At 42.7% G+C, this 144,179-nt stretch overlaps 1 protein-coding gene across 1 annotated transcript; it reads right to left on the bottom strand.

The window, feature by feature from the left end:
* Window positions 1-27,376: 27,376 nt before the first annotated feature.
* LOC129323449 (uncharacterized) lies at window positions 27,377-127,393 on the bottom strand. Its single transcript, XM_054969984.1, is given in 5 exon segments — window positions 27,377-28,489; window positions 102,588-102,873; window positions 103,063-103,275; window positions 125,422-126,034; window positions 126,037-127,393. Coding segments are annotated over 5 exon segments (3,582 nt in total).
* Between the last annotated feature and the right edge of the window lie 16,786 nt (window positions 127,394-144,179).

The following is a 144,179-nucleotide window of genomic DNA, read 5'->3' as shown; positions in this document are numbered from 1 at the left end:
GGAATGCAACTGCCCAACCTAAGACTCTATTATGATGCAATCTGCTTGGTGTGGCTGAAAGACTGGATGACGTTGAAAAACCGTAAATTACTGGCCTTGGAGGGATACAAAAAAATATTTGGATGGCATGCATACCTGTGGTATGATAAAGTAAAAGCAGATTCTTACATCATTATATTAGGAGAAGCCTCTTCACAATTTGGAAGAAGTACAGAGATTACCTACAAGAAGGAATTCCCTCCTGGGTGGTTCCTTACGAAGTAATAGATCCGAGAACTGTCAATAGTGAACAACAGTGTTTAACGTACAAGGAGATAACACGAATAGAATCTTCTAAACTAAGAATAAAGACGCAAGACGAGCTGTCTCCAAGTTACGACTGGTTTCAATATAGACAGATTAGAGATCTTTATAACTCGGACTGTGTGAAGGGAGGGATAAGAACGGAGAATTCGGAATTAGAGGAGGTAATTCTACAAGAGGACAAAAAGGAAATCTCTAAGGTTTATAAAGTGTTGTTAAAGTGGTATACTGAAGATGAGACAGTTAAAGTGCAAATGGTGAAGTGGGCTATAAACTTTAATAAGGAAATAACAATGGAGGCGTGGGAATACTTGTGGAAAAATATGTTGAAGATCACGACATGCACCAATATCAAAGAGAATGTCTACAAAATGATTTATCGTTGGTATATGACACCAAAGAAAATTGCACTAGGGAATTTGAACACGTCTAATAAATGCTGGAAATGTAAAAAGCATGAGGGATCTTTGTATCATATGTGGTGGACTTGTGAGGTAGCTAGGCAGTACTGGGGGGAAATAACAAGAGTAATAAGTGAGATTTTACAATTTCAAATTAATAAGAACCCAGAACTCCTGCTACTGAACTTGGGAATGGAGGACATCCCAGCACAATACAGGACATTGCTATTTTACATGACAGCAGCGGCTAGACTTTTGTACGCGCAAAAGTGGAAAGTGCAAGAAGTGCCAACTATCGAGGACTGGATTTATAAATTGCTGTACATGGCGGAAATGGACAAAATGACAAGGAAACTGAGAGACCTTGATCCAGGACAGTTTAACACGGATTGGGAGAAGCTGAAACAATATTTAGTGAAAAAATGGGAGGTGGGAGAAGAACTGTGGCAGTTTGAAAATTACTGAAACACAATAAAAGTAGAGGGAGGTGACTTTACCGGGGGGCGGAGAATTAAATGAGAATTTCTAAGCAACTATTTTATTTGACTATTATATATAGTATTAAGTATTATAGGTGTTATTATAAGAATTATAATGATAGAAATTAACTAATTATAAGGATAGAAACTAATTAATTTCATTTCTGGCAATAATTGTATAATGGAGATATTTTATAATTGCAATGAAGAAGCTTAAGCAAGGTGGGGAAAATACATAGTAATGTACAGATTATATGTTAAATTGATTGACTTAGGTTGGAGGTATATATAGGTCAAATTGGTTGACTATTTTTGGTGGATAGCTGCATAATGGAGGAATCATATAATCAAAACAGTATGAAGATAAGATACCCAGAAAAAGTAATATATAGAGTATAAGTTAAATTGGTTGACTTATATTGAATGTATTGTTTATAGAAGTATCTAAAATTATGCTAAATGAGGGATAAATTGTTTGTCCCATATTGAAGATGAGATTATAAAATAGAGTATAGAGTACCAAAATTAGTTAAATGACTATTATTAAAAGAATATATGCCAAGAATATATTATTTAGTTATGCATTATTTAGTTGATAAAGTAAGTAGGAAGACAGAGGAAGCACTGTGTTATATAGATAAGCTTAGAAGAAAGTGAAAGTTAATGTTTGATAGATAGAATAAATTTGAAATGAGTAAGGGAAAAGGGACAAGGGGTTGGAAAACTGTTGGAAGTCAACAAAAGGGGGGGAAAGGGAGGGGGTTAGAACTGGGAAAATTAAAGGAAATTGACTGTAATGTATAATTTAATGATTTCTAATCCAATAATTTTTTTAAAAAAATAAATAAATCCAGCATTCCCAAATCAAATCAGAGAATCCTGAATCTGACCCAAGAACTCGGATCCAACCCCCTGGATAAATCCAGGTAAATCTGGGTAAATCTGAGAAACGTGGCTTCAGCCTCTGGCTGGCTCCTTCTTGGATTTCTCCTGCTTTTTTCAAGAGGGGAGGGGGAGTGACATGGGAGGAGTAAGTAGCCAAACCATGCACAAGCTCTCCTTTTCTGTCTAGCTTCTGTAAGTACAGCAAGCAAGAATCACGATGTCAAAGTACCAAAGAGGAAAATATCGTGTAAGCTAACTAAGCATAACAATCAAGGAACTAGATATGAGTACAAATAATTTAATTTGGCTATCACAAAACAATCCTGTTAAAATCATACATTATATATCACATATAGGTTGCATACTCTTAACAATGATAGCAGAATAGGTTTTTTTAATCACTCTATCTACCTCCTGAGAAATATTTCTTAAAGTGGTTGTGCCAACAGTATAACCAACAGGTAAACAAGTATTGCACTAAGATGTCAGCTCTGATAGTAATAAATTAAATTACAATAAAGTGCATGTGTTGAGTAATACATTTGCCCCCCTATTCGGAATGAAGACACGGAAACAAGGCTTGGGTGAAAACAAGGCCATTTATTGACTGACAACAACTCAGAACTTAAATAAGAACTAAATCATGGCAAGGGTATAACTTGTGGTACAGGCGAGCGAGGGGTCAACTGGACCTGCTCCTCACCTGCTTGGGCGAGCACCCCCTGCCCCAGGTGCCAGCCATCCAGTGCATGGCTGTAACCCGGCCGGCCAGGCGAATGGTTCCCCCCTTAAAGCGCCATACACCCCAGCCGTAAAGCTCGAGCAAAGGCCTTTTCTAGGGGGTCCCAAGAGCAGTCTGCCCTCTCAGCTGTCAGCCGTAAAGCCTGCCAGCTGATCCGAGACAGATGCCCGTTCCCCACCAATGGGGAGGTGCCACTGGGTGCTCACCAGCCCGCTCTGCCTACCCAAAACTGCCAAAACTTGAAAAACAGAACGGACAATAACCTACTAACATGCAGTACAAGGTAGGCGAAAAACACCCCTCGCCAACAGCCAATCAGGCAAGGGGCAAAAAAATTCCTACCTGGCCCTGTAAACCAGTGACTGGCTATCCTGTACTGCAATAACTAGGGAGAGGAGGGTGGGTCGAGCTTGCTATGGCGACTGCATGGAGGACGGAGGAGGGGCCTGCCTATATAGGCCTGGCCACTCCCCCTTGAGATGCCTGAATGCCCAGGAAAGCACCCATCTCTTCCTCTGTGCAGGAGGGCAAATGGCGGCACCCGGGTGAGTGCACTGCGTGCGCACTGGGAGTGCCGTTTTACCCCCCTTTTCGGACTGAAGACATGGAAACAAGGCTTGGATGAAAACAGAGCCATTTATTGACTGACAATAACTCAGAACTTAAATAAGAACTAAATCGCGACAAGGGTATAACTAGCAGTACAGGCGAGCGAGGGGTCAACTGGACCTGCTCCTCACCTGCCTGGGTGAGCACCCCCTGCCCCAGGCGCCAGCCATCCAGTGCATGGTTGTAACCCGACCGGCCAGACAAATGCTTCCCCCCTTAAAACGCCATACACCACAGCTGTAAAACCCGAGGGAAGACCTTTTCTAGGGGGTCCCAAGGGCAGTCTGCCCTCTCAGCTGGCAGCTGTAAAGCCCGCCAGCTGATCCGAGACAGACTCCCCCCCATTCCCCACCAATGGGGAGGTGCCACTGGGTGCTCACCGGACCACTCTGCCTACCCAAACTAACCTGCCAATGCCAGGGCCAAGCCTCTGCTTAGGCCCTGGCACCCCACAACTCCTGTAGGGCTAACCATAACCCTTGCCACAAGTCGGTCAAAAAGATCCCCTTACCCTTTATGGAAAAGTGAACTCCATCGCCTCTGTAGAGGTCTGCATATGTGTCCCTTATCTGAGGATGGGGCAAGTAAATCCCCAGTCCGGCATCCAAATCCTTGAACATGGCCTTATTGGCCTTACGTCTAGCATGCTCCACCCCATCATGGTCCAAAGCCTCCCTCCACACCCTGCACAGGAGGATAGAGGACCACATTATGAGGACCCTGGGCCGCTGTTTAGCAATGAACTTCAAATCGGTCTCCGCCTGTAGCGTAAGGGCCTTGCCCTTGATCCAACCCAAATCATTCCCACCTAGGTGGATAACTAAAAAATGAGGAGGAGGGGCACTCCTCCCCTTGAACAGGAGTGTCAGCAGGCCCGGCCACCATAGGCCCCGACAGCCCTGCCACTCAACCTGGGCCAAGCTGAGGCCATGCTGGGACCCAAAAGGCGTCCTCTTGGCCTGATGGGCTGCCCAAAAGACCATGCTGTGCCCGCATATGAGGATCTGACACTTCCCACGGCAAACCACAGCACCTGGAGAAGAAAAGGACAATTAGCACACACGTATAAAGGGGCCGGCAGAGGATGGACATACCCCCAGTAAGCCGCCGACTGCCACCGTCCAACTCTCTGAATGGTCAACACTGGGTAGCCCATCGCAGCAGCAGTGGAGGCTGCCCCAATCCTGAATGAGTGGGTACAAAATATGAACCCCACCAAACCCAACTTAGCCAAGGCTCTCTCTGTTACTGACCAGAACTGGTACCGAGTAAGTGGGGTTTCATCCAAATGCCGGAACAAAATCCAAGCACTGCTGCCCCTCTTCTCTAAATACTCGTGCAAGGCCCACATGGGGCATAGGTCAGGCACATCACACGGGCCCAGCCTCACTACTACAACCCTCTGACGCTGGTCCATCTCTGACGCTGGACCTTCTGATATGGAGTGAAACACCATCCCCAGAAAACTGCACATCCTGCAACATAAGCGCACGATCGGACGTATCCGAACGTGACTGTGCCACCAACTCCCCAATTCTAAGGGCCCCAAAGAAGGCAGTGAGTGATGCTGCGTAGAACAGCGCAGCCTCATACCTAGATGAACACACCAACCCCCAAACCCCACCTAAACCCTGAAGGATAGATGGAGAAATGGGTTGCCGGGCGTCTGGTCTGGTGCCACTTTCCCTGGACCACCCCTCCAACATCTTACAAACTCTGAAGTCTCCAGTGACCTCTGAAAGGCCCCTGGCTTTACTAGCAAAGGCTAAGGCAGCCAAAAGCCCTCTAATCAACTTAACAGACAGGCCTTTGACCTTCCTATCAACGCAGAATTGCATAAGATGTTCCATGGGGATAGGCCAGGTTTGCTCCAGGCTGGCATCCATCCAGAAACTGGCGAACTGGTGTACAGCACGATCATATGACCTTCTAGTGCTAGGGGCGATGGCTAGGCAGATAGCTCTTTGTGCTTCAGCCATCCAAGCTTCCACAACTCCAGGGGCATCAGAACAGGCTAGGGATGTGCATTTCGGCTTTCTGAAAGCCGAAAGAAAGCCGAAACAAAAGTGTTTCGGCTTCTTTCAGGTTAGCCGAAACGTTTTGGGCTAAGCCGAAACGTTTCGGCTAGCCGAAAGAAAAAAAGCCGAAACGTTTCGCCTTTAGGCTTTTTCAATGGGAAAATGCCTCTGGCGTCTTCCCGGACGTCTGGGGGAGGCATTTTCCCACTGAATCAGCCCAAAATTGGTGGAGACCTTCCTCTAACCCCTCTCTACAAACCCCCCAAGTTTCAGACTGATTGGACTTTGGGGGGCCATGTTATGGCCCCCCAAAGCAGGTCCCCCTATCCTCCCATAAGAAAGCGAAGGAGCAGCATATTGTTAGCATGCTGCTGCTCATCTTCTTCATTATTTCCTATGGGGAAAAAGAAGCAGGCTTCCTTTGCCAGGGGTGGCATTTTGCATGCACCCTCAGGGGCCCTTCTCCCACCCTTCCTCCCACCCCCCACCAAGGCTCAGCCTGCTCCCACTTGGGGGGGCCATTTCATGGCCTCCCCAAGTAGGTGCTCTAATCTCATTCTCTACCACTGACAGCTGGGGGAGGCTTGTCTTGCCAGGGGTGGCATTTTGCATGCAAAATGCCCCCCAACCCTCTGGGGCCCTTCTCCCACCCCCCACCAAGGCTCAGACTGCTCCCACTTGGGGGGCCATTTCATGGCCTCCCCAAGTAGGTGCTCTCAGCCCCCAAAGTCCACCCCCTACAGCCCCACACAAACCCAATTCCCCCCCAGCTGCCACACACAGACCCAAATCCCCACATTAGCCCCTCACAGACCCAAATCCATTTTTTAAAAAACTTTATTTTGTGTTGTTCTTGTTTTATTCTTTGTTGTGCAGTTGGTTCCCATCATAGGGAACAATGGGGCTGGCTGGCCAGCCATCTCTGTAGGTGGTGGGGGAATTTGAGGGAGGGTGTCTGTGGTTCAGGTGCTCTTTCACAGGGACCAGCTGGCACTCAGAAGTGTGCCCACCATTGTGGCACCCCTGGGCTGTGCAGAATTGCCCAGGGAAAGAGAGTTTAGAAGTTCCCAGCATAGGGAACAAAGGGAGAGGGCTGGCCTTTGCCAGCCTGTTCCTGGGGTTATGGGTGTGGGGCAGGTGGGGGTGGATTTGGGAGAGGACCTACTTGGGGAGGCCATGAAATGGCCCCCCCAAGTGGGAGCAGTCTGAGCCTTGGTGGGGGGTGGGAGGAAGGGTGGGAGAAGGGCCCCAGAGGGCTGGGGGGCATTTTGCATGCAAAATGCCACCCCTGGCAAAGGAAGCCTGCTTCTTCATTTTTCCCCATAGGAAATAATGAAGAAGATGAGCAGCAGCATGCTAACAATATGCTGCTCCTTCGCTTTCTTATGGGAGGATAGGGGGACCTGCTTTGGGGGGCCATAACATGGCCCCCAAAGTCCAATCGGTCTGAAACTTGGGGGGTTTGTAGAGAGGGGTTAGAGGAAGGTCCCCACCAATTTTGGGCTGATTCGGTGGGAAAATGCCTCCCCCAGACGTCCGGGAAGACGCCGGAGGCATTTTCCCATTGAAAAAGCCTAAAGCCTAAAGCCGAAAGTAAGCCGAAAGCCGAAAGCCGAAACGGCTGGCCGTTTCGGCTTTCGGCTTATATGAAAGAGAATCCTCTTTCGGCTTTCTGCTTTCGGCTTTAGCCGAAAATTTTTGGCTTGCACACCCCTAGAACAGGCATCAGATGTGCTTCTGGGGCAAGCTGACGAAAACACTCCATCTGCCGACGAGACAGAGAGTCTGCCATGCCATTGTCGATACCAGGGACATGTTTAGCTCTGAACAAAATGTTCAGCCTGAGGCACCACAGTGTGAATGCCCTGACAAGCCTCATAACCCTAGTAGACCTGGATGTAAGGGAGCTGATCACCTGCACTACTGCCATATTGTCGCACCAAAAATGGACCATATGGTTGGCAAGCTCATCACCCCAAAGCCAGACTGCCACCAGGATTGGAAAAAATTCCAAGAAGGTAAGGTCCCTGGTAATGTCCCCATCGTGCCAATCTGCCGGCCAGTGTTCAGCGCACCAGTGTCCCCGAAAGTAGACCCCAAAACCTGTGGACCCGGAGGCATCCAAAGCAACATACAATTCAGCCTCAAGGAGTAGTTCCTCCCTCCAAAAAGTGACTCCATTAAATGAGGAGAGGAAATCCTCCCACACCTTTAAGTCATCTCTAATCCCCTGTGATAACCTGACCCTGTGGTGGGACAAATGCAGGCCCGCCATAGCGTCACATAGCTGATGCAAGAAAGCCCGCCCAGGAGCCATAGCCTTGCAGGCAAAGTTATGATGGCCGACCAACCGCTGCAACTTGAGTAGAGAAGCCTTCCTCTTCTTCCCGAGTGCAGCCAAGTGCTCCTGCAGGTTGGCCAATTTGGCCTGTGGCAAATGAAAAGTCTGGTGAACAGTATCAATCTTGATACCCAAAAATGTTAAGACCTGGGTCGGGCCCTCCGTTTTCTCATGTGCAAGAGGAACACCAAGCTCCTCAGCCAAGGAAATGAACCTGGCCAATAGCCGAGCACATTGGCCTGAGCCCCTGGGCCCAGAAAAAATAAAGTCATCCAGGTAATGGGCGGAGTTATGGCTAGAAAGCCGTTGATGCAAAGCCCACTCCAGGAATGAGCTAAACTTCTCAAAAGCTGCACAAGAAACAGAACAGCCCATAGGAAGAGCTCTTTCCATGTAAAACTGGCCGGCAAATGAGAAGCCCAGCAACTCAAAATCATCAGGGTGGACTGGTAAAAGACGAAACACAGACTTGATGTCAAGTTTCGCCATTTCCACCCCCACCCCACAGCGCCTCACCATATCCATAGCCTTGTCAAAGGATGTGTATCACACCTTACATAAGTGCTCCAGGATGGCATCATTAACAGACCTACCCTTCGGAAAGGACAGGTGGTGAATAAGGCGGTACTCGCCTGCCGCCTTCTTTGGCATGACTCCCAATGGGGAGACCCGTAGATTGGGAACTGGAAGGGCAGGGAAAGGCCCCAACACTCTGCCCTCAGCACACTCCTTGGCAATCTTAAGCCGTACGACTTCCTACATGCCCACCACTTAATGCAGGTTGGTGGACATGAAGGGGGCCCAGGGGCCCTGAAAGGGGATACAAAAGCCTAACGTGAAACCATCCAACAAAAACTGGGCTAAAGCACAGTCCGGGTAGCTGTGCAATACGTTAACCAGAGCCTTCTGTTTTATGGGTGTTGGGCCCCTTGTCAAATGCAAACTGGCCCGGCCCCCCTCCAGGACGCTTTCCCATGCCACGTGGCCATGGCCTAGGGCATGCAGAGAATGAATGGGGGCCTCTACACCGCAGGCATTTGTGCTTAAACTCGCACCCCCTCTTGGCACACACACCCTGATAGGCAAACTCCCAACAAAGCAGCCTGGGCTGAACCAACTGCCCCGCGGGGGTGCGGGTACCAGAAGGGGTGGACTATGCCATTGCATTGCAGTAAATGCCCGCTGTCAGACCTATTGCCAAGGTTCGGCTTAGCCAGGGCCATCAGCTGCAGCCATAGCTGCTGGTGAATTTGGTCCAATGGCAGGGTTGGGTTAACTGCTGCACACATACAGAACCCCTTGTCGTACTGCAGCCAAGCTGCACCGACAAATTCCGTATAACCCCCACAGATGATGTCAATGTACTGGAATAAAGGGGGCAGCCCTCTGTGGCTGGGCATGTCCAATGACCCCAGCATAAATTAACATGCCAGGTAACCAATTGTGCCAAGTACAGTCAACCTTACGCCGCTTAAGCCTTTCCTTGTCCCGGTCATCTAACTCCTCTTTATCCTTCTTCTCAAGATCTCTGAAAAGAAGGGTAAAGATGTCCACAAACTTGCCATGAAGGATTTTATCCCTCTTGGCTTGCGTCAGGTGATCCCCCAATGGCAATGCCATGTCACCAAATGGCATAGCCCAATAAGGCATAACACCCAAGGCAGGAGCCTGGTAATAAGGCCCCATGGAAAACGAAGGCCACATCCGTTGAGGGTGAGAAAAGGAATGACTACTGGCAGCCTGGCCAGATACACCCCCAACCTGAGCAGGTGCCGCAGGGGCAGTGCCCCCAGCTGGTTGAAAGGGCAATGCTTGGGGGCTGCAGGGCCAAAGACCCACATCAGCCTGAATTGGGTAAAAAGGCTGGCCAGCACAAGCCGAGCTGCATGGCTGAGTGGGCACCATCAGCCCGCCATGTAACGGCTGGGGCACTAAACAACCCTGATTGCCACCAGAGCCAAGCGAACCCCAAGGCCAGGTGTGGGTGCCGTGTAATGCAGGTGACTTACCCTCAGGCTCAGTCTGGCCAACAGCCACAGCAATAGGCGGCGTCTCCACTGCCTCGTTCTCTTCCTGTTCTGCACGGCTGACCGCTGCCACCAGCTCCAGGTCCTCAGAACGATCACTGGCTACTTCCACCTCTGGACCTGTTGAACCTTCAAGGGCAGACAAACGTGCTAAGACATCCCTTTGAAAAATTGCATCAGAAACTTTCTTAGCATACCTACTGCCCCTAATACTAGCCGGCTGCCCACGCATGGCACCCCTGGCCCTTCCCAGAGCAGCCAATTTGGCCAAAATCTCTTGCCTTCCAGACTAATCATCTTCCTCATCCGAGGAAGCATCACGTGCCACCCGTTTAGCTGGGGGGGGGCGTTTTGCAGGCTGCTTGCCCTTACTCACCCCCCACCACCACCTTTTTTGGGAGGCGTAGCTAAGTAAAGAGGCACAAACAAGGCCGGAGTCAATCCCACCACTAGGCTCACTGGCCACTCAGACAGATAACCTTGATCTCCACCCCCCAAAGACTGGCCTGTAAAAGAGATCCTCGCAGGACGCCCATGAGAAAACCCACAGGAAATTAAGGGGGGGGGCTCTCCCTTGAATGGGATAAAAGCCAGGGAAAGGTTGATGCACCCGAGCCACAGGCAAATGAACCCCCTGTTAAGGGCACCAATCGACCACCGGGGGAGGGGCAAGAAAACCACCCTCCTTCGTTAGGGCCCGACTTATCAGGCTGCGGAGGCAAAGGAGGTGGGCACCTCACCACCAAGCACCTGCTCCCGCTGCCGCTGCTTCAGATCCCTGCCGCCATGCCGGGCACGCAGGAAACACCGCTGCCACTGCATTGTAAGCACCACGATTGCAGCGGTGCGTAGACCTGCAAGGAAGGAGGTGATGGGAAGGCGCTGCCTCCGACGCCTCCAAGCCCGCCTGTGACTGCTCGCTGCCAACGCCACCACAGCTGGCAAGGTAAGGCCCCACAGCCCCGCAGACCCAACAGTCGCCTCCTCTGCCTTGCAAGCCAAGGCCGGAGAGAAACGGCTCCACAGCACTTGAGCTTGCTATGGCGACTGCACCGAGGATGGAAGAGGGGCCTGCCTATATAGGCCAGGCCACTCCCCCTTGAGATGCCTGGATGCCCAGGAAAGCACCCATCTCTTCCTCTGTGCAGGAGGGCAAATGGCGGCACCCGGGTGAGCGCGCTGTGCGAGCACCGGGAGTACCGTTATCTTGTAAATATTTTGTTGCAAAATTACACAGTTACGGCACAAGTCCATATACAGCCAAAATTTCCAACAGGGATGACTAAGGTGCTATGCCATCAATAATTCATTCAAAATGAGTGCATTCATAAATATTCCATATATAAGTCAACCTACTGGGGTGGAAAATCCAGAAGTTGGTCCATGGTGTTTTGTAAGGAGAACCAAAGGTGAAGCAGTGATTTATTCTTTCTGATGGGTCATCTAGATCATTGGTCCTCTTTCAAGTTTTTCTTTCTCAAAAAATCAGAGACAAGCCAAGAAATATGTCCTGGAAAAATAGTAATTGCATCATTCATTCAAGTTTGAGGCTGGTTTGATGTTGTATCCTTGATTCACTTTGGTTCTGGGGGGAATCCTCTTGCATTTGGAAGTGTGCCTTTGGTCACTGGGAGTCTTGCTCCTGTGTGTTTCTGTCTGAGAGCCAGCTTGGAAATGTTTCCCATACAGGAAACAATGGAGAATGGCTGAGGGCACCTTCTTCATAGAACTGAACCCCAGGGACCAATCTTCCTGAAACTTAGGTTGTCTTTAGAGGACAGTCAGAAGTAGGTTCCCTGAAAATTTTGTGGAGTTTTCTTTAAAAATGTCACCCTTCTCCGGGGCCCCAGATGGCCCCTAGGTAGCTTTCCCTACAGGTAATAATGGCAGAATAAATCTGGGATTCTCTGATCTGTCTTAACTGGATCAAAAAATCTTTCCTGGATGTGAGTAATCCTGGATTTTGGCCGGGGGGGGGGGGATACCAGAAACTCACATTTAGATTTCCCAGGATTTTTTTGGTTCACACAGAACTTTATTTGCTTTGATCCACACTAGTAATTGCCTGAGTGAAAGCTCTTGCAATCGTGGAACAAGATTCCCCACCCCTCCCCCCTCCCCCAAAAGCCCTCTGAAATCCTGTTCCTGGGAGTCCATTGTTTGATGGGACCATTATATAGTGAGTACAGCTGAGAAATAATTTAGCATGTTTGCTTGTTCATTTCAAACTTTAATGAAACATTTTTGAAAGGGCAATGTAGGCCAATGACTTACAGGGGGCTTGATTTAAGCTTGATGTGGAGAATTTGTTTTTAAATATTTTGGCAGATGCTGGATGGGAGTGGAAGCAACCCCTAACAGGTCTACTCAGATGCAAATCCCATATTATTCAACAGTGCTTACTCCCAGGTAAGTGTCTTTAGAATGGTAACATCTGATTGAAATCTTCCAGGGTTTTATCAAGTTTGTTTGATTGAACAGGCCAATTGCATCCCCCTCCAGGCACTTTTTCTTACACCGAGCAACCATTCAAGTGCCCCGATGTGGGTGGGGGAGACAGACCTGTGCCCTCGTAGCACCACAAAAGAAACCAAGATGCACCCTCTAAACAGGTCTACTCAGATGTAAGTCCCGTGTTTTTCAATAGTGCTTACTACCAGGGAAGTGTCATTAGAATTGCAGCTTATGATTGAAGTCTGCTTATTCCCCCTTCCAAATGTTTCCAAAGCTGATAAGCCAGGAGGGGTCTTCCCTTGCAAGGGCCTAATTGTCAGAGAGACAATGCCATTGCCTGGGTACTGACAGAAAAAAAAGGTGCACTCATGCTCACTGAGCATATTCCTCTTTCCTGCCAACAGAGTTAATTAATAACGTAAGGGTTCCCTCACCTTGGGACTCAACTGCTGACTGCCGTTAAGGAAAACAAGATGCTGACAGGCAGCTCAGTGCATGCATGTCTGCTGCTGCTGCCACTAAAAGATAAGAACTTTTTGGTGGGAAAGTATCATTATGATTTGGTTTCCTGGATTTGGTTCACTTTTCTGGAAGCTGCTTTAACTAAATGAAACAGTGGATTCCCGGTGTATTTCTGGCTTGTTGGTTTCATTTCTCACGAAACCCACTAACGTTCACACAGGCATTTTCCATTGTAAACAGTCAGTGTCTAATTTTTTCAACAAGACAGCTCCTCCTGTCTGGGCACACAGTCTCTGCTGGCAGGTTCTTTAATATAGAAATACTCAAGGATCCCCAAGAGAAGCTGTCCTTAATTAACCTTTGCCTTGGATTGCCTCATCTGGGACAATACCATTGATAGGAGCCATGCATCAAAATATAACACTAGACAAACCATAGGCTCAAATTCCTGGGAGTGCATCTTTCCATTTCTTTTGTCGTCCCCCCCCCAATATTTTTTCCTTTTTTCATTATAAATAATGTAATTCATGCATCTTGCAGTCTTTTCCCTCCATTTTTTTCTTCACAGACCCTGTCATAACCACTCCTTCACCTCATTAGAAGTCAAAAACGCCACTGTTCTCTGCTGCAGCATGGCTCCCTGACTTTGGTCTATGTTCATATATGAGGAGCCTATTCTCCTCTTGACCAGCTTACCCTAACAAAGGCACTCTGCTAGCCCCTTTCCACATCCTTGCAACCAAGCCCACTGTTGTATATGTCTGAGGGTCATGTACCTTTGAGTTGGGTTTGTTGGACCTTTTCAGCCCCTGTAATTTTGAGCTAGTAACTGATGTGGACAGAATTTTAGAATTAGTGTTGGTTGTGTTCTGAGTTAATAAAGCAGTTGTGCTTAAGGTCTGTATAACTTCATTTCTTTTGCTAGTAGACAGTGCACCTGCATCAATAATTTCCCTTTGCATCCACACTGTTGTAATTACTGCTGCACACAACCTTATGGAGCAGGCCAAAAAATGCTTGAAATGAATTATTATTGGGGGTACAAGTAAAATGTATATAATTATCTATAATAATGATAAAGATTCTCTAAATGCTAAAATGCTTATGATCATTTTTCCTTAACTAATTTATTTGAGAGTATAAGTAATAATTTCATGAATGTTCCCTACTGATTCCTACTATACTAAAGTTAAAAACTCATATTAACACACCTCCAGAGTAAAGTCTCTTATGCAGAAGGATTATCCATATTTAAATGCTTGTGTAATTAATCCCCCGGGACACTCTATTCAGAGATTAATAAAAAGATAATTTTTCTCAGTCCTTTTTAAGCCTGAAACATGGAGGAAGCTGAAATAGAGTCCATGTGAGCCTTCCCCAATGTCTTACACACATTTGCTAGTATGTAGCAAACCTATCAATGCAATAAATGTCCCTGTGTTTAGGGCTGTTTCTGAAAAAGCCATGCATAAATCAGCAAACTAAACAATCAGCAATTGCATTTTCTTTCTTAATTAAAACGCATTCAAAGCACCTGGAAAAAATAGGAAGAAGAAGCTTGGAATTCATATTAAAAGGGAGGGTTGGTGCTTCATCAGAAAATACAGAAGCTAATTACATAAGCTGAATAAAATGAAGTTCACCGCAGAAGACTGACCTGCTGTAGTGAAGCTACTGGAGGATGTGGAGCCAGCCTGGCCCACAGGCTGTGGCCTTCCCCTGAAGGAGCAGGTGTGCAGCATGGCGATGCAGCTAGGTCCTGGCCTACAGTTGAAGGCTCCTGTTTCTCTGTGGCACATGCTGTCTTTGATCAGTTTGAGCTGATCAAAGCCACGGCTGTTCCTCAGTGAGCACTAGCTGGCCACAGTGATCTATGTTCTGCTCACATCCCACTGACTCTTGTCAGGGTCAGTTGCAAGGATCGTATCTCCCCTTCTGCTGAGAGATCTGCTCTGGCTACCCATCTGCTTTTGAGCAAAATGCCCAGAGCTGGTTCTTAACTTTAAGGCCTGAGAGTATGAAATCCCATCTCTTCCTACACTATCCAGCCAGACAATTAAGATCTGCCTCTCCAGCTCGGCTCTATGTGGCCCTGCCTTCAGAGGTAAGGCAGGCAGCACCTAGAGACAGGACATTGTCTGTCATGGCTCCTCACATTTGGATTGCTGTTCCCCTTAGGGCTTGCCTGGAGCTTAATTTTCTGCCTTTTATTTGCCAAGCCAAGCCAAAGAAAGAAAGATGGATTCTTCTAAATTATCAGAGATAAATTTCTTCAAGAGAAAATATACCTATCTTCCAGATGGACTACTGCAGGTTGGGTGCCTATTTTAACCAAATTATTTCAGAGTTTTCTCAGGGCTTTGTTTTATATCTCTTGCTGTCCTTGGTTTTCCCTGCCATTACCCTGATATTTCTCAGACCTCCTTAGTGCTGATGTTTCCCTCTGATACACATCTGAAGCATGTTTTTTCCCCATTCTGTATGGTTTGGTCTACTTCAAGGGTGCCAGCCACCTTGGCACCATTTAGCACTGACACCAAGGCAAGATGACTTTATATATCACTATAACAGTATAGCAGCCATGGTCATTTAAATGTATTCCTTTGGGTGTCTGACATTTTTCTTTGGGCGGAGTTGATTGGCACATGGCTCTGATAGAACAGAAATCTGAAGGCTCACAAATAAACAGCAGTTCATCAAAAGAAGTTGGCTGTTTGCTAGAGCAATAAGGGCAGAGCTAGGGAAAGCTCTGTTTCCCCTTGAGAAAGGGAATGTGAGCAACCAGGAGAACAAGCAGGGCTGTGTCTCTACCCAGAGGACTCCCATCAAAGTTTTTCCCAGCAGAGAGGAAGTGGCTTTTCCAGTGACAGAAGGGGCTATTTGATGCCCCTTCCCAGTGTGTGGATGAGCGCTCCATCATCTCATTTCTCTTCCTTGAGTGGGACTCCATGTGAGGAATGTAATAGCTCCCCCCACCACCCATGCACAGAATGTCTCAGAGCAAGCTAACCACTAAGGGAAAAGTTTCCCAGAAGCAAAAGCCTTTGTTTTTCTCTCCCATGCCTGCTTCTTTTTGCTGAAAGTTCTGCACAGCACAGTAGGTACTCCAAATGTTTCTAAAGTAAGGATTGAGGGAAGAGACAGCAAAAGATCTGAGATTTTTGTCCAATTACAGTGGGTGGAAGAGGAGTGTGTGTGCTGGCAGTCACCCAAAAGGACATTTCTTTTGTGAATGTATTCAAGATTACTGCAGAGTAAACCCACTACACTCAGTGGGATTTACTTCTGAGTGATCATATATATGGTCAAGTTCATAGAGGGCAAAATTCCACAGACAGTAAGCCATGCAGTGGCCACCTTCATCAGGTCAAGCATGGGCTAAGTAAGTCATGCATTGGCCACTGCTAGGCATGTTGCACCATGGCACAACCCTCTGTGTGGATCCCCTGCTGCCACAGTGCTTTGTCAGGATTCATGTCAGCAACAAGGAAACAACACATGAGCACTGTTATGGGGAAACCAATAAGCATCATAGTCTTGGGTTTGATGACTCAGAAATACATATAAAAGCCACAATCCAAGGAAACTATAGCATAGTGACAGATTGCACACATGCAACCGTCTCCCAACCAAATCCTTGATTAGGCCTGTCATCTATTAAGAGAAAAAAGGATTTATAGGAATCAGTCCCCTGTGCTGGTAAACATTTCATCAGTGATATCAGAACAGACAATGCTAAGCCCATGCATATAAACATCCATGTAACCTTTGCACAGTAGTCTTCGAGGTACAAATAGCCTGATCAAAAAGTAGATCCAAACACAAGAGCCTCTGCCTTTGCATAAAATTGCTGGACTGAAGCAAACCTGATTATATATTCTTTTTAATAATTTAACATCAGAAAAAGTTCTATTAAAGAAAGCTTTGCAGATTGTCACATTACAATGAACATATATTTGATACACAGTTATTAGAAGGACATCAAGCAGTTGATACAGTAACACAGACAGGCTTAAGAGATGTCTTTAACTGCTGTTATTTCAAAATTGGTATTGCAAAAGCAAATGCACATTAAGATAAAAAGTATATCCAAAGGCATGATAAAAGCATTCAAAAACTATGTTGAGTTTGGAAAACTGATGCAGACATTTAGGCAGGCAGAGCTATTCCTTTCTACTCTATGGTAAATTACAATCAAAAACATTAGTACCCTCAAGATATGAATCTATTAGGATCAACTGTAAAACAGAGCATTCCAGTATGGACCCTAACTAACCAATGTAATTAACAACTGGCCACAGTTGATGAAGCTAAATGAACTAAAACAAAGCCTTTCTAGACCCACTCCCTTGCAGAGGTGAGGGATGAAGGGGCAGGGTTTGTTGCAACCTGTGGAAAGGAAGAGCCAGCTAACCTGACAGGGCACACAACATCAGGGTGGGGCAAAGAAATCACATTTAAGGGTCTGATATCCACTTCCACCACCACCCCTCTTTGTTCAGTGGATGGAGGCAGTATGTATGGGGAGCAGCCCACAGGCCTCTTGAGTCCACCTGGCTTCCCAGGAAGGATAAGTACTGGGGGGGGGGGAGTTTTGCAAAGGATCCCTGGCCTTTCTTCAAAGCATATGGGCCAAGTGATCCCAAATAACCTTGCCTTCCATTAACACCTTCAGCAAGCACTCCCTTTTAGAGTCTACACATTCCTAGTGGGACTTCTGAGAGGTGCCTCACCTGCTGGCCCCCTGGCAACCCTCTGATGCCTCTGTGCTCTCCCTTTTGGAGCATGTGCAGGAAGGACAAGGCTTCTAGGCTTCTAGGAGATGCCTCACTCACTGACCTCCTATCCCTACTGCAGCAGCCTTATTCTGTCTCTGTCACATGCTCTCCTCTGGAACCCACACAGGGCAAGTGTGGTGAGTGATACTTCTAAACTGTGCCTTGCCACCTCTGCCCTTTATTCTGTCAACTCCATGGGCTTCCCTTCCCTGCACAGCTACTGGACTCATTTCAGTTAGGGTTGATGGTCTGGTTGGCTTTAATGGGTTCAAGAAGCCACCTAGTAAATATACTTGTGCTAAATTTATTTGTGCTAGAAGCACAAGTAAATATCTATTTACTTATTTATGTATTTATGTTGTTGTAGTATGCCTTTCTCACCGAGGATGAAGGTGGATTACACAGAATAAGTCAGTATAGTCAATAGGATGAGAACAAGCAATGTAATAGGCCTAGGATTACACAAATCTGTATCAGAATTGTACCATAGATCCAGAGGAGTTAGCTGTGTTAGTCTGTAGTAGCAAAATTCAGTGAGCAAATCCAATAGGATATGGATTGCAGAAATCTGAAACAGGCATAAATCAGAAACACAGAGATGAAACATAGCTGAAACAAAGCACAAGTAATTAAATATGACATTTTTAACGACAAGGAAACTATACAACAGGAACATATCAACATCAACAGGCAGTACTCAGAGTCTACAGACTCTGACCCTATCCAAGACATCTCTCTGAGCCACGTCTTAGAGTAAAGCCCTGTTACCTGAGTAAAAAAATCCCTCTTGAACAATTCAGTTTTGCATAGTTGGCGGAAAACAAGGTGAGTGGGAATTTTCCTGACCTACTCTGGCAGGCCACACCATAAGGTGCAGGCCACTACAGAGAATGGGGGGGGGCAGCTGTTGATTTTGCCCACCTGCAGGGTGATATCTGCAGAAGACTCTGATCAGATGAGCAAAGATGCCATAGCAAAACATTGAGCGAGAAGTTGTCTTGCAGATAGGAAGAGCCAAGGCCATGAAGGGCTTTGTATGTGATAGCCAAAACCTTGAATTGAGCCTGGTAACAGATTGGGAGTAATATGCATGGTCTGCCTATCGCCTGAAGTGATTCTAGTTATCTTTCTTAAAACATTCTTATTTCAGAAGGAATGAGAATACAAACCATTATGCAACATGATTTAAATGTAAGCAGATGATAGTGGTCAGTGGCTTTGGAAACAGCATATATATTTTTCTAAAGCATCAAACAGAGGGATTGCACTTATATGACCAGCAATAGCTTTAAATTGCCAGCATCAAACATTCTGTTACAATGAGGTTGTTCCCAGTAAAATACATCCTGCACAAGGGGGTGATTCAAGCCATTCCTTTGCTATCCTTCCACCTATTAATGTTTTGAGGATAGGGTGATGTTTTGAGTGAATAGGGTAAGCCAATGAGAATTAAAGTCAAATATAGTACTAGATAGTGTTCCTTTCAGGTATGTTAGTCACTAAGGAAATAATAGAAGGATCTTTCCTGTGGGGACACATGTTGCTCGATTGTATTGGAAATGTAGAGCTAGGTCATGTGCTTTATGGAGTTCTCTTTTCAATGCCACTAAACTTTTATGGAGAAGAAAGGTAGAAGTATCATACTATGGAAGTTGCCTGCACCGACAAAGTTCAGTCATTATTATTAACTTTATGAACTTTTTTTTCCCATTAGTGTTTAGGTTTCCTCAATTAAAGAAGAACCAAAAAACTAGATATATAAACTGTGCATAACTGCTGTCTGTGCATTATAAAATAAAAGAAGCTCGGAGACTCACCGTGGGCTGGGTTGCAACCAAGGGCTGGGCTGAGGAAGAGGAGGCAAAGACCAGCCGGAAGAGGAGGAGTGTACAGGAGATCCTCTTCTAGGCTGCAATGTGGTTGGCACCATTCCAGTGGAGACTTGGCAAGAGCAGAAGGCTTTTGGCTTTGTCTGTGGGTCGCGAGATAAATCAGCCCAGCTCCAGCATGGGGGGAGGGTACTGGCCCCAGCCCCTGCTCCTGAGGGAGGGTGCTGGGCTCCATCTGCTGCTCCTGCATTGGGAGGGGGGTTGATGGTCTCAATCCACTGCTCCTGAGGGGGGGGCGTGCTGGGCCCATCCCCAGCTCCTGCCGGGGGCGGGGTGCTGAGGCCACATCCCCTGCCTGGGGGGGAATCTGGTGCCTGGGCCCTCTGTACGCTGTCCTCTCTTGTCTTTCATGTGGGCACTGGGGTGGCCCTCTCTTTAGTTGTCACAGTGCATAAGAATGGCATGCACATGGGGCCACGCCGCTCACCCTGCTTGGCCTATTGGTTCCTGCCTTACAGTAGGGCCCAGGCCACAGCAGCCTTGCAGCTTGGCCACCATGGCTCCGGCTTGGCAATGGGACCCTTTGTCCAGCCCAGGCAGCCTTCTCCTTTGGCTCACCCAGCTTGGCTTCCTGGCCCCTGCCTTCATGGCGGGGGTCCAGGCCATGGTGGTACAGGCCTTGCAGCTTGGCCACCATGGCTCCGGCTTGGCAATGGGGCCCTTTGTCCAGTCCAGGCAGCCTTCTCCTCTGGCTCACTCAGCTTGGTCTCCTGGCCCCTACCTTCATAGTGGGGCTCCAGGCCATGGTGGTACAGGCCTTGTGGCTCAGCCACCGCGGCTCCAGCTTGGCAGCAAGGCCCTTCGTTTAGCCTGGGCAGCCTTCTCCTCAGCGGGCTGCAGGGGCACACTCCTTGGTGGCCAGGCCACCACAGCTGCAGCTCGGTGGCAGGCCCATGGTGGTGTACCTGGGCCAGATGGCTGTGCTCCGGCCGGGTGGCAGTGGCACAGCTCTTTCTCATTGGCAGATGCTTTTAAATAAATAAATAATAATAAATAAAATTACCTTTTAAGACAGGCATACAAAGAAGAAATTTTGCCTTCACTTTATCAGGATGGTACTTCTGTAGATTTATTCTTGAGTGTTTTGTATATGTGAATGTAAATGCATAATTGTATTCAAATCATTATCTAGATAGCTCTCAACAACAGATGGTAGGTTGCCATTGGTTAGCATATGGCAACAAGCAGATCTGGGACTGTAAAAGGACTGTAAAGGGAGTGAGGATCCCATTCCCATAGTGGGAGTGGAAGATTTCCTGCTCCCATCTTCCACACACACCCCCCACTGCCACAGCTTATTTGGCCAGTGGTGGTGGTGCAGACAACAAGCCACTCTGGAGAGCTCTCCTATGCACTCTGAAGGACTTTCTTGTCATACTGGGAATGACATCATTCCCAGCATGACATGGAAGTCCTTCAGAGCATGCAAGAGAAAGGTAAGTTCCCTCCAATCCTCCCCCCATCCACCTGTTTGAGACATAATTGGGACCTGGCAACAGTATTGTGGAGTCATGATCTGAAAATGTTAGTGGCTATTAAAAAAACTTTGCTTTGGATGGGATACAAATATGATATATAGATATTTTAACCCAGCCATTTTTATTCTTGTGATAGTTTAACCTTTTTGGGGGGGTATCAAGCCTACTGCATTCTTGTCATATTTTGCCCCTTTCATATCAAACTATTTAAAACTATTTCATATAAAACTATTTCATATAAAACTACATAGTAGTATTAAATCTTTTCTTGTTCCCACTAAGGAATTTTTAATCTTGATTTTCAGCACATCCTGTCGTAAGTTCACCCACTCACTGTATGCAGCAAGTTCCGGATAAATAAGCTCTTTTATGATGTATTCTTCTGTTATATCTGAATATTTCTCTTTCAGTTGCTAGTAAAATCACAGCCCTACATCACTAAAATGTCAAGCCTGGAAACTAGAAACAACAGTGGTTTCTTCCTAAAATAAAAGATGTAGGGCTGGGATTTTACTAGTGAGTGAAAGAGAAAAAATCAGACTTTTAAATGAGGTGCATTCTGAGAAAATATAGCAGCAGTGGTTATCTCTGTGGTTCATTGATTCTGTTCAATAGAAATAAAAAAATCTGGGATATGAAACAAAAGAAGCTTGCAGATTATGATCCGAGGGAACACTGCTGGAAAAAAGCACAATCTTACAAGCAAGGAGTTAGGGCACAATCCACAATTATCCCCTTGCAGCTTTACCTAATAGACAGCATTATTATGAAAGAATGCAGATGTAGCTTACTTTCATTTTAACAGGCTGCACTTGAGGATTTCATAGCAGATTGTTCTTGGGGAATGTGAATGTGGATTAGTCCCACTTTAAGAAAGTACAAAGATTTCTTCTTGCCCTGTCTACAAAATGACAAAGTATTGACAGGCCAGGTAGGAAAGATTCTTATTTTGTCTCTCAAAATGTCTGGCTTCAGTTGTACTCTTGTGTATGCTTTGTGGAACAGTGGCACACAAAATTGGTTAGGCTTTAGGAAGTCATTTAATCACACAAAAACATTGTGTCACAAAATGGGGTATGATAGGGACTTGCTACCAGGTCCTATTAGTACCAAAGTACAAAATTTCTATCTTTTTTTTTTTAATCCCTCCCTTGCTGGAACCAATGGGTGCATGGTTCTCTATCTCTACTCTTCCATTTTAACTTCACGAAGCTCCTGTGAATTTGATTAGTGGAGGGAGGAGAAAGAAAATCTGATCAAATCTGAATCTTTCCTACCTGGCCTGCACTTAATGGATGAATGCTGATTTGAACCTGGGCTTTCCCAGTCTTAACTAGACATGACTTTCCCCCCCCTATCTGGCTCTCTTACTTTTTTCAGTCAGGTGCTAACATCTGGAAATTAATTCCCACGTGCTTCAGGGACATGCAGCCCCCCCCCTCACAGGGCACATAACATCACCAGGCCCATTTTGGACCAGTAAAAAAGTGTAGAGGGAAGGCTGAAGTTCCTCAAGCCCCTCCTCTCTGTGCACCATGATCCCAACCCAACTTCTGACACAGCTGAGAATTTAGTTCTAGTACCTGCCATCTAACTATAGGAATATGATATAGGAACACAAGCCCAACTCTTGGAAAAAGTCATGTCTTGTTTGGCCTCTTGGGTTGCCAACCTCCAGGTGGGGCCTGGGAATCTCCTGGAATTATGACTGATCTCCATACTACACAAATCAGTTCCCCTGGAGAAAATGGCTGCTTTGGATGGTGGACTCCATGGCATTATACCTTGCTTAAGTCCTTTCCCTCTCCAAATCCCCAAAACTTTCTGAGCCTGTAGTTGGCAATACTATCCAACACTCTAATCCCCACATTACTGATTTTTAGCAATCTTGCTTAAATTTGACAATTACACCCACCCAATGGCAAGATAAATTTTCAATATTTTGTTTGTGAAGCAGGATTTCCCTTGTGTTAGCACTGGAGGACGATTTTCTTCTCTTGCCACAGTGACAGTACTTATACCTTTCAAGCATGATTTCTTGTGAGGTATATTGACATTTGTTTTCATTTTCTAAAACCATATCTGCAGCTTGTAATGCATATAGAACTCAATCCCTGTCACTTACCCCATCTTCAATATCTTGAGTGCAGCATAAATGTCTTTAGCTCAGTGGGAAGAGTATACTTTGAATGCCATTAGTCTTTTTCAAATGTTATGTTTGGAAGTATCCAACCACACATACTAGGAGGTCAATTACTCTGATTTCTTGCATTGTGCAGGGCATTGGACTGGATGACCCTCTGGGTCCTTTCCAGCTCTATGTTTCTATGGCATCTGTGGTCAAGCATGAAGCCACTGGTAGGCTTTTGAGCTGGTGAGGTTTCTTGTGGAAATAACCAATGTATGATCTGATGCCTCCACATTGGAGTACCTATGTGCATGCTGCAATTTCCCTGGTTCACAGTGGCTTTTTTTAGCTTGACTAATCTTAAAATGATGAGCTAGCAAACCTAACATCCTACCTTGCTGATATTCAGTCTTTTATTCTCGTATTTTATCCTTAATAGACCCTCTTTTCCATAGCTCCACTAAATAGAAGGGAAAAGTCTAATCAGTATCTAGATTTGAATATGTGGTTTGATATAAATCTCTTTGTGTAGATTTAAACCAAACAAATGTGCCATTTACTATAGATTGAGCTGTGAAGAAACCATCTTGGTAAAATATTTCAACTGTTTTCTTCAGAACAATTAGTCAAATTTTGTCTTCTAATTTCATTGTGAAATTATTTCACTTGGAGGAGAAATCCAATATTTGTGAATTTTCTGCCAGTACATAGCCCATGTGAGCCTGATCTCATCAGATTTCAGAAGCTAAGCAGGGTTGGCCTTGGTTAGTAATTGGATGGGAGACCACCAATGAAGACCAGGGTTGCAGAGGCAAACCACCTCTGTTAGGGCCAAGCTACACATGACGAATGACACTTGAACGGCAAGTGGATTGAGTGGAGGGCAAGTGAACAGGGAGAAATACACTTGCTGTTCAAGTGTCATTCGTCATGTGTAGCTTGGCCCTCAGTCTCTTGTCATGAAAAACCCCGCCAGGGGTCACCATAAGTCAACTATGTCTTGAGGACTCTGTCTACCACATACTCTTCAAATACTCTTTTTATAAAAAAAATGCTACTTCATGAGCTGCGAATGGTGTTTCCACACTATTTCTTTTGCAACATGTCCACAGATGCATTCTGTGTAATTTCAGTGATGAATATTGGATTTGTACCAGCTTCATTTGTTTATTCAAGTTGAGATTCAAGTTGGGGTCATTCTCTGTTCTCATGTTTCTTGGAACAAAAAGTAAGTCATTCACTCTCCCATATATCAAAATACAGACATATTTTGTGTCCTTTGGATTCATGTAAATATTTATTGTTCATAAATTAGTTTGTTCGACATTCCTTCATTCCTGTTATGCCTGGCAATATCTGAGAACAAAATGCTACATTTCAAAAGACAAAACACAAGGTCATGAAGGTTAGAACAGAGCAGTGTGCTAACATTTATTTCAAAGGTTATCTGGAGGAGATTCCATTTCTGATCCTACTGTCAACTGACAGCAGTCCATATAATGAAAAATTCCTTGCTATAAATCAATTCAATGTGAATCTTACCTGTTTACTATCAGAAACCAGAGAACTTCAAAGGAAAAAGGGTCAGGCAACATATAGGAGGAATAAAAGGAATTCTGAGAATTAATAAAAATAAGATTCAATCTTATTATTATTGCTACTGCTACTGTTACTATTACTAGTACTACTACTATTATTAAAGTATATCTGATTGGTAAACAGAGCATGGAAGGGTTTAGCCAACAGCTTTTTCCTCAATGATGCAGCTCACATTGTTCACTTTTTACAGCCAAATTTTATGTCTAGAGTTTTACTCACAGAACCTTAGTGTACTGTGAATGAATTGTTTTCTTTTTAATCAGGAACCAGATTCTGTGTATGAGGGCCATCAAACTCTAATTCAGAAATTCATTGGAAAATCTATATTTGAACATTCAGATTTCTATATTGAACCTCTGAATCTTCTGCAGTTCTCTGAATATTAAAATTATTCAAACACAGAGACAATCCTAGAATGCAAAAGGATGAGAAAAGACAAAGAAGTCTATTAAAAACTGTGCAGGAAGACAATATCTTATAATATCACATGACACACAAAGACAGTCACACAAAAGGTTTAAGGATAACTGTTGATGCTAGTTCACAAGGAAGCAATTACATTCATTGTGCACATGGCATTAATAAATTCTACATCAAATTAGAGAGCAAATTTCACAGGAAAAAGTTGTGACACATAATAATTGCCTGCCCACTTTTAGATATTTAGCAGAGATCTGTTTTTATGAGCCTTACAAGAGTATGCTGATATGAAAAGTATGGTTAAACTATATGAACCAAGTGACAAAGAAAGTGAAAGTGTAACTGAAGAATGAAATTAAGGAAATATGTTTCAATATGGTAGCCTTACCTCACAGATCATTAGGGTGTTAACTAAGATTGCCAACCATTAGGGAGGCCTTGGAGATCTCATAGAATTAAAACTGATCTCCAGACTACAGAGATCAGTTCCCCTGAAGAAAATGGCTGATTTGAACATGGACTCTATGGCATTATACCCAGGGCCGGTGCCAGGGTTTCTGGTGCCTGAGGTGAGATACCTACTTGCGCCCCCCCCCGCCCCCGCTAACCAATTTTAAAAAACAGAAGAAATGTAGGAAAAATGAAAATCACAAAACTTGAAACTTTTTACATTTTTAATTTAATTTTTATTTCTTAATTTAAATTTTAATTTTTAAATGTGAGAATAAATAACAACAATCTTTGTTTTTCTTTCTCAAACAGGAAACAGAAAACAAATCACAAATAACTTTGAATAAACCTGTGAACTGTGATGTCAAAATTATATCTCTTGCATGTTTTCATTTCAGGCACGTCAAAATCTTACTTTGCGTGCCTTTTCCCTTGCAAATGTTCTCACCAATTCCTTCAGGTCATGTGCTGATGCTTCAGTGTGTTCAGTTGAGATAGTTGCCAAACCAATTAGTCTCTCCTGCAGCATTGTGGAGCGCAGGTATGTTTTTATAAGTTTGAGCTTTGAGAAACTGTGTTCACCACTTGCCACTGACACTGGAAGTGTAAGAAGGATCCTCAGAGCAATAGAAACATTAGGAAAGCTATTCAGTGTTTGTTGTTTCAGTAGGAAGAGAAGTACTTATTTTGGTGTCATATACCGTGGAAGTCTTCAGGCTACTGCTCCAAGTTCATCACACAGGTCTTCCGCATCAATATCTTTGTTTCCATTGTGCATCAATGATGTTTCCAAATTCTTGCAGGCCTTAAGTACATCTTCAGTAGTTTTTGGGTTGATACTGTATGTATCATACAGGAAGCCAAACAGGGAATTAAATTCTTGTCGCTGTTGGAATCTCTCTTCAACAGACTGTATGGCCATGTCTAAGACAGCATAATAGAAATCTACTTTGAATTTCTCCTTTGGATCTTGTGGTGCCTCGTCTAGGGCCTCATACCCAAACTGCCGTTTCGTTCTCTTTTTTCTAACTTCTGTCTGAAATTCTGGTATTATTTCTAGCTCTTTTGCAATGTCAGTCGGATCTTTTAAAACTTGTTGGAAAGCCCTCATCACACCTACAGTGCACAAGGTAATCCTTGGTCACTTGCAATTGTGTTGTAGCTGCATTCAAATCAGCTTCCACAGATTGTAGTGTCTTGCATGTAGCATTAATTTCAAAAAGGATGTTGTACCATGTAACAAGGGATACCATAAACTTGAACTTACAAATTGCATCAGCAAGGCCCTTAGCTTCAGTTTGAAAAGAAGGATATGCAGATCCAAAGCACGTGTCATGATGGATCTCCGTTAAAGCATCAAATATTTGACCAAGATGAATTCTCAGTGGTTTCAAAGCATCGATCCGACTCTCCCATCTTGTTTTACTCAATGGCTTAATGCCTGATACATGGCTAGTTAGAATTTGCCAATGCTGAGTCGATGCAGAGAAATAATTATAGATCTGCTGAACCACACCAAAGAAATTTCTTGCTTCCAGAGAAGACTTAGCAGCATCATTGACTACCAAGTTTAAAGAGTGTGCACTGCAGGTAACAAAAAAGTCTAGGACTCTCCTTTGAACACCATTTTCTTTACCTTTCATGTTACTCCCCTTATCATAACCTTGACCACGCAGATTCTCAAGTGGTAATCCCATTTGCTCAAGCTGTCCAAGAAGAGTTTCTGTCCTAAAGGCATCCGTAGTCTCCTGTAGTGGAACAAATCCCAGGATATGTTCTTTTATGAGAACCTCAGGCTCAGACTTCATCTCAGAATTGGCTGATCGCATTCATGGGATTACACCAACATAATGTGCAATAATTGTCATTTGTTCTATATGACTAACATCAGGTGTGCAGTCCAGAATAACTGACTAGTATTTGGTTGACCTTATACATGCTAAAATTTTCTCCAGTATGGCACCTGCTAGAAGCCATATAAGCTCATTTTGGGTATCTTTTCCTAAGCAATAAACCATTGTTTCATCCTCTTGAACTCTGTACAAATGTTCGTTCATCATAGGATCAAAAAGGGCTAAATATTCTACAAACTTCAAAAAATTTCCTTTGTTAGCTTTATACAACTTCTCGCTCCTATCACGGAATGCCAAGTTTTGCTTGGCAAGAACTCTGGCCAAACCAATCAAGCGTTCCAAGATTTGTCGCCAATACTCTTCTTCTTGCCTGATTTTCTGTTGGTTAATCTCATCGATTGTTTTTCCTTTAGATAAGCGGACATCAAGTTCTTGCCAGGTCTTGTAGGTTTCTAAATGGGCATTTCTCTTGTGAAGACAGAACTCTTCCCATGTTCTTCCACTCTTTTGAACCTGCTTCTTGTAGAGATGATGTTGCTCCAGTTCTTTTGCCAAATAGCTTACAGCAAAAATAAAAAAAAACACATCTTTCAAGGAGGAATATATCAGCCATTCACAGAGCACTTGTTCACCATTTGGCATCTTCCTCTTGTAGTGCATAGGAAAAAATCTTCTGTTTTGTGAGTCTCTGGAGAAAACATATTTTACAACCTGCTTTGGTCCCTGTTGTACTATAAACTGTCGCAAATTATCATTGCAGCTGTCAGGCCAGTCAGCAGGGTCACTGTAACTGGCAGGAGGAACATCTTCTGCTGTTCTCTCAGTACTTTCACTTTTCTTTAAAACCTCTTTTTCATCATCTACATTGGGAGTTTCAAGGGGAGTCAGAGGAGCAGTTGTAGTTGCAGCATGACTCCTACTGGGAGCATCACATCCAGGCTCAGCTCCCTCAGTGGGTCTTTCAAGGCTAGTTGGAGGATCATCAATTGTAGTTGCAGCATAACTTGTACTTGGAGTTTCTTCAGGGGACTCACATTCTTGTTTATCAATTGCTCTCTGTTTACAAAGGTATTTCCGCAAGGCACCCTGTTGCTTTGCTTGCTCCTTTTCTTTTTCTCTCCTTTGTTTGAGGAACCCAGCTCCAGATAGCTTTTTTCTATCAGCTATAGCTCCCTAGAGAAATGAATATCTCACTACATATCTCAGTATTTTATATACTCATACTTTCCAAAGCACTGTATTTCAAACTACTTTTTCAGAGAAGCATGCACTAAAAATCATAGGACAACAAATTGCATAACCTGCTTAGCTCCATAGATCCCCAGAGCAATCGGCACCCCCAGAATTTTGTCCCTCTATTCTCCTTCTCTCAGTAGCCCTGATCAGGGACTCCAAGGATGGGTCAGAGCCTGGCCAGGGCCTCCGAACTCTCTTCAAGCCCAGAAGGGAGCAGGGCTATGCAACAGCCCCCAAGGCTGATGGACAGTCTGAAACATTTGGATTGCTTAGGCCTAGCTCCGAGCACCATGCCACCCTGTTCTTCCTCCAAGGAGCTCAGAATGGCATGCAAGGTTCTCTCTTCCTCATTTTATATTTTTATCCTCCCAACAACAACCCTGTGAGGAAGGTGAGGCCAAGTGAGAAAGGTTGAATATGAACTGACAGTGGTCTGTCCAAGCACTTTGATCTCTTGGACATTGGCAGGAATTTGCAGAAGCATAAATGGCACAAGGAACAGAATGTTTGGCAGGTACAGCACTAATTTATACTCTGCTACTACCTCCTGGCTGTTGGCAACCAAAGATTTAGGAAAGTCCAAGTTTTAAAAAGGTCCGCCTGTCTATCCTTTGAGCAAACTGGGGGAGCAGTATCTTATCACGCACCATGACTTAAACACTATAAATAGAGGAGGTTGCCCACACCCAACACAAACGTGGAAACCCTGTAATAAACACACACACACCTTCCAATTGCATGCCTTTTTTTTCCTGACAGGATGAAAATAGGGATGTCAGGAGATTAAAACTGAAAGAAGAGGATGTCAGCAATGTGTGTGTATTTCCATAAAACTATTCTCGGAAATGTACTTTGCCTGGATTCTTCTTTTGCTGTGAATCACCAAGAGAGCTTCTATCCAGGTTGACATTAAGGTGGCATTCTGCATGGCTGAAATTTGTTTTTTAGCACATTCATCCTTTTGTACAGTGGGAATGCAAGGGAAAATATGAAGGAAGGATGGACAGCCCATACATTTTGCATTGTTCCACCTGTACACTGAATGTGAGTGGGAGTTTCCAGAAATGCTTTACAAGCTGTTTATTACATCAGGAGCAGAATCATTCTGCTAGTTAAACCCTGGGCTGCAAAACAGACAGATAATAAGCTGGTGTTCCAGCAGAACGAGAACCAGAGTGGGGCAGATCCACCCACTGTCGTGTTTTGTCAGGTGGGAGAGGAGTGTTTGGGAGAAACGCAGCTCTTCTTCTGGCACCTTCTCCATCCACTTCCTCCAGGAAGGAGGTGATTGGTCCCTACATACATCCCAAACTTAGGTCCCTCCACTTATCAGGAGGGCCACCAACCATGCTGGTCCTTCTCTGATTGGAGAGGGCGTTTGGGAGAAACCCACCTCTCCCCCTCCTGGCAGCTTTTCCTTGGAACATTTAACTTGTGGTGGGTTAACAGAAAACAATAGAAATATTTAGAAAATTAATTGTCAGCTTATTTTAACTGAAAGATTAAAACACACTGTTGAATAGGCTACTAGGACAGGGCTTTTTCAGCAGTGGCAACTTGCTCATGGAATGCTGTTCCCTTTGAGGCTTGCCAGCCTATGTTGTTTTCTTAGAGGTGGCAGGCCAAAGTATTTCTGTTCACCAGGGCTTCTGGTTAGGGGGTTGATTTTTAAATCACTGTTGTAGACTGGGTGCTGTTGTTTTAGGCTTGCCCATTCGTTTATATCTGAAGAAGTGAGCTGTGGCACGAAAGCTCCTACCCTACCACAAATGTTGTTAGTTTATAGGTGCTATTGGATTCTTGCTCTTTTCAACTGCTACAAACAGACTAACAGGACTACTCATCTTGATCTATATTCATTTGTGATTTTATAAATTTGAATTTGGCAATAACAAAAATGATGTGGCTTCTGTTTCCAGATTTTCCTTTGGACCAACAGAGCTACGGGCAACCTCTGGGCCCTGGGGAAGGGCCTCCTTTCCAAATACGTGCACACTGTGCTGTACCTGATCCCCACAAATGTGGGCAGGTCGTGTCTCTCAGCAGCTCCAATTCACCTGCAGCCTTTCCCTGCCCGGCCTCGGCACTTTGTGCTGCTGCTCAGCATGAGAGGCCAGCGCGCATGCTTCTGCTTGGAGTGGGGCTGCGGCTGTGCCCCAGAGCCTCTGCCATGTGCGCACCAGGATGCATGGCCTCCCATACACCAATGAGAGCGCAGTGGGGCGGGGCTCCGGTGTGTACACAGCCACCATGTGGAGGGCCGGGGAGGGGATTGGCGGCCACGGAACTACCGTGCTGGTGCTGGCTGGAGAGGGCTGGGGGCGCAAGCATGGCATGAAGCAACAGGCACAGCCTGGTTGCTTCTGCACTGCGCAGCCTATGGGCCCTTTGCTCGCTGCTGTGCTGGTGCTGGATCGGACTGAGGGGGTCGTTGGGGGCGGGGCCAGGGCTGGCACACGGCACCTCCTTCGGAAAGAAGTGCCCGAGGCAGCCACCAGCCCCGCCTCTATTGAAGCGCCGACTCTGATTATACCCTGCTGAACTTCCCCAGTTCTGCCCTCCCCAGGCTCTACCCCAAATCTCCAGGAATTTCTCAACCCTGAGTTGGCAACCCAGTGTTAATATAAGGTATGTCCTAGAAAAGAGACTAGATTGCAAGTCCTGTAACCATGATGTAAGTCACCAGGATTACAGGGTTGGGCTCTTGGACTGATAAGTATAGAATCATAGGGTTGGAAGGGATCTCCTGAGTCATAAGGTTCCAGTGGGTCCTACACTGACAATCTCACTGGCCTCAGAACAAAGAGAAAAGGAGGTTAAGTGTTATACTGAGCTCTTCTTCTTTCTTGGACCTCCCTACTAGTAGAGCTCCCCTGGTGATGTGGTAGAGGTCTTGAGTTGCTACCTGACAGCTATGGCGAAATGATTAAAAATAAACAAATTCTAACTGTATCCAGATATGACAAAAGTGATGCTGGTTGGGAAGGCAGAGATTTTGAAGGATATTGAGCTCCCCACTTTCAATGGGGTTAATAGACACAGACTCGGTTAAGAGCCTAGGTGTTATATTGGATCCAGCATTACTGCTACAGAAGCAAGCAAATGCAGCTGCAAAAACACCTTCTTCCAACTCATTCTAGAGCAGAAGATGGACTTCCTTGATATGATCAACCTGGCCACCTGGATCCATGCCATGGTAACATCACACTACATACGTCTCCCCTCAAAGTCAAATTGGAGACTCCAGTTGGTGCAGAACACCACAACTCGATTATTATCAGGAGCTAGGTGGAGCGAGCATATTACTCTCATTCTGCAGTCACTCCATTGGCTGCCTGTGAGTTACTAGGCTCAATTCAATCATTATTATTATTCAGGAGGGCTTTTTACCCAGGTAATAAGGATGTACTGTAAGGAAATTATTTGGAGAGATGCTTTGATACTATAGCTGTGTACTGTCATTTATATGTCATGTCAAATTGTTTATGCTTTGTTTCAGCATTATTTCAGCTCTGTATTTGGATTTCTGCTTCTTTTCAAATTTCTGAAATCCATACAAAATAGTAAAGAGTCCAGTAGCACCTTAAAGACTAACCAACTTTATTGTAGCATAAGCTTTTGAGAATCACAGTTCTCTGTCTGATGAAGAGAACTGTGATTCTCAAAAGCTTATGCTACAATAAAGTTGGTTAGTCTTTAAGGTGCTACTGGACTCTTTACTATTTTGCTACTACAGACTAACATGGCTAACTCCTCTGGATCTGAAATCCATACCTTACTGTATTGTTTATTAACTGTCCCAGGTGTTGATTGTATTGGCTTACACTGTGTAATTCACCTTGAGTCTCAGTGAGAAAGGTGTACTATAAATAATATAAATAAATAAATAAAAGCAAATAACCTGAGCTCATCCTCCTAGACTTTTTCCAGGGTGTCCTTTTGAAGGAAGCACTGAAGCCTCACCAGTTAGGTTTGCTGTCTGCCAAGCGGGGCCTGATGTTCTCCCAGAATTCCAACTGATCTCTACATTACAGAGATCAATTCCCCTGAAGAAAATGGCAGCTTCAGAAGGTGGAGATGATGGAATCACACCCTTGCTGAGCTCCCTCCTCTTCCCAAACTCTGATCTTCCCATCTTCCACCTCCAAATCTCCAGGTATTTCCCAGCCTGAAGTTGGCACTAGGATGGCTTTATGATGGAGATTTATTTATTCATTTGTTAATTTATTTATATTATCTATTGCCCTCCTTTCTCAAGGTGAAGACTCAAGGTGAAGCATAAATCAATACAATCAACAGAATGGGACATCCAATAAACAGTGCATCAGGATTTGAATGGCAGAAATATGAAACAAAGTCTCACTAGCATTTGAATGAGGATATGGCCATTCACTGGCCAAGGTCCTGACCCAGCTGGCCCTTGGGTCTGCCACTAATTTGCAGGTTCCCTGGTTGCCAGGTACAGTTATTTAATATAGCCATATGGTTTTACCAGCACTGCAGGAAGTCTTGCCATCAGTGCAGTACCAGTACCAGCCAGCACCATCTCTGGCTGCAGCTATGTACACAGCCATCCACATCAGAGCTGCAGAAAGTGCAAAGTGCTCAATCCCCAGTGTACACATGACATTGATCACATCTTTCATATGCAAAGCCCGTTGCCTTGAGGATAAAGTGATTACCAATGAACATGTGTAATATTCAGGTTTAATCTGACATGGGATTAATCTTGAAAACATCCCACTATACTGAAATGAATATAGTACATGCCTTATTGTTTAATTTTGTACAGAATAGTACTGGAAAAATTGGAAAGTCCTCATACAATTTCCACCGCATACTGGATGAACTTAGGAACTGTTAGCTAAACCATTCCTTCTCAGGCTCACTCCTCTCCTCCCAATCTGCAATATGGTGATAATAATTCTACCCTATTTTATAGAGCTGTTGTCAGTACTACACTGATAATAACAAAGAGCTTCATAGCACCTTGAAGGCTAACACGTTTATTGTGGCATAAGCTTTTATGAATCAAAGCCAACTTAAATGTATACATTATGCATCATGATAATATATGTGACATTTCAATGCACATGTAATAGGATATATACATGTAAATTGGCAAAGATTTAAAACCAGCAGAAATACAATACAGAGTTGAAGAAATGATGAAACTGAGTTTACGCTATTCTAAGACTGACATATTAAACAATGTAGAAACTACCCAGTAGGATCATATTTACAGCATCAGTCAGTACATTGTAGTAAAGTCTATAGTCCCCATCCCTTTACTCATGCATCTCTTTGATACCACTTCCTTACAGCACAGCTCTCCTATCTGAGTCAAAAGCCCTCTTGAATAATTCAGTTGTACATAGTTTGCAGAAAGCCAGGAGAATGGGAGCTTTCCCGACCCCTTCAAGTATGCCATTCCATAAGGTGGAGGACACCACAGAGAATGTACATGTACAGGTAGCTGTTTAGTACTTTTTTCTCACCAAGAAAATGCATGCCTCGTGAAGCTTGCTACTGCTTGGGGAAAATGAGACATGTTACACCAGTTAAAGCTGAATAAAAATGAGTTATTTGTGAGACAGGAATTGGAGTCCCTGAGCTTGTTGCATTTTGGAACATCTCAGTATATTAGAATTAGATAATTACATCATGTCATTTCCCAGACCTTTCTTGTAGGTATTATGACTTGGTAACAATAACTCTCATTTAATAATAATTTCAGTGTTACTACTGCTAATCAACAGAGACTTATACATTCATACCTCTCTGACAGCTGTCAGCAAGTAGTCTTCATATAAGAGTCTTCAGCTGTGGACTCCTTTATTACCATTCTAGGACCAGGCAAAGAGCTACATAGCCAGTTCAAAGAAGCTGCCAGTCTATCTACCCAGGTGACCTAAGAATCATGATTAGCTAGTCATTATTTCTCTCTAGCAAGATGTCATTCAATGTGATAGATTGCATTAAGGACTCTGGGCTATGTTGGGGAAGAAGTTACTCTGTAACTCACCCTGGCCCTTGATAGAAGCATTGTAACTGACAGGGAGCCTTCAAAGCAAGGGAGAGATTGCCATCTCTGTACGATTTTTCACAGGCAAGTGGTCAAGACAAACAAAATCTGGTTATATTAATGCAGCTCACTTACAAACAGAAGTGTATTGTAAGAGCTACCAGAATTTGTCACTGGGTAAGGCAGCATTACTTTTCACACTGACTGATAGGCAGTCATGGTGAACATTGGGAACTGAAAGTGTACCACTTTCTAATACAACTGTTTAAATGAAGTCATATAATATTTAATCAAAGTTGCCAACCTACAGATGGGGACTAGAGTTCTCCAGAAATTACAACTGATAACCAGACTACAGAAAAAAGTTCCCTGGAAGAAAATGGCTGCTTTGGAAAGTGAACTCTGTGGAATTATACCATGCTGAGGTCCCTCCCCACCTTCCTCAGGCTCCATCATCAAATCTCCAGGAGTTTCCCAGTATGGAATTGGTAACCCATGACAGGCTATGGATGACAGGCTATGGCAGATAGATCCCTGTACTATTGCAGCAGAAATCCAGGCTCTTGGTTAAATGGTTTTATTCAGAAATCATATCATTTCCACAGATATGTCCACAGGATTACGCAGAAGCAAGGTTAGCAACTAAGCAGTAAGAAACAGGTTGACAGGAATGGTAACATGTGGGAAAATCCTTCCTCTTAATACACACGTTTGTTCCTTCCCCCTCCCAACAATAAAACAGGAATTTTGGTGCGAACTCATCCTGAGAACGTCTCACATATTTGTACTATCAAGTCAAGACACTGAGAAAGCAAGAGATCAACGCTGAGACATAGCAATTCATGGGAGTGAGCAGTATACAAGGTCAGAAACATTGAAAGTTTCTACAGTCCATTAGGTAAGGCACCTGCAGCTTCAATAAGCCTGTGAAAGGAAACAGTTATGGCATTGGCAATATGACATCAAGTTATAGCATGAAATATTGGTTCAGAAACAACAGGTCAGCATTAAGTAGTGGCATAGATGGGCCACAGACATGACAATCCTATATTTAACACATACTACAAAGGTGCTGCCATGAACAATACCAGACTTACCAACCTCAGAAAAATCTCTGGCATCTCATTGCCCTGAAGTTTGCTCTTCCTGGTTCTATGAATCAGTTAAGTCCAACTGACAGAACGAGTTAATTCTTGCTATTGAATAGAACAAATCTGATATCGCTTAGACTGTTTTGTCTATGTATAATCCAAATTCGATGTCATTTTTAAAGTATTTTGCATTAGTGTGTACTAGAACTCATTTTTTCCTATATTCTCACCTTTTGAATCCACATTACTGCTATTTAAACCTTCTTTGCCTCAGATCTCTTATGCTTAAGCTGCAAAGTAAGATCCCCATATGCTGGGGTGCATGGTGTAACAGACGTACGGATAGGTAAAGGGACAGAGGACTATTGGTATCAGGGGACCCAAAGGGAATAGGGCTAAGAAGATATCTGAGAGTGCCTCCATCCTGAGTACAATTTAAAAAAATGGAACCTGGAAACAAATTGTTGGGTTGTGGAACAGTCAGGGAGTTGAGAGAAATCAGGAATACTTCTGTGCCATCAAAGTGGGATAATTTTCTGACATATTCAGAAACAAGCAGATATAGCAACATTGCTCCAAGTACCAAAATGTTCCTGTTGATGTTTTCATTAATAAAAGTGACCACTCTACTGGCTTTCCACAAAATGTAAATCTGACCTATTCAGAAGGGCTTTTTTATACAGGTAATAAGGCTGTGCTGTAAGAAAATAGTTCAGAGAGATACTTTGATAAAAGGATAGGGACTGTAGACTATACTACTGCATACTGTTGCTTTAAGTATATTCCTACTTAGCAGTTTCTTTCAACATTGTTTAATATGTCATGAAAATTGCTTATGTTTTGTTATTTATTTATTCATTTATGTTATTTATAGTCTTCCTTTCTAAGACTAGATTACACAGGGTGGGTCAGTACAGGCAATTCAAAGATATTTCAATGCACATTTAATAGGATATGCATGCAAATTTGCAAAGATTTAAAACCAGCAGAAATCCATTACAGACTGAAGAAATGCTGACATAGAGCATAATAATTTTAACGTATTAAACAACCAGTAGGCTCTACCCAATGGGATCATACTTACAGCAAAATCTACAGTCTATCGTGCTTATAGCGATAGTAATAGTGATAGTAATAAAGTCTATAGTCACTCCCTATTCCTTTACTGATGCAATTCTTTGAAACTGCTTCCTTATACTACAGCTCTCCTATCTGAGTAAAAAGCCCTCTTGAATAATTCAGTTTGCATCATCTGCAGAAAGGAGAGTGGGAACTTTCCTAGCCTTTAAGGTAGGACATTCCATAAAGCGAGTGACAGAACAGAGAATGCACATTATGGGCAGCTGTTAATTTTGCCCTTGTACAAACTGGCACCTGCAGAAGGCCCTGTTCAGATAAGTGAAGCTGCCATGGCGGAACACAGGGATAGAGGCAGTTCTGTAGATATGCTAGACCAAGGCCTTGAAGAGCTTTGTTTGTGATAGACAATAACTTGAATTGAGCCTGGTAACTGATAAGTAGCCAATGGAGTGACTATAGAATGGAAGTAATATTCATGCTCCTCCTAGCTTCTGATAATAGCAGAACTGTGGCATTCTGCACCAATTGCAGTCTCCAAGTTAACTTACAGGGGAGACTTATGCAGAGTGCATTGTAGTAGTCAAGTCTCAGTGTTACCATGGCATGGACTCAGGTGGTCAGATCAGCCATTTCAAAGTAGGGGGCCATTTTCAAGGCTATACTGAGTTTGTGGAAAGCATTTTTTGCAACTGCATTGTATCAGCTCTGTGTCAGATTTCTGCTTGTTTTCAAATTTCTGCAATCTATACACTATTTTATACCCTATTTATTGAATGTTCCAGTCATTGACTATGTTCATTTACACTATTTGATCTGCCTTGTATCTCAGTGAGAAAGGCACAGACTATAAATAACAATAACCACAACAATAATGAAGAGATAGTTGAATCATCAAGCACAGAAGTAACTTTGAGAAATCAGAAGCCTGACATGAAGACAAGAATAATGCAAGGATTATATACAAGCAGTGATCATTGTGGTACCTACACATGATACTGATGACTTAGTACTACTTTGGCTCATTTCAAAAAGATGTTGTGTTCAAAAGTGTGGTTCAGAGGTGGCATTGCTGAGAACAGAAAGTGTCTCCTAATTCTCACAATTGCAGTGCAGCTTCCATTTCAGCAAAATACATTAGCCATTCCTATATGTCATGCTTTTACCAGTAGTGCTACCTCCTCCTGCCTGGCTGGGCAGATGAAGAAAACATTCTGCAAAGTATTCCAGCCACACCATGTTCTCAAATAACTTGGTGTCTCTGACCTGGATAACTAAGAAAGATGCAACAGTTATGATTAGAGATGGGCACGAACAGCAATATGAACAAAAAAAAGCCACAAACATCCCAATCTGCTGTTTGCGAACAGGCTGTTCATGAGGCCCCATTCTAAATGAACAGGTGGTCATTGCAAGCCTCGTTCGTTGCTGTTCATCAAGCCAGACAGTCTGGCACCTGCAATCAATTCTCTTGGCAACTTAGGGAGGGATTGTCTGAACTCTGTCTGAACTCCTGCTGTTGCCCTGGAAACCCCAATCTAAGCCCAATTTAGCTTGATAGGCAGGTCTTCCTTTCAAGTGTGGAGCTCCAAATTTGTTACAACAAGGGAGCAAAGAGCAGGGGGGAGGGGGGCTCCCAGCTCTGGCCTTTTTTAAAAAAAAAAAAATTATTGGATGGGTTTACAAACATACACATAGAAATCATTATTCACCCCATTACATTTTTCCCATCCTCCCCCCCCCCATTTTCTGGTGAATCCCAGCAGTTTTCCATACCCAACTTAATCTAAAAAGTATATCATATAAATTCTTAAAGTCTATAATAATAATATAATAATATATATCTATATTATACCTATCAAATCTCTTTAATTATCTTAACAATCTACACTAACTATATTGCTTATCTTAATTAAAAATATAAAAATTATATAAGTAATAATAGGTACATATACTAACTAAAAGAAAAAAAAACTACATATATATATATATATATATATATATATATATATATATATATATATATATATATATATATGTAACATACTATTCCTTACTTACCACTTAACTATGTTATCTATATTTCACCTATACTCCCTATAACCTTATTATTCATAATTATACTCCCCTGTAAATATACTATACTAATCCAATAAAATACAGTAAAATATACCCCTTTTTAACCTTAAGTAAGTTTCTATCTCCCCTACTTCTCCAAAGACCACAGTTTCCCCTTCATGTCCCACTTTTTCTCCACATATTTCTTAAATTTTTCCCAGCTTAATGTATAGTCCAATTCTTCTTGTTCTTTCAATTTCCTTGTTAATTTGTCCATTTCTGCCATGTTCAAAACTTTCAGAATCCAATCTTCCATAGATGGTATCTCTTGAATCTTCCACATCTGTGCATAACACATTCTGGCCGCCGTAATCATATAAAACACCTTAACTCTATCCATTTTATCAAAATATTCTAGGTTCATACATAATAACAGTAATTCCGGGGTTTTATTTATATTCCTTTGTAAAATATCTGACATAACTTTACCTATATCCCCCCAGAACTGCTTAGACTTATCACAAGTCCACCACATATGATAGAATGAACCTTCATGCTGTTTACATTTCCAACATTTATCAGACATCTGGCTATTACCATTGGCCAACTTCTTCAGTGTTAAATACCATCTATACAGCATTTTATATACATTTTCACGCACAGCGGTACATGCTGAAATCTTAATTACATTTTTCCATACCTTTTCCCAAGCTTCCATTGAAATTTCCTTATTACCGTTTATTGCCCATTTGACCATCTGAACTTTAACCACTTCCTCCTCTGTAAACCATTTCAATAATATCTTATATATCTTAGAAATTATTTTCTTCCCCCCCCTGAAGCAAACAATTCTCAATCTCAGAGTTTTGTAATCTAAAACCATTTTTCCTTTTGTCTTTCTCGTATAGGTCTTTTATCTGCATGTATTGAAACCATCCATGTTGGAATGGCAATTCTTCATTACCTTTAAGCATATAGTTATTCTGTTGTATCTCAAGAATTTCTTTATATGTCAACCAGTCTTCCCCTGCATATTCTGTTCTTGGGTTTACTACTTCCGCAGGGATAATCCACATTGGTATAGTCTCTTCTATATATTTCTTGTATTTAGTCCATACAGAAAACAAGCTTCTTCTTACATAATGATGTAAAAACATAGAGTCTGCTTTTACTTTATCATACCATAGATATGCATGCCATCCAAATAGTTTATTATATCCTTCCAGTGCTAACAACTTCAAATTCTTCAATGTCATCCATTCCTTTATCCAGTCCAGACATATCGCTTCATGGTATAATTTAAAATTTGGTAATTGTAGTCCTCCTCTTTCTTTCGCATCATAAAGTACTTTCATTTTAACTCTGGGTTTCTTTCCAGCCCAAACAAAGTTTAACATCATTCTCTGCCACTTCTCAAATTGTTTACTGTCTTTAACAATAGGTATTGTCTGTAGTAGAAACATCAATCTTGGAAGAACATTCATCTTAATAACTGCAATACGACCTAACCATGACAAGTTCATTTTATTCCATCTAATCATATCTTTATCTATTTGTTGCCATAACTTGTCATAGTTATTCTTATATATGTCAATATTCTTCACTGTCACTTCCACTCCCAAATACTTAACCTTGTTCACTACTTCACATTCCACCTTGTCCATCAACTCCTTTTGTTGTTGTTTAGTCATATGGCAGGTCTTCCTTTCAAGTGTGGAGCTCCAAATTTGTTACAACAAGGGAGCAAAGAGCAGGGGGGAGGGGGGCTCCCAGCTCTGGCTTGGTTTGCAGGAAGTGGAGAGGGTGAGAGTTTCTGCTGGCATTTTGATAGAGAGAGTGCATTGGAGCTTGAATTTTCTTTGTGTGTGGTGGGATATGGATCTACCCCTTCAAGTTCCAGGGCTGCTGCCAGGCTCTGGGCCAAGCTATTATTTATTATTGGTACCTTTCCTGCTGCCTGCTCAGGTAAGATTCCTGGGAGTGGTGCGGTAGGGATCTTGACTTGGATGATGGCTGGAGGAGAGCCTGCTGGACCCCACGAACAGCCAACCATGAACATGTTCGTGAACAGGGCCATGTTCGTGGTTGTTCATGAGTCCCTGTTTGTGGATGGCAACGAACAATGAACATCATGTTTGGGTTTTTTTTTCTGTTCGTGCCCATCTCTAGTTATGATGTGCCAAATACAAATACTGTCTAGAGACATGTTTGACTTTTTCTTTTTAAAATTCTATGCACCAAAGACCTTTTTAATTACAAATGTTGCTTTGGCCTTTCACATTATACATGCATGCATACATACATATGCATGCATACATGCATATGAGGCAGCAGAGTGAAAATAACCACAACTGCAATACCTAAAGCTCCCACGAATCCATGGAATGGAGACTTTAAAATACTTTACTTGTGCCCATAGTGCAAAATAGGATGGGGAAAATTTGTGTTATGATTCCTTGGATTCAATTCTATGTGTTGTAGATACAGCTTGGCAAACACCAAAGAATGGATCCAGGACCCAAAAATCTGTTAGAAAAACTGTGTGTCAACTTAAACACAAATGGCTGTATTACATTTTCTCAAAACATTGCTAGACTTGATCCGTTTGTGCAAACAGAGCCCTAAATAGGTTGGCATCTACTATGTGTTTAGTATTCTTCTGAGAACTGAATGATTCCATCATTGTGTTACTGTTAAGAGAAGGGTTAAGGTAAGATAAAGCTGTATCAGATCTCAACATTTCAGCAATAGCAGAAATACCAAAGCTGCTTTGCACAGTGCTTGAGCCAGACATAAATCATTAGGGTGATCTAATCAGGAGATTGACTCACTTGTAACTGAGGACTTCAACAAAATTTGCCTGGCAATTGCTTTCACATCAAATTTTAAGCATCTCTGTCTTGGTTGGATAGATGCAAATCCATTCACAATGTGGTATTTCCAGGCTGTTTACAGGCACTTACAATTGGTAAGACATGTTGTAGGGATGCTTTTTGCATTCACAAGGACTTGTGTCCAGAGAAATGCTAGTGTGGGTCCAAGCCCTTGTGCTTACCTGTGTTACAGAACATCTTTGTACAAGTATAAAGGATCTGATGTAATCAGTCCATCAGAATGCTGCAGATCATATGGAAGAACTTCCATGCAGAGTTGAGAACATCTGCTGTCTTGGTGCTTCAGTTGTTCCTGAAATTGGTAATAGATAGCAAGCCCAAATACATAAATCTTCATTTTTTTTCTTATGAAATGGGACATTAACGAATGTACAGACATGTTAAACCATAGCATTTACTGAAGTCTCTGTATCTATGAGAAGTCTACTTGCTCATGTTTTTTGTCAGGCTTGAGCACATTATTCATTTTATGCCTTATACCACTAAGGATGTGGTAAAAACATTTACAGTGTTCTGGTATCCACTGTGTATGTCCAGCCTTCCCTGAGATTGATGGGAGGATGCCTAATCCATAATCATCTGCAAGGTGATGTTCAATCACATTGGAAGCTTTCTGTACTTTTGACTTTCTGTACTGTTTCCCAAATGGCTGCATGTGTCCATTCTCTAGCTCCAGAAGTATCCCCCTGAGTATGTCCAGAGAGCAGACTGATACAAATAGGATTAACTTATATTGGGATCTTTTCCTATACATACTAGGATCCTGTGGGTTAAGATAACCAGTGCTGTAATAAGGAACTTATTCCATTAGATATTTTGGGGATTAGCAAAACAAACACTCAAGGGTTTTATTACTAACAAATAGACAAACAATGGGATGGCTACAAAGGTACAAACTAACAGATACACTATACATAGCAAAGCAGGGGAATATTCACTTGTACACAGACCATATAATAAAGAATAAGAAATCATATACATACAATCAGGTGTTTGATGGATGGAACATTTGATGGTAAAACTGGTAACTAAGGTGAGATTCACTTCCTTAATATGAGTTTACTTTGGACTAGAGGTGGGCACGATCCAAAAAAAAAAGTTTTTAACCCGGCGATGAGCCGCCTCCCCTCAGGGAGGGGACATTCACACACACTTAGAGCAGAGGGGGGGTGAGTTTTTAATCCGGCGACGAGCTGCCTCCCCTCAGGGAGGGGATGTTCACACACACACACACACACACACACACACACACACACACACACACACACACACTTAGAACAGAGGGGGGGAGTTTTTAACCCATCCCTGCCTCTCCAAATAGAGAGAGAGAGACACCTCGTCAACATGTTTCAGCCAGCTTTTTTAAAAAAGCAGGGACAGACTCCTCCATTCCTCCCCACCCAATTTTAAAAGCAAGCAGCCAGTCTTCCAAAAGCATATTTTAAACACACACACAGAGCAGTGAATGAGGTTTTCCCACAAAATACAATGTTTTAAAAGCAGGTTAAAAACAGAGAGTGACAGACAGAAAAACAGCCATTCCTCCTACAAAGCCCTGTTTTTTTAAAAAGCAAAAAACGTTTGGAGTGCCCATGGCTACAGAACACCCCCTTCCCCCTCCCTCCCCTGGCTGTCTTCTCCCAACTGGTGAGTACGTTGCTGCTCCGTGGTTGGAAGGAAGCCCTGCTGATCAAGGCAAGCTGGGCTTCCATTCGGGTTTCCAGGGTGACAGAAGGAGGGCAAACTCAGCTCAGGCATTCCCCTGGCTCCATTGCCAGGGGAGTAGATTACTGGCGCCAGAGTGACTGGATCTCCGATCAGATACCGATTGCCCCGATCAAGCCCCGATGAAGGCCCCCCCCCCCGAATGCTGGATCGGTCGCCGTGGATGGCACCGATCCGCCGGATCCCGATCGCGCGAACGCCATTATTGTGGGTATTTTTCTATCGTAATGCCGATCATGCCCATCTCTACTTTGGACCTTATCCAAGCTATGCACAGCAATCAAACTTTAATAGTGCTTGATCTGTGTATTTATAACAACAACATTCGATTTATATACCACCTGTAATGATTTTGTTTTGTTATATCCCACCCCTGCCACCACTTGTTATGACCTGTACTTTCTTTGGGGTAGATTTTTCTTATAATCTTCCCCTTACACCCTCTGGGTAGTTTGCTACCACCAGGAATATATTATTCCAAAATATTTTATTCAAATTTCCCCTTTGGTAACGTGTTTAAACGTCAGACTCCTTCGTGGTTCTATGTGGCCCTGAGGATATGAATGGGATATAGCAATGACAGCTACACTGGGATATAACAAAACAAAATAAATGTTTATTTTTCAAGAAGTGTATTGGTTTCATAAAAGTAGTTCTTGGTTCTTAAAGTTACTTCATTTTCATTCACACAGCTGGCCTCCCTTTCCCTCACTGAGTGTCCTTTCACAAACATACTCAGTTCAGGTTCCACACAGGTTATATTTCTCTCATAAACACTTCAACATATTCAGGCAGCACACAGCTAGCCTGCTTTCCTCTGACTGCCCCTTTTTCTCTCTACTCTCAGGGCCAAGCTACAAGTGACAAATGACACTTGAACGGCAAGTGTATTTCTCCGTGTTCACTTGCCCTCCACTCAATCCACTTGCCAGGCAAGTGTCTTTCGTCATGTGTAGCTTGGCCCTAAGTCTCAAACAGCATTCACTCCGCCCACCCTCTCAGTCATCAACCAATCATATCACTCACTCATCCATCTCCTTCACCCCCCACTCTTCACCTATCTCATCAAGCATTTAAAGATACATGCACACATTTACTTGGAATCATTACACCACCCTTCAGAATAACTTAACATACACTCAGAGCAGTTTACAAAGTATGTCATTATTATCCCCACATCAATCACCCTGTGAGGTGGGTGGGGCTGAGAGAGCTAGAAGCTGTGACTGACCCAAGGTCACGCAGCTGGCTTCAAGTAGAGGAGCGGGGAATCAAACCTGGTTCTCCAGATTAGATTCCTGCCACTCTTAATCACTACACCAAATTGGCTCTCATGTCTGTGAGGAGTGGGGCTGTGCCAAAAGTGTAAGCGTGCTTGCGGAAAACACCTCATTCTGCATGGGGCATGATGGGATGTACCCACTGTTATACTAGGTACAGTAGAATCCTCTGAACTTACAGGCTGAGCTTGGTATGACATTGATTGCAAAATGGTGCTCAAACTCAGTCTGGCAGAAACTTCTACTGTCTACTGTATGTAAGGATAAACAGCTACATAGGCAAAATCTTATTTAGTGGCCAGTGATTCATGGAAGAACCTTTCCCTTAAGATTTAAAGGTCTGTTTTCTTCTCTCTTCAGACATCTGACAGCCAATTGTCTATTCCTGAAAATTGTACTAAAGGCAAGTTGACTCTATTTGGGAGATGTGTTTATTGCATTTCCATATAGATTAGTATTCATAGACATATTTAACATCCATGTATACATATCTATAAACCAAGTGTGCCAGGCACCTTGAGAACGTTTGTAAAAATTAAATTTACATAAAACTTTGATGCAAAACACTAAAATGTGGAAACGGTGTCTAAATCCTTTACTGTAAAAAAACTATGAAAATATGCCATTTACCTTTTTAATGGTTACGGAAATGATCCCGCCTTTCTGTAGCCTCATGCAGCCTCCTGCATTTCCTGAGAAATTGACTTTGAAAGTGAGAGGATCCTTGGAAACGAAGTGAGATGCAGAATGAAGAACTGCAGCAAGAAAGGAGATTGGCAACAATTTCTCGCACACATCCCCTCTTGATGTTTCTCCATGTCCAGGAGAGGTCTTGCAGGAGGCAAGGGAGCAATTTTGGCCTATTTCCCTTCAAGTTACAGACCCCTATACTGTATTCAACCTTGTCCCTAAAAGTTCCCCAACCTTCAGGAGGTGCTTTCAGAGGGTACAGGGGAAGACAAAGTTGGAGAGCTCTGCTTTATGAAGTTTTTTAATTCATGCCTCATAGAATCCCACCATTATTGAACAATCTTCCTCAATAAAGATGAAATGGATGAATGAAAGCAAAATCAGATCAAACTTCTAAACAGGAAGGAAGGCAGTCAACTTAAAATCACATCTGTCTCACTAAAAGTGTGGAAATTGAATGTGTAGAGTTGTCATTTCAAATTCCAATCAGCGGACAGAAACAAAGAGATAGTTGGATGGGAGGGAGGCACACATTATAGTAAGGTTCACTCTTGGATACGTTCAAGATTATTGTGGCTACTAAATCTGTTTTCATCATAGGTTAGTGACCCTGCCCTCATTATCAAGCAAGGTGGTTTAATTTGTGCATTTGCCATGCATGGCTAGTCACTGGCCCATTTAATTACTCTAGTAGCAATAGTTGCTCAGTGAATGCACAGATTCAGAGCATTAGCCAGATGCTGCTGAGGAAAAATCATATTTGATGTGACTTGAAGGTGGAGAGTGCATACAGCATCAACCTCTCTGAAGAGTATCCATGATGTGCATCTGACAAATGGATAATGAATATGATTTTCACTCCCTTTTTTAATTGTTAGGATATATGGTTGTAAACATATCAGTCAGTAGTCAAAAGACTAGTAAAGACTTTCCCCTTTTGACATGCCTATTGAAATGAAAGAAAGGAGTTCAATAATGCCAACTGTTATATTCTTCCTCTGATATGCTACTATGGGCAAATGTTCATTACAGAAATTATAACACTCATCAGTTCAATCTTCAGCTTTCAAGTGTCCCTTTAATTACTCACTATTCATTATAGGAGATAACCAATTGGAGTGCATTCCAAATCAGAATAACAGCCTTCTAAACCAATTGACTTCAATGGATTTAGTAGGGTGTCGCTTGCTTTGTACTGTTAACAATCTAGTTAAGGAATTAACCATTATGTGATGTTACTTCTGCTTTTGGGATGACTGTAACTTTCTGATGGAAATTCACTTCTGAATACAAAAGAGCCTTTAATGTTTACAAAGTGTTTCAATTCATGCATGAACACTCCTGCTCCTCAAGTCAATCTGACTACTTGGTCGTATTCCTTAGACATTTGCATGAACAAAGGCTGATGTGCAAATGGTGAATAATTAACAGGTATGAACACAGTTGAACTCAAGAGTTATGCAGAACTGAATACTGTTTCCTTGCAATTTTCCTTTTGCTAATTGGGACACAGATAGCTCAACACATTGACTCACTTCCCAGCATATGTTATTTTGTAGCATTCAAATTCCAACCATTAAGCTACATATTTTGTTAGAAACCTTATGTAGCAGATACAAATAAATTAAATAGTGCCAGGTTCGTGTACATTTCACAGTTCACTCCCTAGTTCCACAAAAGTCTCTTTGCTTATCAGTCTTTTAACTGACGGTATTGCAACATTTTAGAATGTGCTCTGAGAAAAATTTCATTATGATTTTAGATCTAGGATTCAGGTGGGAAATTTTTGCCATGATTGCTGATTTGGGGGTAGGGCATTACTAGTTTGGATTTCAAATATGTGTGGGGTTTTTTTTAACCTCTGGAGTTTTGCAAGCTTTATTTTCAATGGGAAATGTAGTTGACAGTGTAGGGAAGGTGTTTATAATGATACTGGAACCAAATTTGCTCAGAACATAATCCTCTCTCTAATCTAAAGACTCCATAAGTTTCAAACAGATTAAGCAATGAGGTTCAGTTTTACAGACACACATAGTAGATGCCTCTCAGTGCAGGCACACTCCTCTTTATGGGTTGCTGACGGGAGGGTGGGGGATGGCACTCAACTGGTGGCCTAGCAGGAGAGCTCCAGACGGCTACCAGCATTAAAAAAAAAACGCTGTCTACATCCATCTCATTTTTCAATTCTTACAGTGACTAGTAATAACAACTTTTTAAAAAACCTTTCCTCTGAAAACTCTGTGCTTGCCACAATTCCTTTTTGTAGTCTGTTGTTTGTTTCTCTTCACAAAGTGAGGAAGGCTTCCTTAGCAGAAAACTTTCTCATGCTAACCTGTCCCTGCAATCTTTGATATTAGTCCACATTTTAATCAACCAACCAACCAACCAACCAACCAACCAACCAACCAACCAACCAACCAACCAACCAACCAACCAACCAACCAACCAACCAACCAACCAACCAACAAACAAACAAACAAACAAAGCACACGTGTGTTAGTGCATGTGATGAACCAGTCAGGTCCCTGTGCATAGCCATGAACTGGGAAGGAAAAGGTGGTGCCAGAAAAAGGGCCCCACCCCAACAAAGGAGGATGGGAAGGAGAAGGAGTGAGCCAGAACCTCAGCTCTGCTATTATTCCCTATTGGAGACTTGTGGGGGTGGGGGCTGGAATGGTTGTTTTTCAACCAAATGACCACAAAATTGCAGGGCAGCTGCCTCTCCACTAGAGAACCTCAAGTTTCAAGAGACTTGGACCCAATGGTCCAATTTTACAAGCCCCTGAACAAGATACCCCCATCAACCCACTTGCAGGAAAAAGGACCCACTCTCACAAAGGAGGGAGCAAAGCAGGGGGGAGCAAGATCCTCAGCTCTGCCAGGCCCTGCACTTGGCTTGAAGTTGCTGGGGGAAAGAAGAAAGCAAAGCCACACAGACCGTAGTGCTGCAAAATTTGAATCCTTTTATAAACTTCAAATGCTTGGTATCTTATTTACAGGCATGAATCATCAAAGCCGCAGTTGTAAGCATGCTGGAGATGATTTTACCGCTGAGGAGCACCCAATTCCTTCTGTCTTATGGAATGAAAGCAGATGAAGTTTTTGAATGTCATTCTCCCGCCGGGAGTAGTTCCCGGGTTGCACTTGGGCGCTCCTCGATGGTAAAATCATCTCCAGCATGCTTACAACTGCGGTTTTGATGATTCATGCCTGTAAATAAGATACCAAGTGTTTGAAGTTTATAAAAGGATTCAAATTTTGCAGCACAATGGTCTGTGTGGCTTTGCTTTCTTCTTTTCCTCACTTTTGCAGACCGTTCCCCTAGTGGCTTTTGTTGAAGTTGCTGGGAACTAGCTTCCCTGGGCAACTTCCTAGGGAATTCAGAGAATCAACAAAAACCAAGACACCACCTGTTGATGATGCTAAGCCCCTGAATATAAGAACTGCATAGTCTGGATTTTGGAGGGAGGTGGGGTGGGGGTTTCTAATGCCTAAGAATCCCAGATATGTGTAACCATTGCAGAAAATTATAGCAATTGCCCAAAACATCAATATGTGTGACTATTTTCAGCTCAGGAATTCTAGAATGCACACCTCTAGCTACATTACTGAAAATCCTTCAGTAGATATGAAGTATAGGGAAAGGCTACTTGTCTGTGCAAGTGATCCTGTAGTAGATCTGAAAAATATTAACTAAACATGATGTCTTCATGTACATTGGAAAGAAAAGGGAGAAGTACTGTTGGCCTTTCTTTTGCTTGTGGTCTTGATGTTGCAGCCTCAGTTCAAAGGTATGGCCCTCTCACCTATACTTACCATGAGGGACTCTTCTTTATTATATTTTTATCCCATACTTTGTCCAAGGAACTCAGGGGGATGCTTTGCACCTGTCTTCACCATGGAAGATACTGGAGAGATACTTGTTCCTTGTACCAAATTTTCCACAGAGGAAGTGTGAAGGATTAAGTCAAATAGAAGTATCCAAAGCAGAAGTTATAGGGCTAACTGAAAAATTAAAAATAAACACATGGCCAGATACAAACATAACTCAAAATGATAGATCTAACAAAAACATGTGATTTGTCATAAACTCATACTATGTGCCAGAAAACTAAACTAGACAAACTCACACCAATTTTTAAGAAGTGTTGAAGGGGACTGTCCAGGAAACTATAGACTGGTTAACAACACCTGGGTAAATTGGTAGAAATATAGAATTATTAACCATATAGAGGAATGAGCCTTGCTGAAGATGAAACAGCAGGGTTTCTGTGAAGGGAAGTCCTGCTTCGCCAAGCTGAGTATTAAGCATGTAGATGGGGTGACTCAGTACACACCATATACTTTGGTTTCTAAAAAGCATTTGACAAGGTGTCTTATGGGTTTGTGAATAACCATAATAATCATGGGGAAAGAGTATGTATATTGTCATGGACTGGTAACTGGTTTAAAAAGAAAAACAAAAGATGGGAATAAATGGACAGTTTCTACAATGAAGGAAGGTGAGCAGTGGCATTCCCATCTGTGTTAGGACCAGTGCTATTTAATTTATCCATCAATACCTGGGGGGTAAGAGGGAGGTAGTGTTGGCACCAAATTGTCCAGTAGGGGAAAATGTTGTTGCAACCACATTTGGAATACAGAGTGTCAGAGTGTCAGTTTACTAGTCAGTTCTCAAGCCAAAGCTACGCCATATTCTTATGTTATAATCTGTAGTTGTTTAGTTCTCTCCCTCCAGGCCCAGGTGTTGTCCAAGCCGCATATATCAATGGGAGTGAAGAACTCTTATCACTCCGTTCCAGCCGACCTTGATGTCCTCGCCTTCCCAGGCCTTCTAGACAGGACTAAGGGGGGAGGCTGGGAATGGGTGTTTGAAGTGTTGTTACTTTCACTTTGTATGTCATTCTCAACAAAGCCTTTGTTCAGCCAAGACTAGTCCTTGGAATATGGATAACTGTATCTTGAGCGTTGTCTTTCAATAAACCTTTTGGAATCAAGAAACTTTGTGCTTCTTGTAGAAGGGGGGGAGACGAACTCTAGATAACTGGGATTCCATAGTCTGACACAGAGTACAGTTTTGGCTGCTGCCTCTAAAAAGAAAGTCATGAAAAAATACTTAAAACTGCATGGAAATGTTAAACAATTGGAGGGGGGTTATGGCAAGGAATGGTCTCTTCCATCAGAACAAAGTGTTAACTACTACTATGGAGCCATAGACTGTGGTTTTTAAAATAAGTGGTAGGGTTGCTACAGACTTGCATAGGATCCATGCTATCTACAGTAGGACTCAACTACAACCTTAATTTTGTATGTGCCAGGACTGGTTGTCATTTAGTCCCTCTGCACACACTCACAGGCAATGTATGCCATCACAACAGAAGCAAACCATTAGTAATAAAAGTTACATGCAAAGATGACTCCTGTTGGGTGGAATATGTTTAGAAAGTGGAAGAGTCTGGTAATGGTTGTCTGGATTTTCCGGGCTGTATCGCCGTGGTCTTGGCATTGTAGTTCCTGATGTTTCGCCAGCAGCTGTGACTGGCATCTTCAGAGGTGTAGCACTGAAAGACAGAGATCTCTCAGTGTCAAACTGTGGAGAAGATGTTAGCAAGTAATTTATATCTACTCAGGAAGGTGGGTTCGGGTTGCATCATCCTGTAAGAGTTTCTCAGGGTGTGGAATGCTAATGCTTCACTGTATCCTGAGGAGGTTCTTTTGCATATGCACCAATCCATATGCAAGATCTCTGTCTTTCGGTGCTACACCTCTGAAGATGCCAGTCACAGCTGCTGGCAAAACGTCAGGAAATACAATGCCAAGACCACGGTGATACAGCCCGGAAAATCCACAACTTCTCCGGCCGTGAAAGCCTTTGACAATATAAGTCTGATAATCTTCCTTCTAGCCATCTCTTCTGGCTCATCATGTCTGAGCCCTGTCCCAGGCCTTTCTTATGAAGCAGCACAGCTACATTACAGATATGACAATTTAAATCTCTATGCAGTACTGCTAAAATCAAAAGGTGCTGAGGTTCACAACGCCTTAAGTCATACTATTTGACATGGAATTATGCTGCCTTGTCATTATTTTTAGGGATCTGGTTCATATACTATATATATATTAAAGAAGAGGCATAATTTGGTCCAGGTTTTGGTTAGTTAAATTCTTGATGCAGAATCCTATTATTTCTTGATGGAATTTATATCATATCTTTCCTTCAGTATGTTCAAATCATATGCCAAAATCAACATTAAATTAAAAAGTTATGCTAAATCCCGCTATACTGGAATGAGGGAGTAATAGTTTCTTATCCCCATCTCTCCATATTATCATAACAACTTTAGGGCACACGGACTATGCACAGTTTGCTGCATATATGAAACTGGAATGTTCTCACTGGTGGAGAGTGGTTGGAAAGAGAGGTACCTCCTAGTTGTACCACCTGAAAGAAAAACCACTAACTAGGAATTGTTTTGTACTTTGCTCCCACTTGTGAGTAGACATGGGTACGAACGGAAAAAAAAATGAACACGCTGTTCGTTGTTTGTTGCCATCCATGAGCAACAAACAATGAACATTGACGAACCTGACCTGTTACCAAACGTTGTTCGTTGTTTGTGGCCCTTTAAAGGGCCCTTTAAACTATCAGCTGGCAGGCAGCATGGGGGATTCCCCCCTGCCACCTGCCAGCTGATAGTTTAAAGGGCCCTGTCCTGCCACTTGCAGGCAACAGGACCCTTTAAACACCCCACAACCCCCAGCCCCCACCCCCTGCCCAACCCAGCACCACCAGGCTGCTGCTGCCCGGTGCGAGAGGGGCGGGGAGGTTCTCCCCATCTCTCTTGCACCGGGAGAGCCAGCGCCACCGGACTGCTGCAGCCCGGTGCGAGAGGGTTGGGGAGATTCTCCCCGTCCCTCTCGCACCGGGAGAGCTGGAGCTGCCAGGCTGCTGCAGCCACTTGCGAGAGGAGTGGGGAGAATCTCCATGAGATCCATGGGTCACTCCCTTGCCTGTCATTTTCTTTTCACAGTGGAAAAAACTGGAGTGTCTGCTGGAAGCTACTTTGAGGGGTTAACTTACAAGCCAGAAGGAAAGCCAGAAGGAGTTCAGAGTTCAGACAGTCCATGCCTACGTTGCCTGGGGAATTGATTGAAAGACGCCAGACTGTCTGGCTTGACGAACGGCTGATGAAGACAACGAACAAGGCTTGCAACAACCACTTGTTCATTTAGAATGGGGCCTAACGAACAGCGAACAGCAGATTGGGTTGTTTGTGGCTTTTTTTGGTTCGTATTGCTGTTCATGCCCATCTCTACTTGTGAGGCTTCCACATGAAGCTGCTAGTTTGGGGGCAGCATAATGTTACAGTGCACCGTCCACTTTTCTTGAAGCCAAGTGATGGCTGACAGTCTATGTTCAAACATGAATCTGCCCCAGTCATGAAGAGAGAGCAAGGAGTGTTCTTAAAAGTAAATTGGGCATGCAACTATGGAATTTAGAACATTTCCCAACCAGCTACTTTCTTTTTCTTGAACTGCTTATTCTTCCCTGAAGGCTAATACATACTTTACAATGTCCATATAGCAAACACATGGCAACTACGAGGACTTTGGATCAGAAGTGTCCCTTGAGTTCTCTGCTGAGAATTTCATTCCCAGGCATACATGGGCAGGGCTTTTTTTCAGCTGGAACACGGTGGAACGGAGTTCCGGAACCTCTTGAAAATGGTCACATGGCTGGTGGCCCCGCCCCCGGATCTCCAGACAGAGGGGAGTTTAGATTGCCCTCCATGCTGCTTGGAGGCATGGAGGGCAATCTAAGCTCCCCTCTGTCTGGAGATCAGGGGGCGGGGCCACCAGCCATGTGACCATTTTCTCCGAGGGCAACTCACTGAGTTCCACCACCTCTTTTCCCAGAAAAAAAGCACATGGACAGAAGAGGTTTAAATATTCATCCCTGCACCATTCCCTTACTGGAGCCAATATTTGTCCTGCTGGTGAAACTAACACATATTTATGGTTACATATAATAATAAGTTAAATAAGAGCCATTTCAGGTTAGGAAAATGACACCGGAGGAAGGCTTAAGCCTGCCCAATCAGAATTAGGCTCCTTCTTAGGTTACTTCTAATTTGTTTATTTAAAATATTTCCATGCTGCCTCTTTATTCAACTAGGATCCCCAAAGTAGTGAACATCAAAACATTTAAAACAGCATTTATAATAAAAATATTGAAACAATAAAATCACATTGTCATCTAAACTACAGAATCGAGAAGGAGGGCTAATAAGAATAAATGGGGGTCCAAAAACAGAACAAAAAAAGTCTCCACTAACTGGTCAAAGACAACAATAGACACAGATGTATCTCCCTGGGGAGGGAGTTCCAACATTTGGTGCCATGGCTGAGAAGGCCTTCTTTCAGGTTGTTCCCCATCTAGCTTCAGACGGTGAGGGCACACAAGCAGGGCCACCAAGATTACTAGAGTGGATAGGTAGGTTCATATGGGAGAAAGAGATCCTTCAGGTGTGCTGGCCACAAGCTATGCAGGGCTTTAAAAGTCAATACCAGAACCATTAAACAAATTAAGAGCCAGAGTAGCTGGTACAAGACTGGAGTGATATGGTTCTTATGACTCGCTGCAGTCAGCTTTCTGGCCTCAGCATTCTATCCCAACTGTAGCTTCTGGACTATATTCAAGGGCAGCCCAACATAGAGTGCATTGTAGTAATCTAATGTACCACAGTGATAAGATTCCCTCCACAGAAACAGCCTCAACTGTTCACTAGCAAAAGTTGGTTAAAGGCAACCACTTGTTTGTTCAACATGAGCCCCAAGTCTAGCAGCACCACCAAGCTATGAACCAGCTCTTTTACAACTCCATCCAGAACAGGAGATATCCCGTTCTGGGTCAAACCATCCCTCCACCAGTAGCACCTCCATTTGTCAGGAATCAGTTTGTTAGCTGTCATCCTTTCCAAAACTGCTTCAAAGCACCTGTTTACTATTTTCACAGCCTCCCTGGGATTTGCTGAAAGCATAAGATAGAGCTGAGACACATTCACATATTGATGGCAATTCAACCTAACTCTCCAAATGACCTTTCCAGCTGTTGAAAAGAATAGATGACAGGATGGTGACGGAATAGGTGACTCAGCATGTCTTGGACACTGGAGAGCGCTGCATATTTCTCTGTGTGTATATGTAACTCTCTTGATAATAAGCTGCTTCTCTTCACAGTGACACTGTGACACTGAGAGATCTCTATCTTTTGGTGCTACACCTCTGAAGATGCCAGCCACAGCTGCTGGCGAAACGTCAGGAACTACAATGCCAAGACCACGGCAATACAGCCCGGAAAACCCACAACAACCATGCTTCTCTTTGTCTAAGGTGGGAACTCCTCCTGACTCCTCCTCTGTATTTGTGTCTCTTGAGAGATTTTCCCTCTTTCCTTGCCTTATGGTCGTCCAAAGGAAAAGAGTGTGTTTCTCAGAGCTCCTGCCATGAAGGCCTCATCCAGAGATCCACCTTCAGCCTTGCTGCCAGTTTCATGTTTTAGATTAGTACTCTTTCTCTCTACTCCAGATATTGCTATGAATGGAATCTATACGTTTTATCTTCCTACAGTTTGTCTGAAGATTAATTACTGCATGTCAGGGTGAACACTTCTTACTAAGTAATAGAGGTGGGCACGAATCGTAATACGAATCAAAATTCGGCATGAACCAGGTTGGTTCGTGGTTTCTGAGAATGTAGTTCATGGGGTTGTGTTTTTCATGACCTCCGAGACTTTTTGGCCTGGTTCATCAGAGTCGAGAGCAGTTCGTAAATCCAGACAGGCTGGCACTGATCAATTGATTCCTTAGGCAATGTAGGCCTGGAATGTCTGCAAACCTTATGTTGCCATGGAAAAGGAAAAGCCAAGCACAACTGCACATCCAATTCACAGCACAAATTATCACACAACTGCAAATCAGACTCTCATGTCACCTGATTCCTTAGAACCTCAGGTTCCATCTCCTTGTCCTGAGACAACCAGAAAAACTTGGCAGACATTTGTTCAAACACATAAAGATGGCCAGTTCCCATAAAGCACTCAAATATAAAATGAAAGACTAAGTTTTTGCTGTGTCAAAGTACTTTACTAACTGCACAATAAGTAATATCAACTCATTGTAAAATATGTGCTTCTATGGGCAACTAAAATAGTTCCTTAAAGTATGGAGTACTGTACTACTAGCTGGTCACGTGAAAAAACATGCGTCCTCCTTTAAAACTGTTTGAGAAGCCAAGAGGCCATCTCTGAAAGTAACAGCATGATCCAGACTTGTTCATGCCAAATCCCTGTAAAACTGGTGGTGGAGGGCTATAAAGAACACCAGGCAATGGTGGAAGGAAGCACTAAGCACTTTCACAATCTTTGCTTTTCCACCTGAAGCCATTTTATTTGAAGCTCCTGGTGAAGGTTACTTCTAATCTCTGTGCTTCAGTGGCAGAAATATAGTTAAAGAAGGAGGGGGACAAAGGCAACAAAGAATTAAGCATCTTCCTCCCATCCCTAATATGCTTTAAATTCCCCATCCACACACACATTCCTGCTTTATAATATTTGGTAGCTTTTGACAGAGGAGTTTCCCCCCCACACCTGTCTCAGGACCACTGCCAGGCTCCCATGCCAGGGGGACTGATGTCGCTTTCCCTTCTGGGTGCAACTTGCCCCTATCTATGGGACTTGGTCTTTCACCCCCTGATGGGGGGAAGGGGTTCTGTCTGTCCCGCCACAGCCAGCAGGCGGGTGATGTCAGCAGCCACGTCTTGTGGGGCAGGGGAAGAAATATTTCTGAGCATCTTCTGTGTGCCCCCCCCCCAGCAGCCCTGAAAGAGGCATCCCTTCAGGGGCCTGTTTGCCTGTTGCCTATAAGCTGCACCTGCTCATGATGGGATGTGAACCATGAAGGACGGTTGGACTTATAACAGCCTCCCCACAAGGAGGGAGAGGCATCCTTCTCATCCGCCGTGGCTGACAGTTGAATGATGTCTGTGGCCACCGCTCCTCAGCACGAGGGACAGTGTTACACATGTAGCTGTGCAGGACTGTGAGAAGGTCCCCTATCATGGTACTTGGTGTATCCCTCACCCCTCGACCTAGGGGGAATGGGTCCCATCATTGCCACCATGGCCAGCAGGTGGGTGATATCCACAGGGACAGGCATCAATTCAGCTGTACTGCCAGCCATCTCAGTGCAGGGGAGGGGACATAGTCTGTTCCTCCCCAACCAGGGGAAGGGGTTCCATTCTTGCCACCACAGCCAGCAGGTGGGTGATGTCTGTGGCCACCACTCCTCAGCACGAGGGATGGCTTTGCACATAAAATCGTACAAGACAGTGGGAGAGCCCCCAATCCATGGGACCTGTGGTCTCCTCTGCACCGGGGGAAGGGGTTCCATCCTTGCGACCATGGCCAGCAGGTGGGTGATGTTTGTGGCCGCATCCTTCTATGGTCCCTAATGAGACCTGTGGTCTCCTCTGCACTGAGAGGAAGGGGTTCTGTCCTTGCCACCATAGCTGGCAGGTGGGTGAAATCTGTGGCCACCACATCCTATCCCTGGGACTTAGAATGGCCTTCCCCCCAAGGTGGGGAAGGCATCTGTGACTGCCGCCTTGTCTCAGAGGTGTCTTTTGCCAGTAAAATCAAATCCACGTACTCAGATAATGTAATAATATGTCATAATGTGAGAATATGCAACAATGTGATATGAAATACTTTGATAATATGAATATATGCAACTACGTGATATGAAATACTTTGATAATGTGCAAATATGCAACAATGATATGAAATACTATGATAGTAATTGTGTGCTGCTGAAGTTAGAGTGGGTTTTGTTTGGTCGGTGGCCATGTCTTCTAGGGAAGAGGGTCCTCATGCTGTTGAGATCATAAGCTGTGGGAGGCAATAGGACCCCCCAAACCCTGCCAGCGAGACTTAGAATAGCCTCCCCCCCAAGAAGGGGGAGGTGTCCATCAGTGCCGCCATGTCCCAAGAGGTGAATTTTGTTGGCAGCCAGTCAATCACCACTCCTCAACACGAGGGACGGGTATCAATCAGTTTTTTTCTCATCCCAGGGGGGTACCCCACACACCATCCAATGGACTTGGGCTCCATCTGTGGGACTTAGTCTTATCCTCCCCAACCATGGGGAGGAGGGGGTGGCCACCAACATCACCTATGTCCCAGACATGATGGTGGCCGCCCACTGGGGTTTGCGAGCAGGCACAGGGGGTGCTGCCAGCTGGTAGCCAAACCCCCCACCCCTGAGAAGGGAGGCAGCCAACCGCCTCCCAGAGCCTGTGAGGAGAGGGTGGCCACCGACATCACCCATCTCCCGGACATAACCGTGGCCACCTGATGGACCGTGTGGGCAGGCACAGGTGGGTGCCGCTGGCTGGCAGACAAACCCCCGGCCCCCAAAAGGGAGGCAGCTAATGGCCTCCCTGAGCCTATGAGGAGGGGGTGGGCACTGACATTACCCATGTCTGGGGTCCATCACTTCAAATGGAGCCATAAGTCAATTGGCATTGATGGCTCCAATTCTATCAAATGGGACTTTCCTGGGAGTGCCAGCTTTGGGGGTCTATAACTTGGAGATCTGTGTTACAATCTTCACCAAACTTGGAGGGTGGCTGAAGGAGAGCCTGTTGAAAACTCCCTGTGAGTTTGGGCTCTCTGAGTCTGAAGGGGGCCGTTCTGGGCTCCAACGAACCACGAACCAGTTTGTGAACCAGGTCAAGTTCGTCGAAGTTCGGGGTTCAAGTTTCATGAAACGGAACGAACCTCGAACCTCATGGTTCATTTTTTGGGGGGTTCATGCCCATCTCTGCTAAGTAACTCTGCTACCAAAATGAAATACAACTAATTCCTAACAGATGGAACCTTGTGGGACCCCATGAGCCAGAGGTCAAGGGACAAAGCAGCAATCCATCACACTCTGAAACCTATCTTCAAGTTAGGACCAGAAGCACCACAAAACAGCTCCTCCCAGTCCCAATCCCAAAAGGCAGTCCAGAAGGATACCATGATCAATGTTATTAAAAGTCAGCAAGAGGTGCCGGAGGACTAACATGGTTGTACTCCGCCATCCATCTCCTGGCAAAAGTCATCTGCTAGGGCAAGCAAGGCTATTTTAGTCCCATGACCAGGCCTGAGACCAGATTGGAATGGATCCAAACATTTGGGAATCTCTGAAGTTGTCCAGCCACCTCTCACTCAATTATCTTACTTAATAATGACCCTTTTGAGACTGGATGGTAGTTATTTAACTCTCCTGTGCCCAGGAGTGGACTCACCATTGTCCAGTCTAAAGCAGGGCAACTACCCCTGTCTCAGAGAGGTATTTACTGTCTCCCAGATCCAGTCCACCAGCAACGCTATAAGTCATACAGGTAGGTGCAAGTGCATACAAGTGCAAATTTCCATGCATCTTGTGTACAACTCCAGATTGGACAAGATGAAAGGTATCCCACACAACTGGACAAATTGGTGTGCTGAGGCCATTTGATCTTGTCACTGCTAATGTAGAGTCCAAGTCAGAATACATGTGAAATGTTTTATCACTGAAGTGTTGAGAAAAATGATCTCAGCAGGCCACTGAACAGACCACTTTCTCCTGTAGGCTAGAACCCACCTCCTGGCACAGGTTGTAAAGTCAATAGAAGTCTTCCACAGGTCTAAGATGTTGCTCTAGCTGTCTCCCTTGTCTTTTAATTGTCCACAGAGCATTTGGTGCCTATATGTGATTGTGTCAATTGCTTGGATCATTTCCTCATTCCAGAGGTCAATCAGAATGCCAATCAAATTGGCAGGAAAATCCCCTAATGCCATCTAAAAACCAATGTGATCCATCAGGCTACACTGGCAGATCATCTTAACTGATCCCCTACTCCTGCTGAGTCTTGGTATTGCTGTTAGTCTAAACCCAGCAAATAGTGATCCATCCATGACAAGGAGGCCATATTCAATCTCCCACCTTCTTCCTGTCCAGAGCAGAACAACAGCATAGTTCTCTTAGCACAGAATTCCAGGTGCATTTCTGTTGACAGTACAGGAGTTTGCTTCATAAATTTCATAATGTGTAAATCTGCCATAGAACACACACCCAGTGCTGGAGCTTGACTGAGAAGAAAAGTATCTAGAGGGGCAGACCATAATCTGGGGACAGGTGTGTGTTGGGCTGGGGGAGTCTGCACTTCTAGCCTATTAAAAATGGACCTCTGCTCCCATCTTTCTATTGGATTGGGGTAAATTCATGTTTTATTATAATCCAACTGGCATTTTCACATCTAGTTCATGTCATCATCAGAAAGAAGCAACTCTTATGTTACGTACTGGAACCTGACTGCTCTTGTGACTGTATTTTAGCCTTTATGTATCATGTGGGATTGGATCTTTGTGGAATTCGATGTCCTTTGGTGTATCAGTCACATTTTTTCCTGCCACATGTTGTTAGAGAAGCCAAAGTTACATGGCCACACAAGCAAAAATTCAAACTGCACAGTTCAATTCCCACTTTAATCAGAGGAAAAGACTCCCATTGATTTCAATGAGAGCTAGATCATTCCCTCAGTCTATTAAGGGAGAAAAGTAGGAAATAATCTGTATTTCTGATGGAGCTTGGTTATTTTTTCCCTTCATGGTTACTTCTTAAGCCCTGACTGTTCGTTTTAGCCTGATTGCCTCGTCTGCTATCCCTGATTGAATTTCATGAATCATTTATAATACATGAAGTTTTAGTAGAAGCTGTTTATGGCACATTTACAAGGGATAATGCAGTCCTTTCTTCATAGGCTGACATGTAGGGATCAAGGCATCTATTTAAACAATATTTATTACAATAGGAAAATGAAACAAACTTTAAATTTATGATAGCACATCATCCTTCTAGATTTATATTCTGGACTAAGTTTAACTGATTCAGTATTCTCTTGCGTGCTTTGTTCATATAAGCATTGATAACATTCAGCTGCTGCTGGATATGGAAGCAGAAGTGGACATATTCTCTGACAAAATCAGTCTGAAAAATATCTTTGAGTGACAGTAGAGAACCATACTTAGTAACTACTAAGTAGCCTGCCTTCCTAGGAATATGCAGTTCTAATGCTTAATTGATGTATTGTCGAAGGCTTTCATGGCCGGAGAACGATGGTTGTTGTGGATTTTCTGAGCTGTATAGCCATGGTCTTGTCATTGTAGTTCCTGACGTTTCGCCAGCAGCTGTGACTGGCATCTTCAGAGGTGTAGCACCAAAAGACAGAGATCTCTCAGTGTCACAGTGTGGAAAAGATGTTGGCAGGTAATTTATCTCTACTCAGGAAGGTGGGGTTGGGCTGAGTCATCCTGTAAGAGTTTCCCAGGGTGTGGAATGCTAATGGAGGGAGGCTTCACTGTATCCTGAAGAGGTTCTTTTGCATATGGATTGGTGCTTGATATGCTAATCTTCTCTGCAGGGCTATTGTAGGGTATAGAGTCTTTTGTTAGCCTGGTGTTTTTCAGGACTGGAAACCATGCTCTATTCATTCTTAAAGTCTCTTCTTTCCTGTTGAAATTGTGCTTATGCTTATGAATTTCAATGGCTTCCCTGTGCAATCTGACAAAGTAGTTGGAAGTGTTGTCCAGTACTTTAGTGTCCTGGAATAGGATACTGTGTCCTGTTTGAGTTAGGCTATGTTCAGCCACTGCTGATTTTTCCGGATAGCCAAGTCTGCAGTGTCTTTCACGTTCTTTTATTCTTGTCTGGATGCTACACTGTGTGGTCCCAATGTAAACTTGTCCACAGCTACAGGGTATGCGGTATACTCCTGCAGAGGTGAGGGGGTCTCTACTGTCTTTTGCTGGTCGTAGCATCTGTTGTATTTTTCTGGTGGGTCTGAATACTGCTTGAAGGTTGTGCTTTTTCATAAGCTTTCCCATCTGATCAGTGATTCCTTTGATATATGACAAAAACACTTTTCCTGTGGGAGACTGTTTTTCCTTGGTTGTTTGATTTATCCTTGGTTTACTCGCTCTTCTGATTTCATTTCTGCAGTAGCCATTAGCTTGAAGTGCGTGGTTTAGATGATTAGTTTCCTCGTTGAGAAAGTGCGGTTCACATATCTGTCTTGCACGATCTACTAATGTTTTTATTATGCCTCTTTTCTGTTGAGGGTGGTAATTGGAGTTTTTGTGTAAGTACCGATCCATGTGAGTTGGTTTCCTGTAGACCTTGTGACCTAACTGAAAGTTTGCTTTGCAGATGACCAAGGTATCTAGAAATGGAAGTTCCCCCCCAATTTCTTTCTCCATGGTGAATTGTATGTTCAGGTGGATATTGTTGAGGTGGTTTAAAAACTCCATCAATTCTTCCTCACCGTGGCTCCAAATGATAAAGGTATCATATACAAACCGGAACAAGACTGTAGGTTTTCTGGGTGCTGATTTTAGAGCTGTTTTTTCAAAATGTTCCATGTAGACGTTTGCTATCTGTGGGCTGAGAGGGCTTCCCATGGCCACCCCATCTATCTGTTCATAGAATTCGTTATCCCATTGGAAGTAACTGGTTGTCAGACAATGGTGGAATAAGGCTGTTACATCCTCTGGAAAAATCTGATTAATAAGTGCGATTGTGTCTTTTACCGGAACCTTAGTAAACAGGGATACAACATCAAAACTGATGAGTATGTCCTGTGGATTGAGTTTCAGAGAACTGATTTTGTTGATGAAATATGCTGAATCTTTGATGTAAGACGTGGTTTTTCCAATGTGGTCTTGTAGAAGATTGACCAGATGTTTAGCTAATTCATATGTCAGCGAACCAATGGCACTCACGATGGGTCGGAGTGGGACTGAATTCTTATGAATTTTAGGGAGTCCATATAGTCGTGGTGGCTGTGCTTCTGTCTTGCATAGTTTTCTGTGCATGTCAGGATGAAGTGAGGAATTCTTGATTTTTTTAATATATATTTTTTATTTTTAATTACTAAAAACTACAAAAAAGGGAAAAAGGGAACAGGGGGAAAGGGAAGAAACAACATATAAAACACACACACTACATCTACAAGTATTGCATTCCCTTCATAATACAATTATTTAAAGTTAAACTTTCTAATATGCTATTAGATTGGTAGATCTTATAAAATATGAACTACAGTCAGGATCAGGTCTTCTCCCCCCCCCGTGTCTCGGTTGTAGCTCTCTCTGAACAGCTGCAGTAGCTGCGCTCACTCCCTCCTCCCCATTCCCCCCTTCAGATTCTAAATCCTCTCCTTGCTGGAACTCTTGATGATTAAACACAAAGTCCCTCAGCTGTACTTCCGATGTTATCTTGTAGGCTTGGTCTTTATAACTGAACCAGATGCCTTCTGGAAATAACCATTTTTATTTTATTTCATGCTTCCTCAGAAGAGCTGCAAACCTTTTATATTTGAATCTTCTTTTCCGAGCTAAAAATGGAACGTCCTTCAATATCTTAACCTTGTTACCCAGAAAGTCCAAGTCCACATTGTATGAATTATATAAGATGATGTCCCGAGTCTTCTTAGATGAAAAATCGATAATAATCTCGCGAGGCAACTGACGCTTCATTGCATATTTTGAAGATGTCCGGCGGACTTCCAGAATATCGCTTTTTAACTCTTCTTTAGTTGACTTTGCGGATGACGCCAAAAGTTCCGACACCAAATCCTTTAAGTTTTCACTTTCCTCCTCCTTCACATTCTGAAGACGCAATACCGTCTGAGCACGATCCACTTGTAACCCTATCAATTGATTCTCCAAAAGCTTTACTTCTTTGTTTGTTGCTTTCATGAGTACTGCATTTTCCCGAGCAGACTGCTCTGCCCCAGATGCTACGTCTTTAATGGTTTTCACTTCGTTCTCAACTGAGCCAACCCTTTGACCAGTTTCATTTAGCTTATCAACAAAGGGCTTCATAGCTTCAACGACCGACCGTTTAACCACCTCTTCAAGAGACTCTCCTTTCCCCTGCAAAGCAGCCGAAACAGATTTGCCCACAGCAGGGCTCTGCTTTTTCATTGCCATCTTGGGGGGGGGGAGTCCGCCAACTGAAGTGAGGAATTCTTGATCAGCGCGTTAGTTAGCCTGGTGATTTTGCGGGTTGGATCTCGTTTTAGTTTTTTGTAGGTGGAAGGGTCCAGGAGTTCCTTAATATTCCTTTTGTATTCTTCTGTTTTCATGATCACTGTGGCATTGCCTTTGTCAGCTGGTAGAATAATGATGTCTGGATCCACATTGAGGGTCTTGATGGCATTCCTCTCCTTGCATGTTATATTGCTGGTGGGAAGCTTTGCCTTTCGTAGAATCCTGGACGTCTCTCCTCTTATTTCCTCAGCTTCCTCTTCAGGTAGATGACAAATGGCAGCTTCTACACTTGCAATGATGTCTTCCACAGGAATTTCGGTGGGGGTGACTGCAAAGTTTCCTCCCTTAGCCAAGATGGAGATTTCTTCTGGTGAGAGTTGACGGTCCATAGAATTGATGACAATGTGTGTGTTGTCGAGCATTGGGTTTGTCTGTCTTTTTTCCTGTAATTTGTTAAACTTCTGCTTCTGTCTGGAAGTATGGCTGGTAAACACATATTCCATCTTTCTGTAGGTGAGATTATCAATCTTGTCCCAATCATGACTTTTCATTTTACGGCCAGTGTTAATATGCAAGGAGAATAGCTCCTTGTTTGTGGCAGCAAGTTCTCTGTGGGTAGTGTGGATCCTCTCACGTAAGAGGGCCTGTTCTAGGCGGTCATAAATGCATTTAGCCTGTGGAGTTTTGAAGATTCTTTTTGTTGTGAGAAAAGATGGAATGGTTATCATGTCCCTGCAGCGTAGGAGAAAAGCACAACCTTCAAGCAGTATTCAGACCCACCAGAAAAATACAACAGATGCTATGACCAGCAAAAGACAGTTGAGACCCCCTCACCTCTGCAGGAGTATACCACATACCCTGCAGCTGTGGAGAAGTTTACATCGGGACCACACAGCATAGCGTCCAGACAAGAATAAAAGAACATGAAAGACACTGCAGACTTGGCCATCCGGAAAAATTAGCAGTGGCTGAACATAGCCTAACTCAAACAGGACACAGTATCCTATTCCAGGACATTAAAGTACTGGACATCACTTCCAACTATTTCATCAGATTGCACAGGGAAGCCATTGAAATTCATTAGCATAAGCACAATTTCAACAGGAAAGAAGAGACTTTAAGAATGAATAGAGCATGGTTTCCAGTCCTGAAAAACACCAGGCTAACAAAAGACTCTATACCCTACAATAGCCCTGCTGAGAAGATTAGCATATCAAGCACCAATCCATGTGCAAAAGAACCTCTTCAGGATACAGTGAAACCTCCCTCCATTAGCATTCCACACCCTGGGAAACTCTTACAGGATGACTCATCCCAACCCCACCTTCCTGAGTAGAGATAAATTACCTGCCAACATCTTTTTCACACTGTGACACTGAGAGATCTCTGTCTTTTGGTGCTACACCTCTGAAGATGCCAGTCACAGCTGCTGGCGAAACGTCAGGAACTACAATGCCAAGACCACGGCTACACAGCCCGGAAATCCACAACAACCTAATGCTTAATTGTTTCCATAAATCAGAAGTTGCCCATATGATAAAATATTGAAGGATAAAATATTTTAGCAGCAATAAAATAGGAACCAATTCAATGAAGGAAGGCAGGTAAGCCTATAGGGAGACATATAGGCTAAATGTTCAGTTACAAGGAGATTTCTACATAGGAATTTCTCTGATTCCCATTTTTGTTTCTTAATGCTCAGAATATGTCTTATTTTGCACAGCATCTTCTTCCAAAGAACTTTGGTCAGCACTGCACTTCTAGTCACACTGTGATTTACTAGAAAATATTATGAAAAATTTCCTTTCACAGGATTGCCAACAGGCCTGGGGAGAAACGTCCTATCTCTTTAATAGAGGATCAATTTGTGGAAGTAAATAATAACATCATCTAGTAAATAACATTATGTAGTAAATAACATCCCATTAAGACATGCTGTGGGCTACAGGAAGATCAGAGGGGACATCAGAGGCTACACCAGTCCAAGTGCAGAACCAGAGTTACCCACAACGTGTTAGGGTTCGCCCAAGGTATGTGCAGGATTGTGTCAACTAGGGGGAAGTGGTGTAGTGTATTTGCCCTCTTAGCTCATGTAGATGGCGTGGTGAAGCTCACCCTTAAGTAGGCTGAGTCATGCTCCTGGGCCTACTCTATGTTTTGGGTTTGCTTTTCTCTCTGTAGCTGCAGTTGTTAGTATGTTCCGTTATCTATGGAGTTACAATCAGGGCTGGCCTGCCCATTGAGGCTGGCCCGGCAGTCACCTTGGGCACTAAGGCATCAGAGGGGCGCTGGCCCAGGGGCGGGGGCACATGCCACAGAGCTCATTTGCTCTGTGCTGTCACTGCCACTGACACACAGCTGCAGGCCAGGCGCAGCAGGGGGACGGAGCAGCGCATGAAGCATCTGAGCCGGAGGGCTGGGAGGATGCACGCCGCCACGCACTGCCCCAGCCATCTGCCGTGCCTGGTCTGCAGCTGCTGCACCTGGCCAGGAGCGCGTGCTGTTGGCAGCAGCATGGGGCAGCTGAGTGGGCAGCCTCCCGTTCAGTTGCTCTGCAGCCAGGGCGGCCGGCTGTTGATCATCATTATGAAGATCGCTTAACTGTAAGCAGTTGGCCTGGCCTCTGCCATCTTTAATAGCCATTTTAACATGGCTGCTTGTGATATTAAAAAGCACTAGGCCTCTGGATCTAAAATGGCAGCTTGGATAGCAAACCAGAGGCCTCCAGCTAACAGTTGCTGAGTCCCGCCTGGGAGATCCAGGCATGAATGGAATGCCATACAGGAATGTGGAGAGATTCACGGTGATTAGATTTACAGTCTCTCTGGCCCTTAAGGAATCCAGTGCAACAAAGGTCTTGCAGAGTCATCTCCACTTAACACATTCCTTTCCCTCCTTCCATGATGAGGAGCCAATCAAATGACATTCATAAGTATTTATAGTGTTCCTGGGAAGTTACATTCCCCCCAACTAAATTCATCAACTTAGCTCCGGTGGACTTCATTAACTTACTGCCCCTTTGTGCAGCACTAGAACAAATTTTGCATTTACTTTCACATGCCCTGGTAGCTCCCAATCAAGGTAATCAAACCTTTTGTCAATCCCAGGAACTGACCACTGGAGTCTTTGTTCTAATGGCTAGGTGGGTTCCCCCACCTCAGGGCACATTTTTACCTATAAAGGTAGGGCGCTGCCTCATTCAAATTGTGCATGCTTACTGGATCCACAGTGCTGTTCCCTGAAAGTTTGCCCTAAGCCTCTTGCCCGCCTGGCCAAGAATGCTGGATGTTTGAAGCTACTCTCTTTGCAGCTGGACAAGATATGAGTAAGTTTCTACTGTTCTCATGGGTATCTAAGTTCTGGGCATTCCTATTTGTGCAAGCTGAGGCACTCATGTCCTTCATCCCTTAGCTTAAGAGCTGAAGCCCTGGTGCTGGATAGAAGATCTGAGGGAGAGGGAAGAGGGAGAGGGAGGTCTGCTTTTCGTTCAGAAGCCCCCTCCATTTAGGTGTCTACTTTAACCACAGCTTATTTCTTACTGCCAAACTCAGCAACATAAGCAAATCTTGTTGGAATATGGGCTACTGCCCATATTAAATGTGTACAGGATAAGCAGAGAACACTGTATCATATGCATGACACCATGAATTTTCATTCTAAATGTTGCAGAACAAATGCTTTGGGCTCCAGCCCAGAGGCTCTAGGTTAAAATGCCATAAGTCAATTTAGTCTGCTGTCTGAAAAGGTTTATAGCTGTGCTCTTTAACTTGCGGCAGTAGACTTATAAAATGTGTTTTAAAACAAACACATCACTAGGGTTCATAACTCAAGCCAAATAAATATGAATAGGTGGTTGAAAGTTACTGGGGCTCTGGTCTTCATTGAGGCAGAGGGATTTGAACTGAAGATGCTATTGCATTCTAATAATATTTTGCTCAAATAAAATATTATATGATCTAAGAAGATATTGAAACAATGCTGGCAGTCCAATAAATTGAACAGCTGAGGGGGGGGGCAGCAACAGCCTGTCAAGCAGGAGTGGTATACATAGATGGTATAAGAGTTCCTCAATATGAAGACCAAGTCCCAAGATCCCTGTATCTATAGATGCTGCATTATACCCCCTAGTTTTCACTACTGTACATGTTATATTGCTGCAGCCGGCTCTGGTTCTGACTCTGAGCCTGGAAAGGAGCCTGGAACGAGAGCTGCAGAGAAGCAGCTGTTGATGCTTTCCAAACCGCACCAAGCCTGGGGCATTAGTCATATAGATTTCCTGCCAAGCTGAAAACTAGGCCAGTTAAGACTTCCTGCTAAAAGCTGGCCCTTCCAGAGGAGGGGTGGGAAAATAGAGATTTGGAGAATTAAAATGCAAGAAAGGATTCTTTATGGACCTTTCAGGAAAAGCCTCTCTGACCTCCCCATTTGACCCGCGCAGTGTCGTGGCACAGAAAGGACAGCCTATTTTGCTGATTTCATCTGGAGGCTGCACATGGCCATTGGCTATGTGGAGGCTGGAGGCCTAAATTGTGATGCAAGGCAATGGGAACATCTCAGTAATCTTGAACCTTATAAATTAGAGAGCCTACCTGAAGAGATCTAACTCGGGCATGCATTTGATGAAGGGCCAAGGAACTGTGTTTTTACACATTTCTTTTGGGATCCCTTGCTCAAACCTGTTGTTGTGTGTACATTTCCCCCCTTATTTTAGTAAATACTTTTAAAATTCTTAAATGCTGCTAGCTGTTCTCTGTACCACACTGCTTTCCAGTGCTCAATCATGCAATTTAAAAGTAGTGTGAAAGGGAGTTGTCTGTTGCTGATACCCCAGTGGTGCACAAGTGCAGCAAGCAGTTCTTGAAGCAACAAAGCACTTGAATAGCAGGAGTCAAAGCACAAGGGAGAGAATCAGAGCAACAAGCCTACACAGGGGAATGACAAGTCTTGGCCCTCCTCACAGGTAATTCTTACAAAGACCAACTGGTAGCAGCAGATCCCAGAGACAAGGAGCAAAAACCTCTCTGAGGGTTGGGAGGAACTGGGTGGGTGGCACACACTAGGCAGAAACTTGGACTGTGACTGATTAATCCCCTCAGACACAAGGGCAAAACAGGATGGTGCTCGTCAGTCCGTGGGGTTATTCCACCACATTTCACACCAGTTTTCCCCAGTTTATGTACATAGTTTAATGTTATTTGTGTGGCAACTTGTATAAGTAGCATAAAAACAGTGTAAAATGCCATCAAAAATGAGGACTATGAGGTATGAAAGTAGCCAAAAAGACTTATAAGGCTGACAAAAACAAATGAAAAAGAATTCATTTGTACATCCAAAGAATTCAGGATGTAATAACTTAGGGCTGTTTGGCTGTCATGCTACATATTCCGCAATGGTAGGAACAAATGTGTATAAATTTTAGCTGAAACAACCAAACCTCTAAATTCAAGTATAGGTCAAAAGAAACAAATTCTTGTATTTCATTTTTAAAGCATTATTTATTCAAGCTATATTTTTTCCCCAGACAGAGTAGAAGTACTGTAAAGGTATAGCACCTTAAAAATAAGAGAGAGAGAGAGAGAGAGAGAGAGAGAGAGAGAGAGAGAGAGAGAGAGAAATGCACATCTCTAAAGGCACAAAAAGGCTCTGATCAAAAGTCTATATCATCTAGGCATTAATATTTATAAGAGCAATCCCAAAGATTTCTGAAGTCTTAAAAACACAACTAAGAATTAATATTTATTTTGAGATGTGTTTCATGTTGCTTCAACTCATCATATATTTCTTTGAAAATTGTTGCTTTCTGAAGTGGCTTCAACACTGAAGACAGAACTTTTGGCACTCATTCATTATCATCTGCTTTCCAGCAAGAGTCGCCCAGCTTCTTAATATCTCAGATTATGTATATTATGTATGTACTACTACCATATGCCAATGTGCTGCTATAGCAGAAGGACTGTTTAACCTTGAAAGAAAAAAAATAGCTTGGCTGACTACTCATTATTTTATTATTTCATTTACCTTGTATATCTTTTCCTCCCAAACTTCTATGCATTTTGGAATACCACTATAACTACCAAAAAATTCCTCCATTGGAAGAGAACAGGGAAAAGGAAAGAAGCTGCTGCACAAACATGATTTAAAAGGGGCACTTGCGGATTTCCAGCAAGCATGCACAAGCAAATTATTGTGGGGGGAGGGGCAGAGCAGGGAGCATGTAACATCTATCATCAGAAAATTTAACCTCAATTATAGGGGACAGGCTCAGTTTTAAAGACAAAAAGAGTCTATTCTTAACAGGCTCAAAGAGCAGGGACAGGATGAAAGGTAAATGTAGTCCCTGTGCAAGCACCCAGTCATTACTGACCCATGGAGGGACGTTGCATCACAACATCTTCTTGGCAGACTTTTTTGTTACGGGGTGGTTTGCCATTGCTTTCCCCAAGGGAGAGGGTAGATGAGCTAAAATATATGCAATGGAATTGGCTGAAAGTGTAGAGGCGTACCTTTATTAATAGCTTTAGGAGCCATGGTTAATAGTTCACCTGACATTGGGCAAGGTTTGCCTTTTCTCTAGAACCAGGGACAGACTGAGGGCAAGGGGCAAAGATAGGCCTGAAAAGGACTTTGTTCCTGCCCTGTTCCTAGCCCACCCCTGTTGGAGGGGGGAAAGAGGAAGATGATGGGAGGGAAGGACCAGTCTTGCCGCAACTTCTGCTTCTTCATTGTGTAAGACAGGGTCTAACAGTTCATGTCTGCTGTGGCTCCCACTCACTTCCAATCTGTCTACTTTATGTGGGGTAGGGCTCTGATTTCGAAAAGGCAGCAGCTTCCACTCCCACCTCTTAGAGGCTGTCAGCTTGCAGTGGTGGTGGCTCCTCTCCACTTTACACTGGGCTGTCCTGAGATCAGGACACCTCCAAAAACAGAAAGGGAGGCCTTTTGCCAGTGGCTGAAATGGCCAATCTGGCCCTGTTTAGAACTATTGTTTCATAGTAAATATAAATTTGTTCTCTGATTATACTCCTTCTTCCAGCCCTTGACTTTCTCTGATATTAAATGGCCTAAAACACTGCTTGCTGGTGTCATAGGACTAGTATACAAAACCAGGATCTTCAGGATAGTCTGGAAAACTGAGAAGCCAACAACAATGGAGGCTCGATGACAACAGCAATAAAGGGAAGAAGCAAGTACCAGAGGAAGCTAGCATTGTATTTGCTGCCCCCATCACCTCCTAAAAGCATCTCCAGAGATTTCTGGCCTATAACTTGAATTGTCCATATATGTATATACACACAAGAGTCAATGTGTGCCTGTCCCCATTCCCTTCCACACTATCAACAAAAAAGGCAGAGGAAGCTATTAAATTATCAACAAGTTAAAAGGTATTTTGTCATTATAACACTAACACACATCAGCTTAGCATTTGTAATTAAAAATGGGGTGAAGAGAATGGTTGAATACCCTACAAGGTTAGCTACCATTTATCCCAATGAATGCGGCCCTTTCCTGGCGCGCTGCGAAGCAGCTGAGCCAGGGGCCATTGATTGCCTCTTCGGAGGATGGTAGACAGCACCACCCCCCACCTCCATATATGGAATGGCTGGGAGGGCGGAGCAAGAGCCGCATTCAGCTGCTCTGCCCTTCCCAGCCTCAGTGCTGTAAGTTGCTTGGCCCACCCTCCTCTCCCTGTGTTGGTGTAGGATTAGCCGGCTGCTGTGTTCAGAGCCAGGTAGGAATTTTTCTCCCCCCTTTCTGTATTGGCGCTGGATAAGGGGTTTTTTTTCACCTACCTTGCACCAATTTTTGGGATGAGGTGATTGGCCAAGGGTGGAGCCTGTTAGCATTGTCCTGGCTGGTTTGAGTTGGAGTAGGGTGCAGGCCAGTGAGCACCCTTGGCGCTTCCCTATTGATGGGAAGAGGGGCCTGCCTAGAGGGCTGGTAGTGCTTTGACGGCTGCCAGATGCAGAGGCAGGCTGCCTTCGGGAACCCCAGCCTGCAAGTCCTTCCCTCACTGCTATATGGCTGAGGTGTTCAGGAGCTTAAAGGGGGGGGGGTGACCAAATTGCCTGGCCGGCCGGGTCAGCCCCATCCAGCAGATGGGTCCCACCCGGGGCTTTGGGGCTCGCCCAGACAGGTCAAGGCGGTGGTCTATGGGGACCCCATGGCTTGACCTGTACCGCTTTAGGTCCTTGCCACTGTTTGGCTTGTTTATAGTTGTATAAAGTTAATAAAGTGGCCCTTAGATCCAGCCTGGTGTCTGTCTATTTATTCTGACTGGGGGGGCCAATGAACTGACCAATGATGTTAGTGATGTTTCAGATGTACCTTCTTAACACAAATCTGCTGTGTTATTAGCAAATCCCATGACATAAAGTTAGCCTATAACATAAATGCAGCCCATCCTGACTTGACTGTGCCTAATATTGTTCATTCCACACAACATTTTAGACTTGTAATAGTTTGGCTAGGTTGTTTTCTTTTTCAAGCTATTGTCTCCTTTTGACAAGAAAATGGAAAGAAAAATTTATAACTAGGACAGTGTTCAAGGAACAGTGATTCAACTGCTGTCCTGAAAGATAACAAAGAGGTTGCCACAACTTGCCAGTTCATAAACTGAAAGCTATCTCAATTTTCCAGTACTTGATAAGCTAAGACAGTGTGGTATGTAACACCTTACATAAGTACTTACTAGACAACTTTGCCAGGCAAAACCCATCTATTTTGAAGTGTGGCATCAACAGAATGTGCAAACACTCCTTGGAACAAAACCAACAATTTGCAGAGAGCCCACACAGACGTGCCAGACATAATGAACTGCTTCAGTAATGACATTTGCTTGTTTGAGACAGAATCTTGGCTCTATAGTTAGATAGTTGCTCAAAACCAGCCTTCTAGAGAAATGGGAATAAAGTTACTGTATAGGTTAAAGATGAAAAATCAAATTGAAAGCCTAGTCTAACCTTTGCAAATGAGACAAATATGAATGCTCTAGAAATTATATGGAAAATGTTGCCTTTGGGTTCAAACAATACCAGTATTAAGGATACAAAGGCAAGGGAAATATGAGGTTTACTATTTATCATTTGCTTTCTCTTCCCAGAAAGTGGCTCCAAACTCTTAGTGATTTGTTTACATTTTCCTACTCACTTTCCAGCACTATGACAGCCTTTTTGAGATATGTAGATTTATACAAGAAAGAGGAGAGTACCCTCAAGTCATAGCTGATTTATGGTGTCCCCCTAGTGGGGTTTTCAAGGCAAGAGACTAATAGATGTGGTTTGCCACTGCCTGCTTCTGCGACCCCAGTCTTCGTTGGTGGTCCCCCATCCAAGTACTAACCAAGGCTGACCCTGCTTAGCTTCTGATATCTGACGAGATCAGGCTCACCTGGGCTATCCAGATCACAGTAGATTTATACGAAGACACTGCTATATTGGCTGGATTTTCCCCACAAATCCCTCTCCAAGCAATCCTTAATTGGGAATTAGCCTTCTTTATCATCATAGGGTTTTCAAAATAAGAGATTATCAAAAGTGGTTTGCCTTTGCCTTCTTATGCACAGTACTAACCAACGTTAGCTGCAGTGTCACTGTAATTATTTGTGAAAAATTCTTCACCAGTGTGAAAGATCTTCCAACCAGCTCATTAATTTATCATAAGGATCACCATAAGTTGGAAGCAACAGCACATAACATACACTACTATTGTGCATTGAATCAATATTTTTATGAAGTTATCCAACATTACCCCAAGATCACTTTTCTGTTGAGTAACTTTCAGGCAATATGCCATTAGCCTAAAAGACAGAAAAAGACACTCATGTTTTTCTAACCCTTCCAGAAGGCAAATTTTCACTCACTACAGGCAACTAGGTATCTGCTAGTTTTCATCTATTTAAATATATATGGGTGAAAATTCATTTTCCCCAGTATATAGAGTGGAAAATATAAACAGCAGCAGACTCCTTTATATGGAACTTTATCTTCCATAAAACAGTACAGGCAAAGTAAGTGGCACTTGCTGTTAATAAACCCAGAAGGGCTGTTAGGACTCTTTTAATTCCTACAGTCCTTGCATTAAAACCAACACAGTATTATAACACATACCTAATCAGAGTTTGAATATACATGATGCATCTTCAGGACCTGAAGTATACAGAAAACTCAACACTGTCATAATAAACACCATTACTCAGGGTTTTTTTCATACCAGGCTTAATACATTAATACAGGATACTGATGCATTGAAAACATTTACCAATCTGAGAATTGTTTTAAATAGCAGGCTGAAATTCTAGCCACCTCTTCATTTAGCTAAGCAGCAGAAGGATGAAGGCATGATAATTTTTAACATCTAAAATAAGTGGTATTTGTGTCATACATGGAAATGTGGTGTTTGTCTTCACTAGTCTCTGCTCAGCTGAATTTGACTTAAGCGCTAGCTGAGCTTTAGCATTTAAGCTGAAAACATCTGGGAATCAATTATGCCATCCAGCACTGAGCCATCTTTCCATTCAAGATGGAAAGAACAACTATTCCTGCTTTAAAAAATGAAGAAGATACAAGAACGTGTTGAAGAATCTTTCTCCATTAGCCTTGAACATGAAGCCCTTGGTTCACAGGATGGTAGGCCAGGTATATTGTTTTGCCCTTTCTTGATTGGTGCCTTTGTCTGTTCCAAGCTGTACAGAAGAGGAGTTACATAGCAGGCCAAACTGTTTTCTATCTGTTTCCTACCTTTTAAAAATAAAACTGAGCAACCACATCATTCGGCATGATTAAAAGATGTAAAATGCATGAAAATGTAGGGTTGGATGATAATGTTGGACAGAAGATACAGGTGAGGTGTATCAAGAAACTGGCCTATCCTGGTCCATTTCTTGGCTTTTTCAGACCTTTGGTTCAGGTTTTTAAGCCTGGTTGGGCTACAAAAGGCCTGTCTCTGGAGAAGCACAGTCATTTTGACTCCGTAGTTTTCAAAGATAAGGTATGAAGTGGAACTGGAGCAAGATGAGATTACAGCTTCAAGGCCAAGCCAGAACGGAGGTTTTGCACTTATATTTCATCATTATTGCAAGGAACCCTGGGTAAGTTGCTCTGATTGTGGGTAAGTGCCACCTGTAGAGGTACATGGCCACAAGGCTTAGCAACATCCCTGACTGGTTAATCAGAATCAGGCCATGCTGAAGCAGCCTGTGATAAAGCAATGGTTTTCATTCTAGTGCGTGTCTTTCTTTGTTCTGCGTGGTTGCCGGTTGATACCTCCTGCTGCATGTCTTTTTGTGCTCTGGACCTGATTATCAGAATAGGTATCAACCCAGGACTTTTGCCTCTGTATTTTGGACTTTGGAGTTCTACTTGGACCTAGTGCCTCTAATCTGATTAGGTAACATCTGTATTTCAGAGGACCCAAACCTGCATAGCATTTAGAAGATTTATGTAGCATTGTTATTTTCTTTCCTGTTCTGCACAACTTCTATATTTGTGATTTCTTGTACTGTTCTTAATAAACCCTGTTAACTATATTTCTATGGTAGTGTTTGGGTTTGAGGGCTTCAATCCAAATCCAGTTCTTGGCCCATTTTGGCTACAGCTACACAAATAATTGTTTTGTGAGACTCAACCTACAGATGTCCTACCCTGCATGAATGACTTCTTGTTTAATAGCCAGTAGAGCTGGAAATTTGCCTCTCAGTCCCACAGCTGAGGGTTACTTCAGAGAGACTGGTGGTGGCTCCCATTACCCTGGTAAGTGAGGATTCATTCCACACTACTGACTGTTTGCCCCCCACTCTGGCCCTCTTTTGGGACAAGGAGGTCGGGAGACAAGGTGGGTCTTTCCTGGCTTCACTTTTCTTCCAATAACCACCTATGAATATGGAAAAGAGGCTCGCAGACTTACTGTGGGCTGAGTTGGCACCGAGTGCAAGGATGAAGTGGAGGCATAGCCAGATCAGAAGAGGAGGAGCGGCCAGTCCTCCGCCAGACCAGCAATGTGATCAGCACCATTACCAAGGGTCCTGTGGCAGAAGCAGCATGTTCCCCACCCACCCTCCACTCTTCCTGGGCAACTCAGGGGGGGCGGTGTCACAACTTTATGGGTAGGCGGGTTTGAGGCATTGGGCTGGATCCTCACAAGGGAGAGTGGGGCATTTGGGCAGCTCAGCCCTATGGATTGGGAGGCAACGGCCAACCAGCATGTCTGGTGGCAGAATAATTCTTGCTGTGGTGCACCAGCATGGGGCTGGAGTGATATGCATCAGACAGCAACTGGGCCTTCTGATGCCAATGAGGATCCATTGCCCATATGCCTGGCCAATGCTCCCTTTAGCTGTAACCAATAAAGTTGTGGCCATTCCAACCATGAGATGGTGTCTGTGTGTTATTTGCCAGAACTCAGACTGATGTAGCACATAGGTGACAATAGGCAATGATGAAAGTTGGGAGACCCATATGGATGAAAACCCCCACAATGCAGGCAGCTGGACTGAGGCCAGGAGAGTGAGCAAAATCATTCCTGTCTGTTTCTTTGTCAGAAAAACCTCTAGTGTCTATTGATATATCACTGACAGAAGAGTCTGGGAAAAGTAGTGTTGCTTGTTTTCCCATCAGTGCAGTTTTCTATTTACTTCATCTATCTCCCTAATAGGGACCCAAAGTGGTTTATATTATTCTCCTCTTATTCATTATATTCTCACAGCAGGTAGGTTGAGGCAGGTTATTGTATGGCTTTTCATCCATGAAGGTGAACTTCTTTCATCATTAATATATCTAATTCTCCATGTGACCAAATCTGTGGATACTTAAATTTGGAGACAGGAGCCATGAACATACAATACAGATTTTTCTACAAATCTGAAACAAGCCCTAGGTTTGCAAAAAAAATCTGAAATCTAAAAAAAGAAAATAATTAAATAAAAATAAAAATGGAAGGTTAACCCCCCCCCCCCCCCGCGACCCAAACACGATAATAGAAGTAGCACCTGCTATAAAAATGTATGTCCTCAGTGGTCATTACTAGGCAACTACAACAGTAATTGCCAGTCTTCCAACTTGGTTTCTGTCATAAATGGTAAAGGGAGGGGGCAGGGCCCTTTCCAGGGCTCTTTTGGCCTTTGAGGGAAGACTCACCATGGCCAGGCCCAGTACCAATCACTGGGCAACTTGCTATCACCTGACTTGCATGACTGACCCAAGCCTGGTTGCTAGCTACTGTTCAATACCAGCCACCTCACAAAAGCCAGTGTTGTGTAGTCATTAGAGTTTGGAACTAGGATCAAAACTGCATTCTGTCATTGAAATTCACTGGGTCTCCTTGGGCCAGTTAACACATTCTCAATCTAATCAATCTCATAGAGTTGTTGTGAGGATAAAATGGAGGAGAGAAGGATTCTGTAAGTTGTTTTGGGTCCCCATTGTGGAGAAAGTTGAGGTATAAATGAAAGAAATTAATAATAAATATAACTAAAGTGTGGGGGCAGATAAAATGTTGGTTGGTTGTTGGTGGGAAGGTGAAAAGGAAACATGGAAAGGTGAGGGTTGGGATGTGAAATTCAGTTCAGTAATCCCTTAAAAATACCGAATTCCAGATGATTTGGTGGAATTCAGGATTAACAAACTGAAAATTTTACCAAATTAATTTGGTTTAATTTGATAAACTTTGGCAACTGAGCCTGCGAAAGCGGGGAGGGCGGAATATAAATATAATAAATTAAATTAAATTAAATTAACTATAGCTAGGCTGTTCCTTTGCTGAGGAACAACAAAGAAACAATGTTTCCTGCCCTTTTTCCCCAGATGGGGCAGAGAAGGGAAGGGGGAGTGAGAAGCTCTCCTTCTCTGGCCAATAGGATTCTCTAGAAGGAGAGTGCCTTTTTTAAATTGCCCTACAAGGAGTTAAATAGGCAGGCTTGCTTGAGAGCAGCCTCCATTTTATGTACTGTGTTTGGTCTGGCCTTGGAGATTGAGAAACTACCTGCCTGCTGCTGGCTGTTTGCTCTCTGTCTGATTTTGCACTGCTGTTGGAGTGGATTCCTCCTGCCCAGTGGATTCCTGCCAGCTGAGACCTAGACTGCTGCTGCACCTGGAAGACTTCTGCATCTGCCTGATTTGAGAGTCATAGATTCACTGATTTTTTTTCTCTCTTTGGTGGGAGGGCAGTTGGCCAGGGGTCTGGGAGGGATAGGGTTTGGGGGAAGGGAAAAGTTTTTTTAGGTTCCCTTTTAGAAACTGTTTTTTGCTATGTGTGTGTGTGGGGGGGGTGTTGTTTTGGTTTGGCTTTTGTGTGCATGGGGATGCTTTGGTTTGGCTTTTATTATTATATAATATTCATTTTTCGGTTTGTTCTTTGTTGAGGGGGGATTCTTAGTTTTATCCTGTTGGGGTGCTTTGTTCATAGGTGTTTTATAGTTTCTGTTAATTACATTTACTTGTTCTTCTGGGTGGGGGGCGGGTGTCTGTTTTCCCCTGTTGTTGGAGCTTGAAGTGCTGCTTTCTTTATAGAAGCTTGGTTGGTGTTTTTTGCTAGATCCTGTTTTCTGCTGGCATAAAAGTTTGGTTTGGTTTAGTGAAAGGTTTTGCACTTGTTCTTCTGGAAGGGGTGTGTATGTCTGTTTTTCCCTGATGTTGATGTGCTTTCAGTTTGTTAAAAATTAAATTAACTAAATTAAATTGGGTGTGCTTTCAGTATTTCAGAGAGGGTGGTGAACTTTTAAAAAGCTTTTTATTATTAGTCTATTCGTAGGTCTTGTAAGCCAAACTTAATTTGTCATTTTTAGGAACCAACAGAGGTCCCCCCCCCCTTTAATAGGCTTGCATAGGAATTAAGATGGGTTCAGGTGTGTTCTAGTAAAATTACCCAAATAAATAGGCCATCCATAGTGATATTTACCAAGGCTTTTCCATTACTCCCTTGGAGCCAGACCAAGCACGTTAGAAGTAGTTTTTTGGGAGTTCGTCATGGACTTACCTATAGAGAGTGAGCTCAGGGGTAGCACTTGATCTCTGAAAAAGAATTAAGTTGCTGCTTGTTTCTTGCTAGTATTGATAGTGCCACATAACTAAATAGGACCTTTTAAAATGAGGTTTGTGTGTCCATCTCCAGATTTAGAACCACAATCATTAGCAAGCTTTTAGAGCAGAGGTACATAGGTTTAAAAAAACCTCTGATTTTTGGTTAGGTGCTTTGTGGGTTGATAATGTACCTGGTTAATAAGTTAGTGTAGATTACAGGAGGCATCAAAATGAGTGACAGGAGACCAGAGGGGCCCTGGGGGAAAGGCAACAGCTAAGACCAGAAGGGTGAGCAGGAAAGAGAGGTGAGGGCTGCAGCTGTCCCCTCACCTGAGTGGAGGAGGCCCACCCCAGCACAGCTGCCATTCACCAACTGGGCTTCTGGTGACAGCAAGAGGGTTTGCAAGGCTCTCTTTCCTGAGGCCACTGCAGGAGGATCACCCACACAAGTGCCTAAGATAGGGGCTGGCACTGGGCAGGGGCCTGCTGCTGAGCCTCCCAGCAGCAGCAGGAGGAGCAACGTAAGTTGTCTTTTGAGGTGGGCTTGGGGGACATGAGTTTTCCATCTCCAAAACTCACCCCAGGGACCTGGAGTATGTTGAAGGAACTGGTAGAGCGGCCCACTACTGAAAAGCTCAGAAGATTGCAGAGATAATCACCGTAGGTGAGCAGACATTATCCATAGTTGAGGATTTCGGTTCCCAGGGGCTGCTCCAATTAGTCAGTTCTTGGTACATACCCCTGCTTGCACCATGCTGAGCAGGACAGTGTTGCCCTCCCTTTACAGGGCTGCCAAGAAGCATATGAAAACACCATTGTCTTGAGCCACTGGGAGAACTGTGCACTTGATGTCAGACACGTGGACCTGCTCTCAGTTGTAGCATGCATACCTCTTGCTTACTGAGCAATCTGATGACCTTCAAGGTGGGAGTGGGACCACCAGTGTCAGGAAAGGCTAGATTGAAGATAACCAGGCTAGCTACTGCAAGGCTTTGCTCCATGCTGTGGTTCTTGATATGACACACAAAGCAGACAACATTACTGTTGCCATCAAGAAGGAATTAGTGGACTGAGTAGTTGAGCGCAGTATCATGGGCTACATGGTGACTGATGGTGGTACAAACATCAAGGTAGCAGTGGCATAAGTGGGCTTTGAGTGCATTTATTACATGGCCCACAAACTTCATCTTGTGGCGAAAGACACACTTGGTCTAGTTCCCCTAAGAAACTTGCAGAGGACCCCACAGCTTGTGAGTTAAAGTATCTCCTCCAGAAATGCCAGTACCTCAAGAGTCATTTCTTGTGCAGCATGAAAGCATCTCACCAACTGTGCCAGATGTCCATGGAGATGGAGATATTCCAGTATACCCTCAACCACACTAAGAATGTGAGGCATATGAGCCAGGATTTGATGGAGGCAATGGTCAGAGACTACCTTTCAGAGCCCTGCAGGTTTCTTTCCACTGGTCAAGCTACTGGGCAACAAAAGAGGTGGTCTGACCAGACCTTTCTCTCATGACTCAGAGGTTCCATTCATGCCCTCTGATGAGTATGCAAAGTGAGTGCATCTTTTACAATGCAGATGACATTGTCAGGTCATATTGCACTCACCTGCTCCCTGGAGAGTTGAACAGTTGGACTTCTTGAAGGTCAACATGCCACTCTTCAATTTCCCAACTCTGGACTTCAAGGGTGAATTCGGTGAGTCCTCCTAGTGGCCTGCATCCTCTGTGAGTCTATGTTGGGGAGGTGGGGAAAAACGCTCTTCTCAAGACTTAAAAGTTAGGTAGAAAACCAGCAGGAGAGGGACAGTTGATCCAGTTGACACAACAAATGTACACAACAAAAGTTTGCACCCCCCCCACACACAAACACACCATAAAACAACCAGATCACGTTAGTACAAATTTATGCAGATAATTGAGAAAAGAGACCGCAGAAATGTTGTTTTCTTGCTACTAGGATGGGAAGAGTTAAAGAGAGATGTAGGAAAACAGAGAATGACACACCATGTGTCACAGAGGAAAACCCACAGAAACATCCAAATGAAGCTACATAATGCTGTTGTGTAATATAATGTATGCAGTGTGTTGTTCTAATGTTAACTTTCCTCATTGCAGGGGTGGGAGGGATGACCAGTGACGAAAGACTGCCACAGCCTGCACCTCAAGGCCCTGAGCCAGTGAAAGTAGCTGCAAAGAGAGAGGATTACTTGGGTTTCCCAAATGTACACCTCACTCTTACTTTCAGCCTGAGGCCAAGTAGATTCCAATCTACACAACTGTGCTTGCTTTCTGTTGTCTTGTGCTTGTGATTGGGTACTGCTTGGTTCTGTTCTGTGGTGTTCCTCCACTGGATAATGAACCCCTTGCCTGGCTAGTGTGAATGGCACTGGTTGTGTTGGGCTAAGTTGCAAGAGTGTCCCTTACTTCAATTTGGTTGGGTGGAATAGATGTGATTCTCTGGTGTGATGTTGGTCCTCATAGGGAACAATGGAGAGTGGCTGGGCAGCTTGCCCAGGGGGCACTTTTTTCATGGGGACATCAGTTTAGTTCTGTTGGACTTTCTCAGGGATCAGCTTGCATTATGAGCATGCCTTGGCTGTGGCAGCTTTGCGCCAGTGTGTTTGTGCCCCTGGGAAAGAACTTTGAAAATCTCCCATTGTTGGGAACAATGGAGAGTGGCTGTAGGCAGCTTGTTCAGGGGTACTTGGGTAGTGTTGGGTTTTCAGTTTGGTTCTGTTGGACTCTTTGTGTGTTATGCATGCATCTGGGAGTGGACCTTTGACCATAACAGCCTTGAACCATGTGTTTCTGCCATGGGAGTCAGCTTGGACTTTCCCCCCACAATAGGAACAAATGGAATGGTTTGGGGCATCTTGTTCAGGAGCCCATAGAATTGGACCCCAGGGCCTAAAATTCCTGAAACTTGAGGGATATTTAGAGGACACTCAGAAGTAGGTCCCCTGCAAATTTGTTGGATTTTGCTTGCATAATGCTACCCCCCAGCCCCCTGTATAGCCCCAAGATACCCCTTGGATTGCCCCCAAATAGTTTTCCTCATAAGGAATAATGGAGAGTGGCTGAAAGCACCTTATTTGGGGGCCTATAAATTTGGCCCCTGGGGTTCAATATATATGAAACATGGGAAATTTTTAGAGGACAGTTAAGAGTAATTTCACTGAAAATTGAGTAAAGTTTAGTAAAATAAATAAATAAATAACACCCCAGGCCATTGGATAGCCTTGGATTGCATTTCCCATAGGAAACAGTGGCTGAATTTTACCGAATTTGCTCTGAACTGGAGAATCAATTCAGTAATCTGGGATGATCGATTTTTTTCTGTAGCTCGGTATTACCAAATTAAATGTACCCAAAAAATTTTTGCACATCTCTAGTGACAATATGACGGTTTGCATGAGAAGGGAAACAGGAAATAGTGTAGGGAGGAGAGTATAGGGGAAAGTGAGGTGCCCCCCCACAAGTCTTTGTATATTCCTCACCACACAACTGGGCCGCAGCTGCCACTGCACAATTGTGCCATAGTTTTCCTAGAGGCTGCATGGGAGATGGAAGTAGGAAAAGTTGAAGATGGGGGTAGATAAAAGTAGGTTGACTTATGGGTGGGAAGTAGAAAAGGAAGCAGGAAAGGGAAAGAGTCTTGGGGGCTTGCAAGGAAGGGAAATATGAAATAGTGTAGGAGAGTTAAATGAGATGCCTCCTGAAAGTCCTTGTGGGGCCCCCTCTTGTTGCTTCTAAAAGGTTCATAGCAGCTGCCTGGAAAAGGAGGAAGTGGGGAAGGATCCACATCCACCAATGTCTGATGCTGGCAACTCAAAGAATCCAATCTATAATAAAAAAATAAGGATGAAGATAAAACAAAAGCCTGGCAAGAGAATTGTTATTATTATTGGGGTGATAGATGGGTTATATTTTTTGCTGACCCTGATGGTGCAGTTTCACAATAACTGGATATACAGTTTATCCCACTACTTTTTTGCCTTAGAAAAAGCCTTCTCAACTTGTTCATGTAGTAAGAACATGAAAAAACTTTGCTGAATCAGTGATCCATCTAGTACAGGATTATGGCCGTCTCCACACGTCTTCTCCCCCTCCCGAAAAATAACGCAAAATTTATGGAACGACATGCCTTCATGGCATGATTTCCCAACATGACTTTTCTTCATGGTGCGATGACATCAGAAAACGCACCAGGAAGCAAAGTCATGATGGAAAATCGTGCCATGAAGGCACGTCATTCCATAAGTTTTGTGCTATTTTTTGGGAGGGGGAGACATATGGAAACAGCCTATATTTAACACAGTGCCAAACCACATATCCCCAGGATGTATGTTCACTATAACTTTTCAAATTTTCAGTCTGAAAGTGGGACAGGGTCTGTAGAGATTAGGGGTGCATGATCAGAGTCGGATTTTTGCTGATCTGGCTAGATTCAGCTTTCCTGGATCATATTAGAGGCTTCGGCGTCTTGGCTGTCTTTCCCTGTTATCTCCTGTGTTCTTTTTCCCAAGAAGGGAGTGAGAGGCCAATCTGTGAAGAAGATCTCCTTGTTTGCCTGCCCTCTGTGAGTGATGTTGGTTCAGTTGGGCTAATTTACAACAGTGCCCCTTGCTTCGGTTTGGCTTGAGTGGAGTTCTCTGTTTTGACATGATTCTCTGGTTGGTCCCCTTGCTTGACTTTGGCTCTGGGGGAATTCCATTCCCTTGCTTCAGTTTGGTTTGGTTGGTGTTTCTCTGGGTTGAGCTTGCATTTGGAAGCATACCTCTAGCCAGAGGCTGTGTTGCCCCTGTGTGCTTCTGCCTAATAGCCATCTTGGAAATTTTCCTGCCATAAGAAACAATGGAGAGTGGCTAGGCACCTTCTTCAGGGCACACTTGGCTTTAGCGGGGATTTCAATTTGGTTCTGTTGGGCATTTTCTGGGTTGATCTTGCATTTGAAGAGTAGCCAAGGACCCCTTCTTCAGGAATCCTTCCCTAGGCCCAGGAGATTGTTCAGTCTCAGCGGTTCCATTTTTGAGCAAGGTGATTAAAGGAGTGGTGGCTGGACAATTTCAAGTATTCTTGGATTAAATGTTTTTTTTAAATCCTTTCCAGTGTAGTTTCAGGCCTGAATATGGGACTGAAACAACCTTGGCCACCCTGGTGGATGACCTATGCCAGGAAATGCACACAGGGAATGCAACTTTATTGATTCTCCTAGATCTCTGTGGCTTTCAGTACCATCGATCATGGACAGCCTTTCCAGATTGGGACTGGGAGGCACCATTTTGTGTGTTTCTAATCCTGCCTGTAGAGTAACTTTCAGAACGTAGTGCTGGGGCCCTGCTGTTCAGCCGTTTGGTCTTTGGTCTGTGGTGTCCCTCAAAGCTCTACCTTGTCCCCTATGTTTTTTACCACCTACATGACACAGCTGGGTGAGGTCATCCAGATATTTGGATTAGGTTGTCCCCAATGTGTAGATGACAGTCAGCTCTATCTCGCTCTTCTGGCTGATCCCACAGAGGATGCATATACCCTGAACTGTCTCTCCCTTGCCCTCTTCAATTGCCACCTTTTCTCCCTTCCATCCCTCACAGGGTCCATTTCCTCCCTTTCCTCCCCCACTCCCCATTTGCCTCCTTTTCTTACAACCCCCTTGGGCCCCTATTTCCCTCCCCATACTTCTCATTGCCTATTTATCCCTCCCCAGCCCTCCTGCTGGCCAAAACCCCAATCAGCTGGTCATCAAAGGGGAGGCAGGGTTGAAGCAGAAAGTGCATTCTCCATGCTTTCTGCCCTCTCCTCCAACCCCCAGCTGATTGGGGGGATAGCTCCAAGTTCCACTGTTTTGTCTTTGTCTCTCTTTCCTACTTTCTTATATCTGCCACCTCAGCCCTGGCCACCTTCTCTTGCAAGTTCTCATTGCCACCCCCCCCCCCTGGAACTGAGAGGTCTGTGTAGACTGGGCTTTTTTTACAAAAACAATGGTTTTTAAAGCTTTTTCATGCACAGTGCTTTTAAAGAGGAATATGCTAATGTCTTCTGATATCCAAACGAAGTGTTTCCTGACTTTTCTGTACATTGCCGCTGTCATTTTTTCCACATTTAAAGTCTAGATGCACAGAATGTACATTATCATAGGTTCTGAATATATCTTTCTAAACCTGTGTTGTAGATCTGGCTCTTCATTTCAGCATCTCATATTAGTCCCTACTCTATATCATTCAGACAATTCAATAGGAACAGGGAGTAAGAACTTTGGTGCCTGTGCTTTTATCCTGCTACTACCACAAACATCCAGGAGCTAGGGGAAATAATCCACTATACTTTCCTGTTCTTGCTCTTTTTAAAAATAACATAGCAAATTGTGTATGACCTACAGGACTTCTGAAACTCCAGGATAGTTGTTCCCTTTCATGAAAGTTTGCCTACTATTTTTATTGCTTTGGCAAGTGGAAACTAGAAATTGTATCCAAAAGAAGAAACCTTACAAGAATTTAGGAATTGACATGCATGACTTGCTCTCTACTTTTATAGGATACATGGGGGAGCTAGAAGGAATGACTCCTCTGGCTCTTGGGCAGGCATGGTAATCATATGGGCAGCTGGTAAGCAATGAGCACAACAGGAGTTTGCCAGATCCCCTCCCAAATCTGCTGCCTGAGACAATTGCCTCAGGTCATTTCATTATCAAGACAGCTCAGTAGATTGGATAGAGGCAGAGATTACTTTCCTAAAAATAAACATACAACACGCGCACATGCACACATTCACCAAACTATAGTATATAGACATCAGAGATTATGAAGTATCAGGTCTCTGTATGTGAGAGAAAACTGTTTACTGAGGATCTGTGATCTCTCAGCATCTTAATTCTGCTTCATAGCTGATTTACACATCAGGCCACCACTCCCTGTGCATTCCGTTCCATTGCATCTACAACTGGTGTGCTTCTTCCTAACTGCCAGAGATTTGGATAGAAGACTATCTTGTGAGAGGCGCAATTGCTGAGATTGTCATTCCAACTAAGTAAAAAGTTACAAGTTGAAAGAGTGAAAAATATTAAAGAGCAAAGTGAACTGAAAACAACCTAGCTAAAATATTTCTGTGCATATCTCAAAAAGAGAAGGAAATGCGATAAAAAGAAAAAGACCCATATGGAACTGGCTTACACTTAATTTTCCAGAGTAATACTATTTCAAAATCAATTAATTTCTCAAAGAATGTACATAAGCAAAAAACTGACCTCCCCCAACTCCTGCCCTCTCCACACACAAACACACATATATAACAAGAGAATGGATTCTTGGCTACTTAGCCTGTCTCTGTTCCACCCAACATTCTGTCTCCAGTTGCAGCACTGATACTTTAAATAAAACATGGGTGAGTAAAGATCCGCCAATTGAGAAATTTTATTGTATATGGAATAGTGTTTTAATGTTTATTTATAATGTTTTTAATTTTTTTTTAAACTGCATGGTACAAATTTACCTGAGCCCATCTGACAGGGAGGGCAGTCTAGAAATGCAATAAATAAATAAATAATGTGTAATCTGATACTCTGATGTTTGATTGATTTTGCTGCCTTTAGATATCCTTGGCCTTATGGACATTCTCTTCAACAGTCCCCAATTTCTCTTTTCCATGCTAAGTGCAGGCACCCCCCAATTCCAGCACCCAGCCAGCAGAGCAATGCTATTTCCCACTTTCTCTGTTCCCCAGGAGGAAAAAAAAACAAATGGTAGCGTTTCCTCTAGGGATAGCCAAAACCAGCACATATTTTTGTAGCAGGATTAACAACAGTTACCCATCTCCTGTGCAAACAGCTGTAGCTGACAGCCTCCCCTGAGCACATTTGCCGGATGGGTAAGTAGTTAGGGCAAGGTAGGCAAAAAAGTGGAAGGGACAGGGAGCAATTCTGACCTTGCTGGCAGCAACTACACCATTCCAACAGGCAGTTCAAAGGTTCCTTATTAGAGACAGAAAAGCTGGATGAAACAAACTGTTCTGGTTATAATTACTTTTGAAATTTTGATTAGTTGTGGCAGTTTATTCATGTAAGCCACCAGGAATCCTTTGGTCTGGCATTAGGGGCATGGAACTTCAGAGATAACCATCTTATTAAAAAGAAAAATAACAACACTACAATCATAAATGGCCCCATATTTATAGCCTTGCTGAAAGCCTTTTGGTAAACGATGTAGGGAAATTCACTTATGCTGATGCTATTTTGGCTGTATTTCCATATATCTTTATAGTACATTTCCAAACCACGCCATTGAGACACAAAATAGAGATAGATACAGATGGAGAGGATTTTTCTGCCCAACTGTCCAGAGTTGCAGAAAAATCTGAAATCTAAAAATATACTGGGTGTGTGTGTGTAAAATTTCCCCAAATAACAGAAACACCTGTAGCTTTAAGGGGAAAAAAGCCTACTGAACACTCAGTATCTGTTTGGGGCTGCTTGGCAACAATATTGTTTTGTTTCTGTAAAGCAAAGCTATCGGGGTAGAGCAGGAAAGGATTGGGAGGCTGAAAACTGTCCTGAAAAATGTCCCACCACCACTCTCCACCACCTTGTCTCCTGATAGAGGAGCATTCACCAGGGACAGGCCCAGCAATGACTACTAGAAACTCACTAAACTATATAACTCTGTGTGTCTTGCTGCAAGTGGCTACTCATCCCAGACTAGCCCAGCTCTTTAAGAGAAAGCCTAGCCTGACCCAGCCCTTTAAGAGAAAGCGTGTGCATAGCTAACTACCTGAACTTTAAAATACTTACACAGTCATCATTAGAGGTGGGCATGGACCAGGAAAACCCCACGGACTAATGGCCCATGGACCGTCGATTTTCACAGATCACGAACTTTTCACGGACCAGCCCCATTCACAGACCAGTTTGTTGGTATGTGGTCTGTCATTTCCAGCAGCCCTGGCTCTTCCCCCTTCACACCCAGAGAGCCCAAACTCGCAGGAAATCTTCAGCAGCCTCTCCTCCAGCCACCCTCCAAGTTTGGTTGAGATAGCATTTCTGATGTCTGAGTTACAGACCCACAAAGTGGCCACCCCCAGAAAACTTCCAGTAGATACTAGGAGTCACAAATGCCAATTGACTTGCATTGGCTAGCAGCACCAAAAAGCTGGAATCAAACAGAAAAGTGTGGGGGAAGAGCCTCCTCACTCATCACACAGACACCTTCCCAGCCATTGCCTAGGGAATTAATTCTTGCTCCTTGCTCGCATAGAGAAGAATGGGAGCTCTCTGCTTGGCAGGCAAAGCTGCCGATCAAGGTTTTGAGGGCTAAGATTGGCTGCAGATTGTCCACCCCTCCATTGCCTAGGGAATTAATTCTTGCTCCTTAGAGCAGAATGGAAGCTTTCTGCTTGGCAGGCAGAGCTGCCTATCAAGTTTTTAAGGGCTGCAAAAGGTCTGCGGACTCCCCCTCCATTGTCTAGACAATTGATAGATTGGTGCCAGGATGTCTGGACTCATGAACCATGAACCAATAGACCAGCCCAAATTGACCAAAATTTGTGAAAATGTGAGTTCCATGAACCATGTGTTTGTGAACCATGAACTGTGCTAGACCATGTCTAATTTAGGTCCATTTGCTGGATCGTGTCCACCTCTAGGCATCAGATTTAGAGGAACAGGGTGCAATCCAGCTCTTTTGCTGTTCAACCTCCATTCATTTCTATAGAGCTTTCACAATCTGAGACTATTTAAGTGCCTTATATACCTTCTAATCATGATAAAAAAACATTTGGGTTGTAATCTTGTAAATGTTATTTGCAATAACCATCTGGTTCCATCATGTAATAAACGAGATCACTTCTTAGAGAATAAGAGCACCAAGTAAGGTAACATGATTGTAGAAGGGATTTAAGTTTTCAAGATTTTTTTATTGCAAGTAACGAACTCAGCAATTTACTTAAATTATTGTGCACAAAAATGTTATGGTCATTAGCTCATTCATAGATCCAGAGGAGTTGGCCGTGTTAGTCTGTAGCAAAATCAAAGAGTCCAGTAGCACCTTTAAGACTAACCAATGTTTTGGTTGCACCCTCCCTCTCCCCCCCTAACTGCATCTTCTCTCTCCTCCCCTCCTCCCCCCTCCTCTTCTTTATTTGACCAGTTTCTGTACTATGCATCTGACGAAGAGAACATGATTCTCGAAAGCTTATGCTACAATAAATTAGCTCATTCATATTTACCTAAAACATATCTGTTTCAGCTTTCAAAAAATGTCCAAGGAAGCAAACAATAAGAATACAATACATTACAAATACAATAAAATATCAACAACAGGTACAGTACACTAGTAGCAGCAAGAAATAAGTAGTGTGCCATCTAATATCTAAATGCTAAACTGGCCAGGCTTTGAATGGATAATGAAAATAGTACAACAAAGAGAGCCTCAGTCAGAATGGAGTGAGCTGCTGCATATCTAGGAGAGAGCCAAGCTGTGCAGAAGAATGTACTGAGTACCACAAAAATAGTAAAAACCAGGACCATACTTGTGAACTTCCCTAAAATTTTGGCAGTATGAGTAAAAAGCAGATGCAACTTCTGTCTGAAGGGGGAAAGGTAAAGGTATTCCCCTGTGCAAGCACTGAGTCATTACTGACCCATGAGGGGACGTCACATCACGATGTTTTCTTGGCAGACTTTTTACAGGGTGGTTTGCCATTGCTGTCCCCAGTCATCTACACTTTACCCCCAGGAAACTGGGTACTCATTTTACTGAACTCAGAAGGATGGAAGGCTGAGTCAACCCTGAGCCAGCTACCTGAACCCGGCTTTCGCCAGGATCTAACTCAGGTTGTGAACAGAGCTTGGGCTGCAGTACTACAGCTTACCACTCTGCGTCATGGGGCTCTGTGTCTGAATGGAATCGTCAGGATAAAGTGAAAGGCCATGATGCAACTTAAGGTTTCCATCTCCTTGCTGGAAAATTACTTGATTTTTGGGGGTGGAGCCTGGAAAAGGCATGGCTTGGGGAGGTGAAGTGAGGGACCTCAGGAGGGTATAATGCCATAGAGTCCATCCTCCAAAGCAGCCATTTTCTCCAGGGAATTGATCTCTATGGCCTGAAGATCAGCTGTAATTCCAGGAGCCTTTTCCCCACCACTTGGAAGCTGGCAACTCTCCTGTAACTTTCCCTGCCTCCCATCTCTTGTTGCTCTCCTGCTGAGAAGTTGGTCAGATCCAGAGCTTGGGAGTGCCAGGGACTTCTTCCAGTATGGAGCAAAAGCAACCATGTTTTGGACTTTAGCAACAGGCAGGCAACAAAAGTTTCCTGCCCTCTCCCTTCAGTTTAAACTCTCTAATAGAGATGGGCATGATCCAAAATAAATTAACGATCCAGCCGATCGTGGATGGGCACCAGCGATGATCCCCAATAAATGATTCACATCAATCATCTCCCATTCCCGATCCGTGGATCGTGGATTGTGGATCGTGGATCATGGATCGTGGAGGCCAAAGTGGGGCACACTGCTATTCCCAGCTATGTGGGAAGGTGGGTGCTGGTGGCAGCCGCCGGGCCCGGCAGGCACGGGGAGACAGAGACGAGCCGCCTCCCCTCAGGGGGCGGGGGGGGGGGTCTGGCCTGTGTTTGGCCATCAGAGCTGCCTATCAGGGTTTGCAGGGATGAGATTGGAGTGCCCATGGCTACAGAACACCCCCTTCCCCCTCCCTCCCCTGGCTGTCTTCTCCCAACTGGTGACTGCTTTGCTGCTCCGTGGTTGGAAGGAAGCCATGCTGATCAAGGAAAGCTGGGCTTCCATTCGTGTTTCCAGGGTGACAGAAGGAGGGCAAACACAGCTCAGGCATTCCCCTGGCTCCGTTGCCAGGGGAATAGATTGCTGGCGCCTGAGTGTCTGGCTTCCCGATCCGAGCACGATCATCCCGATCCAGCCCCCCCCCCGATCGCTGCATCATTGGCCATGGCCGATCACGATCCACTGGGTCCCGATCGCGCAATCGCCATTATCGTGCGGTTTTTTCAATCGTAATGCGGATCGTGCCCATCTCTACTCTCTAACCATCCAGTACTTTCTCCTACACACCACGGAGATTTTAGGTACTGTTACAATGCTCTTCAAAACAGTTAACATCAAGATTAGTGCTGCATTGTTAATTAGTGATAATTTTTATACATTTGCAGGTGAGAGTGCAAGCAAGTTCTCATTAATGTAAGAATTTTTGAATGTCTGGTAACATGGCCATTTCTTTCCCCCAAATGATGCAGGGTACACTTTTCCGCTTCCTGTTGCCATTAGAAAGGAAGATATCTGAGGATGGGCATCAAACCAACCACTCTGAGCTTACTGGAACCAGAAAGATGGGGAGAGAACTTTCCTAGTGCTGGGAAAGATCACCTTACATTCTCTGGTGTGGAGTGAAGGATCTGATGGCCAGCATCTCTCAGCATAGGTTTTTTGTGCAGACAGGGAAAAGCAAGGTGAGCTGCTGGATGTATTAAGATTGGTGCTAACAACTGCATTGGGCAGCCTTTTAGGAAATCTAAAGATGCGCAAGAGATCAAGAAACTGCATATTTTATCTTGTATGTAATAAAATCTATTTGAACCCATTTCATATGTTGGCTTCTTCAGATATGGGGGAAAGACTTTTCTTCTGGAGCATCCTATGAGACATCACAGTCAACTACAAAAGCTAGGGTAAACTTCTAAATGCAAATAGGGAAATGAAATGGGGAAATGATCCAGCGTGGTGTTGTGGTTAGAGTGTTGGACTGGGATCTGGGAGACCCAAGTCTGAATCCCCATTCTACCACGGAAATTTGCTGGTGACCTTGGATTAGTTGCACACTATCAACCTAACATACCCCACAGGATTGTGAGGATAAATTGAAGAAGGGGAAAATGTTGCAAGTTGCTTTGGGTCCCCATTGGAGAGAAAAGTGAGGTATAAATGATGTAGAAATAAATAAATAAATAAATAATTGTATCCATTACAATATATTACAGTACAGATTGCAGCTGACAGAAATTAAATTCAACAGATCGGTGTGTATATTGCATGTAGAGATGGGCATGATCAGCATTACAATTTGAAAAAAAAAACCGATAATGGCGTTTGCGCCATCAGGACCAGGCTGATCGGTTCCGTCCACAGCAACAGATCCAGCATTTGGGGAGGGCGCTTGCTCGGGGCTTGATTGGATCGATCGGTTTCTGTTCGGGATTGCAGACACTCTGGCACCAGCCATCTATTCCCGGGGAAATGGAGCCAGGGGAATGCCTGAGCTGTGTTTGCCCTCTTTCTGTCGCCCTGGAAACGCGAATGGAAGCCCAGGTTTCCTTGATCAGCAGGGCTTCCTTCCAACCACGGAGCAGCCAGCAACACATCACCATTTTGGAGAAAAGAGGGGAGGGAGGGGGAAGGGGTGTTCTTCTGTATCCATGGGCACTCGAATCTCATCCCTGCAAACCCTGAGAGGCAGCTCTGACAGCCAAACACAGCCCTCCTGCATTGCAGACCCAGGCTTATAAACCCAGCCATGTGCTCCACGGCTGGGTTTCACTTTCTGCTAGCGGTGTAGTGGGACAGAGCTCTCGCTTGCCGCTTTTGGAGAGAGAGAGAGAGAGAGAGGGAGGGAGGGAGGGAGGGAGGGAGGGAGGGACTGTGCAGCAATACCAGCCCGCTCCATTTTGGCCTGGCGGGCGGGCAAATGGGGGGCGCCGCCGGCAAGTGGCCAGACCCTCCGCCCCCTGAGGGGAGGCGGCTCATCACCATCTCCCTGTGCCCACCGGGCCCAGCGGCCGCCGTCACCAACCACCATTCCTATATCACTGGAAACAGCAAGGCGCCCTCCCGCTTGGGGCTCCCCAATTCCCGATTCCGGATCGGAAACAGGACTTGATTGGTGAGGATCGGTTACCTGGGTTCGACGGCGGCACGGATCCACGATCGGCTTGATCAGTATTTTTTTTTGGATCATGCCCACCTCTAATTGCATGTCTTTAAGCTAAAAGTAAAGGACTCTTAAGAGAAGCATTGCAAGCTCTGGAACCATGTTGTTAATATCAGCTTGTATTAGAGTGTGAGAGACACCTCTGAAAATTTCCCCTCAAATCACAAAAGAATTTCTGTATGGCAGAGCAGCAAAATGCAAACAGTAAGAAAATGTAACTGGCATCCTTTTGATGTTTTGTTGCTTGTTATCAAAGATACAAGATTTATTTTCCTGTCTGAAGATCAAAATATGAGGGGTGAAGCACTAAGAATAAATTAAGAAAACAAGTTTTGATGGTATCTAGCTAGCAAAGATGTCATCCTGGGAACTGACAACTCTTCTTCCCTACCTGACAGCTTTCTTCGCATTAAGGAACACAGCTTCTAAGCCAGCTTGCAACACTTGGGCCAAGATACTGATCTCTCTCACACAGAAAGAAAGATGAAATTACTACAGCATGCATTCATTGCCCACAGTGTTTTATTAATTTGCATACATTTAGGCACTAGAAGTACAATGCAGGCTAGATCTGTGGAAAGAACAAACTGCCAACACTGAGGTCATAAATAAAATTTAAAACACTATTATGTTCTTGCCCAATATTCTCTGCTTTCACTTTTGAGGTCCAAACAGGTTATTTCAGAGTGGTGGTAACTTCTGCAAAAACATGAGAATATTCAGGAAAAAACCCATGAATATACAAATATTCAACTTTTTAAAATCCTGTTGTCCAGCATTGCTTCCTCCTGCAATTGCTTCTTTAGCACCAACTTTTCCTGTTGCTACTTCTTTTCCTTCCTTTATTTATTTACTTCATTTATATCCCACTTTTCTCCCCAGTGATGACCAGAAGTGGCTTACAACATCCTCCCCTTTTCCACTTATTCTCATAAAACTCAGTGAGGTTGGTTAGGCTGAGAGTGTGTGACTAGCCCAAGGAAGCTTAAACAGTAAAGTGGGGATTAAATCTGGGTCGCCTAGATCTTAGTCTGACGTTCTAACCTCTATACCACATTGGCTTTGTAGATTAGCCATGTAGGTGATCCTACTCAATAGTAAATGGTCATGATGCTAAGTGGTTGCAAGATGCAGTTGGCTGCTGATGTCACTTAGAGTAAGTTAGGACAGTGAAGGTAAATTAAATTAGGGAACACTTGCAAGAGAGCTAAAAATCTTCCTAAACGGGAAATTTGTATTTTTCAATTAGGCTGAAGATATTTATGAAACATAACGAAGTTTTGATTCAACCCCAACCGCTATTAGAACTGTGACAGGTCTTTTCTTCCAATGGAGGCAACCCACACAGCATCCTATAATTTTGGAGAACTAGTTTTATTTTGAAATGGAAACATTCCCCTCAGTTGCTAGATGTTTTTATGGTAGTGAGTATGAATGTTTTGGGTTCTTTGCCATGAAGTAAGTTTTGGAGAAAACTCACTGAAGCAGGAGATTTATAAAAATACCAAAGAAGATTTATTTATGTACAGATTGTTTTTAAAGAACAAATCAGCAGCTCAAGTCTCAAACATTCAAAGGCCTAGGCTCATAAATTTAAGCTAGTTATGGCTTCAGGTTGTGATTTTAATTCTCTTTAACACCTGCAAGTACAAACACTGACAAGCCACGAGGTTACAGCCTCTCACACAGACACAGGATTCCACCCAAATCAGCCTGCCCTTTCCCACAAGTCAGGCAAAAGGATACAAGGGCTTCACATCACCAGAGATAGTCCTCACAATACTGTTCTTTCCCAGAGGCAGAGTTAACCCATCATACCACAATCCCAGGTACAGCTATACAAGCAACTGCTCTGTCGCTGAGGCAGAGACTTGCTAACTGCTGCTCTGTTCCCTTCCAATATCAGAAATGTGATTGGATGGTGGAGCAGTACTTCCATAGGCTCAGGGATGAAACAGTCTCCTGTCCCTCACAATTGCTACTCTTTATTTTGTTTCAAATAGGTACTATTGTGCGTATAGAAAAAAATTGACAGCTCCTGATAGGTCCTGTCGTTCACGACCAATGTAATTAGTATCATTTTATTTGTGTCCAGAAGGCATCACAGTTAAAAAGTGAGAAAAGGTTATCTTTGTGCGGAGGGAAGAAAGATGAGGAAGTTGCTTCAGGTTTGACCATAAATACCTGGTTCAGTTTTCCAGATGGGATCCAGCCTAATACCAGACCATGAAGACAGGTGTGGAGGAGAAGTTACCACTTGGGCATGCACACAGCATGCATATGTTCCCAGGGCAGCATGATGTCACTGTAGGAAGTGACATCATCACACTAACTCCCCCCCACACACACACACTTCTGGGCACCACTTCTGGGCAGCACCATGCTTCTGCAGGAAGCCACCCAGTCGCTTGGGCTGGCTGGCCACTCCTGGGGGGCGCGCAGCTACAGGAGATCACCTAGATGTCCAGGGTGGCAGGGTACTTCTGTGGTCTGATGGTAGTGGCATGTGGCTGCAGGAAGCCAGCTGGGCACCAGGACCAGCTGGACGGCTGCTCCTGAGTGGCACTGCACAGCCTCAGGAGGCCACCTGGGCACCCAGGGTGTCAAGCCATATTCCCAGCCCAGTGACAGTGCTGTGCAGCTGCAGGAAGCCATGCTGGGCAACTGACAATAGAGAGGCCCGCCCAGGTGTTCGGTATTCAGAGGATATTTTTCCCAGACAGTCCTCCAAAATACCACACTGTCCATATATTCAAGTCTTGCCAGGACCTCATTTAAGCTGTGATTAAATTTTTTTTGATGATCATTTGGTGCATATATCATTGCCAGCAGGATCTTCTTCTCCCCAATAAAAATTTCCACCAATAGCAATCTGCCATCTTCAGCTGAATATACCAAGTTCGGTTTCAGTTCTTTTTTTATATAGGCTACTATGCCTCTTTTCTTGATAGAATCTGATGAGGTAAAGATAGAACCAAGTTTTCTACATGTTAAATAATGTTGGTCCTTCTTTCTTATGTGTGTTTCTTGTAGACAGATGACATCTGCGTTCAAAATCTTTAGTTGTTTAAAAGTTTTTTTTCCTCTTTTCTGGTGAATTTAAACCATTAATATTGGTTGAAAAAATTCTTATAGGCTTCTCCTCCATTATGGTTGTCCTTTATTACTATCTTCTTCATTTCTTCTCATTGTTCTCTACGATTTTGGTTTGTAGTTTGTAGCTTTTGCCGATGGGGGTTCAAGTTCTTCCTCTGATGCTGTTAAGTAGACTCTCCATCTTTTTCTGACCTTGTCCCAGTCTTCAATTTCATTTTCCTTGTCTCTACCTCTTTAAATTTTTCCCATATCTTTCTATGAAGTTCTCCGACTTAAGAGTCGAATCAATCTTAAATCTCTCTCCTTCAAAAGAAAAAATAACTCCTTCAGGGATTAACCATCGATAGGAGATTGAGTTTTCATTTAATTTAGTTGTCAGAAATGCATATTCTTTCCGTTTCTGCCTAATTTTCCAAGGTATTTCCTTCAATACCCTTATCTCTTTGCCCTGAATCTTGAGTGGTTTGTCACGTATTGTTCTCAGAATACAATCTCTAGTTGCACATCTTGTAAATTTAATATGAACTTCTTTTGGTACATTATTCTTTTTTGCATATATTGAGTTAACTCTATATATTAAATCAATTTCTCTTGCAGTCTCCTCTGGTTCTTCTTCCAGAAGTTCAGCTATGGCTTCTATCACTTCAGTCATCAAGTCTCCATTCTTCTGTTCTGGTATATTTTAAAATCTCAACATAAATGCTGCTCTTTCCATTTCGAACTCCATTTAGAAATTCCAGGTAGTTCTTTGTTGAAGTTCTGTTTCCTCTAATCTTTGCATTGTTGTTTCAGCTTTTGTATCTACTGTTTTAATTTGTTCAGCCATATCCTGGGTTGCACATTTATTTTCAGCCAATTGTATGTTTTGAGGAGATTTTAATGTGGTATTTGACCAAGCCTTAGAAAGGAAAACAATGAAGAAAAGTAAGAATTCTAAAGGTATTCTTCCAAGATCTTTTCTTAAATAGGCTGAAGAATATAAATTGGTTGATGCATGGAGAGTAAGAAACGCAATGGGAAGAGACTATACATTCTACTCAGATTGTCATAAATCTTGGTCCAGAATTGATATGTGTTGAACTTCAGCAAGCCTTCTGCAGGAAATTAAAGGTGTTGATATTCTTCCTAGGACATATGCTGACCACAATCCTGTATTGTTGGAAATATCAAACATACCTGTTGCCAAGTAGGCCCCCTCCCCTGCTTCAAAGCCTGCTATGAACTGTGTTAAAGTTTCCTGCGTTACTGTTTCACTGCTACACAAAGATTTGCCTTGCACATGTGTGCTCTGATACACGTGTCAGTTTCCTGCCTGCGTGTCAATTACCTTGCTGCTGCTATAGACTGTGTAGACTACTGACTCCATGTTTGGTTAACTGCACAAAGGACTCTCTTTCTGGGCAGCCCTGCCCTGACCTGTATCTGGAATTCCCAGTGTGCGTTTGGACTTTATTACAAGGGTGCCCCGTGCCTGCATTGCCATCTGCCACGGACCGTGCCTGTTCCCTGCTTTGGACTGTGTTTTAAAGTGTTGTTCCCCCTGCCTCCATGGAAGCCTGCCTCATATGGGCCCAAGCCGCTGCTAGCAGCCGGGCGCCTGCCGGGGAAACCTCCAGCGAGCCTGGCTAGGCGCTCCCTGGTCAGTTCCCGCCTGGAGCCTCCCGCGAGCCGGTCGCCGAGCTTGCCCTCGCTACCGGGCAGCCTGCTATCCAGTCCCAGCTATGCCCAGCCGGCATCCATGTTCTCAGGCACCCAGAAGACTCTGGGAAGAAGACTGCTTTGAGAAGCCATTTCGGCGAAGCGGGCACACCACGTCCGCAGCGAGAGCCCCTCGCCCCGCTCTGCATATCTTAGGAGCCGCCCCGGAGAAGGAACTAAGTGCCGACCATCCCAAGCACTCAGAGAATGCATCTCAAAGAAACCTCCGCATTCCAGAGCTGATGACATCAGGACAAGCCCTGTCCGCTGGAACATCCTTTCAGCCCACTTGGATTTCCCCCTCCCTCTTTTGTCCCCTCTTCCTGAGGTGTCACTTATCACAATCTGATTACTAAAGTGGCCCATCCAAGCCATTCAGTAACCCATTAGAACCTTTGTTTTAAACTGTGAGAACCACCAAGTACAGCACCAGCCCCAGGGTACGTTTTGGGGTATTTAAGCTGGTCTCCCAGACCACTCGGTGCTTAGGTAACTGGGGTCTCGGTAGGGGCAACGGTGCCGGCTGTACTGGCGGCGGTCGAGCCGGCGGTGCCGGCTGGGGTTGAACTGGTGGTGCGGGCGGAGGTTGCCTTGGTTGCGCTGTCGGGGTTGGTCTTGGTTGGGCCGGCGGCTGCAATGGCGGGCGAGCAGGCGGCGGTATTCTCGGTCTGGCGGGTAACACAGGAGGCGTTGGCGGTGGCTGTCGAGGTGGAGTAGGTTGGTGTGGTTGATTGGGGATCGGCCGCTGCGGAGGTGGTCGGAGGGGTCGTAGTGGTGCAGGCCGTCCCGGTTGGTTCGGGGGTGGTAAGACGGGCTGGTCCTGAGGCTGCTGCACCGGTATGAGCTGCGGTCGAGGTAAGAGGGGCCGCAGCGGCGAGGGTTGAGTAGGTGGAAGGCCGCGCGGGCTTGCCCCTCCGGGCGTTGTTAATCTAGGAAGCAGCGGCTGGCCTCTGGGCGCTATTGGACCTTCTCCCGTAGGTTGTCCGACGGGGACAGTGTCTGGCGGTTGACGGGGGGCTCCCTCTTGGTCCGGCCGGACCTCTATAGGAGAAGTAAGAGGGGGTATCGCCGGTGTATCACTTGGCTTTTCTTCACCTTCCGTAGGCCTCTCAACGGGAGTCTCATCTGGCGGCGCATCCCCTTCCTGGTTAGGTTGTTCGGTGGGGGTCTCTCCGGGTGGCTCAACCGGGTCATCCCTTCTCGGTGGAATTTCTTGCTGCGCGGGAAGTTCCTCGGGTTGCTCTCCCGATTCGCCCGGATAGGTGCCCCCTTCGCCGGTAGATGACGGCTGCTGTTGGGCATCCTCCACCGGATAGGAGATGACACTTTGAAGGGTAGCTATCTGTATCGCCATCTCTTCAGGGGATAATCTTTCCCCTGCTCCCATTGCCGAAATTAAATGGATGGCACGAGCCAAACTTTCTTCCATATCCATCAGTTTAGCTTCTAACTGTTGCATACGACTCGCCCCCGGTTGCTCGCTTATGGAAGCTTCATTCGTTGCACTCACCGGGGACAAGGGGCCCCAAGGAGGAGGGTCCCCTTGGACGACTCTCGATCTCGCGGCTAGGATTCCCTTGGCCATGCCCGTCACGGCCGAGATGCTGGTATCCACCGCATAGGTGCGACCTTGTATCTGCTCCCAACTTTGTTCAGGGACTTCCGTTGGCTCTTTCCACGGAGCAAGTTCGGAGTAATCCCAACTCAGGGCGCCGCGGCGAGACGTGTCCTCCTCCGTCTGCTCGAGCGTCCTGTTCCAATAGTTCCATGATTGGCTGCTGTCTAGCTCCAGGACGGTTCCTAGGCTTCGGCGCCTTTCCATAGAAACTCGAGGATGGAGCCCACCTACCCGACGCTCTCTAGTTTCTCGGGGTCTGGCACCCCACTCCGACGGGGTAGGTACCGAAATCAAGGGGAGAGCGGTCGCTTTCGGCCTTGCCCCGAGGTCGGCTTCGGTCTCGACCCGAGTACTGAGGTCGATGAGAGGCGGGGTGGAAGTGGAGACTCCGGTTCCATTCCCGGCTGCTCCCAGCTCCTGGGAGTCTTGGGCTTGCACGGGTTGTTTGTCGGGAGACACATACGGCTCAAACAAAGGATCCCTGTCCGGGACAACCTTGGATTCCGCTGGGCCCGACTCAGACATGATTGGTAACAAAATGTCAGACTGTGGCTAGATAAGGCACTCTCTGCAAAGTTCCCTTTAGAAGCAAGAATAAGTCCAGTGTCTGGCAAAGGAAGTTTTATTGCACAAAAGGTCCATTATAGTCCACTGTCCTGAATAGGAGACTCAGGATGGTACATGATCATTGTTACCAATGAAGAGCAAGCATAGGATACAGAGTAACAATACCCATCTGGAACAGCCTCCCCCCACAGTTCTCAAAACAACATCTTTCAGTCCTGGGAAGCTGCTCTCCTTCAAGGCCAATGCTTGGTGGAACGGTGTTAGACACAACAATCTCCTCTGGTGGGAATGCTGCCTGGGAACTGGTGCACCTGGGGAAAAAGCACTTAAACACTAGAAGCATTAGAAAATGGAGTCAGTACAGTTTATATACATACTGGACCTGACACAGGCTTTATTTTATCTCCTGTACTGTCTGCTACTTAACAATGAAGGCTTGGCTTTGCAACATAACCAAATAGTTCTGCTTTTGCTTTCCATTCATACATCTCAAAACAAAATAGCTTCAGTTAAAAGGACAGCATCGACTGAAATTTGGAAATGGTTATATATTATGGATTGGTTTGGACCTGCGTAGTAAACAGGGTTTTCTGTTCTTCATTTTTAAGGAGCGGGGACAGGAAGACAGGTCAAATGTGGATTTAGTTAGCATGACGTGTCATTAGCTGATTATGTCAGCTTTGGATGTATGGTTATCTGATAAAACTTGCATTGTGTATTTCATTTCATTTTTACAAGTCCTGTGTGTTAAATGTTTCAAACAATAGCCAGTGGCAATAACAATTTTTGTTCAGATTTAATCTAAATCATCCATTAACTTTTCCTCCCTTCCATTTTCTCCCTGAATAAACAACAGGAGCTCTAGGCCTCCTTTACTTTTAAAATATCAAATGTAATTCAGACTTGATCTTTTTCATTCTGTAGCAGATGGAGGGCAAGTGGAACAGTGTGTCAGCTCTCTTACATGCGGTATGCTTGGTTGAGAGCAATAATGATTTTCAAATATAACCCCACAATGCTTTTCTCGATCAACATTTCATACCATCAGAATAGTTCTTATCCTCTAAATCTATCCTACATCAATGGCAATCTATTTTAAATAGATTTTTATGGACCTATAAGAAACCTAGAATTTCTTTTCAAATTTTAAGACAGCCTATAATTAATGGCGGATACAAATACCCAGATATTGCAGCTTATGCTAATGCGGTCCACCTTGTTAAAATTATACAAACAGTGAAGAAAAATGGCCCTGTCGAATGGATTCAGGCATCAAGCCACCTTTATGCTCCCATGACATTCCATGAAATTCTCTGGACTAATTCTTTTCGCCCAAAACAACTCAAAAACAATATATTTATTACCCATTTACTCAGTATATGGAATGTATATAAAAGAAAACTTCTTCCCAAAATTTCACGATATTCCTCCTTTCTCCTTCAAGATTGGTATCCACCAGGTAAACAACAAATCACATGAAACTATTGGAAAAATTTAAAGCTAACAAAATTATCTGACTTAACAACAAACATAGGCCTTAAAACAAAAGAAGAACTTGAAAGGACAACACATTTCGATACCATGGTTTCTTTACTTTCAAATTTCACATATGGCTACACATATAAAACTAAATGAAATACTTCACAAGCCTAAAACAGACCTCGAAATTCTATTGGGCCCTAATTTCAAAGTAGAAAAGGGATTAATTTCCAAAGTATATAACATAATATTACAAAATACCAAACCAAAAAAATATGCATACCAAGACAAATGGCAACAAGACTGTGACATAGCAATCACACAAGAACAATGGAACCAGATTTGGTCCTCTCCCTTATTTAGATCTCAGGAAATAAACATACGACTCCAGACTTTTAAAATTCTTACCAGATGGTATAGCACCCCTAATAAACTATCAAAGATTATCCCATCTTACCCCCCCCCCATGTTGGAGGGGTTGTGGAGAAGTCGGTACATACGCACATTGTTGATGGAAATGTCCTATCATAAATAAATTCTGGGGCGATATCATTGAACAAATATAACACATAACATCATACAAAATTTCAATGGACCCACAATTGATCTTCCTAGACCCTTGGCAAGATATTCCAATACCAAATATATACCGTCAACTCATAACAAGTTTTCTGAATGCAGCAAAGTCACTAATAGCCCTCAATTGGAAAAACCACCTTTCCCCATCAGTGTCACAGTGGTACTCTAGAGTCTGGGACCAATTTATAATTGAAAAAATTACAGACCAGATCCAATGTTCACATTTTCCCAACAAAAAAAACAAACTTCTATGAGAAATTGATGCCCTTTTTTTAGTTTATTGAAAAGAACGATATGCAGCCTTCAAGTCCTCTATACTGCACTATCTTAGAACAATGAGATTATAACTTGTCTACTTCTATTGCAAAGTTGAGTTATTTAAAGAGAAATCTACTTTCATAATGTAATACGTTATTATGTAATCTATGTTTCTGACAACTTCTTACAATCTAACCACATAATACTGTTGTGCTTTATCCTTATATGTACCAAGTCATATTGTTAATTAAACTGTTATATGTATCTAATTGTTTTTATTGATTAATAAAGAAAAGGTTTTTTTTTAAAAAAAAAAATAGTTCTTATCGCCTTTGGGGCCAATCCAAAAATCAGTGTATAAGAAAACCGCCAGATCCTAGACAGATAGGGAAAGAAAATACACTTAATCCACAAACTGCTAAAGGCATGGTTTATTCATTACATATATATGAGATTATATTTTCTTCCATGAAGTTTGGGATGGTATAAATGGGATGATCCCATGTTATTGACATGCCAACCAAATAAAGTCATATTAGGAAGAGGCATGGTAAATATTATCTAAAACCACCCAGTTTCCTTTATGGCCCAACTGTACAGAACCAAAAACTAGACATGTTTCAACCCAAAGTATTCCTCGGGGGTGCATATCTCATAAATATCAATATAATAAATAAATCACAAATGCATGCCATAGCAGAAAACAGATCTATAATGGGGAAAAGGTGGGAGGGAATGTGTGATGATTAGTATCTGGATATTTCATGGGAAACTCCTGCTCTCAAGGCAATATTTACCACTCCCCTTACCCACTTGGCCAGTCCCCCTCTGACAGCTTTTATCAACCAGAAAGGGCAAGGGTCAAGAGCACAGGTGGTAGGTCTCGCCTCTCCAAGGATCTTATCCACCTCCTCGGGCTCCACATGCTGAAAAGTATCCATATAAACTGGACTTGCAGGTGCCAAAGGTACATCATCTGAACATGCATCCATGCCAGCATCTATCTCAGAACAGATCTGGTCAATTATGTCTGCAAAGTAAGTAGAAAATTGATCACAGAGGGCCATCATGTGGTCAGAGTCCACTTCCTTGAGGCTGTGATGTAAAAGCCCCTGAACCATACAAAACTACTCACCTGAATATATGCAGACACAATGGTGCCTTTTTGCCTCCATCACTGCCACAGAATAAGCTCTAATATGTGTTCAATCAGCCTCACTCCAGGTTTTCTGCCAGTGGCGCTCTAGCCATCATCCCATTCCTTTCATTGCCATCAATTCTGACCTAAACCAGGGAGACTGCTTTGCTCTGTCTGGGATGAGAGGGCACTGAGGGGTGATTGTGTCAAAAGCCCTGGGCATCTCTCTGTTCCAGAGAGTGGTCAGGGCCTTGACAGAATCATCTGCAGCCAAGGAGGGGAAATCCCCAAATGCTGACAGGGAGCAAGCAGGATCCATCAGGTGCTTGGGGAAGACCTTCTTAATGGGTCCTTCATGCCTGCAGAGGAAAGAGGAGGTACATTCAAACCCTATCACATAATGATCTGTCCATGACAAGAGAATGATCTTTAACTGCCACGTCCAGATCACCTTCACTAATAGTCTAATAGACCAGAGCCAGTATGTGCCCTGCTAAGTTGTGCGGGGTCAGTAACTATTTGTGACAGGCTCATGGCTATCCCAAGACACTTCTTTTTAAAAATCATCTGTTAGTTCTTCATTCCTTTTGCATGTAAGGTAAGAGCTGCAGTTAAAGTATTTTTCCCCACAAATGACCTAACAAGAATGCATTTTGTTTCCAATCAATTATATTACAGATTTCCCCCCAAATTAATTTTTGTGGGAAAATTATGGTACGCCCCTAAGGCTACCAGAGGACTAAACTAATCCCCAAAGGATATAATTTATTACATAAAAATAAAATGTTACAGGGCTAAATTAACAAAACTGCAGGCTTTCCATTATTATTATGTAGAATAAAGCAACATAGATATATTTTTGTCTGAAGCCCACTTCTTTCTTTAATTTGGAGCATGGGCACCTAACAAGTCCCACTGTACAACAGAGCATACATAGGAAAGGAACTAATCAATTTGGTTCCTGTAGACTCAAAATTTTATTTTGCATTCAGATGTATGAAAACCAGAAATCTGTTAATTCTGCTACATTTTAAAAAGATAACCTTTCAATGTCAAATATTTATATTGTGCTGGATAAAGGTGACCTTTGATGAAACATGCTGTGCTTAGTGTGAGTTTCAAAACTGTGATATTAATTGCACCAAGGAAGTGGCACCATTTTCAATCTTAGGCAAGTCATGACACAAGACGCAGTCTTACAATATGGCAATGTTACTGTCAGGATCTTAGTCACTGTAGGAAAATGATGCACCAAATGGGTGACACAATCATACTTCATACACATCCGTAATTCAGGGGGAATATGGGACACTGTCCTCTTAGAAATGTGTGATGCCACCTCTTTGAATTCTCACATTCTCTTTAAAAAGAGATAAGTCTGTAACACTTGTCATTGTGGAGATACAAAGCAAAACTGTACAAGCAGAATTTGTTCCAATTGTCTTGGAACGAATGGGGTAGGGAAAGTTGCAGGATGGCTGGACCTATGAACAAGTTCTTTACTGTTGCTACTCCAGCTTGGGGGTATTTAGCTGTACAAAGAAGAGTTCCAGTTGCATATACTTCCCTGTCCAAATACCTCAAAGCAGCATCTATAATAGTGGCACGTGTCTGAGGACACTTCCCTCCCCTCCCAGTTCATCTAGGTTGGTGATGGGCTTCTTCCCCCCTTTAGCAGACCAAGAGTTGGCACAGCCTTCTAGCCAGGACTCTCTTTCCAGACACCCCAATCTAATTCATGTGGATGAATGCCAGGCAGCCGACAAACATAATTGTGATGGGACAGTTCAATCTAATATGCAGAGTGTATTTTAGCCTTTTATCTACCAGAAAATCTTGTACATTTGAATTCTGAGTTCCTTATCACACATAATCAGGCAAAAGTGTGGCCAATATACTTTGATAAATTACACCCATCAGGAAAACTGCAGTGTTTAGTTAGGACACATACTTTAGTTGTCATTTATATTTTCGATCATTCCATCTTCAAATTACTCTATTTAACTTACATGCTCTTTTTTCTTCTTCCCCAATTTTTATGTTGATGATTAATTTTTAAAATTTGAGAAATCTAACATGAATATTACTGCTCATGACATTGCATGGTTAGATGAAAATCTCTGTTCATCCTGTCCAATAATTTAAAAATCTATCATCATTTTCTAGTGTTATACAATTATAAATAGTTCCAGGGCCAGGCGTTCATTGAACCAATTAATTTGTTATTTTTATCTCTTTCTTCAAGAAGGCAATTTATTTGCATTTATTAAGCTTCTCTATTACATAACAGCTGCTAGAAGGGAAATGTTGGTACATCTAAATGAATGTACTGAATGTCTCACTTAAATTTTTTAATGATCACCTACCCCTGACAGAAATTTGAAATAATTTATTTTTGGGGGAAAATTCTAATAGAAAATGAAAGATCAATTGATGCTTAAAAAAAAAACTTTAGGCCCTAAAAATATCATTCTGAGTAACTTTAAGAAATAGAACTAAATACAAAACCTACAATAAAGATTCATCCCCACAGCATAAACAAATGCAAGAACACACATGAAGCTGCCTTATAGTGAATCAGACCATTGAGGTCAGTGTTGTCTAATCTACTCAGACTGGCAGCAGCTCTCCGGAGTCTCAGGAAGAGGTCTTTCACATCACTTAATGCCTGGTCATATTCAATTGGAGGTGCTGAGGATCAAACCAGGGACCTTCTGCATGAAAAGCAAAGGCTTTTCCACTGAGCAACAGCCCCTAACATCTCATAGCAAAAGAAGTAACATATGCAAAAACAAAATGAGAGGAAAGGATGTTGCTTTCAATTCACTCTGAATTAGGGATGTGCACTTCAGGATTCAGATTTGGGTTTTTAACCCAAATCGGGCCCAATTCGGTTTGATTCAGTATTCCCAAATCGGGGCCAGCATGCTGGCTCCAATTCTGGAATAATGAAGTGGAGCAACCCAAAGCAATTAGGGTCATTTTGGGTTTGCTTTGGGTCAACCGGGAGTCATTTGCTTCCTGTTTGCACTTGCAAACAGCCAGCAAAGTTTTGCAAAGCTTCCTGCTCTTTCTTAGCAGAGGGGAGGGGAAGAAGGAGTGAGTGACTCACTACAACCTCCTCCTTACCCTTCCCATCTGGTAAAAATTGGCAGCAAGCTTGAAAACAGCACTTCAGCCTAAAGCTGGCATGGGTGTGTTGGTGGTGGGGGGGGATCCTTTGCAACTGTGGTCTGCGAATGCCATTGTGTTGTGCTGGTGGCTTGGTACTGTCTGGTTCTGCTCTGTGTGTTTCCCCACTGGCTGAACTCAGAGCCTGACTGCAGGAAATGGCAATGGTTCTGCTGGACTAAGTTGCAAGAGTGTCCCCTGGTTGAATTTGGTTTTGGTGTAATGGATGATGTGATGAACAAATGAAAATCCAAGAAATAAATCCAAAAAATATTTTTTTAAATGATTTTTTGGGGTGTGTGATTCTCTGGTGTGATGTTACTTTTTGGTTCAAACTGGACTATAGGTTGTGATTTGAATGTGCCACTAATGCTGTTACATGCCCTCAGCCCATTTGCGAAGACAGAGGGCAAGGAATTCAAGAAATAAATTTTTAAGAGGTTTGTGTGTGTGTGTGTGTGTGTGTGTGTGTGTGTGTGTGTGTGTGTGTGTGTGTGTGTGTGATTCTCTGGTGCGATGTTATTTTTTTGGTTCAACTGGACTGTAGGTAGTGATTTGAATATGCAATGTAATTTTTTATTTTTATTTTATTTTATCTTATTTGTATTCTGCCATCCCTGTGAGCAGGCTCAGGGTGGATAACAGCATTAAGAACATTTAAAACATTCCCTATAAAACATTTAAAAGCAACATACAAAAATATAAAAAATAGCAGCACTCTTTTTCCTGATGGTGGCAATACAGTTAATAACAAATAATGCAACAGTACAATTGAACATAGCAGCAGCTTAAGAACAGTGGTGGGCAGCTCTCATGGGGGGAGGGGGTAGATGTTTACCCTCCAGCCAGGGGAGGCCCAGCCTCAGCCATAAGCCTATTGGACAAAACTGCGGGCAACCCCAGACCAATAATAACAAATTGCAAAGAAAAAAAGCCAGGGAATCACTTATACAAGAATATATAATTCCGTATATCATGTGAAAGTGCAATAGTGCAAAGGTGCAATGATTCAATTATGATGAATTTACGATACAAAAATACACAGTATGATCATCACAAATGTACATATCTTAAGAGATCCTTCATAGTCCATACAAGTTATCCTATACATTAAAGTGCAAAGTGTCTATTTCAATAGGAAGCCGGAGGTGGAGAGTGGCGGAGAGCTGTTATATCCTTTCACAGTCCAAGAATTAAATTAATTCAAAAACGCCGACGGGAGTGTGCAGGCAGATCTCATTAACCCGTTTCGTGAGTGGGAGACTCACTTCATCCTGGGCATGAACAATTCGGACTGGACACAAGTGTGTTACAAGCTCCGTATACCCTCTCCGGCAGCTGATGAATAAGGTGGTGCTAACTACTAGTCTGTTAGCACCACCTTATTCATCAGCTGCCGGAGAGGGTATACGGAGCTTGTAACACACTTGTGTCCAGTTTGAATTGTTCATGCCCAGGATGAAGTGAGTCTCCCACTCACGAAACGGGTTAATGAGATCTGCCTGCACACTCCCGTCGGCGTTTTTGAATTAATTTAATTCTTGGACTGTGAAAGGATATAACAGCTCTCCGCCACTCTCCACCTCCGGCTTCCTATTGAAATAGACACTTTGCACTTTAATGTATAGGATAACTTGTACGGACTATGAAGGATCTCTTAAGATATGTACATTTGTGATGATCATACTGTGTATTTTTGTATCGTAAATTTATCATAATTGAATCATTGCACCTTTGCACTATTGCACTTTCACATGATATACGGAATTATATATTCTTGTATAAGTGATTCCCTGGCTTTTTTTCTTTGCAATCAGCCATAAGCCTGGCAGAACAACTCTGTCTTACAGGCCCGGTGGAAAGATAGTAGATCCTGCCGGGCCCTGGTCTCAGTAGACAGAGCGTTCCACCAGGTAGGAGCCAGGAGTGAGAAAGCTCTGGCTCTAGTCGAGGCCAGGCGGGCCTCCTTGGAGCCAGGGACTGCTAACAATTTCTTTCCTCCTGATCGTAGGGTCCTCTGAGGAATATACGGGGAGAGATGGAGGGTCCTCTGGGGAATATATAGGGAGAGACGGTCCCTCAGGTACGCTGGCCCCAGTCCACACAGGGCTTTATAGGTCAATACCAAGACCTTGAACCTGATCCGATACTACACTGGCAACCAATGCAGCTAGCACAATATTGGTGTAATACATGCCCTATTTGGTGCTTTCATAACGATGCGCACCGCTGCATTTTGCACCAGCTATAATCTTCAGGTCAGGCTCAAGGGTAGGCCCGCATAGAGCAAGTTACAGTAATATAACCTAGAGATGACCATTGCCTGGATCACTGTAGTTAAGTCACAGGTAGACAGGTAAGGGACAAGTTGCCTAGTCTGCCACAGGTGGAAAAAAGAAGACCTGACAACCGCTGTGACCTGTGCCTCCATTTTCAGGGAGGCATCTAGGATTACCCCCAGGCTCTTAACCCTCGGAACTGGCACAAGCTGTGCCCCATCGAGGACCAGGAGCCGGAGTCCCGAATCCAGTCTTCCGTGGCTCAAGTACAGGACCTCCGTCTTTGTTGGGTTCAGTTTCAGTCAACTCTGTTTCAACCAATCAGTCACGGCTGCAAACGCATGTTCCAGGACATCTGGGGCTGAGCCGGGCTGGCCGTCCATCATCAGATACAGCTGGGTGCCATCTGCATATTGATGACACCCAAGCCTGAAACTTTGCACCAACTGGGCAAGGGGGTGCATGTAGATGTTAAACAGTAAAGTAGATGTTAACCAGTAGAGTATTGCCCCCTGCGGGACTCTGCACACCAATGGGTGATGGGGTGACAATTTCTCCCCTAGCGCCACCCTCTGTCCCCGACTGTGGAGAAAAGAGACAAGCCACTGTAAGGCAGTCCCTCGTATCCCCACATCGGCGAGGCGGTGAGTCAGAAGATCATAATCAACTGTGTCAAACATTGCTGACAAATCCAATAATATCAGCAGCACTGAACCACCTTGGTCCAGATGTCTGTGAAGGTCATCCTTGAGGGCAACCAGCAGCATCTCCATCCCAAGTCCTGGCCAGAACCCGGACTGAAAGGGATCTAGGGCTGAGAAATCATTCAGAAAACCCTGTAACTGTCCCACCACCACCTGTTCAATCACTTTTCCCAGAAACGGAAGGTTCGAGACTGGGCGATAATTGACCAGGTCAGTGGGGTCCAGTAATGGTCTCTTCAGGAGATGTCTCACCACGGCTTCCTTTAGTGGCCTGGGAAAAACCCCAGTGCCCAAAGATGTGAATGGATGTGAAGTCCCGCTGTAATGGATGTGAAGTCCTGCTGTAATGTAATGTTATTAATGTTGTTATGTGGGGAGAGAGGGCAGGAAGTCCAAGAAATAAATTTTTAAAGAAATTATTTTTGTTGCGCTTGTGTGAATTTCTGGTGTGATGTTGGAGGTTGTTTCAATGTAGGACTGTAAGCTGTGATTGTATATGATGTGAAATGCAATGGTTTAATGCTGTTATTGAGAATAACATTTTTAAACATTATTTTTGTGTGTGTGTTTGATCCTCTGGTGTGATGGTGGGGTCTGTGGTAACACTGTAAGTTGTGATTGTATATGATGATGATGATGTGGATTATGATGGTTAATGGCATTACTGAGAAATAAAATTTTTGAAAATTAATTTTGTTCAGTGTGTGTGTATGTGTGTGATTCTCTGGTCCTAAGATATGGAAGGATGGAGAGTGGTTGTCCAGCCAGCTTTGGGGGTGATGGAGGATTTGGGGGTGCATGTCTTAGCTTCTGCTTTGCTTTCCCAGGGATGAGCTTGCATCAGGGTGCATGCCTATTCTGTGAGGCACCCACCCTGTGCATCTAGGGGTGATGGAGGATTTTGGGGTGTGTGTCTTAGCTTCTGTTAGGCTTTTGGGGGGTGGATTGTGAGTGGGACTGTGGCTGCAGCCATTGGCAGCCACAATCCATGTGTTTCTGCTGTGTAGAAGTTTTCCCCACAGTAGAAATATGGTGTTGTGTGATGGAAACCACCTTTGAGGAGACATAAAATGGCCCCCCAAAAAGCAATCTCTCTGAAACTCATGGGGTGGGTGGGAGAAGAGGTAGGAGTAGGTCCCCTGAACGTTGGGTGCATTTTGCCTGCAAAATGCCACCCCAAGCCATCTAGAAAGCCCCCCCCCTTATTTTTTCCCATAGGGAATAATGGAGTGGAGGAGGATAGGGGCACCTTCTTTAGGAGGCCATAAAATGGCCCCCCAAAGTGCAATCTCCCTGAAACTTGGGGGGTGGGAGGAGAGGTAGGAGCAGGTCCCTTGAAAATTGGGAGCATTTTGCTTGCAAAATGCCACTCTAAGCCACCTAGAAAGATCACTTGTTTTTCCCCATAGGGAATAATGGAGAGTGGAGGAGGATGGGGTACCTTTGGGGGGGAACATAACATGGCCCCCTGAAGTCCAATCATTCTGAAACTTGGGGGGGGTCATTTGAGGAGTGTTAGGAGAAGGTCACCACCAAGTTTAGTGTGATTCGTAAAGAAAATGCCCCCCCCCACGCTCCTGGAAAGCTAGGAGCATGTTCTCCATTGAAAATAACGGCCAAATCTTTATGAAGCATACCCGAATTGACCCAAATCGGGAATTCCGAAGTGGCTTGCCACTTCAGAATTCACTTTATTCCAAATTTTTTCCGGATTTGGATAAACCGAATCGGGAAACCCGAATCACCCTGGCACTGCACACCCCTACTCTGAATTTTTTCTTTCATCAGCCTGACTCAGCAGTCTCTGGGTGCAATCTTAGCATGTAGAGACTGCTGCAGAAAGTAAAATAGGTATACAAATAAATGAATTCATTTCTTTGTTTCTTTCAGAATAAGAAGTCAGTTGGTGTCCTCCACATGAAACAAATGGGAAAATCAAGGAGAGCACACTGCTACTAATTGGCACCACCAGTAAAAATAAAAATCCTTACCATTTCCCTTACAATATCCTTTTGATGCCAGCTGTGGGGACTTATGTGTGGGCTTTCTAAATAAATAAGTCTTTTTTTCTGCATCACCAGTGATCAGGCATAAAAAGATTCATGTATTCCCAAACTTCTAGCATAAAACAGTTGTTTTAGATATTCCCATTGGTGATTCTGGCTAATTATGCTGCCTTGTAAATTGTTAAGTGCTGATGAAGCAGGGACCAAAATGAAACATCTCACAATAATGAAAATGGGGAAAAAATTCTCCAGATTTCTCAACATTATTGAGCAAATACAAGGCAAGCTTTCTGTATTTGATCTATGCAAATTAAAATGTACATTATGCATGACTTCCTGCTTTGGCAATTCTGCCATGTAAGAGCTACATGAAAGGAAGCATCCTGCTCTATACAGATGCGGCAGTCATTTTATTAGTGCTGCTTTGAAAAGACTGCAGTTGCTCTTTCAAGCACCTGGAACAAGTAATTCAAGGATAAGATTGATGATGATTTACAAACTGAAACAAAATCAAAAGTGTATTTAATAAGCTGTCATGCAGAAAGCAATTTTAAAAGTCATTTGCTTAATCATCAAGTCGTGATAATATTGTGCATTGTGGAATTGTTGTATATTTCTTCTAATATTTTCTTCTTAAAAAAAACAAAATATTGGCAGGACAGCAAATACTAATTCACATGACCACTTATGGAACTTATAAAAATCCAGACATAGACAAACAAGAAAGATCTTTCTACAAAAGAAAAATGCAGAAAAATCTGTAATGTAAACCTCTGGGTGACTTGCTGCCACATGACTGGCATGACTCACCCAGGCCCAGCTGTATGCTACTATTCAACAGAGGCCACCCCATGAAAGCCAGCACAGTGTAGTGATTAAGGTTTCAGACTAGGATCTGGGACACCCAGGTTCAAATCCCCACTGTGCCGTGGAAGCTCTCTGGGTCACTTCAGACCAATCACACGCTCTCAGCCTAACCTTACCTCACTGAGTTGTTGTGAGGATAAAATGGACAGGAGGAGAATGATGTAAGCTGCTTTGTGTCCTTGTTGGAGAGAAAGGCAGTATGCAAGTGAAGTAATTTAATAAATATAGGTGAAGATGGGAGGGCAGATAAAAGGTAGATTTTTTAGTTGGTTTGAAGGAGAGGATGTAAGGAAAGGTGAGCATATGGAGGCTGCTAGGAGGAGGAAAAGAGGAAAAAGTCTAGGGAAGGGGATAAAAGGGAAAGCAAATTACTCCCAGCAAGTGTTTGCAGGTTCCCCACCATGCAACTGGATACAGCCAGCACCAAACAACCTGTCCAGAGTTTTCCAGAGAAAAGGCTGCCAGGAAAAGGAAGGCGGGGAAAGTTAAAGACAGAGGGGTACATAAAGGTAAGTTGGCTGGTGAGTGGGATGAAAAGAAGGAAGCAATAAACAAGGAGGCTATGGAGGCTGCCAGGAAAGACAAAGAGGAAATAGTGGTGAAGAGGAAAATGAGATGTCCCTTGGAAGTTGTTGCGGGGACACACACATCAACTTCTAATCTTGGCAAACCCCTCTTCAGTAAATTTCAACTCCCCTACCCTCATGGCTGACATCTGATCCCCCAAAGTTGTCAGGATTCCTAACTGTGGAACTCCCATTTTCTCTTTTCTCTTTCTAACGCTCGAACCAAAACTCAGTGCATGGAGATTTAATCAATTATTTGGCTCCCTCTGCAGTACTTACTGGTTTGTACTGAAAAGAGAAATCTCTCAAGTTTCTATAACGTTTTAAGAACTTGTATGAGTATGCCAACTAAAATATATGTTAAAAAATGGCAAGTGGCCTTAGGTTACAAAGTTCTTCCTATGATCCACTAGTCTGTCTTTTTCAATCAGCCATAATTTAAGGGGAAACACTCTTAAAATGCTACATCATTGGCATCTTGCTCCCAGGTTGGCCAAGATATATCATGGTGTTATTAATCTTTGTTGATTTTGCAATGGACCTCAGGCAACATCTGTGGTAGAAGTGCATTAGAACAGAGAAATTATAGAAGATGGTTATGGAAAATATGTTATCCTATATGTATAGGATATTATATTCTCTGTACTATGAAATATTTTTGTTAAATTATGCTGTTTCTATACCAGTAAAATGTCATGTCATTTCATTGTATGTAGTGACAGCAGCTAGATTGACTTTCAATAAAATATAGAAGCAAAAAAAAAAAAAACCTTTGAGGAAAGTCTTATTAGAAAAAGTGAAAGACTAATACATTTTGTTGTGACTTATATATATTCAAAAAAAATGGAGAGGTTATAAACCTGGATTCACAATACAGAGTTTTGAATTAACAATGGTGAACGAGTAAAATAACTTATCATAGATAGACAATGTGATCAGCAAGAAGTTTTATTTATTGTTTCTTTCAAAGATTGTTTGTATATTTGCATGAACCATGTAGATAATATTGCTTTATTTTTATGTTCCATTTCATATAATTTTTTTAAGTGATGTGTGGAACCAGAGCTAAAAACATCACAGCAGGATTCTGATGTAAAACCGTAAGGATTTTATTAGAAAGAAATTTCTAAACTTATAATACTTAGTTTCCACTTTCAAAAACTTATTCACAGAGTCTTGAGAGAGTAATCTTGATGTGCATCCCCTACAATTAGATAAAGAACTGGAAGTCAAGTCTAAATGAAAAAGCTATAGAGTGAGGGGACACAAAGAAGTTCATATAAACATGTAACAGTAGGGCAACTTACGTAAATGGACAAAATTTCTTCCAGGCTATTGTCACACTCAGGGGCTAGGCACCCACCAAGAACTGGGTTGGGCACACCTGATAGGCAAGGTAATCCACAAGCGGGTCAGGCAGTCCAAGTTCATACATGAGCAGGGCAGTCCAAGAGCAAGTCCAATGGTCCAAGTCAATCCACAGGCAAGCCAGTCCAAAAGCAAGGCAGGTGGGTGCAAGTCCAGGAGTCGAGCCAAGGTCGTAAACCAAGAGTTCTGTACGTGAGAAGCAGGATGCAAGGTAGGGTCAAGAGCTTCCAGGCACAGGAATGCAGGTCATAGGGAGTGGTGAGCAAGGTTACTTCCACACCAAGCCCTGCTTGGCATCCTCCCTTTATCTTCATGCTCAGTGAATAGGCTGAGGTACAGGCATTCCCTCTTCTTCTGAGTGTGGTGCCTTATCCTTGGAAATTAGTGATGCCTGGCACTGAGAGTGCAGGTGGGCGCTCCTCCATCACTCCCAAATCACCACCTTTCCTGGCCTCTCCATCATGTGGTTGGCTCGAGGGGATGCTGGCAGTGCAGGCTCCTCTGCTTGGTAGCTTCCCCTCAGTCCTGCATGAGCTCGTGCCCCCAGAGGCTTCTCCAGCAGTTCCTGCTATTCTGACTGCGACTCCTCTGACTGTGGCTCCAGAGCTGGCTCTTCAAACTCCTTGTTCTCTGAGGAGGATGTGACAGCTAGTGGTGAAGTGGGGGCAGCAGGCTGGCTCACAACAGCTATTTTCTTGGTAGACCCTATGGCAATTTTTTTTAAAAAATCATGTAGTGGTCAATTGGAAAATAAAACCAGTACATATTTTTTCTTGCTTCTTCCTGCAATGAAGAGCACATCTTTATTTAATTTGCAGATACCTCTTTGACTGAAATTTTCTTCCTGTCCCAAAATGCCTTTAATCCTTGAATGCCAAATGAGATTGGACTGATTTGTTCCAAAATGCAAAGAATTATAGGCTTCCTGACCACCAGCAGTTTTGACCCATCCATCCTTGATATGTATAAAGGGTTGGGTGTATTGTATGATGGAATAAGCATGGATCATCCGATCCTTTCATGTTGTAGATAGGAGAAGTGCACAAACAGTACCTTGATTAAAATTAGCAGTACATTGGTTAAGATTGTATCATCCACTGAATCAGCTGTTCTGCTGATCTCTTCTGCTGAAAATTGAGGTTCAAGCCTCATGGCTACATCTTCTCTCATAAATGTAATATGAAGATTTAGTTTCCAATTATTCTGACATGCAGGTAATACACAATGATAAATCTGTACATCGGGGATCTGACTCCCCTATAACAGATTTTTTTTCAAAGAAGGCTCCATTTCATTGGTTTTATCTCAAAATATAGTGTAAACACTTATTGGTGAAAGGGACTCAATGAAACAATGGCCTGTAACTACTGTCAATCTCCAGATTACAACCTGCTTGGTTGTAATATGGATTCAGCATGTTCCGCAATCTTCCATTCATTATACTGAGGCTGTAATCCTAAAGATACTTTTAGGAGAAAAAGTCCTATAGAATATCATGGGACTGTCTTCTGAGACCTACATAAATTTTTAAAATAAATATAGCATCTTTTAAGTAAAACCATTAATAACAGTTCTCTTTTTTCAAGATTTTTTTTTCTTATATGAAAAGAAAACCATTATTAACTGTTTTGATTACTCTAAAGATGCTACATTTATTTTAAAAATTTATGCTCTCACCTAAGTTAGTTAGTTACTGAGGCAGACTGCAGTTTTCTAAGATTTGTGTTCAGCCTCTGTGGCTGCATTTTGTAAAAAGAAATAAAAAATTGGTGACATGCAGCATGTGTCCTGAACCGAAATCTTCAGAAGAGACTCCTGGAATCTGAATGTGCCAGAATTTCTAAACCATGTTTACAAAATGGGGTATAAGCCTTATACATAAATCCTATTGAAATTAATAGGAGCTGCCCAAATGTACGTCCCCAAAGACTCCAAGCTTCTGACACTGCATTAAAATAATAATTTAAATATTCTACTAAAATGACTGCAGTAAATGAAACATAGAAACATTATCATTTGAAGTAAGAGCAGGTCCTTGTTCACAAGGTCCTCTGACCTTGTTCACTTAAGCAACTGATCTGAAAATGCAGCATTGCCTACATGAAACTTTCATTAATTTTTAAACATGAATCCAGCTGAACAGATAAATACAACAAAGCATTGCACAGTATTCTGTGCATTACTCTTTTAACTATTTGTTCATGACTGAATTTGTTTACAACCAAATTATTCCACAAATAATATTTTAAAAAAGGAACTTTTTTCCTGAGCCGGAAATCATGTAATTAATAGCTTTTATTAGAACCAACCAAAATATCTTCAGTCTTGTCTGGGTTCAATTTCAATTTGTTGTTTTTCAACCATTTCACCACGGCTGTCAGGCAGCAATCTAAGATTTCTACTGCATCCTGTGAGGATCTGGATAGTAAGATACAGAGTTGGGTGTCATCTGCATATTGATGACATCCAACTCCATAGCTGCGAATGAGTTCTTGTAAAGGCTTTACATAGAGATTGAATAACATGGGAGATAAGATTACACCCTGCAGAACCCCAAAAAATAGTTTCCATTCTGGAGATAGCTAATCTCCAATGCCAACACTTTGAGTCCTCTCCAAGAAAAATTATTTAAACCAGTCCAGGGCACATCCTTTGATGCCCTCTTCTGTTTCTAAATGCCTCAACAGGATGGCGTGGTCTACTCTCTATATTCAGACACAGATCATCCACTAATGCTACTAGTGCTGTCTCTGTCCCATGTCCTGGTCTGAAACCTGACTGGAAAGGGTCCAGAGCACTAGAGTTATCCAAGGTCTGAATTTGTCAGCTACTGCTCTCTCAATCACTTTGCCCAGAAAGGGCAGATTAGAGAATGGGTGATAATTAGCCACATCATTTTTGTCTAGGAATGGTTTTTTAAATAGCAAATGGATAACTGCCTGTTTGAGCCGCCGGGGAAAGCTGTCCTGAGTTAGCAACTGATTTACAATAGACCTCGGTCATTCACTTACGTGGTCCTTACTTGATGTTGACAGCCAGGATGGGCAGGGATCGAGCTCACAAGTAGTAGCTTTCATAAACATCAAGATCCTGTTAAGATCTGTCATTGTAATTGGTTCAAAGCAGTCCAAATGTAAGCTGGATGGTGTATTAAGTATTTCTTCTATCTCATTTGCATTGCAGCTAGCATCTAGATCAGAGTGTATTCATGCTATTTTATCAACAAAAAACTTAGCGACTTCTGATTGGGATTCATGGCAGTCTGAAGCAGCCTAAGACTTGGGCTGTCCGAGACACTGTTTTTCTTGGAAAGCGAGGTGCTCCAACACCCGTTTCCACCCCAACTTCAGGGAGAAGTTGGGCTCGAACGCTATGCACCCCCGAGAGCGTGTGATCTCGGTGAGGGAGGGAGTTCTGAATCAAGGACTCCCACCACCACCTTGAGGTCCCCTCGGAGAAGGGCGAGCTTCTATCTCTGCAGTGCCTCAGGAGTCATTAAATTGGCATAAGATCATCAGAACCAAGCTTCAGCAACAGCTTTTACCAAAGAATAAGCAAAGGAAACAACACAGACAACCCACAGAATCGGCAAAGGTAAAGATGGTTATTGGACTTTTAAAAACTGAACAGCAGTAAAAAGACCAAGGGAAAATAAAGTAATGGACAGAATATAAAAGAAGAGACGTTTATTAATAGAAGCCGAGTAAAATTGATGACGCTGGGGAAGTAAATAAGGACTAAAAATTTGAAATGAAATATTGTTTATACTTACTGCGGTTAGAACTGAGATAACCAGCGTGAGAAAGCGGAGGGGGGACTGGAGAAACATTGTGAGACAGGAAGTTAACAGCAGAGCAGACAACTGGATTCCTAGCAAGGACAGCAAAGCGAAAGGGAAGAGGATTGACAGAAAAAGGAAGCAAAATAAGTATACCACTGGGAGGCAATGAAGGCAACAGGAACAGGAACTGCGCCATCTTAAGTAAGGTACGAAGTTAAACCAGAAATCATAGAGACGTTGCAATGGTACCATAGAGAAAAAACGCCTGACATTTTGTATTTTAAAAAGGCTTTTTTTTCTTTTCTTTAAGAAATTTTAAGAAAAGGCAAGGTTTAAACGATTCAACACGGATTTGAGGAAAAGAGCAGACATGTGGGGAGGATCGAAACCGAGCCCCACGATGGCCGGGAAAAAAGGAGCAGATAAGGAATGGCAAATTTCGGTGGATGCTGCGATCGAAGGACTGGGGAAAAAAGTGGCAGAGAATCACAAAGAGTTGTTACAGAAGATGCAAGAAATGTTGGCAAAGGATTTTAAAGAGATGAGAGATGTTATTCAAGCCGATGTAGCTGCACTGGCAAAAAAGATAGAGGGAGTAAAGGAAGATTTGCAAGTGACAGCTAAAAAAGTGGAGCAGGTGGAACAAAAGACAAATGACATAAAAGCAGAAATGAAACATGAAAATCAAGTGATTCAGCCAAGAGTGGCAATGATGGAGTGTACGGTGACTGAAAAGCAGTTAAGATTTCATGGCATTCAGGAATCTGAGACTCAAACCACACAAGAACAGATGACAGAGATATTGGCAAAATTTTTAGGGAAAGAGAAGGATGAAATAATAGCAAATATGGATTTGGCGTACAGAATCAATTCAGCTTTTGCACAACAGAGAAAGCTACAATATTATTGTGCAATTAGTGACAAAGAGAATGCAGGAAGAGATACTTAAGAGGCATTTTGAAAAATCTTTAATAAAGGAGGGGAGCAGAATTAAGATCATGAAAGAAGTCCCAAAACAGATTCTCCAAGAGCAGAAAAAATATAGGGAATTGACCCAGAAACTAAGAGACAAAGACATCAGATATAGATGGGAAATTCCAGAAGGTCTTTTATTACAAAGCCTTGAGAATTATCATCAAAACAAAGGAGCAAATGGAAAAAATTTTACAGGAAAATGCAGAGGACTTTCCTGGACTATTAAAAATGTAAAATATGGAGTACAAATTAATATCGTGGAATGTGAATGGACTAAACTCACCTCAAAAGAGAAAGACAATTTTTCATTGGCTAAAGAAGCAAAATTGTAATATAGTATGTCTACAAGAGACACATATTAAAGATAAAGATATAAAATATTTAAAAAACAAACAATTGGGGAAAGAATTTAAAAAAGATTAAAGATTAAAGAATTTATATTTAAAAAACAAACAATTGGGGAAAGAATATATATCAGCATCTAAACAAAAGAAGAAAGGAGTAGTGATTTATGTAAAGGAGGCTGTAGAATCAAAATTAATTTTTCAGGATCAAGATGGAAGATATGTGGCCGTGGAAATAAATATAAATGGAAAAAAAAATTGGTAATAGCTCTCTATGCGCCAAATGGAGCAAAAGACCAATTTTTTAAAGATTTATTGAATAAATTAGACCATGATGTATTTGATCAGATGATATTGGTTGGAGATTTCAATGGTGTGGTGGACTTGCAATTAGACAAGAAATCAAAAACAACTGTTAAAAAATCAGAGAGGCTACCAAAATCTTTTTTTGAACTAGTTCAACAAGAACATTTGGAAGACGTATGGAAAAAAGAAAATCCGAAAAATACTGAATTTACATACTACTCCGCAAGGCATTTATCATTTTCACGTATTGATATGATTTGGGCAACAAAAGATTTGACTCTATTGACAAAAAAAGTGGAAATCTTACTGAAGGTGAGCGCAGACCACAATCCAATGTTATGGAAATGGACAATGGGTCAAAGAAAATTTAGATGGAGAATAAATGACGATTTATTACAAAATCAGGAAAATTTGAAGTATTTGAAAGAAGAAACTAAGCAATTTTTTGTAGCAAATAACAATAATGAAGTCTCAACACAGATGGTATGGGATACCTATAAGGCTGTAATGAGAGGAAATTTAACCTTACTTAACAGTAAGGATAAGAAAAGAAAGCAGGAGAAATGGCAAGAAATTCAAGAAAAAATACATAAAAAAGAACAACAATTGAAGAAAAGACCAGGAAAAAAGTCGATTATACAGGAAATTAAAATATTGCAGGATCAAATAACAGCCATTAGTAATAAAGAGCTAGAATGGAAGTTAAAGGCATTAAAGCAGAAGTCATTTGAAGGAGCAAATAAACCAGGAAAGTATTTAGCCTGGCAACTGAAAAAAAGGAAGGAAATGAAAATTATTAATACAATAATGGAGGAAGGTAAAGAATTGAAAGATCATCAACTAATTAAGCGTGCGTTCTTTAAATACTATGCTAAATTATTTCAAAAGAAATCTGTGAATGTACAAGAGATAGATGGGTATTTAAGGAATGCCCACTTACCAAAGCTACCAGAAGAGATGAAACAGAGACTGAATGCTCCAATAACAGAAGAAGAAGTCATACAGGCAATTGAAGCGGCTAAGATTGGGAAAGCACCAGGACCTGATGGGATCACAGCTAAATTTTATAATGTAATGAAGGAGGACCTAGTACCAATTTTAAAAAATGTAATGAACGATATGCTTCAAGGAAAGGGTCTCCCAGATACATGGAATGAAGCTAGTATTGCACTGATCCCAAAAGAAAGACAAGATTTGACAGAGTTGAAAAATTATAGACCCATATCGCTTATAAATAATGACTACAAAATAATGGAAAGAATACTGGCTCAAAATATGGTTAATGGACTTTATAGATGAAGATCAGGCCGGATTTTTACCAAACAGGCAGTTAAAAGATAATTTGAGAGTAGTGATAAATGCTATTGAATACTATGATAAGCGACCTGATAAGGAAGTTGGCCTTTTCTTTGTGGATGCAGAGAAGGCCTTTGACAATTTGAACTGAGATTTTATGTTCGCAACAATGGAGAAGATGGATCTAGGTAATTAATTTATACAAGCAGTGAAAACAATTTATAACTTACAAAGGGCAACAATATGTGTTAATGACGACCTGACAGAGAAGTTGGAAATAAGGAAAGGAACCAGACAAGGATGTCCACTATCGCCGCTTTTGTTTGTGATGGTCTTAGAAGTTTTATTGAGGAGGATTAGAGAAGATGATAGTATAAAAGGAATAAAAATAAAAGGATCCTCCTACAAATTGAGAGCATTTGCAGACGATGTGATGTTTATAGTAGAAGACCCTCTACAAACCTTGCCAAGACTGCTGGACAAAATAAAGTAGTTTGGAGATTTGGCGGGTTTCTACATAAACAAAAAGAAGTCAAAAATAATAACTAAAAATATGACTAAGAAGAAAAAACAAGAATTAAGTGAATTAACAAACTGCGAAGTGGTACACAGAACTAAATATTTGGGGATAGAGCTGACAGCTAAGAATATAGACTTATTTAAGAATAACTATGAAAAGCTCTGGACTCAAATTGAAAGGGACATGATAAAATGGAATAAATTAAATTTGTCATGGTTAGGTCGAATTGCCACAATTAAAACGAATGTACTGCCCAGAGTGATGTTTTTAATGCAAACAATTCCAATTGTGAAAGATAAGAAACAATTTGAAAAATGGCAGAGGAAGATATCAGAATTTGTCTGGGCAGGAAAGAAACTAAGAGTCAAGATGAAAGTTCTTTGTGACGCTAAGGAAAGAGGAGGAATGCAGTTACCTGATCTAAGACTTTATCATGAAGCAATATGTTTGGTGTGGCTAAAAGAATGGGTGTCTTTGACCAATCATAAGTTATTAACATTGGAAGGACATAATAAACTATTTGGATGGCACGCATATATGTGGTACGGGAAGCATAATATGGATGCAATGTTTCAGCACCACTACCTGAGAAGAAATCTACTGTCAACCTGGCTCAAGTACAAGAAATTTATAGAGCTAAAGAAACCACTTTGGATTGTTCCAGCTGAAGTAATCAACCCAAATATGGAATATCAGGGAAAGGAATGACTTACCCTCAAAGAAATAACAGTATTAGAAAATGATGGGTTGAGACTTAAGCGAAATGAGGAGTTGCCATTTAAATATGGTTGGTTACAATATAGACAAATTAAAGATTTATTTGATTCAGAACATAGAAAGAATGGTTTTAGAATTAAAAATTCAGAACTAGAGGAACTATTATTGGGGGATAATAGTAAAGCAATATCTAAAATGTATAAGTTGTTATTGAAGTAGTTTACAGAAGAGGAAACAGTCAAGGTGCAAATGGTAAATTGGGCCATAAATTGTAATAAGGAAATAGCGATGGAAGCATGGGAACAACTATGGAAAAATACCATAAAAATATCAACTTTTACCAGTATTAAAGAGAACAGTTATAAAATGCTGTATAGATGGCACTTAACACTGAAAAAATTATCTATAGCTAACAAACAGTTATCGAATAAATGTTGGAAATGTAAGGAGCATGAAGGTTCTCTGTTTCATATGTGGTGGACTTGCCAAAAGGCTAGAGACTTCTGGTCTAGAATATGTGCTGAGATGTCTTTGATATTACAATATAATGTTGCTAAAAATCCAGAAATGTTATTACTATCTTTACATTTAGAAGATGTTAATAGAAATGATAAGATATTGTTGTATTATATGATAGTAGCAGCAAGAATTTTATATGCTCAATATTGGAAAAAAGAAGAAGTACCGAATATTGAAGAATGGACAAGGAAGCTGTTGTACATGGCCGAAATGGACAAATTAACTAAAAATCTAAAAGAGCAAGATCCAGAAATTTTTTTGGAAGACTGGAAGAAGTTTAAGAAATATTTGGAAAAGAAATGCAATGTTAAAGGACAATTGTGGTCTTTGGAGGGATTTTAAATTTTATTAAGTAAGTCTTTAACAAAGGGAATATAAATAAGATCTCTACCATGGGTAACATAATATAATTGTATTATAGTGAAATACTAATCTCTATGAATAAACAGGGGGTTCGAGTGTTGTTGGAAGTCAATAGAGAAAAGGGGGAGGGGAGGGGTGGGGTTATATATTTAGAAAGGTTTAATTTGGATAAGTGGTATGTATTAACCAACTATTTTATATCACCTCATCCAATAAAATCAATTTTTTTAAAAAAAAACTTAGCAAAGGCCTCACAGCTGATTGTCTGTTCATGGGACTGTAAAGGTTCAGATTTAGGGCTTAGGAGGCGTCTGGCTATCTTAAACAATTGGGATGGTCATGAACTAGCCAACGCAATAGTTGCAGAAAAATAACATTTCTTTGCCACTTTCATTTCTGATTCATAAGTCCTCAAGTGGGTTCTATAGCATGTTCTATCTGCTTCTGTGCAAGTTTTTCGCCAATGCCTTTCTAGATGTCTTCCAGACCTCTTTAAGTCAGCCAGCTCCATGGTAAACCATGGGGACGGCATCCTTCCCAAGGGCTGGAGGATAAGGAGCAATGGTGTCAACAACAGCTTCAAGGAGCTTTGCATTCCACACTCCTACAGCAGCTAACATGGAGCATGTGTCTGGCATTCTAAAACCTCCCCAAGGCATTTTGGAATCTAGAAGAGCCCATGAGACTTTATGGGCGAATCATTTTAACTGGACCCTCAATTTTGTGAGGAATTGGGGCTATATTCACTTTTGCCTTCAGCAGATGATAGTCTGATCATGGTTCAGGGTGAACCTCCAATGTTGAAACAAGGTTTTCTCTTAAAGGCTCAGTGCAAAATGTTATGTCTAATCTTGTCATCCACTTTCCTGATCTTTCCTGATCGCATTTCCCCTCCTGAGTCACTCAGGGACTGATAAACCTCACCCAGCTAGCCAGCAGGAGTCATCAATTGTCTTTTTACACATTCAGTTCTGCTCAGAAAGGCACAATCAAGCCCTCCCAATCCTATTGTCCCACCTCAGGAAACAGCCATCAAGCTACTGTTTTTTGGGAGCAAGATGTCAGTTTTATCTCAGGATATGTTTTGCTCTATAATTAGGCTGTCCTGCCATGTGCTCAGTGTGTACTGGGACTTCCCACCCATGCACCCTCAGACTGCATGTCTGAGTCCCCTCTTTCCCCTTTCATGAGACACTGGCCATCCATGCTTCTGCTACACAGAACCTTCTTTGCTCTCCAAGCTCTCCCGGAACTGGTAAATATAATTATGTGTATATTGTTGTGCCAGCAGGGACACATTAGCCAAGTCTGCATGGGTCAATTTCTCCAGTTCAGTTCCCATACTGCAGTGTTTTTTTTCATAACCATTTGCATCAAATTTGCCGCCTGAGTAGTCACTCTGGCCACTATGCTACTTTTCCCCAGCTTTCCTGAAAGAGCTTTTACTATGACTTTTTTTTTAAAAGGCTTTATGGTAGGCTGTTTCCCTGTGCATACGCTTTATTCTGCTTTTGATGTTCCACTCTCATCTTCCCTCTTCCACCTCTGCCAGCCCACTACATTGTGATTGGCTACTCTTGTCTAGCCAGACACTCCATCTCCCCTCCTTTCCATTCTTTCCCCCTCCCCTCTTTCCTGTTTTTAAAATTTTTTATAGTGCAGCGCAGGATTGATAAATTGCTGGTTTGAAAGCACAGGGGGAAGTTCCCTTTTTATTCTTCTTGCTTTGGCATGGGTGGGAATATATTTTTTTTATATATGATTTTTAATTTTTTTTAGATAGAAAATAGGGAGTAGAAAGTAGAGGGAAGGGGGATAGAAAGGAAAGAAAGAACAAAAAAAGAAGTTACATATCTATTACATTGCACCATTCACTCTAATACATGTCATAGTATTCTGCTAGTCAGCTCTCGATTTGCAAGTTTTTCCATTTATCTTCTATAATGTCCATAAAGGACCACATCTTAGTTGAAAATTATATTTCTCGCAACTTATCTTGTATCCATTTGTAAAAAGGCTCCCAAATGTCATTATAGGTTGTATTGTCCAACTCTTTCAATAAACTCAACAATTTGTCCATTTCAGCCATCTCAAGTATTTTTTCGACCAGGTTTTCTTGTGTTGGGATAGTTGTCATTTTCCAAAGTCTCGCATATGCAGTCCTAGCTGTTGTAATATGTATTCAACATCAAATGCTTTTGCTCTTTATTGACCGGGACCAATATGTGGTTTAATTTAAAAAGTTCTGGTTTCAAAGGTAGTGGAGTCGTATCTGTTGTAACATTGTATGTACCAGCTTCCAAAACTCCACTGTTTTTTTACATGTCCACCACATATGATAGTAAGATCCCGGTGTCTTCTCACACTTCTAGCAATTATTTGACATATTTAAGCGAGATGTAACTAACCTACATTAAGTGCCCCCTATTAAACATTGTATATACATTTTCTTTAAGTGAGGCCGATTTTGTCATCTTTAAATTACTTTTCCACATTTGTGACCATTGCTCTAAATCTATTGTATGTCCCACATTCTCAGCCCATTTTATCATAGTATCCTTGACCTCTTCCCCTGTAATTTTGTCTTTATGAGTATAGCATATATTTTCTTTATCATTTTAACATTAGTACCACATAGTATCACATCAATATTTTCATCCTTTTCGTAAAAACCCACTGTTTTATCTTTTTTATACCTGGATTCCAGTTGTGCCTGGCCCCACCATCCCAACTCAATGTCTAGCTCCGCCATTTCTTTTGGATTTTTTAATAGCCCAGCTGGTTTCAGTAAGATCTTGTAGGTAGGAGTTTTTCCCTCTTTTTTCAACAAAGGACGTGTAAAAGCTTCAATTGGGGAAACCCACAAAGGAATTTTCTCATAAAAGGTAGATCTTATTCTTTCCCAGACCAGTACTAGTGCTTTCCTTATCCAGTGATTTTTAAAATATTTATGATTTTCCCATTTTTTATACCAGAGAAACGCGTGCCAGCCCATCAATACGTCATGTCCTTCCAGGTTTAAAAGTCTTTCGTTTTCCAAAGTGATCCACTCTCTCAGCCAGGTCAGCACACAAGCCTTATAATATAAGAACCAATCTGGTAGGGCAAAGCCTGCTTTTTCCTTAATATCTTGTAGGGCTTTCAGCTTGATTCGTGGTTTTTTGTTCTGCCAAATAAAAGATTGTACAGCCCGATTAAGGTCTTTAAAGAATACTTGGGGTATTCCTAATGGAATATTTTGAAACAGAAATAGAACTCTTGGGAGAACATTCATTTTTATCGCTGCTATTCTTCCCGTCAGTGATACCTGAAGATCTTTCCATCTTTCCAATTTTTTTTTATTGTTTTTATCAGTATCCCATAATTATTTTCATATAAGGAGCTACATCTGTTAGTCATCCAAATTCCTAAATATTTTATCTTCTTTTCAATTACTAGTTGCGATTTTTGAGTTAATTCTTCCATCTGTCGTTTTTGGATGTTTTTAGTAATCAACTTTGTCTTTTGAATATTTATTTTTAATCCCGCCAAAGCTCCATACTCCTTGATTTCCTGCAAGAGCTTCTGTATTGATGTTAAAGGGTCTTCTAAAATAAAAACTAAGTCGTCTGCAAATGCTTGTACTTTGTATTCTTGCTTCTTAATTTTGGCTCCTCTGATCTCATCTGAGTTTCGGATCTTGTCCATAAGTGGTTCCAGTGTCAGTATAAACAAGAGAGGAGATAATGGACAACCTTGTCTTGTTCCTTTTTCTATCAATTCTGTTAGTTGGCCATTAATTGAGATTCTAGTCCTTTGTTTATCATAAATTCCTTGAATTATTCTGAGAAAATTTTCTCCACACTGCATCTCGTCTAGTTGTTTAAACATTAATTGCCAATTGAGTTTGTCAAACGCCTTCTCTGCATCAAGGAACATCAGAGCCATTTGTTTTTCTGGATGAGCCTCGTAATACTCCAAAATGTTTAGTATTTTTCTTATATTATGGCTAGTCTGTCGTCCTGTTAGAAAGCTGGCCTGATCTTGGTGGATTATCTGGTCCATTAGTTTCCTCATTTTCCTTGATAATATAGTTGCAAAGATTTTATAGTCTACATTCAGCAGGGAGATTGATCTATAGTTTTTAATTTCTTTCAAATCTGTTCCATCCTTTGGTATTAATGATATTGTAGCTTCTTTCCATGTTTCTGGTATGGATTCTGTATCCCGTATTTCTTCCATCAGCTTCTTAAAGGGAGGAATTAAGGTTTCTTCAAAGCATTGATAATATTCAGCTGGTATGCCATCTGGGCCTGGAGATTTTCCCTTGTTTTGCTTTTTAAAGGCCTGTATTATTTCATTCATAGTGATTGGGTCATTTAGAATTTTCCTCTGTTCCTCACTAAATTTCTTCAATCTCATTTTTTTCAGATAGTCATCTTGTTGCTCTGGTTGGGCAGTCATTTTCCCATGGAGCTTCTTGTAGTAGGATTCAACCACCTTCCTTATTTCTTCCTGAAGAACTTTCTCCTCTCCTTTTTCATCATTCAGTGACATTATTTGTCTTTTGGTATTTTCTTTCCTTAGCTTATATGCTAGCCATCTTGTAGGCTTGTTTGCATTTTCAAAGTAGTTTAGTTTGGCATATTTAATTTTATTCTCCATCTCCTCCGTTAACATCAAATTAACTTTATGTTGAAGTATCTTTAGCTTCATTTTTGATGTACTGTTATCAGGAGCATTTTTAAAGTTATCTTCTTTTTTTAGGTTTCCAAATTTTGATATCCTTTGTTTCTCTCTTTCTTTTTACTTGCCACTTATCTAATTGCCAGTCCTCTGAAAAAAAAGCCTTACTTGCATCCCACACTATGTGTATAGCAGTTTCATTATTTAAGTTTTGTTTAAAATACCATTCCATTTCTTTGGAGATTGTTTCTTTAATTTTTTTGTCTTTTAAAAAAGTTGTATTTAGTCTCCACCTAAATTGTCTTTTTTCCTCTTTTATCTTTATTAACAGAGGGTTGTGGTCTCCAATCACTTGTGGCAAAATGTCTATTTCTTCCATATCCTCCACTAATGATGTTGAGGCCCAACACATATCTATTCGTGACCAAGATCTGTGTCTGTCAGAGTAAAAAGTATAGTTAGTTGAATTCAAATTTTGTATTCTCCATAAGTCTACAAGGGCCATTTCTTCAGCCATTTCAAAGAATTTTTTAGGAAGCACTTTCCCCCCTTTCCCCCCATTCTTCACATGTTTCCTATCCAACTTTTTATCCACTACTTCATTGTAGTCTCCCACAATGCATATGTCATTCTATTTCAATTTGGATATTTGCTCTGAAAGTCTTTGAAAGAATTTTTTTTGTTGCTCACTTGGGGCATAAATATTCACTACCAAGATTTTTCTTTGGCCTTTCTGGAGTTCAGTCATTAGAATTCTTCCCTGGTCACAGGCATAAATCAATTTTGGGTTCAATCTTCCCTGTATATATATTACTACTCTCTTTTTAACGTTGTCTGCTGCAATGAATGGGTGTCCCATGTTCTTACAGTTCAGGAGCCTTTCCTCTTTATCTCTGATATGGGTTTCTTGAAGGCATATATTCTCTGCTTTAAATTTTTTCAGATATGTAAATGTTCTCCTTCTTTTTTGAGGGGAATTCAATCCATTAACATTTATTGAGAGTATTTCTAGAGAGTTACTGGCCATTACTTCTTGCCTCTCTTACTACCTTATTTATTTTCTTCTCTGGTTTGCTTCCTGGTCTGTACTCCTCCTCTTGCTCCATCTTCTATTTCTGGTTCTGATTCAGACTGTGGGCTTACGTTTTCTTCTTCTCCCTTGCCTTCCTTGGATTTCTGGTCCGCCATCAAATTCTTTTGAACAAATGCTTGTGCTTTAGGAATCGAGTTGATGTTGAACCTTTGTCAGTTGAAGTTAAAAAGTAGTCCCTCTGGTATCAGCCATCTATATTGTATTCCATTTGTGCATAGTAAAGCTGTCAAAAATCCATATTCCCATCGCTTCATCCGCACCTCCCATGGGATATTTTGTAGGACTATCACTTCTTCATCTTGGCACTTCAAGGTAGTCTCTTGTGTTGCTTTAAGAATGTCATCTCTGATTCTGCGTCTGATAAATCTTACATGGATTCCCCATGGTTTTTTGTTCTTTTTTGCATAGGATGAACTTATCCTATAGGCCGTGTCTACCTCTGTTTCCATTTTTTCAGGTTCAATGTTTAGTGCTATTGCCAATAGCTCTGATGTCACCTTTAAGGTATTTTCTCCTTCTTCCTCCTTCACATTCTGCAGACGCAGCATCAATGCTGCTTTCTCCATCTGTAAAGTTATCAGTTTAGTTTGCATCATCAACTGGCTTTTGGATACTTTCTCAATCTTATCTTCATTCTGTTGAGTCTTCTCCTCCACTTTTCACACCTTAGATGTTAGTTGGGGTGCCTCCTTTTTGGTTTCTCTCATCTCATTCTGGAACTCTTCAAACCTATCATTCATAGTTTTCATTTGGTCAAGCAACTGGGCCATGCTAGCCTGTACTGTCTGAATTGATGCCTGTGTGGAATTAGGTGTCTGTGCCATAGCTGATGTCACAGATTTGAGGCTTCCAGGGGATGGTTTTTGGCCTTTTTCTTTTTCTTTACCTGACAACATCATTAAATAAATATCTCCACTCTATTATTTTTACTATCTATCTTCAGCTCAGTAACTTAAAGTAGTCAGGCCCCATTTACACCACTCCCTCCTTCTACCCGCTTAAGATAGAAGAAAAATATTTTGTTTCATAAACCACAATGTTCCCAAACAGTTCCCTTCCTTGCCAGACAGTATTTAAATATCTTTCTAGGAGAAAAAACACAACATTCTCTCTTGCTGAACCAATTTATGCCCTGGAAGTTACAGTCTTGGGAGATCTTCTTCTTCTTGAAGCTACAAGAGATGGGAGAGGCACTACGCAGATTCAATTACATTGTACTCCATTTTGGGAGTCCCCCCCCCAAAAAACAAGAAATAAAAAATAAAGAATGAAGATCCAAACAAATAGAGGTCCAGCCAAACTTCAGCAATAAAAAATCATCCAGAATCCACCATTAAGAAAAGGGAAGGAGGAAAAAGAAAAAAAAACACAAAAGCATATATTTATATCCTGGAATGGGAGAAAGAAAAAATATAGGGACCGAAATCACAGAAGGAAAAAGAGAAACAAAAAAAAAACAGGCAAGCAAAAATCACACTATAATCCAGAGTCTTGATCAGTAACTCAGAGGTCTTTTCTCTTTTTCTGCCAATCCCAAAACCTTTCTAAAAATTGTCAACATAGATCATATGTTGATGTTACTAAATATCAATTGGTGGCCATATGGAAGTCTATTGAGCCTCTTCTTCTCTTATTTTAAATGTAGTCTTAATTTCTCACTTAGTATAAAATAAGCAAAAGTCTGTCCTTATGGTACCTTGGATCTTAAGCAATTAGTTTCTTCTCCCCCCTCCCCCATGATTCAAACAAGGTAAAAAGATAAGCACAAAAGGAGAAGGGGGGATACTTGAAATTTCTCTAGGTTGGTGACCACTTCAGTTAAGTTGAAAAGAAAAAAGATTAGATCTCACCCATACATTCGGAACGTATTAAAAACGTTTGCTGCTGCAGATTCGTGGTGCTTGTCAATTTCACTCGCGCTAGGTTATACAGAGTTCGGGATTCCCAGCTCACAAGCCACAAGGCTTCCTCTTCACCCTCCGCCAAATGAGCAGGCTGGGGGTCACAAGCCAAGCCGCTGCTCCACCTGGTGCCCCCTGCCATGCTCCAGCTTTACCCCCTCACCGGGGGGGGGGACTTTAGAAGCTCGAAAGCCAAGCCTCAAAGAGGGTGTGAGGATCGGGTTTCTGAGCTGAAGCTCAGCAAGCCCGACCGCGCTGTGCCATTTCCCGGAAGCGGCATGGGTGGGAATATTGTGCAGGGAGCTAAATATCTGGGTATCAAAAATAAATATTTTAATATTGAGTTTTAGAGAGGTGCAAATGGCTACATACAAGCTGATTCCATGCCTTTCAGCTTGACTTCAGGGAAAGTGAAGAATTATGTCCTCTTATTATGCAATCTTGTACATAGGCTGTTGCATGGAAATACTTATGGGAATGGTGTATGGATTGTCTGGCACTGCCAGCCAGTCCAGCATGAAATCAAGAAGCATATGTGCCTCTTCAAGCTACTTCTATCTTATCAATATGTTCTTCATTTCATTTACTGGTGGCTTCTCCTTCCTTTTTGGGCTTCATGGACAGTCACCCTTGAGGGATCTCCCAGAACTTAGAGGTGACTTATGGGGTGAGCTGTGGTGGGAATGGAGGCTGAAAATCCCCAATTCAAGGGTAGAAGAATGCATGTGCACCTTTCAGCAAACAATATATTGTCCCTAACACAGCAGTGTTTTGCATGCAGGCATAAATCTTTTTACACATGCAGATCATATGCACTGGAATGGGCCATAAGAGTGCACTCCAACGAGTACACTTAAAATGGATTTAGAGTATATTGACCCATAGAACAGCCAGTTTCTAGGTGATAAACCTTACTCTATTTGGCCACTTTGAACAGTAAAGGAGACCATATTCAAGAAATAAATTACTTTGCCTGCAAATATACAGTACACTATAAAACTCTCACATAAATTAAAACTTCATTTCTTATAGTGATAAATTGGAGATAATCAACATATTTCGTCTATAAATCATTAGTAACATTTCAGTAACTATAGTATCAATGTAAAATAAATCACATAAATTACATTCAGCAAGTATAATCTGTAGTGTATATTTTATGTAATGGTTTGCAGGATTTTTTCTCTGGGTCTGCCTCTACAGTTGCTAGTAAAACAAGGAACGTTATTACAGTTGGATCCATAAGTTGTTGAATATTGCACTGGATTTTCTTGCCTGGGCAGCAAACACTAGGAGGTGAGTTATTTTACAGGTGCAATATCTAATGAAATGTAGATGCCTCTAGCATGTTTCTTTACTGCAATCAACACTTAGGCACAAGCATTTATTTCTAACTAATTATTCTCTGTTGTGTGGATATTATTTGTATTGAACACAGCAAATATAAATCTTGTTATCAAAATAGGAGGTCTCCTTAATTGCTTGGGAGAATTAGCATTAAGGAGGCAAGTTAGAGGAGGTAACTAGAAATCTCCACCAAAGTTTACGGGGATTATTCCCTTAGAGAATTCTCAAATAAATCAGGCATATGTTCATCTGAAAAGGGATTTTTACTAAAGAGAAATAAAAGGCAAACATACAGAAAATGACACACAGCACGCATACAAGGCTAACCAGGAAAGTCAGAGAGGAAAGTGAGAGAAAACAGTCTCAGAGAGGGTGATAATTACCAGTCTCGAGGATAAGAGAGACCTGTGGAGATAGCAGCAAAAATGACCAGCATTTCACGGTGAGAAGAAAACTCAAGTGAACTTGAGGGTGGGTTTCTATGGATCCAGAACACACCACACAAAGAGCACATAGCTGGGGAACCCAATTATAGAGCAAAATGTTCTCTGAGGCAAACTTGACATTTTGCTCTCAAAAACAATGGCTTAGTGATTTGTCCAGAGGTAGAACAATAAGTTGGGATAGGTTTGATGGTTCCTATGTAGGGTGTTTTAGAGGTGAAAATATTGCTTAATGACTTGGTAAGTAACAGATGGGAAAAGCTCACAGGTTTGCTGAATAGTTTGGATTAGGATAAGTGGGTGAAAGGAGCTATAGCAGGGCATTGATGGGATTAGACAAAGGTTTTCTCAGGAAACCTTGTTATCTCTGCATCTCTCCAGGGTGTGGAGGGGCTGTCAGTCAGTCAACCACCTCTGACTTATGTGCTGGTAGTTTTTTTATGGTCCCACCCAGTTGGCATTCACTCTGGGCAAGGCAGGTGCCTTGAACTTATGAGGGGCATTTATGATGTTCCATCCATAAACTGCCCTCTTAGTGTGAGGAAGGGGTCTGACTACTAACAATCTTATCTTGCTCTTCTTGCAGGAGTTCAAGGTAGCATAATTTTTGCTCTGCCCCATTTTATACTCATAGCAGTCCTGTCAGGTAGGTTAGGCTAAGGTCATCCAGCAAGCACTTGAATTCAACTCAGAAGTAGTTTATCAATATTTATATAGGCATCACCAATACATTTTTATTGTGTCCTGTATTTTGCATACACTGTAACATACTGCTAAAACTTGTGCATTATTTATTTTAAATAAGAAGGAACTCCCACACAAACAAAGTGAGGCACATATACCTCCAGTACATGTTGGAAGTGCCTTTACCTGCTATCACATCCTCCAATGTATATGAAATATGACAGAAGCATTCTCTATTAAAGGCAGAAACCATGAGTTGGCTATTATTTGTGTAAACTTAGATCCAGGCATTCCCCTCCCCCTTTTTCTTTTAGTCTTCTCTTGTGCGGCATCAAATTAAAGCCTTTTAGACTATTGTTTGCATTGTTTTCCCACTTTTGTAATACTAGTCCTAGCGCAGTTTTTATTGGAGGTCCTTGCTGTCTGTTTTACTGTTTTAAACTGTTTTAACTGTTTTTAAAATTTTGTAACCTGCCTTGTGTGTCAGTGAGAAAGACGGGCAACAAGTGAAGTAAACAAAATAATTCAGAGCAAATCATAAGTTGTCATTCTGACTAGACCAGAAACAATGAATTTCATTTTTACCTAAAAAAGTTCTAAATCAGGACTTGCACCTAATTTGGTATTATGGTGAAAAGAAGAGCACAAGCCATAGTTTGTGGACCAAATGTAACAGCATACTACGCTTTTCACAAATCTGGAGGTTTGCTCCGGCAAGGGAAAGAAGGAAGATACTAACCTACGGATTCTCCAAGCTCATTTACATAGAATGAAATATGGTTTGTCATCACATCCAAATGATCCTTCAACCTTTGCATACCAATAAGCAAAGAATTATGAACAACATAGAAATGTAGGGCCACACATTCCATACTTTCTCTCTTTCTGTGTAGCGTTGTGCTTCTGTACAAATGAAATGATACCTATATCTGGGGTGGGGGGAGTTTAGAAGTACAAAATATAAATAAACAGAATACTGCTCTTATCTGAGCCTGCCACTTTTTCAGTTAGCTAAGGCTAAAATGAAGGCCACACACGTTCAATAAATATTTTCATGATATAGACAAGATAACACTATAATGTTCCACTTATCAGTTATCAGCATTTATGACAAATAACTCACAAGCTGCTTAGTCAGCCATAGTCTAAAAGATCTTAGCACATTGCCCAAACAAACTCTAAGGAATATATAAATTAAAGACTTTATTTTCAGTCTGAGTGATTGACAAAAGAAAGTCTACACAAAGTAAGTGGATAAAACACATTAGTTAGCTACCAGTCATCCAAATGACTAAAATCCACAGACATCACCAAGATAAAATAACAAGCACAGTTACAGTGATGTGTGATTAAACTGTCAAAAGCAGCTCGGCAATGTGTGAGTCACATTGTAGAATTTAGTGCATATAACAAGTCCCTGATGGAATCAAAATGTTTTGCTGTTTTGCTTTTCATTTTGTTGTAGTCTTCCACTCATTTTTTTAAACACAAGGAATTTAGAAGTAGTCCATTATCTCTGTATTGATAAGGGAACACTTTTCCAGTCTTGCAGTAGATGAAAAGCTATCTGCTCTATGATAATCAAGCACAAAGAAAGCCTTAATCCTCACTATGTCTAATAGTAAACTGGGTGGTGTGACGGAATCAGCTTGCAAATGAAAGGTTTACTAAATGCAGCACCCGGGGAGTGTGGAAGAGGAATGGTTAAAATACTACCTGAAGGGAGAATGATTGACAGGATTTCCATCACCCCTCCCCTGTGATTGGCCAGTGAGAAGGTAACAATTGGTGCTGACAGAATAGTTGAAGGTGGAGTTGAAGTTTGGAGTCTGACAAGGGGGGTCAGCCTAATAATCCTAATAATAATCCTTCCTTTGGGAAAAGTTTGCCCTAACATGGACAGCTTTAGGTTTAAAGAAGACTTTAGCTCAAGTACTTAAGTGTGAAAGCCAGCACTGATTTACACAGACAAATTAGTACTGGGGGGAGGGGTTGTTGTTGGCAGAGGAAGTGGGTAGTGAAAGGAGACTCCCCTTTAGCCAAGTGAACACAGTTATGTCTTTTGAAAAGGAATTCCTGCCCAGTGTCTAAAAGGGGGGTGGGGTTGGCTCTGAGGAGGAGCCTAGGTCTGATGTAAAGGGGAAAGAGTGCTGTACTGAAGTCAGAACACCTAAGCTGTAAAGTGAAATCTACGAAGAAACCTTGTTATTTTAAACTAAGTCTGAAACTACCAACCTCTCACTTTTAATATCTATAACTACTGAAACTAAGCATTTCTCTAGACAATACATCTTTCATGGGAACGCTCAAGTGTAGGGAGAGGCAATGTTAGCTGGGAAATATAGTTTAAAATGATAGAGCCAGCAGAGATACTTTGGGGAGGTGACGGTAAAATTAACAAACCCTCTGAGGAGCGATCTCCACTGGCTCTGTCTTTTTAAACTACCCTCTTGTAGAGAGAGTATTCTGTTCTACAATCAAAATTTACCTCAGCTTTACTTTCCTTGCCTGCCTATATACCACCCCTGCCTGTTTAATAAACCTGCTGTTTCCTTTTGAATTTTTTTCAGCCTCTAGTGCCATTTCATTTAAAGAAGACGTGGACTCTTGCTTTTCCCCTACCAAATATTTTGGCTGGGTTATAAGCCAAATATATAAAGGACCTTTAATTATACCCAGAGACACACTACCAGATGCAGCCTAGCCACAGCAAGCAATCTTGACCACTTTGGAGGGAAAATCTGCCTCACAGTGGGGGTGTGAGTGGGGCTTACATCATAGGTTGCTTCTGCTGGTCATGAAAGCAGCAAAATCAGACCAGCAGCAGACAACTCAGGAATTTCTATATATTAGAGAATTTCCCAGGCACACGGTAAAATACAACTTTATAAATTGATCAAAATGCAGACACAGCTTGTGGGTGATCTCTGTTTTCAAATGGACAAAGGGAATCCAACTCTATTATTGTTGTTAGTTTTGTCGATACTTGATTTGATATGATGGACCATGCTATACTGCTATGGAACCTAGAAAGTGTTGAGACTGTTTACTGTCAGTGACAGCTGGCTAGATCAGAATGATCTAGCCTGACAGGTAGGAAGTCACATGACTGCATGTCATGTGATACACAGGGATAATTAGACTCAGTCATGGTGAGTCAGCAACTATTCCATGATTGGTTAATTGGTGTAATTTGTATAATCTCCTGTAATTAAGCAATGTGTACTTAATGGGTGCAATACTGTTATGTGGCGCCCTCTGTAGGTTACACAAGTCTGGCAGAGCCTTATGTCAGTCAGTCTTGTGAGTGCTTGTAATATAGTCACTGTAAATAAATTTCATACACTTTTCATAGTGTGTGTGTGTGCTTCTATAGCGGCAGTTTCCTGCAACCCGGCATTGCTGTCCACACCAAGAAGAGGGTTATGGGCCCAGAACGCAGCTGTGGTGCTGGGTTCAAGGGCAGTAAACTGTGAGCTGCATTCAAGAGGCAAGACAACAGAGAGGTCAGGAGTGGCTACCTTCAGTAGGGAAGGAGGAGACGGAAAGAAACCTGTCTACTCACGAAGGTGTGCCTGAGGAGGAGGAGGAAGAGCTCCAGGTTCCTGTTTTGGTTCCAGCCCTGGTTCCTGTCCTAGACGACAGCATGGCACAGATCCAGATGGGGCTGCCGGTGGACAAGCTCACCTCCAGTAATTACAGCATCTGGGCACTGAAGATGCAGCACTACCTTGTCAGGGAGTCGCTGTGGGAAAGTGTGGATGCACCTCCTGATCAGCCAAGTCCTGCAGAGCAGGTGAGAGACAGCAATGCTCTTGCCACCATTGTGTTGTGCCTGGGAGATGATCAGCTTGTACATGTGGCTAATGAAACCAGCGCAAAAGCAGCCTGGGACACTTTGAAAGAGATATATCTGCAGCAGACTGCTGGGTCTGTTATATCTCTTACTCGGAAGCTGTACCGGATGCAGTTGGCCCGGGGAGGTTGTGTAAAGACTCACATAAACTCCATGGCAGAGTGTTTTCAGAAGCTACTTTTGAGAGGGAAGACTGTCTCTGAGCAGGACAAAGTTTTAATCTTACTCTCATCACTTCCTGACACTTACCTTCCATTAATTGCCGCCCTTGAGTCTCAAGACCTGGCTACATTGTCCTTACAGCATATTACAGGATGTATATTTGAGTTTGCAGAGCAATTGGCAACCAGTGAATCGTCCTTGCTTAAGTCTGGGAACGGAGCCAAGTCTGGGAACGGTTCCAAGAGGCCTGATAAGGAAACTCAGCACAGCTGGAGCAGCTCAAGCAATGTTTCCAAGCCGAGTGCAAGTGAAGAGGAGAAGCAGTTTGCTTTAACTATTCGTCAGCATTGCTTTGGTTGTGGCTCATTAAACCACCTTCGTAAGTTTTGCCCGGTGTTAAAGGCAAAGAGCAAGAAGAAGAGGGTTCCAGATAAATCTAACAACGTACCCAAGAGCAGGCTTGTGATCTCGAGCCAAGTGTCTTATAATGATTGGTTGCTTGATTCTGGTGCATCACGGCTATTTTGTTGTGATAGAACCTTGCTCCGTGATATTCATCCTTCCAAACTTACTCGTGTGAACCTGGCTAACGGCAGTGCAGTGCAAGTTGCAGAAGAAGGAAGCCTTGACTTCGCAGCATTGGGACATGTGTTCCATAATGTATTGTATGTACCCAAACTAGAGTCAAATCTGCATAGTGTAGCTTGGTTAACACAAGCAGGGTTTACTGTGTCCTTCTCACTAACATCATGCACCATATCAAAGGGGGATAAAGTGTTAGTGACTGGGAAGTTAAACAATAATGTGTATATGGTTCATAATGTGCCAGCAGGTGCTCAAGTAGTTATGAATAAGAGTCCCCATGATGGGTGTATTCATTTGTTGCACTGTAGGCTACGGCACATGGGGTACAAAGTAATTAACAAAATTTTGGCTTGTCTGGGAACAGAGAAGGTAAAAAGCTGCAACAATTTCCTTGATTGCCAGGTATGCAAATGTGTAAAGGCAAAAGCGTCCCCCGTAGCAAAAGCCAGTACCAGGGTGACCACAAGACCTTTAGAATTGGTTCGTATGGATGTTTCTGGACCTTATCCTGAGAGTTTCACAAAACTAAAATATGCAGTCTGTCTAGTGGATGATTATAGTAGATTTGGGTGGATTTATCCTTTGAAGCATAAATCAGAGGTATACCAAACTATTAAATGTTGGTGCTGCAGGGTAGAAAAGCAGCTTGGTGAAGAGTTAACTGCTATTCAAACTGACAGAGGAGGTGAATTCATGTCAAAAGAATTCAAACATTGGCTGGAGAGCCGAGGTGTTTACCATAGAGTTGCAAATATTGCCACACCATCTGAGAATGGTGTAGCTGAGAGGAGAAACGGTTTGATTCAACAAGTAATGAATGCTATGTTGGCAGATTCAAATCTGAGCAAAAGGTTCTGGCCAGAAGCAATTTGTGCTGCCTGTTTCATATGCAACCATGTGTGGTCCAGCTCAATTAACCAAATCCCTTACTTTATGTTGTTTGGAAAAAAGCCTAAAACAGATTTCCTAAGAGTGTTCGGTACAACAGCGTGGGTGAATATTCCTTTATCTCAGAGGAGAAAAGGTGGTCCTAAGTCCAAACGATTGGTATTTTTGGGCTATCAAACGGGCATGAAAGCCTACAGGTTTGCAGATTCGCAACAACAGCTAAGTTTCAGCAAATCAGCTAGCTTTAATGAACATGGAAATTGGGGCAAACTACATGGAAGGGAGGAGCAGAGTCAAATTGTGTTACCCATTACTAACGAGACTGAAGATGTGCAGCAGCCTGAGGCTAGGCAGGAGATAAAGCAAGAGGCAGTTTCTCCAGGTCAAAAAGCCTCTGACCATGCACAAGGTAGTGTACAGCAGCGAGCTGACATACAGCCAACTCGTGTGTCAAGTAGGAGCACTAAAGGCTGTCCTCCTGTTAGGTATGGTTATGATGCCAAGGTTACAGCATCTATTAATTATGTTTACATACCAGAGCCTAAATCATTCCAGGAGATACTGAGTTTTAAAAGTCCTGAGAAAGAGGCTTGGTTAGCTGCAATGCAGTCTGAATATGACTCTTTGTTAGAAAATAAAGTGTTTTCATTTACAAAATTGCCTGCCGGGAAAAAGACTGTGGGTTGTCGCTGGCTGTACAAGGTTAAACAGCTGCCAGATGGTAGTTATCAAAGGAAGGCCAGATTGGTGGCCAAAGGTTTTTCTCAAATCCAAGGTGCAGATTTTGATGAAGTGTTTGCTCCCACGGTGAGGGCAGAGTCCTTACGTTTAGCATTGTGTAAAGCAAGTCTGCAAAATCTTAATGTGCATCATTTTGATTTTCAAACTGCTTACCTTAATGCAGATCTGGATCAAGTATTATTTATGGATCAGATTGAGGGGTTTGAACCATGAAACAAAACACTGGTGTTGCAGTTGCACAAATCAATTTATGGTTTGAAACAAAGTGCATTATGTTGGTACAAGTGTATAAGCACTAAGCTGTCCAGCATAGGATTTACTGCTGGGATTGCTGACAAGTGTGTCTTCAGCAAACAGGGAGAAAGTTCACAAGAATTTATAGTTTTGTTTGTGGATGATCTATTGTACCTCTGTGAGAATGACAAATCATTGAACAAGTTCAAAGATGAACTGAGTAGTCAATTTAAGGTTAAATACCTAGGTCCCATCAAACATTATTTGGGTTTGGATGTGACAAAGAATCCTGAAGGGTGTTATGAGTTATGCCAACAGCAGAAAATAATGAAGTTGTTGGAACAGTATGGCATGACAGATGCCAAACCTGTAAGTACACCCATGACTACTGGATACCTTAAAGAGCCCAAGGACCAAGAGTTAGAGTGCAAAAGGCAATATTTATCTTTGGTCGGAGCATTACTTTACTTAGCATGCTGGAGTAGACCTGATGTGTTCTTGGCAGTACACTGGTTATGCCAACAAAGTGCTAACCCTTGTAACAGGGATTGGGTGGCTGCCAAGCGAGTACTTAGATACCTAAAAGCCACTGCTGATTATAAGTTGGTCCTCAATGTCCAACAAGATTCTGAGGTATGTGTATATACGGATTCCAGTTGGTGTGATGATCACATTTCTGGCAAATCAACCACTGGATATGTAATATTTGTACATGGAGCATTAGTTGTATGGAAATCAGTGAAGTAAACACTAGTTGCAACTAGTAGCTCTGAAGCAGAATATGCGGCCATGTGTTCTTGCATCCTTACTTTAGAATGGTTGTATCAGTTGCTAAAGGATCTTAAGATGAATTATAAAGTGCCAATAAAAATGAATTGTGATAATTCAGCTGCTGTACAGATTGCAAGCGGGCAAGGAATAAAAGCTTGCAGCAGACATATCCTAATCAGGTATCAGACGGTTCGGCAAGCTGTGGGTGACAAGTTTGTAACCCTAGAACATTGTAACACAGATGAGAACATTGCTGATGCATTTACCAAAGGTTTATGTGTTGAAAAGTTTCAATATTACAGGAGGTACCTGGGAGTCACTTCTGTAAACAGGGAGGAGTGTTGAGACTGTTTACTGTCAGTGACAGCTGGCTAGATCAGAATGATCTAGCCTGACAGGTAGGAAGTCACATAACTGCATGTCATGTGATACACAGGGATAATTGGACTCAGTCATGGTGAGTCAGCAACTATTCCATGATTGGTTAATTGGTGTAATTTGTATAATCTCCTGTAATTAAGCAATGTGTACTTAATGGGTGCAATACTGTTATGTGGCGCCCTCTGTTGGTTACACAAGTCTGGCAGAGCCTTATGTCAGTCAGTCTTGTGAGTGCTTGTAATATAGTCACTGTAAATAAATTTCATACACTTTTCATAGTGTGTGTGCTTCTATAGCAGCAGTTTCCTGCAACCCGGCATTGCTGTCCACACCAAGGAAGACGTCCTTGACAGAAAGTACCATTGGCCTGGGCATGCCTCCACTGTCTGCTGATTAGTTTTCTGGAATCTAATTCTCCTTCATTGTCCCCTCTCAGTACAGAGACAGGGGTGAGGGTTAGAGGTGGGATGTAGATTACCTAGCTACCTAAAGGTACAGAACAAGAGAAACTTATATAGGAATTCAGGTTTTCTGACATTAACCCTTCTCTTAACTGGCAAAGCAACAAGTGCTGTTTTGCTGCAAGAGAGCACTTACTACAATTTCATGTCAAGCAAAGCTGAAGTAGATTCCTTAGGAATTCCTAGGAAGCTTCTAACTTTGTGCTGCCTGTTCCCCTACTCTCTTAGGAGTAGGATTGCCAGCATCCAGGTAGGTCCTGGCATTCTCCCAGAATTACAACTGATCTTCAGACTATAGAGATCAGGTCATCTGGAAGAAATGGCAGCTTTGGGGGGTATACCATAAAGTCTAGATTAAACAAATTCTACAATGATATCATATTGCGTTGAGCTTTATTCCCTCCCCAAACTCTGCTCTCTCCAGGCACTGCCCCCAGATGTCCAAACTGCATTGGCAAACATCCTTAGGAGAGCAAAGGGGCAGGAGGTCCCTTCGTTTTCCAGGACCCCAAAGCAATCCAGCCCTTAGGAATTTCATACCTTTCTCCATCCCTTGGTGGTCCTGCCCTGTAGTGTTCATATAATATATTTTAGTCACATTTCATGCTGCCTTGCAAATTACAGCTTTAGAAGTTCCATGTCCATCCTGACTCCATGATTTTAAAATATATTTAAAGCTAAACATTCTTGAAAGAGAATATCTTTTTAAAAATAACCCTTGAGAAATATCTGTGCTAAGTTGTAATGCTAAGTCAATATTTAACTTCCTATAGCAAAAATAAATTAAGAAAATCGCTTTAAAATCTGTAAGCTACTACCAGAAATCTAAGAGAATCAGAGTGGATGTTGATTGAAACATGTCTAAGAAGTTGAAACGCACGACCTCTTTAAACTAATTACACTATGAGATTAATTTATACAGCATGTATAATAGATTGAGGATGTCTAATCTTCATGGTTTGCTGAAGTCTGTCAACAATCACCATTTTTCATTGAGATGAGTTTTTATTCTTACTAAACAATGAATTAGACAGCCAAGATGCACCCTAAATCTCAGTCTGAAGACCCTCATTGTACTGGTAAGATTGTGTTTTTTGAAGCACATATGTTTAAATACTAACAATTTATTTATAATTTCATTGAAATGTAGGGAAGTGCCTAGTATCCTAGTTGTGAATATTCTCCTATGTCATCTTTTACTGTGTTTCAGCATTGACTTTATATTAGAGACTCTTGCTCCATATATTTCAACTCCTTCACCAACCTTATAGCAATCAATCAGCACTGTTCAGAACCATCTTATAAAGGCCTATTGTTTGAAGGAACTCTTCAGGTACAACACTTCCTTGACCATCATGGTTATGTAAATCAAATACAAAGATTCTAAGCCTTTTTGTTTTGCATTTCTGGCCCTCTCACTGTACTAACCAATTAAAGTACACTTAAAAAGCTAGCCAATACTCTACCTATTGTGATTTCAGTGCCTTCAAGTATGCTTCTTCTGCTCTGAGGATACAAACCATGCACCCTTCAACATGTCACAGATGACAGTAAAGTAACATTATTTGTAACAGCTATTCTCAATGGAGCCATGGGTAATTATGAATTTTTGCTGTGAAAAATGCCATGGGGAAAAACTAAAATGTTAATTTTTTAAAGAAGTCTGTGTTTGATTCTTTTGCACATTACTTCATGCCTGTTCACACACCCACTGTTCTCTCAAAACTACTTATCCTGCGGGGAGGAAAAAACATGAAAGAACCAGCCTGTCAGAGCTGTGGCTAGATAATGTCCTTATTCCAGTCTACCCTCTGCAATCAGACAACAGTCCATTGTTTCCAAAAGGTTTTTACTGGAGAATTAGTTCATTATAGTCCACTGGCCTGAATACAATATTCAGGATGGTACATATGCATTGTTACCAATGACAGGCAAAGCATGAGGTACAAAGTAACAGATCCCAGCAGGCCCAACCTCCCCCCATAGTTCTCAAAACAACCCCTTTGAAGCTAGGAAAGCGAAAGTCTCTCAAGGCCGGTTCTTGATATAACAGCGGTAGCCAAAACAATCCTTCTCTGTGAGATAGCTGCCTGGGAACCTTGGCACCTGTGAAGAAAGCACTTAAACACTGAACGGATTAAAGATGGAGTCGGTTAGGCAAGAACATACATGAGAGCATTCTGAACCTGACACAGCCAATGCTACCTTACACTGGGATTTGCATTTAGATTTGCATCCCTTTGAACAAAAGATAGTGTACTAGAACAAGATCAAAATCACCAACAAACTAAAACTACCTTTTCACTTGCGCAAAATATTATTTTACATTTTGAGAAGAAATAATGTTCATTTCCTAATAAATAAATAAAATGAAAAATAAAGTTTTATTTTAATCAGTCATTGTCTCTTATTGATAGCACTAGAACTGGAGGACTTCTGTTTGGAAGGCTTCTGTTTATAGACAAAATTAATTTCTCGCTAGGTGGAAATAAACTACTTCTGCAATCAATCCCAATCTCAAATTTTTAAAGAGTTTGGATTAGGACTAGGTTGGATTTTCCCCTCTGTTTGTGTCATAACGTGTCAGGTTCTGCCCCGGGCGCTGCTGTGCTGGTTGCCGGCGCGCTTGACCTGGGCCTTGGGAAGCCATCAGGGATCGTGCAGGTTCTTGCTCTGTAGAAGGATGAAGGGTATACATCAACCTTGCTCCCCCTCAATCCACTCGCAGGCCTGCTCAACCTGACAGAGCCCTGGCTGCCTGCCCATACTTCTTGCCTTCCACAGCCTCCAGGCTTGCTCTTCCTCCTCTCCCCCATCTTTCTTACTCTTCCTCCTTCCAGATTCTTTCTCTCACTCTCCTAAACTCCACCACACTACTACACAACCCATCTCATCCTCCTTCTCCCACTTCCTTCTCCTAACTCACCACCCAACTTTGTGGGAGAGCTTACCTTATATACCTTTACTCATTCCCAGCTCCACCTGCCAACTATGCCCCCAGCTCTCTAGTCATAGCCCTGGCTGTCCTAAGCAGCCACACCTGTGGTTGCTTTGTTGGCTGCTCTGGGCAGCCATACCTATGCCTCCTTTGCTGGCTGCTGGGCTTTCACTGCTGATTGCCTCAGGCAGCCCCACCTGTGGCTGCTTTGTTCCTAGCCTCACTTGGTCCTAGCTAATCCCTTCTACCCTGCCTGTAGGTTGGGGCACGGCCCTTTGTTGCCCTGGCTGCCTTTCCTTCCCTGCCCGTAAGGTTTCTGGCTGGCTTGTTG

This window comes from Eublepharis macularius, chromosome 2 (genome assembly GCF_028583425.1).
Source record: "Eublepharis macularius isolate TG4126 chromosome 2, MPM_Emac_v1.0, whole genome shotgun sequence".
Classification (NCBI taxonomy): domain Eukaryota; kingdom Metazoa; phylum Chordata; class Lepidosauria; order Squamata; family Eublepharidae; genus Eublepharis; species Eublepharis macularius.
This window is presented reverse-complemented; position numbering and strand designations above follow the sequence as displayed.